Below are 144,179 nucleotides of genomic sequence, written 5' to 3'. Positions count from 1 at the left end.
GTCAATAGTGCCAAGATCCTGGTAGGTTTTAACTGCTCACCTTTGTCAATATGTGTTTGACTAAGAAAAATATCTAGCATGTTATTTTCTCTTTATTTCACTTATACTGGATTTTTTGCCTTAACAGTATTATTGAGAAAATTATTATAACGCTGATGGGCGAAACACTGTGGAAATCTTTGCACTTATATTTAATGCATTGCATTGTTTGTGACCTGTATTGTTGCTCAGTACATTCAAGTCTGCATGTAAATTGTGTTTTACTTGGCTCAGTGTCAGTAATATAATTGAAAATTGCCAAGTTAGAGACAGGGATGCAGTGAGACAAAAATACACTGATGGCCCTCCAGGAGAAAAATTCTTTGCCACATTTTTCAGTCCCTTCTAGAGGTGACTATTTATTTATGATCTGAAGAGCTTGTTGAATTATTCATTATGAATAATAACCTTAGCCCCTTTTTATGTAGCAAATGGTTTGTGAAGTGATCTTCATTTGTATTTATTATTCATAATTACCCACCAGATAGATTGAATGAACAATTGTCACCCAGTAGGTTTTGCAAAATGGTCACTTTGACTATTTGCCATTAACTATTCGTGCTGTGTGGCCAATTAAGTCACATACTATTCCCTCTGTTTCCTGACTGGATATAACTGAAACAGTTTAAATAGTACAATAATGAATAAATCACCTTCTATATACATTCATAATTACATCTGTGAAAACTGCTAAGATTTATGATTTTTTTCACAAATACTTGGCAGTTGTCTGACCACTCATAATAGCTAATAAAAGCTCTCAGATGATAGTGAGCCAAACAGTGCTTTCATTCACAATTTTTAAAATCATCCACCCAGTCCATAAAAGGAGCATTATGTGTGCATGTATCTCACAACGGACTTCATCTGTAGTGCTACATGTTGCTGTAAGAGGGCAGGACAAAGTCCTAAGGACATTATTCTGCCAAAAATATTCCTTGGGTAGTACAAATCTGAGCACGTAATTCAGAAGAAAGTAGCACATATATAACTTTTTATCTAGTCTGTGTCAAAGGTATTCAGTCACCAGGTTTTCTGTTTGTTTCTTTGCATCACAGAAATATATATATTCTAGTATCTATTGGGAAATCCACGAGCACAAAAAGGGACACTATCAGAGTGAAGGAGAAGGGTTCTGTCCAGTTGTGCAAAACTTTCCGCAACAAGTCAAATCAAAAGATGAAAGCTACCCTATACATGGCACTTTAACTTATGCAACTGGGAGGATGTGGTGCAGTAGGTAACCTGAGTTCTCATTGACCTTGACTGCATTATCACGGACGACTTTAGAAAGGATGTTCTGTTCTTTTTAAAAAAACAAAACAAAACAAAAAACTTTCCAATGAGGCACAAGTATGCTTTTCTTCAGCAGCAGCCATGCATACCTTCCTGTTTCAACTACTTTTCTCTTGAACAAACATTTAATGTGAATAGTCCCAGAAAATTACTGCCCTTCTGAAATGTCTGAGATTCTTTCTATTTCTTATTCACTGACCCAGAGCGGTGATACAGAGCGGGATTTCCCACTCTGCTTTGAGTTTTCTGATCCAACTTTGTACACCAGTAGCTTCTTATCTGAGGCGTTGGAATTGATGTTCCCTACTTTAGCATACTCCAGAGGCCCTGATGTCCCTTTACACCAATTTTACACCGGTCTAACCCCATTATCTTTAGTGGAGTTACCCCTGATTTACAATGCCGTAAGAAAGGAAAGACCTGGGTATAGGAGTGTTGCCTTGATGTGTGGCCAGACATTATACAGACATAGCACCAACAGCCGAAACTGAGGAGGCAGATGATACCAGAAGTAACAGCAGCAGAGATGCTAGATACATAAGCAGGAACAGACTGTCAAAGCAATTCGTCTAGTGTATTCTATAGGCTCAGTTCTTAGCTGGTATACTTTGGGATTCTTAGAGACACAGCGAACTTCATTGTGTGTGGACTGTCTTATTCTTTGAATCCAACGAAGATATTGCCACATATCAAAAGGGCAACACTAGTGAAAAACCATGCCTCAAGAGCTTGCAGTGGGTGTCCTTAGTCATCAAAATGATACAGGGCAATTCAGGAATAGCTCGCATTTTGCTCGAGTCCCAGGTAACTGAGTGGCTTGCAGTGCCTTTTCCCATGTATGGCTGGACAAGAGGTAGCGACCCTTCTTGCTGTGATCATCCATGTCTTTGTAACCTCTAGGACAATCTGCTGCAATGTGCTTTGCTGAGGTCTTCTCTTTAGGTCTACCCAGCAGCTTCAGCCAGTGAAGAGTGCAGTTGCTGGCTCATGCTGTGCTGAGCACACAACTCTGTGCTGACGCATTCACACTAGCTTTCTGTTTGCTTCTGGATACCATCTGAGGGGTTGGAGATAATCATTAAATCTTTGTTTGGGCTGGGATCAAGTGGCCTGACAGGGTGTCTCATGCTAGATCTGACCATGACAATTATTGTTGGGTGGGGGATGTTCTTGCCTGCACTTCCTGTGATTGAACATTCCACTGCTGCTACCAAACGCTCCCAGTGAAGGGTTAGTGCATTGGGAGCTCACTCCCCCTGGGGGTTTGCCAGAGCCATTTTTAGTGGACCTCAGGGCATTCTGTAAAGTGCATTTACTTGGTCTGGCTTTTGGTTACACTTTTCAATGACAGGTTTCAGAGTAGCAGCCGTGTTAGTCTGTATTCGCAAAAAGCTTATGCTCAAATAAATTGGTTAGTCTCTAAGGTGCCACAAGTCCTCCTTTTCTTTTCAATGAGTGTATGTAGTGGGTGCATCTTGATTCCTGACTCTTGGCTGCAGTAGTAATCCTCTGGCTAACCCCAATTGGATACCATTTGTGAAGTTGACTTTTACTTTAATGTTGGCTTTAGTAACAAGTTGCTATAATAATAGTGTGTGTGTGTTGGGTGGGTAGGTGGGGGGAATGAAATAAACAAAAATATCCATCACCCAATAAATAGTTAATAACAACTTCTCAATTAGGCACAAGTGAGTGATTTGTCCAGGATCAGAGAATGGATATAATGTTGATTCCCTGGGGCTGAATCATGAGATCATCCCAGGAACTACAACATCTAAAATCTGACATTTGGCATTCAACCCTACTTCCTCTTTCTCAATAGGCCCTCATTCAGTTCATGCAAATGGAGGAAAAAGTTTGTGCAATCTGTAAAACAGGACAAATTGAAATCTAAAAACAGGATGTTGTAAAATTCATGCACTGTTTGCTGCTAAATCTTTCTATGGGAAATCTCATTGATTTGCTATAGTTCTTCTGAATAGCATCATGAAAACCATTTATGACAGGGCTGATAGCTACTGTCTCCAGTGATGGTCTAAAGGGACCTGGTAGCCCAATAAGGCTGCTGCTGATTTAATCTTGATCACAGCAGGCAGGACATTGCACCTTCTCTAATTTTCTAAATCCCCTTTTTATGCCCAGCAGAGATCATGAATGGCCTGTTTATGGGATCTCCTGTACTGCAACTGCTCTTTGGAGAGATTTTTCTGTAAAGTGGAGAAATAATTGTTTGGGGCAATGCATTTTTTGGGGGGTGGGATGGGATGAGATGGGGGAGGACAAACACCTTCTCTTCCAGAAAATACAGCACAAGGTTTTATGACACTTCTCCAGGGGATCGGCACATGTATGAACCTCCATGGGGAAAGCTTTAGATTTCTTTGGTAAAGACAAGTATTCCCTTGTAAAAAGGCCCCAAACACTGTAGCACAGATTCTTCATTGCTCCATGTGGGCACCAGTATTTTTGAGATGTTTAGGGCTTTGCCTTCCCCTTGAGTAGGAGTCAGCCTAAGGATTGCTGTAATTTACACTCAAGCTGCAATGGCACCCTCTATGGGTCATCCCTCCGCTGAGAACATTACTCACACTGGTGTAATATGTGCCTGATCTTGCCATTCATTGCTGAGGTTAACAGAACTAGGATCCATGTGAACCAAATATTTCCCAGGTCAGGTTTCATTCATTTTGGTCCACCTTTCTGCCGCAGAACCAACGGAAATTTGTGTTTAATACTTCTTTGAGATGAAGTGCTTTGAGTGAGCTCATGTACTTGGCTCCTCTTTATCTGAGAATTAAATCTTGCTTTTGCAATTGTGAAAATCACACACGCTCCTGTGCTGCAGGCAGAGCAAGTTTTTGCCCAGGCAAACTCTTATCTTAGGACAAGTAATGGATACTCAACCCTTCCAGGCTGATTTTTAAAGAGACTTTTTGTTTGTCAGAAGGTGTTTAAGGCTCTCACCAAAGAGAAATATTTTAGTTACTATAAGTGTCCATCTTTGTTAACCCTGCAGCCAATCTACTGCAGGCTTGTCAGTTTTCATAAGATTTGCTCAGTGCTTGGGCGAGAGGCCCCATCTAAAATGGAGAAGCTCCAGGATCTAGTGTTGGTGAATCAGCAGCTGGCACTTCTCTCCAAATCAGAAAGAATATAATGCCTCAAGCAAGATGTTAAGGGGCTCTGTGCCACTGGGAGTGCCATTTACTGGAAGGGTCTGTGAAACCAAGCTCTTCCCATAGGTGGCCATTCGAGACGCCTGACACTTCTCGCATGAGTGCTAATCCCATGGCCAAATTTAAACAAGGGTAATTGCATTCTGCTTCTCTAAAATGCTTGCTGTAGTTTCACCAGAAATTATTCTTTGCTTCCACTACTAAACACTGTGGTGTAGTGTTTGTGAGGCAGAAAGGCTATAGGATACAAGTGGTAGGTAAGTGATCTCTCTCATGCACTGGACTGAAGTCTATAAAAACATTTTGTGCTTTGTCATGCTGAAAGGTGATACAGAATTTCTAAACCACTGTAATTACCATTTTGCTTGCTTTGGTGAGTAGAATGATCATAATAATCTTAAAGCTATAGAACTATCAAAGTGTGTATCTATCTATATTTTAAAGATCAAAGCCAACTACAGAGAAGTGAAACTTGAAGGCTTAGAGATGGACAGGTCAGAAAAAAATTTAGACCATATACATTCCTTACATTTTTCAATTTAAATAAAAGATGGTTGTTGAAGTAATCTCATGTGCACTGCCTATCTCTGCATGACATGGTGGCCCAGGGCAAAAAGAGAAAAGAAACGGGGAAAAATCCTTAATTATACGAGTCTACATTGCCAGACTAGGCTGACTTGCAACTGCACTTGAGTAGTTTCCACATAGCCACCAAGGTCAAAGAGCATAACTCAGAGCTACAGGTTAACTCATTGGTAAAGAACATAAGAATGGCTGTACTGGGTCAGACCAATGATCCATCCAGCTCAGTATCCTGTCTTCCAACAGTGGCCGGTGTCAGATGCTTCAGAGAAAGCAAACAGAATGGTGCAATTTATCAATTGATCCATCCCGTCGTCCAATCCCAGCTTCTGGTAGTCAGAGGTTTAAGGACATCCAGAGTATGGAGTTGCATCCCTGGCCATCTTGGCTAATAGCCAATGCTGGACCTATCCTCCATAAACTTATTCTTTATTCATAAACTTATTATTTTTTTAACCCAGGTATACTTTTGGCCTTCACAACATCCACTAGCAATGAGTTCCACAGGTTTACTGCATTGTGTGAAGAAGTACTTCCTTATGTTTGTTTTAAACCTGGTGCCTATTAATTTCATTGGGTGACCCCTGGGCAAATAAATGATTATTTGTTTCTGTGGCAGTTCTGGGGAAAAAATGGTTTCACATCAAACTGAATTTGAAATTTTTCAGAGTTTTTGTTGATTTGCAAAAGTCTCTTTTGGGTCTGCTCCAGAGCAGGGATTTGAGCCTGGCTCTTCCACATCCCATGTGAGTGCCCTAATCTCCAGGCTAATGGATATAAAGGGGAGGAGGGCAGCAGCATCACCACCTTCACCATCTCTTCCTCCTCCTCTGACCATTTTGTGAATGGCAAAACAATGAATGTCATATCTGCAAACAGTTTCATGTCAGCCAAAACTGCATTTTTCATCCAATAAACGATTCAGCCAAACACCTTTTTTTACCCAGCTGTACTCACTAGTTCATGGGATGGGCAGCCATGCTGCAGCACTCTAGAGCACCCACTTCCTCCAGAAAGCAACTAAAGTAGATGAGACCATCTAAGCCTGGATACGCTCTCCTAGTTACTAGGTAAACAACACCTGTGACCTCACTCGTGCTCTCTGGGCACACTCCATCGAGGTCCAGACTCAAGCCATCTCCTGTCTCTTGGGATGGAATCATGAGATTTTCCAACTCTCAGATGGGCCCTAGGTTGCAGTCCCCTGTGATCAACCATGTTTGCCTCAGCAGGTCTGACGTAGGCATAGACCCTAAAGTTCTGTTCCCTCTGGGGCAAGGACTATGGGAACCATTGGCCAAGCATCTTCCTTCAAGCAAAATATTTAGAACAAAAGCATTTCAAAAAAATAGATCTTAAAATCACTTAAACGGACTGTATGCATGTTTACCTTTTCCCTAAGGTTTACTATACCCTGGACCTGAAAAGGTCCAATTCTTTTAGCCTCCTCCAGCTTGCTTGCTGAGACAGCTTCTGGCAAATGATCTCCCTACCTCCCCTCAGAAGGGCTTCTTAACTGTTCTGTGTTCTTTTTGTGTCCAGGCTCCCATTCTGCCAAAATAACTATGCCACTTCAGCCAGAAGCCTTGAAGTGCAAGTCCCCCCCTTCCCTTCCCTCCCAACAATGTGCTGGGATGTTCTTATTTACACACCATTGTGCTGCCTTCCTGCACAGTCCCGATGGAATTCAAACATGATAGGCAAATAATAAACATTCCCTGACTGCCCCAGTTTAAGTTAGATCCGTACAGTCATACAGGAAATTCTAATGCCCACTGCAGTAACACAGTAACTTTACCTCACTGGCCAGGCCTCTGATCATACTCGTACCATTCTGACATGTTATATATCAAGGCATATCAACTCCACGTCTGTCACAAAGACTTCCATGCAAACATGTAGAAAAAACAGATTTTGTGGATCGCCACGTGCATTAGAGACCGACTTATGTTCAGACCCCTAGATAATAAGCCCCTCTGACTAATGCAGTGAAAGATATCACTGTGCAAAGCAGTGCATATGGTAAAATAGTTAGAAATGGCAAAAAGAGGTCAGCCAACAAGAGACTGGAAGCGCTTACAAAGAGAGACTTCCAAGTAAAGAGGGACAATGTGTGGGTGAGGCAGACAGACAGAGCGAGGTGTGAATGGGGGTGGACAGTAAGAAGAGGAACCATAACTGAGGAATGGCAAAGCAGTGCACAAGTGCAATGAAACCCAGCTGGCCAGAAGAGGCATGAGCAGGATTTGCAGGAAGGTAGGTCAGTGGGAACATCCCTGGTACACCAAAACCACAGCTAAACTGGTTGTTGCCCATTGGGTCTTTCTGAGGGACTCACGTGCATGGTGAAGCTGAAAAAGTTTAACTGTTTTATTAAAATTTATAATAAAAATAGGAGCAACTGGCATCACAGAGGAAACATTCACAAAATGAGTAGAGTCCTCCACTGAGACAGAGAAAACTCTAGTTATAATCAACAGCATAGATGGCAGAAAAAATTACAGAGACTCATCTGTGGCTCGCTCCACCTTTAAGGGCATACCCTACACAGGCATATGTAGCTTTTATAATCAGTAGGTCTTCTATGTATAACTTGTTAGGTCAGACAGCAGCCAGAACAATAGATCTTGTAAGAGGAATCTAGGGAGCTTGTGGCATATTTGGCAAGAACCTGTTAAAAGAACTTTTAAAACAAGCAGGTAAGATCTTACACTCCCCGAATGACCTACTGAAGAAAGATATAGCAGGGTTAATGAGGACAGAAACAAATGAGAGAGTAGTGAAAAACGGAATGGTACATACCTACGGTGCCACTTCTGAAGCTTGGAACAGGAGAGGTGGCACAGCTTAGAGGAATGACTATGGAACTGGGAATCAGGAAAGTAAATGAGGCAATCTTCTTCATGACATTGCCTCAAAGCTGACAGGACACAACAGTGTTTTCATTCCTGGTCACAGCCAGGGATTCTGGAAGGTTCCTCTACACTCCTACACAGCTCTTGAAATATAAAGCAAAAAGGTGTGGTCTGACCCAGAAAAAGTGAAGGTAAATTCAGGAACTCTCACCACCAAGCAATACCTCCAAGATGAAATGGATGCTAGGGATGATAGATTATTTCAAGTGATATTTGTCAGAACTACCTATTATTAGACAACTCCCCTATACTGGATCAAATAATTAAAAGAATTTAATTGAATTTAATTGAATTAAAATTCAAGATCAAATGGGGTCATTTCTAAATGGAAAATGGAAGCATTTTTTACAGATAAATATTGCTATAAGAAGATGGTTGAGAAATAATAAATATTACTGAAGAGAATGACTGTTGGAAGTTTCGTCTTTCCTATATCATGGATGACTCTGGCCTACATGGAAACTGCTACTTCCAGAAAGTGAGATCAATAAGGATGTGGAGAAACTTATTCTGCATATAATTCAGTGAGAGAAGATGACCACTTTGAACAATGTTTATAAGACCCGTTTCAATCTATAATTTCTTTTAAACACAGGTTTATTTTAAATTAACTTGGTTTTGTTCACTTTATAGGCAGATGACTCTGGTGATGATTGGCGAGGTTAGATAATCAGCACCTTCCCATACCCCTGGGAATACTTCTCTCTTCCTTCTCTGATTCTTTGGCAATTCATCTGTCTTCCCATCATGCCCCAACCCAACTTTGACCTCTATGAGACTCATTCAGTAAAGTCTTACTGTAAATACCATAGATGAGATTAGTCTATGGACTTGATTCTCCACTCCATAACGCCAGTATATACTCCAGTAAAGACAGTCTAGTTACACTGGTGGAATGGAATGGAGAGGCAGGCCATATTATGTGATGATGGATGAGTTTAAGAGCAAACAGGAAGAGGAAGGAAATCAGAGAAACACCAATTCTCAGGAGGAAAGGAGGGGGCAGTAAGTAGACTGGGTTAATCCTTAGCACCCAGACCCCATATCTGTGTGCAAAGCAATGAAACATTTTTTTAAAATGTTAAGAAACAAAAAAGACATTTGCCAACGTATTTTTTGTAACTATCTGTTGACACTTGCCTTTAAAACAGCATGCCAGATGTCTTGCCTTTTCCCCACTAAATTCTGAGCAGAGTGATTTTCACATCACCACCCCTCCTCAATTGTCATCATTGTCTGGAAAGACAGTCTCCATAGACATATTTATTGATTATTACATTTTTAAATGTCTATGCTGTTGTTTTGGATAGAATTCTACTCTATTGCCCATAGGTCCAAGCATACATTAAGCAACATGAATAACATCTGTCATGTATCTGTTGTCTCGTCATCTCCTTAGGGGAAAAGGTGTGCACAGTAGAGTGTTGTTTTGGAATTTTTTTAATAAATGCACACACACACACAGCTGTGTGTTTATGTTAGAGAAGGATAAGGTCCCAGAATGCTACTTTTACTTAGAGTGAAAGGTAGTGACATTTGTGATGGTTTCCTTTAAGTATATGAAGACCACTTTCCTGCTACTCTTATTCACACAAGCATCCCTATTGAAGTCAATGGAACTACTTGTGTAAGTACTATGAACAATGGGTATGTGGGGCAAAATCAAGCCACAAAAGAGCTGGGGTGAAGTGCTGGACATTGACTTCAGTGGTGCCAGGCTTTTATCCCTACAACTACCTGGTACCAGCATAGCATGATATCCACAAAACAAAATTCATGCCAAAGCTCACAGTTCAGCCTCCTTGTTTTTCAATGCATCCCATTCCTCTTCTGTCATCTGTGTGTGTTGTCTATTTAGATTGTAAGTTCCTCAGGGCAGGGACTTGTCTTACTTGTCTATAAAACCTCTCACACACTTTGGGCTTTGTATAAATAGAGGTATGTGAATAATTAATTGATTTATGGTACAATAAATCTTTAATACTTTTAATAAACAGGACACGGAATTTCTATGCTGCAGCTCTGCCTAATGACATTGTAAAATGTCCAGACATGCTGTGAGAAAGACTGTGGCAGATACTCTACCAGAAGTCCAATGGGATGTTTTACTGCCAACCATCTAGAGACAGAAGTCCAGGCCAATGTTGGTATTCTTGAAAGAGACAGACCAGCTCCCCTGCAAAGCTAGAACAAATATGAGCAGTATAAATGGCAAAGAAGAATGGGTAGCCCATAAGTAACATCCAAGTATAGCCCAAGAATTTTATGGCGGCTCACTGAACTAAATGGCCTGATAGTTTACAGTATGTGAATTGCCATCCTCAAAACCCACCTCTCAGCATATTGGCTTGGCACTGGTGCAGACATAAAAGAAGAGGAGGAAACCTATTAGGAATGCAGGTTCAGCAGAGGGTCTGAGAAAAAGGAACCATTCCTTTCAGCTCAGTTGCTGGAAGGCCCATGGCAGAGAAGTGCCATTACACACCTACAGAACCTCCTGATTATTTTCTGAGATTTATTGAAATACAATTACTGTGAACCATCAATGAGAAGGTAAAAGGCACCTGTGGTTATTCTATCATGCCTAAAGAAGCTATCACTGGAGATGGTCAAAAATGGGAATGGCCATCCCAGGGGAAATTCCAATAATTCAAAATTTGCGTGTTAAATCAGGATGAAAAGTTGAAATAGCCAACATTTCTGTGAAATGGAAAGTTCTGAAAACTTTCACTTCAGAAAATGTCCAAATGTTTTGTTTCAATATTTTTGGTTAAAACAAAAATGCTCTGACGACTTTGAATCAAAATGTTTTTGGTCTTGAGTCAGTTCAACGGTAACTAGTGTCCTCCTCAGATCTGCTCTATTGTCTCTGGGTAGTTCTAGCCTGAGTGCCTCATGCCCCTGTTCTCTGTAAGCCAGACTCCCTGGCTGGATTTTCGCTTTGCGTGCGTGCACGCACATACGCACATACGCACACGCACACGCACACACAATTTCCTTTACCATAAGCAAATTCCCGTCTAAGCAAAATGTGAACCTAAGAACATTTAAGTCAAATTTGTGAATCCCCAGTCAAAATGGGCTTGAAATTAAGCAAAACAGATCTGTCCACCCCTAAATCAGACTATACACCCTCTTCTCTCTGTGCACTTGAATAAAAGGCTGTTGCTGAACCAGTTTAATATGTCCTGCCCCTCTACATTACAAAAATAAGGGTGGAGCATATTCTGTTTCCTAAATGGTGATTACAGCAGGTGGCTGGCAGTCACATCCTCTAGACCAGAGGTGGGCAAACTACGGCCTGCGGGACCGTCCTGCCCGGCCCCTGAGCTCCCAGCCTGGGAGACTAGTCCCTGGCCCCTCCCCCACAGCCATGCGGCTGCACGGGCAGCGCTCTGGCCTGCCGCTCCTGCCAGGCAGCGCGGCTTGCGCCCGCCCACCTCCCAGGCTTTCCAATAAGCCTGTCCCGTCGCTCTAAGTGGCATGATAAGGGGGCAGGAGATCCTGGGGGGCAGTCAGGGGACAGGGAGCGGTTGGATGGGATGGAGGTTCTGGCAGGGGGGACAGTCAGGGGATGGGGAACAGGGGGGTTGGATAGGCGTGGGAGTCTCAGGGGGCCTGTCAGGAGGCGGGGATGTGGATAGGGGTCGGGGCACTCAGGGGACAGGGAGTGGGGCGGGGGCTGGATAGGGGGTGGAGTCCTGGGTGGGCAGTTAGGGATGGGAGATTCCAGGAGGGGGCGATCAGGGGACAAGTAGCAGTTGGGGTTGGATGGGTCGGAGCTTCTGAGGGGGACAGTCAGGGGCGGGAAGTGGGAGGGGGCAGGGGCCAGGCTGTTTGGGGAGGCACAGCCTTCCCTACCCGGCCCTTTATACCATTTCGTAACCCTGAGGTGGCCCTCAGGCCAGAAAGTTTGCCCACCTCTGCTCTAGACTCCAGCATTGACTTACTGTGTAACATTGGGCAAGTCATGGTTTTTGGCTTAGTTTCCCGCCCCTCACACACACACACACCACCACCATCACCACCCTCATGTGCAAAATGGGGATAATAATACCTCAGTCTGAAAGGTGATAGGAAGCTTAAATTGTTGTGACTGAGATCGATGCATGAAAGGTGCTGTGACCAAACAGTTTGTAACTTGTTTCTTTTGGGTTTAGCATTTCCAGGTAGCACACACATATACTACGTTAATAAAAGTAACCATCCTCAGGGAATATTGCGCCTTTAAATGGAAGAGTTGAAATTAAAAATGATCATTTAAAGTTATAGATTTCCAGTGCAAGATATTTTATTCTGAAATGCACACACATACATTATAAGTAAAGTTGGTCAACATTTTTAAAATGAAAGATTTTCCTGGTGGAAAATGAGGTTTCATCAAAATCCAATTTTCTGCAGGCACAGATTTTGACAAAGAAAATTGATGGGAAAATATCAACACTGTCGAAACATTTCAGTTGTGTGTTTCATTTCAATTTCTGGAGCCAAAACATTTCAGTTTTCCAAACTTGGCTGGGATTTTAGGGACTTCCACCGCCCCCCCCTCTCCCCCCTGGCTTCCTTTTTACCTTTTCTCTCTTTCTTCCACTGGAAAAAAGCAGGGGAAGTTTAAAAGAAAGGTGTGATGAAGTGGATTTTCTCCATATTTACATCACCACTTATATGTCCAATTAATTTGGCCATTGCATCTCTGGAAGGACACCATGAAACAATTATCATTCAGCACATAGATTCTATCTTATTCCAATACTCAGCTTCTAGCAATTTCCCTCAGGTATCTTTACAATCACACTCTATCGGTGTCTAGAATCTTCCGGTTACTGAATCCTACTGGCCCTCTCTATCTCAAACCTCCAGCTGTATACAAGTGAAGGTTGTTAGCTTTCTAGCTGGCTGTCCAAATAGCAGGTCCATCTTTATTATGCTAACTATACATATATACATTTATACATATGCTAACTACCAGGAAAGTTATTTAAAACTTGTATATTAGCTTTGAAACCATTTTCCATGAGCAGTGGCATTAGGATAGTGTGACATTCACAATGCACTGACTAACAGGGACTTACTAATTTTAAGCCTACTTTGTTTGTCCTGTACGAGGAAATGGAAAAAGTGAATTCCTGTGGTTCAGCTACTGAGCCAGATATATTACACATTATTCCTTTTGTTTGGAAAGTCCTCTTTCCAAACACTTTCCAATACCCAAACTGTATTAACGAAACACATTTACCATCCAAATAGTTTCCAGGAGATCAACAGGATCTTTCCCCTGGTATGCTGAATGGGTGAGTTTGAAAAAGCTCTAGTTGGTGTCCTCTTTTATTCTGAGTGCTTATTAAGAAATAACTAGTACTGGCACTGGGAAAGCCTCTAAAGGTTGGGAGTTTTAATTTGGTTCAAATGAGCATACAAGAGTTCAGGTACTCCTACACAATGGGTTATTTCAGATGAGCTACCCAAACCGCCAATCCTGCCACCTCTCCCTCCTCACACAGTCCCCTGACAGGCACCACAACCTTCATTCTTTCTCCAGTAGGCGGCTTGGTTCCATTGCATTTTCATGAGAGAATCTCAGCAGCCCGGAACTCCTTCCAGCATAGGAACGGGCAGCTCCACTGACTCCCAAATCCATTGATGTCGTCTTCAAGTCTTATCAGGCAGCCTAATATCCAATTCTAGAATAGCAGGAGCCAGTAACTTCTCTGTTGGGACCCATGGCTCTGGCTCTAACATTTAAAAGCATTCTGGATGTTCTGGCTCCGAGAGCACTGTATTAATCCCTAGTCTTGTACAATCCCTTCTTCCCCCCATTCCCACAAGAATAATTAATCCTGCGGTAATTAAGACAGTGTCTACACCACAAAGTGAATTTACATTTTAAAAAGCCGGAGCAGCAGGATCCAACAACAGACTTACTAGCTTACGCTGATTCAGATCCTCCAGTCATTCCCCAGAAGAGGGCAGTGGGATGAAGCAAAGGGAGGGACAAGAGATTGCCCATGAAGACACTTGAAGGGAGTATGGGCCTCAAAACCAAATGCTTATTGAGTTAAAAGTGTGTGTGTGTGTTGGTGGGTTTGGGGGGGAAATTAGCTAAATTTTTAGACACAATTTGAAATTACTCTTTTTGAAAAACTAACTTAATGTTTTCTGTTCTATGCTGTTGACAATATAGCAAGAAAAGCCCAACTGGCAGAATATCCACAGCTGCTTAACAGTGAGAGCTCCTGAAAGCTGAGGAAAATCACAGGAAGGGCCACGCAAAAAACCAAGTCTCAATATGTTTTGACCTGGAACTGAGGCTTGCTGGTGTGTTTTGTTTTTTTGTTAATAGTTCTTTGATGTCCTCATAGAGAGCTTGATCCAATGTATCCTGAAGTAAAAAGATACCAGCTCTGCAGACTGAAGTCCCCTATTTATCCACCTAGCTGGTGAAGTGTTAGCAGTGCAAGTTTTCCCATTGATCAGCTCCCATTGATTTTAGCGGTGAAGGCTCAGGGACATATTCCCTTAATCCCCCTCTTAAAGGCCCCAGAGAAGCTCATTTTATATTTCTAATTGAGGATTGCCTGGTACAGCTCCCAACAGTGACCATGAGTGTTACCCCTGGGTTGGCTGGAGGGATTGTTTGGGCCAATGTGAGGTGACCCACTCCTACCCATGGACTGAGCACGTAGCTCTTAAAACCCCAGCAAGCAAATGACCCTAAATTATTTTAGCGCTTTGGAAAATATGGTAACCCCTTGGTCTGAGTGGTTAGCCAATATTTGGTGCCTTGCCATGTTTCTGCTAGGAGGAGAAATTGTTGATAGGAGTCAGGGTTGTGTGTGTGTGTGCAATCCTGTTTATTTACAAAGAATGTACATCAAGTCCTGTCTCCCTAACCACATTAGAACAAACAATAGAAGATAGTTTCCTTACTCACAATTTCCAGGCCTGCCTATCCGGCCACTACTCTGCCCAAAAGAAACTCTCTCTTTCCCCCTGGGTCACACTTGCACTGAGTCTCTCACTGTCTGCTCACTTTATGATTCCTTTCACACACATTCAAACAGCTGTGACCAAAATCAACACCACAGCCCCTGTGTTTACAATCAGTCTCCAAGGAAACCTCTTGGGCCACATGGCTCAACTTCTATTCAGGCCTCGCCATGCTGGTCCGTGTCCTGGGCAGTGGCTTCTGGTATTTCAGCTATCACTAAACAAAAGGGAATTTAATTGCTGAAGGAAAGGTGGCTAGCATGCCCTTCAGCTTCAGCAAGGTCTGTGATTGCCCACAGATCAAAGACACAATTGCTGGAAGCCATCAATACCCTCCAGCTTAACAATATTTTTAAAAACCATTGACTCAATACGATCATTGAGCATTGTTGACTCAGTACTACCTCTCATCTTCCCTCTCTGTGACTCCTAGTAACTGTCTGAATTACAATGCCTCTACATGGGGATGGATACAGAGCGCACACACAATTTGCTATCTATCCATGAAGCACTGACAGCAGAATGCTTTTCATTTTGATGTAGGACTGTCCCAAAAGCACTCATTTTTAGAGATTACTTTTAGATGGAAAACCATTAACCAGCTGGTTTTACTTAACCCATGTCTGAAAGAAAAAGCAGGTTGGATGAAAACCAACATACGTGTAGGAGTAGTTAAATATAAGGGACAGCATGAATAATGTATTTCAGCAATTTAGGGAACTCTATTCATGTAAAATGAGATGGCCTTTTGGCTCTCAAGATGTGATCTACTAAAACAAACAAAGATCTTGTCACTGGAGACAAGGAAGCTCACGATTGCTAAAGGAGCAGTAAACTTTGTTTCAATTCAGCAGTGAGTGACCAAAATTGATTGCCACCAGTGTCTGTTTGCTGTACTCTGTGAAACGAAATGAGTTTGAATTCTCAATCCACTTTTCAGTGGCTGGATGTCCTCATTGTAACTGACACCTTTAGCGGCAGCATCAACCAAAAAATCAAAGAATGGATGGATAGGGGAGATTGAACTACCTACTCACTGCTACTGGTCAGGGCTGAGTCAGGCAGGATGGGAAAGCTAGCTCACCCGAAGCCCATGCTGTAACTGCTTTGTGACTAAGCAGAGGAAAACACGACTACTGAGCTATCATATTTTATAGACACTAATAGTCGCATCATTTTGCAATTAACTGCTGACTATATAAATGACCAGCTGAAGTTCTATAGTTAAATCTTTTAAATAGAAAACTTGAACATTAGGATCACTATAATGGTTTATCACTCTGCTCTAGCAGATCTGGAAATGACCATAACTTTTCACCACCAAAATGGTTCTCGCTCGTCCTTCACAAGATGTAATAATGAGCTTGATGGCAAATACATTAAACATGTTGACAGCCATGACCCAGCCGCTGTGGATGGAAGAAAGTATTGAAAGTCAAAAATACAGCATGCTGTAAAAAGTTTTCCATATAAAGCAACAAAGTACATTTGTTCGCTGTAGTATCATACTAGTTTAATTTTAAAGGGACATTGCCAAGTCAAATTTGGCCCCAATTCTGGGCTGTGTGAAAACAAGGTCTTACAAAAGCTAAGAACAATACAAATGTTTCCAAGTGATTGTGCACATATACAGTCCACTTTAGATATGCATATGCCCAATGAACTTGTGTTGGAGACTTTTGCCAGCAGTACCACTAGGAGACACATGTGCCCCTGCTCCCCTTGTGCATTGAGCCAAAGTCAGAAAAAGGGCATGTCTGCTGTCTCCATCTCTGTTCCTTCTTGCCACCTGTGCAGTTATTGTCCCAACCAGCGGGAAAGGTCAGAGGGTCACGGAATGTATATGTGCACACCTCTCGAAGACCAGCAGTAACTGTGGATAAGTAATCGCTTTTCTCCTTCACTTGATTATGCACATATATGTTCCACTGCAGGTGACTCTGTGGCAATTCCCTTGCAGGTGGTGGGGGACTTCAGATTATCTGAACAGAGACTGCAATACTGAGTTGCCGAAGTTGGTATCGTCCCAAAAGACCTGAGAGAAGTCACAATGTCTGGAAAAGGTATATATAGACCACCATGTTGCTGCTTTGCTGATGTCTGTTATGGGAACCTTTCTCAAAAAGGCTGAGGAATTGGACTGAGCTGTTATTTTTGGTGGAGGAGAAACTTTGGCAAAATTGTAACAAAAAGTTTGATGCAGTCAGAAACCCTGTGTGAGATATGCTGAGCTGCCACTGGTTGGCCTTTGACTCTCTCGGCCTAGGCTACAAAGAGCCTGGGAGAGGCTCTGAATGATTTGGGGTGGTTAAGGGAGAATACCAATGCTCTGCAGACATCCAAGTGCTGGTGGAGCTGCCGGTGTCAGCGGACACGTCCTGAGAGAATGGAATTATGCTGTCAAAGCTTCTGATGATGCTGGTCACGCTGACTGATGCCAGCAGTGCCGAGCGCACCGAGGGCACCCATCGCACTGATAGTGCAGACCAGATTGATAGTGCTGACTGTACACCAGCAGTGCCAGGTGTGTTGATTGCCTGGAAGATGCTGGCAAAGCCAGTGGAGCTGGATGTACTGATGGTGTCCAAGAAGCTGGAATCTACAATACCAGAACCAGGTGTAGCGGGGGATTTGGTACAGTAAACAAATCAAACCTCTCCAAGATAGGAAAGCCTGCAGAGTTGAAGGCACCAAGACAGGTAGGTGCTTAAGTGACAGGGCCTGCTGCAGCAGCAACATGGACAGTGCCAAGACTGTCTGGACCAGCTGAAGTGATGGCAGCAGCCCTGGTATTGATGAAGGCACTAGACTCAATGGTCCTGGAGGAGCAGGAGTCAGCAGTGCTGCCTCAGACGGAGCCAATGAGTGCTTATGCGCGCCATGTTTTGAACCAGTTCTGGAGAACTTACTGGAGGGAAAACGTAGCTTTAGAGCATTTGTCAGCATGAGAACGCTCCGAGCACTTGGAAGAGGACAGGGGAAAGGACGAGGAATGAAGTTTGTCATCTGACTTGCGTTTAGAGACCCAAAGAGGTGGCGAGGCACTCCTCGTGGACTCAGCATCTGCTGATTCATAGTCTGAATATCTGAAGACTGGGGAGAGGCCGACATGGTGAACTCAACCAGCTTGTTCTCCTACAAGGTTCAGCAGCTGCACACGTGAGTCTCTGATCTCTTGGCTTGGTTTCTTCTCCATCTCCAGGTGGTGGGGCCACACAGGGCTGTCCCTCTTGTTCCTTCGGCTCTGGCACATAAAAGTCTACATATGCAACTGCATGTATAGGTACTGGTGAACAATGTAGAACTGTAGGGGAAGATTTTTCAAAGGCACATTGACAGGTGTCTAATTGCTATTGGTTTTAAATAGAGCCGGGCATATAAGTGCTTTTTGTGCCTTTGAAAATATCCCTCTTGATTCTTTCTTAATCCTAGAACAACAACAGAATAGCACTAGAATCAGCTCACCTCAATGACTCAAGAAAAAATAAATTTTTGCCTTTGAAAAAATATCACCATGTCAACGTTGCGAAATTTCACAAGCCGTGGGGAAAAAACAGATTTCCATGACTTTTACACACTTGTTCAAAGGCAAGTTTTTGCTTTTATTAAAAAAAAACCAGTTTTCTTCATGTCAATAAGTAAATAAACGTATTTAAAAATACATTAAGTTCAGTTGTTTAAAATTTTCACGTTGCATGGAAAACAACAACGTTAAATGACACCACAAAATGCCTTGAGAGCATCATAAAATCTTGGGCCCTGATTCTGTAAAGACCTGTGAAGGCCAAGACTATAGCAGGGTTCAAAATAGAAATAGATACATTCATGGAGGATAGGTCCATCAATGGCTATTAGCCAGGATGGGCAGGGTGGTGTCCCTAGCCTCTGTTTGCCAGAAGCTGGGAATGGGCGACATGGGATGGACCACTTGATGATTACCTGTTCTGTTCATCCCCTCTGAAGCACCTGGCATTGGCCACTGTCAGAAGACAGGATACTGGGCTAGATGGGCCTTTGGTCTGACCTAGTATGGCCATTCTTGTGTTCTTATGACTTATGCACATGCTTAACTTTGCACACACATCAACTTCAACAAGACTATTCATATTATGCAAGGTTAAGCATCTGTGTAAAATCTTTGCCAGCCTGGGGCCTTGATTTTTCCCTGGTGGTACAAATTGTTTTCCACTGATTCATTCTATTGCCAGCTTTCTCTCTCCTTCACACACCTTTGATTAGTATCAGCCTTGTGGGGCTTCTTTCTGAGCCATTGATGCCCTCTCACTCACCTTTTGTGTGTGTGTGTGTGTGTGTGTGTGTGTGCGCGCGTATGTGGGGGGGGTTCTTCAAGGTAAGTATTTCTGTTGATACTACAGCAAATTGTGTAAGGATCTACACCTCTTCCAATAGTAAACAACTGATCCAAATTGATAGACCTTGTGATGAAGAGAGGGATAGGCTAATAACATAAATCATTCTTTTAAAAAGTGTTTATTTGTCTTGCTGTGGTTTCTAAAAAAATAATAGTGGCGACTTGGAAATTTAGTTCTCAATTGCTCAGAGCCTAGGATGATTTTGGCTGATGAAAAGGCCTGTATCCCATCATCAAACACACAAACCCTACCATCTCTTTATGAACATGCTTTTTTAATGTTAAAGATAGTTTAGAGTGCTGTAAAGAATCCCACATTTCAAGGTTTTCTCTTTAAAGATGAAGTCAGGTACAGTAGAACCTCAGAGTGACAAACACCTCGGGAATGGAGGTTGTTCGTAACTCTGAAATGTTCATAACTCTGAACAAAACGTGATGGCTGTTTTTTCAAAAGTCTACCACTGAACATTGACTTAATACAGCTTTGAAACTCTACTATGCAGAAGAAAAATGCAGCTTTCCCATATTTTAGTAGTTTATGTTTAACAGGGTACTGTACTGTGTTTGCTTTTTGATTTCGTGTCTCTACTGCTGCCTGTGTACCGCCAGTTCCAAATGAGGGGTATGGTGGACTGGTTAGTTCATAACTCTGAGGTTCTACTATAAGTAGGGTTGCCAAGCCTCCAGGATTGTCCTGGAGTCTCCAGGAATTAGAGATGAATCTTTAATTAAAGATTATGTCATGTGTGAAACCTCCAGGAATATATACAACCCACACTGGCAACCCTAACTGTAATACACATTAGTTTCAGAAATGAGAAGATTCACACATAACAGTAATGCCATTCCAGCCCTAACATTTCCATATGACTTAGTTTTTAGGGTTAAGGACTCGCTTCCTGACACAGTTTAAACACAAACAGATTTTAAAAGCGAAAAGTCTAAACGATAGTTTTTAAAAGGAGCTTTTTTATTATTTGTTGCATCCAACACAGGCCTTGTCATGGGAAATTCCAGGGTGCCCCAGAATCAAAACATGTAAGGCCAGTTTTCAATACCTGAAAAATTTTAGTCAGTAACTATGAAGGGTGGCTGTTAGTTATGAGAGTTTCATGTGTACCCTGCTAAGAGTGCTATTAAAAAACCTTGTGCTTCACCCACTTTGAGGAATACAAAATCCTGGATAGGTTTGTGGACCTCTCAACATGAGAAAGTGTTCTGTTTTCCAGCAGGGTGTTAATTTAGGTAAAAATCTAAGACCAAATGTTTGTGCTCTGAGGAGCCATCTGCTGTCAGATGTACAGCTTCCCAGATGCACAACTTGGGCATCTAATCAACTAATGAAGGAAATAAGCAGAATAGCTTGGATTTTAGTACACCTGCGAACTTGGACATCTACCAACTGTTGGCTGAAGCTGGAGTCGTTTAATTGCATTGCCAGAAGCCAGTCATTGCTCAGATCAGTCCACAGTAGACCTGCATTGGTGTCTAATACAGCCAAATTTGCAACAAGGTTATGGAGCTCCTGTAAAACATTCAACATGTTACTATCAGCGCTGGAGTCAGGTGAAGACGACTGAACAGCCTAATCCAAATCTGAAAATGGGGCTGTCCACAAAGGTACAGACTTGAGTCTATTTCTGTTATGGAATATATTTTAATAGGACCTCCCTTTGGAATTGTCTCCTCCTGAGAAAAATCATGATTCTCCATAGCACAATGGATGATAGCTCAGAAAATCCACAGGGGGTGGGAGAACACAGATAAGCAAAAAAAAATTTGGTCAGTGGTGTTTATGTGTACTTATATATGGGTGGGAACAGGGTGGCACATAAGCAGATCCCAAGCTTAGCTGTACTACAAATTCCTCAAAGACCTCCTGTTTGAAGACAGTTTCCAGAATCTGTTTCTGTTTGATTTTGAAGTTGGTACAGCCCATCTGGTGCAATATCATAAGACGTAGTCCAGGGAAATTGAGTTTGGAACAAAATACTTAGCATCTGCAGCTAGTAAGAGGCATGCAGATCAGTCAAGCTGCAGTGCAAGCAGCAGGAATCTACCAATACTTTAAGATGTATTTCCAGGAATTCCAGGACCAGCCATACCGCCTTGCTGATCCTGCAATGTTAACTTGGGAAGTACTGCTTTTGGGGGGCCAGCACTGCCGTTCAGATTGGCCCTGGATAGCAAAATGATCACCCCAGCTCCAGTCATCCTAGCAAATGGATGATTTTTATGATGTTCACAGAAGTGAACCTTTGTGACTGAAGCGAGTCATACAGTAGTGCCCATGAGCTCCTTTCAGGTTTAGGGTTCATTGTGATAGGTACTGCACAAACACGTACAAAGATAGGATCCCTGCCCCAAACAACTTACAATCTCAGGGCCCAAGTCAGGAACGCACTTGAGCACATCTTAAGACCATCCCCATTCAGGACAGCACTTAATACACACCTAAGTCCCTTTGATCTCAATGGGACATGAGCATTTAAATGTATACTTTCCTCAATAGGCCGTGAATCAGATTCTAAGAATTGTCCCAAAGTTTGAGAGAGTTTGGATCCTGAGTTCTTGATTGGGTTTATCTCTACTTAAAGGCTGATTTATTCATTTAGCCTTCCTCTTTGGTCTCTCCAGTGCAGTTTGCTCACATGGCTGGATCTGATCCCTAATTGCCTGTATTGTAGCTTAAGTTGCTTGAGGCTGAGACCTCAGTTTTGTAAAGCACATGTGCTGTGACAGGGTGATTGTATGTGAATAGCAAATAATAGCTTTTAACCTGAGTGAGTCTTCCCTCCCCCGTTCCCACAGATAGTCCACACATCCAGTGAGACTCATCAGATATCATCAGCACCTTTGAGAGTAACATAAGCAAAACAATGAGTGAGGCACACCTTGCTTCTGCGTTAGCATTCTCTGAGCTACAACCTGGGGCCACATGCTGACATGTGCAATGAAACCCCCAAAGGACTGGTGCAATCTGGCTGGAGCGCCGGGGTAAGTACAGTAGTACCTTGATGATGGTGTTTATCAGGAAATGCGGTCAAAGGGCAGCTGGATTATGAGGATGGAAGTGACTTAAGTTACTGAGCAGTTATCTTATATTGAATAAAAAGTTCAGTTATTACCATCCAGCACAACATACATGAACCATACTCCTGAAATTAGTCCTGCCCCCGCTCTGGGCTCCAGGCAGTGTTAAAGGAAGACAAGCTCTTTGCCAAACTCCTTTCCTACGTAATGCGATTTGGCTAAGGGATCAGTAGCATCATGCCCATATGGCCCTTTAAATCTGTTATGCACAAATTTAGACTGACTTAAAAATACTCTCCTTAATTAGCAACTGGACATGTAAGCCACTCTACTGTGAGCACTTATTATATATTACACCACAAGATTACAGGGCTAGGATTGGGAAGCTTTCTTACTGACCTACATACCGTAGCTATATTATAACAGCACTAGTCTATCATTAAGGCTGTGTCAAAGTTTCCATTGTACAAACCAGCCATAGAATCACAGATTTTTTTTTTTTTTTTTTGGAGTTAGAAGGGACCCATACTGCTCAAGTGTTAGGGTTTTGGTTTAGTTCAGCTAAGCCTCCAAAATGTGAATGCTTACCAGAAAGCTTAGCCAAATCTTCCTAGGAGCCCAAAACCATGTACAGTAATCCTCCATTCCTGCAAGCCCCCTCAAAGTGGGGCACAGCCTACAATAGCCTCAAACTTCCCCACCATCACTTTACCTTGAGCTGTCTTCTGAGAGTAGGGAAGCTTTAACCTATCCATAAGAAATGGTTACCTTTCTGTAACTGTTGTTCTTCAAGATGTTTTCCACATGTCCATTCCACTGTAGGTGAATGCACCCTAAGCACATGGTTATCAGAGATTTTTTCCCCCCTCAGTGGTACCTGTCAGGACAGCTTGAGCGCCCTCTGCTGCTTGCACACCACTATGTGCAGGTCTAATGGGTGGAGCCACCCCCCAAACTCCCCTCAGTTCCTTCGTACTGGATAGTCTCTGACAGAGAGAGAGGAAGGAGGGTGCGTCGAGGAATGGACATGTGCAACACTTCTCGAAGAACAACAGTTATGGAAAGATAGGTAAGTGTTTCTTCTACTTCCGATGATTGCACATGTCCATTCCACTGTTGGTGACACATAAGTAGATCAGTCTGGAGGTGGGCTCAGAATCTATTTGAACAGTGATTGTAGAACACCATGTCTGAATCTGGCATTGTTCTTGGCTTGATGGGCTAGAGAGTCATGAGAAACAAACGCTGATGACCAAGCTGCCACTTAGCAAATGTCAAGAATAGGTACTTGTGCCAGGAAAGCAGCTGAGGCTGCGCAATCTCTAGTTGAATGGGCCAACACTCTAGCTGGAGGAGTTACATTAGTCAACCAGTAGCAAAAACAAATACAGGAAGAAGTCCGGGGGAGATTCTGAGAGGATACTGCATGGCCCTTCACTCTGTTGGCCACTGTGACAAACAGGTAAAAGGCTAAAGCTCTTCTAACTTCTTCTTCTCCACGAGTATGAGTCTGTGGAAGAAAAGTTGGAAGATGGTTTGCCTACTTAACATGAAATTTGGAGACTACTTTTGACAGGAACATATGGTGAAGGAGAAGGCAAACCTTGTCCTTACAGAAAACTGTTCAGGGAGGCTTTGATACCAGTGCTCTCAACTCACCCACTCTCCTTGCCAAGATAACTGCAATTAAAAACACCACTTTAATAGAAATGACAAGTTATAAGTAGTTCAAAGGATGGCCCCATTAAATTTGCTAGTGCCAAGTTCAGAACCCACTGGGAAAGAGACTCTTGCATTTGTCCCTTCAGAAACCTGACAGCTATGGGGTGGGGAAAAGATCTACTATCCACTGACGGATGGAAAACTGAGATATCTGCCAAATGGACCTTGATAGCGCTAAATGCCTTGATGTGTTAGGTACAGACGATGGATGGGAAACACACTTCCATTTAGGCAGATAAGTCCCTCTGGTGGAAGGTTTTCTGCTTTGAAAGGTACCCTCTGTATGTCTTTAGAAGAATCCCTTTCCAGTGGTTGTAACCATGAGCATCCATGTTGTCAAGTGGAAGGCTTGCAGGCTGGGATGAAGCAGGCACCTTGGCCCTGGGAAATCATTCCTGGATCAAACAGGAGAGACAGTGGAGGCCTGACTGACAAAATTAGGAGGATCCAGTACCAGGGTGGCAGAAGCCACACTGGTGCTATAAATACGATGCAAGTGTGGTCTTGCTTGGCCTTGGACAAGACTTTGGAAAGTAATGGAATTGGAGGCAAGGCATAGAGTAGAGAGCTCTTCTAGGGTGGCAGGAACTTTCTGTAGGTCCACTTGGGGAGACTCCCACAGCTGGAAAATGGTTCTGGCAATGTCCAGACATAGTGACCACTTGTATTGACCAGAGAAGGATCTGCTCATCTGATCTGCCCAAGTATTTCGCACCCCTAGAAGGTAAGCAGCTCTGAGATTAAATGAATTGGCTATGCAGAACTCCTCTCTGCCTGTTTACACAAAACGTAGTTGTGCATTGTCTGCCAGCATCAGCAGATTCTCTCCCACAATATGTGGCCGGAAGACTGAATGAGCTAGACTGACAGCTCACAATTCCCTGATGTTTATGAGAATCTTCAGATCTTGAGAAGACCACAGACCTTGAGTCTGCAAGGTCCCCATGTATTCCCACACAATCCAGGGATGACACATCTGTGATTAACGTGAACGTTAGTTGTGAGAGAATGAAGGGAATCCCTATACAAACTCTCAGAGGGTCTGTCTACCAGTCCAGAGAGGACAAAACTAATGTTAGTACATGAATTGTCCTATCCTGACAGATGAGGACTCCAGGTATACACTGACGCTAGCCATCCTTGAAGTTTTCTGAGGCATAGTCTGGTGTGTTGCACCACATGGGTATGTGCTGCCATGTGCCCCAGGACCTCCAGGGAGGCATAGGTGCCAAATCCCTAGCTTAGCAACCACCGGCAGCCTCAGCGCCTCTCATCTGCCGGTGGCCCCACCAATCAACTCCTCTCCCTTCCTCCCAGTGCCTCCCGCTCACTGCAATCAGCTGTTCCGTGGTGTGTAGGAGGCACTAGGAGGAGGAGGAGCAGCAGCAGCAGGCAGAACCGGGTGGGAAGAGGCAGGGCAGGGGTGGGAAGAGATGGGGCAAGGACTTGGGAGAAAGGGTTGGGTGGGGGCAGGACCTGGAGTGGAGCAGGGCATTGAGCACCCCTGGGGCCCGATGAAGCTGGCACCTGTGCCGAGAGGAGCTGCACCCTGCTCCACCTGTTCCCCCAAGACTCCCCCCCCACACCCTGCAGATAAAAGAAACGGACATTAGGCTTGTCAAATGGCACCCAGCCACACAAGCCAAACCCTGGCCTGTCCAGGTGAAAACTGGACTGGTGGCAACCCTAATGGAAGTACTGTGAATTGGTAATGAGTCCCCCTTTCCATGAACCTGAGAAACTTCAGTGATTTTGGTGGATCATCAAGTGAAAGTAAGCGTCTTTCAAATAAAGGGAAGCACATCAGCCCCCTTGTTCTTGGGAAGGAACAACAGAAACCAGTAGAACCCTGCCAAATTTTATTTCCTTCTGGTATTTGTTTAACTCTCTTGAATCTAAAATAGGCTTGAGACCATCTCTTGCTTTAGGCATGAGGAAGCAGTGGAAGTAAAACCCTCCCCCTGCGAAACAGAGGAACTTCCTCTATGGCCTCCACCTGAAGGACAGTCTGTTGGGGCGGGAAAGTGGGGATAGGAACAAACTGAGGGAGTATCCCACTTCTACAGTGCTTGAGATCCCACTGATCTGATGTGATGAGAGTCCAAGCACATAGGAAGTAGGATAGATGATTGGCAAACATTGGGGTAGGAACAGATGGTACCATGGGGGAGTGTCACCCACTGCTCCTACAGCCTGATCTGATGAGGAAGAGGATGGAGCAGGATGCTGAATCAGAGCTCTAACTCACTCCTGTGATGGCAGAACTGCTAGAGTGGCTTCTGCTTGTTTGGTACTGGTCCAGTTCTGACTATCAGTGGATATTAGTTGTGGTGCTGATGCTCATGGTGAGATCTCAAGGATACCAACTGAGGTGGGTGAGGGAATGCCCTGGTAGGAGGAAGGAAACCCTACAGGGTCCAAGAAGGCCATTGACGGTCTTGGAACCCATTCTTGTGTGGACCATTGGCCCTTAACAGGTGACCATTGCTGAGTCTGCTGTGAGTTCCATGGCCCACGAGAGGCTGATGGAGGATATATGTCCTATCTAGTTTGAGACACATATGACCCAGTCTCTGACACTGAGAAAAATGACGACTCCAACTGCTCTGATAACAGGGCAACAGACCCTGTCAGTACCACAGAAAGACAGCCAGAGTCCAGAGATGGTGGAACCAGCCAGACCATCAGCAGCTTCTCTCTCAACCATACCATCTTCTGAGGTAGGGAAAGTGTAGATGGCATCGGTACTGCATCCTCCAGAAGAACAGAAGTAGGAGCCTTAGGTATGAGTATTGGCTGGAAACCTTCCTGCACCGCAGGGGACATCAGTACCAAGAGGTTAAGTAGTTCCTTAGAGGCTGCAAATATCTCCGGAGTTGTTGGTACCAGTAGTCACTCATATTTTTGAGACTCTTCCACAGGCACTTCAGGTGCCGGCCTTGATGGACATGGCAGAGGTTTCTTCTTCTTAGACAACTCGATGAACTTGCTGAACAGGACACAGTCTTTTGAAGCCTTGTGCCACCTTTTTGGCACTGGTGACAGGGAACGTGCTGCCAACTCAGGCAGTGCACTCTGGACAGAAGCCATGGTACCTGGAGCCCGCTCTGAACGTGGCTGCCTCTATCAGAAGACGTTTATATCTGGCTGCTCTGTCCTTTTTGGAGTGGGGTTTAAACCCATTGCAAATGTGACACTTGTCACTTACACGGGATTTTCCCAAGAATTTCAAGCAGGTGTGGTGTGAGCTGCTTACCAGCATTGGTCTACTACATGACCAACAGGTCTTAAACCTTGGAGAGTGAGCTTCGGTACTGGTCCTAGTACCGAAATTCAAATTTGGTGAGAATAAGGACCTAATTTAAACTGAAATATATCGTTAACTGTCTATAGTATAACTAGCTAACTGACTACTAAATCTAAGAAAAACAGGTTCTTTACAAAGATATGAGGGAAGAACTTGCAGTAGTAAGACTGAAATCACTCCAACTGCAACTGGCATTGGTAGTAAGAAGGAATTGTTGGGGGAGGGGGGAGGAGGATCAGGGCTGGCTCCACATTTTATACGTAAACACAGAACCATGCGGCAGTAGAGAGCTCTCAAGCCACCCCGACAGGTACTACTGAAGGAAAGAAAAATCTCAAACAACTGTGGATTAGGTGCACACTCACCTACAGTGGAATGGGCACGTGCAATCACTCCAAGAACAACATAATTACCTTCTTCTGTGGCATACAGAGGGGCAAGTCAACTGACTTGTTATATAGTAAATGTGTTGCACTTAAATATGCATTCCACCCTCCAGTTATGTCTTTGAGGTTCTGTCTTTGTTCAATTTGATTGGGTTTTTCGGATAGTTAATCACTGGAATATAGAATGTATCTGTATGGGTATATCAGTCTTAATTGCATATATTCCTTGTAACTAAACTAATTAGTACATTGGTGGCTCCTCTCCTCCATTCTACTCCTCAGTTCTCCAACTAGCTGCACTGCTGCAGGTTTGAAAGTCCTTGCTGTGGCCTGGATTTAGCCTGTACCCAGACCCTGTACCAACTTTGGTGCCTCTTGCTGGTTTCCTGCTGGGCTGGAATGATGGCTGCTATATACTCAACATCTCCCTCCACACTTCCCCACAGTCGCCTGTTTCCCATTTGTCACCTCAATTCCTTTGCCTCCCTCTTTCCCTTGTCTCTTATCACATTGTCTTTCTGCCACACCACACGCTCCTGGCATACTCTGCTCAGTCTGCCTACTGCTCCCCATGCTCCGCCTGCACCCTCTTCAAAAACTCAACATTGGTTTGAAGTATCAGAGGGTAGCCGTGTTAGTCTGGATCTGTAAAAGCAGCAAAGAGTCCTGTGGAGCCTTATAGACGAACAGACGTCTTGGACCATAAGCTTTTGTGGGTGAATACCCACTTCATCGGATGCATGCATTCACCCACAAAAGCTTATGCTCCAATATGTCTGTTCGTCTATAAGGTGCCACAGGAAGGACTCTTTGCCAATATTGGTTTGGTAATATTTTGAGAAGTATTGTACACAGCGATGCAGCTCAGTTTGTATAAACTTGCCTGTGAAACTGAGTGGCTCAATAAATAAAGTGCCATGAATGGCAAAGGAAACAAGGTACGTTTCAAACAATTCTTCTTTCTGTAATGTATCTGAAAACAACATAGCCTCTTGAGAACTGGATGTTAAAATAACCAGGGCAATCACCATGTTTCAAAACCAGCCACTTTATGCTGAATGGATAAAACAATTACAGGCAAGAGAGGCACCAGTTTTCCCACAGCAAAATTTCTATTTACAAAAATAGTTTTTTCTCCCTAATCATTCTTCAGCACAAAATAGCTTACATTCTTTCAACTGGAATATTTTACATTGTAACATTTTTAAAATAGCGCTGACCTTCTCAATATCAAAATGACAAGGAATGCATTACAATTCCATTTTGCAACAAAACATTTTATTCCTTTTATATATGGTCTTGCCCTGAAACTATACATACAGTAGGTGCTAACTGACATGGGTTCTCAGTTTTTCTTTTGTTGCTTTTTTAAAGGTACTTGGCTGAAGAATATTTTCATAAAGCTTTTAGTTTAAAGGCAACCATTCACTGACTGTTCATTTCTGCAATATCAGTGATTAGGAACAACTTTTTCAAGTGCATCCTAGCATGACAAATAAATTACATGTAGGTAATGGAGAAGATCTAATACATTGAAGGATATGTAAATTCTTAGAGAACATAGATAGGCACACAAAGCCATTGTCCATAATGGACTTGTTATACACTATTTGTCTGCTAACTGCCCAATAATTCCAGATGCAATTTATTCATTTTGTTTTTCAGGAATATTATGACATCATAGCTCAGTATGGGCTCAATCCTATAAGGTATCGAACGCTCTGACCTGATACAGCTAAACACATTAATATTTCCCCACTGACTTCAAAGTTAAGCAAGTGCTTAAGTACTTTGCTGGTTCAGGCCAAAGTGCTCCGCACCTTCCGGGATCAAGCCCTACATAAGGATAAGATAGGTTTATTTATCAAATGTGCCTCTTAACAAATCGAGAATAAGTTCAGTCTCAGGGCTAGATTGCTCTCTTACTCATGCCGAGAAGTACTTTTCTCTGTGAATAGCCCCAATGGCGTCAATACCTTAAATAAAATTAATAAATTGCTTAAATACCCCCATTACAGGCCCAAGCCAGCACCCACTGAAAAACTTCCATTGACTTCAACGTCGGATACTGCTGCAAAATTCACAATGGTATCTAGACATTAAATGCTGCATTTTTTGAAGTTGCTTCCATTGTTCACTCCCGTTATGAAATCCTTTTGGCTGAACCAGGGCCTAACTTTTTAATATATTTACATTCCATACTGCTTCTAATCTTGCAACATTAAGTTATTATTTAAAAGGGCATGAATTAATATCAGACATTTCTAATACTCTAAAAAGTGTTCATGTAGGACAGGATTATATCTTAATTTGCAAAATATATATATGTATTTTTTCTCAGTTTTCTACACATTCGTTTACAAGTGAATTAACCATACTAAAAAAATCATTTTAGACAGCTGAAAGGTTTTAAAAAGCAGATTAAAAATCCAACATTCAGACTTCTGTTTTTGTAAACAGTTGTGATAATTCCAGAATTGGAATATCTAAACTATGATATTTTTGAACAAAAAGTCTCTATCGCATATAGATTTTCATGACTTTTGTATATATATGCACAATACAACTGGTCAGAGGCAACACAACTATTAGAAACCATACTGAAGTTCATGCTCAGGGCTAGATTGCTAATGTTACTGCACCACAAACAGCATGCTTGTTTTAAGTTTTTCTCTTCTAACATATAATTCCCCCTTTTTTATATGTAGCTTAGTTTTTGGGTTATATGTGCTCTGAAATAGCCCTCAAATCTGGGGTTTAGAATAACAGTAGTCTGAAAATTTGCAATACAAAGACTTTTTAAAAAGTAGAAGCATTAGTTACTACTGTATATCAGCTTATAATGCATGCAAGTCTTGGTATACCTTGCTTTTCACATGTACCATATAACCTTCATGTACTGCTTTTGTCACCCATTAACCCCCACAAGAACCACCTCACACTACAGGTGAATTTCACCCAAGTGTTGAGGACTTACACAAGATGTTCTGTCCTGCACCACTTAAGCGCCGTATGTTAGAGACTGCAGAAATAGCACAGTTGTGCAAAAACTCTAGTCTGTGAGTAGATGTAGCCAAGGGACTGTGCTGCAGCCCTGTGGCTTGTCCATAGATTGAAGATGTGAATTCTGTTCCCTGACCTAACTCCCACTGAGTTTCCTGCACCCTGGTTCCACTTATGAGTGGAAGTCCTTACTTTAGGCCCTCATCCTGTTCAATGGGACTACTCAGGGGAGAATGGTTTCACATGTGAAGTCACAGAGTGCTTAAGTGCTCCCAGGGCTGGGGCCTAAGATGGCAATTGCAATTTGTACATTATAAGTTTAGAATTTATCATCACTAAAAAGGGAATATCATTACATGGTGTTAACTAAAAGCCCATTATACAGTTTATATTTTAATCAGCCATATTCAAAAGGAAGAGAGGCTCTGATGGCCACATCTCTCTTCTACAGCGGTCTTTCTATTGTGAGTTGAAAGGTGATCAGCAGCTTGCAGGTTTGGGCCTTTATTTTGGCTAAATGGTAAGCAGTTTGATATTGCTGGATACTTAGCTCCACCTACTGGGCACCTACATATACTATTACTTTATAACTATAGGCAGCGGGACTAAATTATTTTATTTATACTTGAGGCCTGATCCTGGAACTTTTCTACACAGGCAGATGTAGAGGTATGCTTAGAGCAACATGCAAAATCAGGGTGTACTTTTAAAACATTTTTGGCCCAAACAGCATGTTTTGGGACAGTTTTCATTGTAAATAAACTAGGAAAAAGCTAGAAAGCATTCAATAATAAAAGCCATTAGATTTTGTAGATCTTTAAAATGAAGCATGAAAAAGAAAATATTTTCAGTTTCTCTTTAGACTGCTTTGGGTTGGCAGCAGAATCATTTAAATTTTGCTTTCCAAAATGGGTTGGGAGCTTTTGTCTGACATATCAGATAGAGAGATTGACCTGCACAGCCAGTAAGAACTCTTTGTAAAACCTCTAGTTCCCCCCCCCCCCCATATTATTTTGGCCCACATGAAACAGATTATTACAGTGATGGTTGGCTTGAAATCTATGTTCCAAGTTTGGATACCTCTAACTTTTCAAAGATTTTGACAGTTCAAAAATCTAACCTGATATGGATTAAAGTGAAAATCTGAAATAATTCTGTAAATTGCAGTTTATACACTACTGCACAAAACAGAGTATAAAAAGCCTAAGCTACACTTATTTTCATGGGAACAGTTTTTTTGTTTTTAAATCTTTTTCAATCAAAGAGCATGGATAAAAATACATCTAGAAATGGTCAGGTTGTCTATCAAGCTGGGTCCCTGTTTTTCATTAGATTTTCCAACACCAAATCTTACTTCAGTGAAAGTTCAAGGTTTCATTAGCTATTTTTGTGAATCCAGAGGTCACAACCACTAGAAAATACTGGAAAGGCAAGATCGCCAAAAATAGCTATTCTGATCAGTTTTCTGAATTAAAAATCAACAACATTAAGGAGATCTGAGAGTCTTGTGAGGAAAATTATTAAATGTAATAGATGGATAGTGAAAAGTATTAGGCAAAAATTAAAATCTATTTAAACTTCAGTCAGGCTTGAAAGATAAACCCAAGAGTTTTAAGAGAACTAGCAGAGGAAATCTTGGAACTTCTCAAAATAATCTTAAGAAAAATATCACTAGAGTCAGAAGAGGTGATTTGAGGATTGGACCCTCCCCCACCCCCCAAGCTTTAGTGATGGCCACTAAATGGCAACTATTTGCCCATCAAAACAAGGGCACAGAGTGAAGAGGTTCAAAAGCGCAGAGGACATAGCATACATAGAACTAAATGGAGGTTCCAGCACAGGTATATATACCTGAGTGCAATAGCTATATTTTCTACAGTCCATAAAAAAAAAACATTACATTGAGTGACTCCAGATCAGGTACTCCTTGGGCTCTTCCTGAATTACTCCTAGAGTAGAGGTCCTTCCTTTGCAGCATTGTCAAGAGCTTGAACCAACCACAGAAAAAACTCCAGACACTTGGCTAATAGGGTGGAAGTTTGATTTCCATTGGTCAGAGAGAAGTGAACGAAGGCATCTCAGATACTGTGGTGAGATAGATCTATACCTAGACTAGAAAATGTTCCAGAATATATATTCATAAGTTCCACAATGTTTCAGTGAATCCCATTCACTGACTGCACCTTAAACTGAAGCTTGTCTGATGTGCTATGAAACAGAGCCCTGGAAATAATGAAGAATCTGAATAGAGATTTAATTACCAGTGGAGGGGTGCTGAATACCACAGCCAGGGTGCCTGGTCTAAAGCACAGCCAGGGTGCCTGGTCTAAAGCACTCCTATTTAGAGAGATTCCCTGCCTGCTGTGGTATTTCCAAGAACTCAGACTGAAAAAAGAAAAGGGAACAGAGGAGGGGGGCTACCAAGGAATTACAAATAAAACTAATGCCTGTGCTTTGGGCTTCCTGTACATTCATTTACCTTAAGAAAGGCTTTTCCTCGGACTGAAAGTTCAGCTTCCCGGCCTGTCGTCTCAAGGAAATGTCTTATTGTCAATATGGGAAGCAGGGATGACAGGGTGAATGTGTCCAGTGCTGTATCACAGGACCAAAAATAAATAAATAAAGATAGATCAGCAACTAGGAAGATGACCTGGTTTTCCCAAACTATTTAGCATCTTTGGGAGCTGTTGGGAGCCAGAAGGCCTAAAGAAGCGGGAGGGGAATGGAACAATGGGTGATAGCCGGGAAATGGAGAGCCCTGTCTCAGGAAGAAAGCCCATGGTACCTCACCCAATGACTGTAGACCAAGTGCTATGATAACTCTCAGCCCGCCCTCATGTGCTGAAGCAGCTTCTCTCTTCTTCCTAGTAGCAGGGATTCAATAAGAGGGAAGAGCTCAGGTTGTACAACTTAAGACACCTGCTGATCAACAGGTGAATGAGGCAAACATGAGAGGAAGCACTAGGATGCGTAAGATATTACGGGTTTACTCCCCAAGTGTTGACCTTTAAAGGCCCAACTGAGGAACTGCACATGGACTGGGATAAAATTGTAATGATGGCTTCTGCTGCAGCTATGTAGGTCTATACTGTGGCCCATATTAACCAACATACCTGCTGTCGCCAGCCCCTGCTTGCAGAGTGGTGAAGAGCAACTGCCCTGGTGGTAGAAAGGGTAAGTGAGCCCTGTCACCACGGGAAACATCCCAGCCATGCAGGTTGAACACAGCCTCTATTTCACAACCACCACGTTTTGAAAGCAGAACACCTACCTGTAAGTCTGAAATGGGCAAAGGTAGAAAATGAATTCGTCTGAGTGGGACAGACTCCTCCTGTGAAGGGCAGGATTGAAAGTGTTTGGTCTACCCAAGTTAAGATGAGAAGTTAGAGCAGCTCAGACTTAGGGAGACTTTGGCAGGAAATTTCTGCCAATGAACATAACATCTGTTCCAAGCAGAATATTCATGTGTATTATTACAGGGGGGAAAATTGGAAGAGATGTTTAAGACTATATAAAAAAAAGAGGTTTATTAGAAAGAGCATGTGAAAAATCTAGTGGCCTTAGTGACTGCTAATTTGTAAGGTACATATGTTGCCCCATTTCCATTGTATCTGAGCGCCTCATTTTTTCAGGTTTCAGAGTAACAGCCGTGTTAGTCTGTATCCGCAAAAAGAAAAGGAGGACTTGTGGCACCTTAGAGACTAACCAATTTATTTGAGCATAAGCTTTCGTGAGCTACAGCTCACTTCATCGGATGCATTCTTTCATGTATTATCCTCAAAATACCCCTATGGAGGCAAGGAACTACCACCAAGAGACTATGACTTGACCAAGATCATGCAAAAGTCTCTGGCAGAGTAGGAAATTGAACCCAGATATAAAGTCCAGTGCTAGTGCCCTTCCTCTGAAACATCCTTCCAACTAAAAAATAAAGATAAAGGGAAGGCTGGATGGAGCATGTTAAATTTGCAACAAGACATTCAGTATAGAACCACTGAATAAGTTTGTTACCACTATATTAGCATGTGTCTGAAAATTAGCCGTTATAAAGAGTGCTCATTGACAGTTAAAGCTCCAGGCATGCGACCCATACCATTTAATACATTAATATATGATATAGGAAGGTGTATGATTATCAAGGTCTGAAGTTGTAGATTACTATCCCTTGAATTTTGGACAAACAAGAAGAGTGTGGATTGTGTTCAACAAGATCATGTTCATTCCTAAGAAGTGTAAAGTTACGCAGCTAGTGAGAAGAAAGGATCAAAAGGCTGTACATCTGGAAAAGTCACCCGTTTGACAGAAATCCAGAGGTGACAGGCGGCAAATGGACAAATCGTACATTGCTGTTGCAAAATGAAAAAAGAAGACAGCGGCATGTGTGTGTGTTTGCAGGGAGAACTTAGTGTAATACCAAAAGTAGTAATAGCCCTGTTGCAACCGGACGTGGTAGACTGCATGTAGAGGGTGCCACCATTTTGGGAGAAAAAGAAAATACAAGGAACAGCCAACTATATGGCAGAAAGACTGAAGGATAAAACATAAGGAACAAATTAGGGACCTATATTTTTATAGGTTAGAAAAGTAGACAGAAGGGCAAGTGACAAATATCTTCAAAGTAACCGGAAAAGTTAAAGAATATAATTATTCACGGGGTCAGAATTTGTTAGCACAAAAAAGCAATGGGATGAAGGACTGAAGAGTTTATAAATATATATAGATATAAAAAATGTCTACTGCTCCTCCATGCTATTCTGCCTATATACAAACTCAAAAGAGGAAGTGCTAGATCATCAAAATATGGTTTTGAAGCCATGGGATCGAGCTATCATGTCTTTTGTGGGGGAAGAGAGGTGCTTCAGGCCTTAAAAAGTGACAAGGGGAGTGTCTCCTAAACTTCATGGAGCCTCGGTCTGCTGGAGCATCTCCAGAGAGCCGCAGGGAAAGCATTCTATGGAAAATAGCTGCTTCCTGGTCCCCCCACTACCAGCCAGTGGAGATAAGCATGGGGACATTAACAGCCGGGTAGTTAGACCAACAGAGGTGGTAGGACTCCATTATTTTAGATACTTAGATACCGATTAGAGGGGACAAGTAAATGATGTAGGCCCCAATGCTGTAGTCATTGTTCAAGCAAGAGGAGTTTTGTGAGTATAGAGATTGCAGGACTGGGTTTTTAAGTAAAACATCCCGCAAAATACAGGTGATTAGACTGGATGATGCGAAACATCCTTCTGGCTCCGCTACCCATTCGCATGATATACAACATTCTGTATTTTATTTTCAGTGTTAATATGGGTCAGTGACTCGCATTTTTACAGACAATTACATGAATTATACTAAATATAATTTATGTGATCATTTAAAAATGATTATCAACAATTTTGGAGCACTGGAGCTAATATAAGATTATAGTAAAAATGGGAAGATGAAACATAAGCCCAAAAACCGAATATTTAGATACTCAGTTCTGCATGAATAAAGTAGGATTCTACCTATTACTTTATTATTTTGATTATTTGGGGCTCCTAGGTGCAACTGGAATACAAACAAATTATAGGTAGAGAGCTTCAACTTTAACAGAACTTGTTTTGCTAAGACATTCCTTCTAGCACAATGCAGAATATAGTTTAACTATGCAGGCAAGTACAGTAGCTGGGATTTTTTAAAGGACATGAGAAATTCATTGGTAGTTAGGCACCTTACTTCTTCAGGCTTCTTTGACAATGCCAGCCTGAAGAATTAGAACCCAAAATAGTTAAGTAATTCTTGATAGCTAGAAATAATAGCCTGCTTAAAAATAATTTTTGCCCTATGCATTTTTGGACTTGTCTTGACTATGAGTAAGGGCCATATTCTGTTAACACTTATGGCACTGTACACAGCCCATCTGTACCAATTTCATAAGAATGAACACACATTGGTAACCATTCTTATATGCATGTGATTTCTTGAATGGCAGAATATCATTTTCATTTTTCTGGAGTTTCATGAGAGTGGGTGAGACTCTTATTTAAAAAAAAGTCAATAAGCAAAACAGAGTGGAACTAGCCAGACACAGCAACTTCCATGTATTTGTTTCTAAAAAGTGAACGAATTTAAGGAGGTGTGCTAGTTAAAGCACACTGGTCCAATTAATCCTGTAGTCTTAGTTGTACTGTCTTATCAAGAGCCAAATTATTCCCTCTGATGTGTAAGTGGCTTCCATTGAATTCAATTGGAGAATTGCTTGTCTGTATTAGAGGCAGAATGTTGCTACACACAATAAATGTAAATAATGCCAATTGTAAGATACTGGTACATCACAGAGTTTCTATGCAGAAGGAAATGTAAAAGACTAACATTGACATCAAAAACTCCTTTCTCCACACTTATTTTAGAATAAAAGAATTCTTACCCTGGGTTAAGAGGTGGCCCTTTAATGTATTTTGCATGCCTGGTAATGTTTTGTAATGACTAGGCTTGCTGGCTACGTATATGAAACTACTGACACTATGAAAAATATTTTTAAAGAGATTAAACAATGTTGTAAAAGACTATCAAAGACTATCAAACTGGATTCTCCCACCCCCCCATAATTAATATTAAATTTGGTTGGCAAGGATGTGAGCCTACCAAGTAAGCGGGGACAAAGTCCTTATCCTAACATAAGTACATTTTTGGATGCTTGAAGTTTAAGCATTTTTACACCAAAATCTTGAACTATAGTTTCATGCATAAACAACACGACATTTATAAGTAGACAATCCAAATATTTTAATTTAAATATGTCCCATACTATACAATCTTATAAAATACCAGTTTGTCTTAACAGAACAGCTGTTATTTTCATACAGAAACAGAGTGATCCATACACCACATTGGTGCTAAGAGAACAGACATAGGCCAAGATACATAAACTGGGGGCGGACAGCAAGATGGGCAGTTACCGTCCAGTAATCCATGTTCACAAATACAGTTGAGAGTGGCAGAAACTGCAGCCAGCCCAAATCATTCATAGTTCTGAATCTGAATGACTACCTTCAACCTCCATTATGCAGAATGTCTCAATGTGTACCAACATTCCAAATCATGTCACTGTTTGTTTTACATTCTCTTTTCTATTGAAGATAATTGATGCATCTTGGCAGTCCCATAGAAGCAACAGTAACAGCACCCAGTGTTCAGGGTCTATGCTGGCAGCAGAAGAGGAGATGGAGGAGAATGCTACAGAAATTAGGCCAAAGGTTTTGTGCTGAATGAAGGGCAAATATAAAACATCTGCATCAAAATTTAGCAGCAGTATCTTTGGCTACATGGGAAGCCTTAGAAAGCTATACTAGAGACATTTGTGTGCTTTGATGTTTCTCTAAGTTTGGTCATTGTATCCTGCACTTAAAAATAAAAAGAACAAAGAATGTTATGCATTGCAGTCTGATGTTTACACTTCAGTAACAGAAAAGTAACTCATGTGCCCCTGAATTTATATACTGTATGAAATCAGCAGTAAAACACAGCCTGACCTAAAGCTATGCTGGGTGACATTCTACACCTGCAAACTTGGTATCAAACAACATAACATACACAGGGAGAGCATCTCTCTCTCTGTCACAGATAGGAACCAAAACTCAGCATCAGTCTGTGTGCATGCATGCTTACTGTAAATCTAATCCATCAGAATAGGGCCCTACAACTCCAGATGATTACTGAGGTTTAACAGGTTTCTGTTCTCTTTGGTCACAATAACATTGTGTGTCTTGGTCAGCACAATGGTACGCTTTTAGTGGTGTGGAGTCTATACTGTATTATCAGTTGGAATGATTGTACAAATTCATCGGTACATACAGTATTGTATTCTTTATAATATTTGTCTATTTCTACCCAAAAGTGTATTATGTTGGGCTTCCAAGTCAACATTAACTACAAATGGCACATCATAACGCATTTCATTTTAATGCAACAACAGCTACAATGCTGATCCCAAGCCTAGTCTTACTACTAATGAAGCTAATGGCAAAGTTCCCACTGACTTCAAAAAGAGGATCAGGGTCTTTATTTCTAAAAACGTCTGAACCCCCAAAATACCTCTCCTTCTAAAAGAGAAACATGTCCTCCCCCAACAGTATATTTTTGTCAATATATTAGTATATTTTAAAAAAGTATTAAAATATTTCAAAGTCAGAATCTCCATTTTAAAAGCAGATTCTTGGAAACACTTGAACTGGTACAGCATGTGTTTGTTTGTTATGTAAACATGACAGAAAACTTGTACATCGTTCGTCACTGTCCTTAAAACAGTACTCAAACCAAACAGAATGAAAGCTTATCTGTTCCCACAGCAAGCCATCACCTGAACTGATAAAGCATGCATTATTACTTGGTACTAAGCATTTCTAAATACCAGCCTGTTTTGGAAACAAAGCCAAAAGAGAATACATATTGGACGGACATAGCCATTAGAAAAAATACAAGTGTTCAACTAGTATAACAATCCCATCACAAATTAATGGGGAAAAGGCACTCCATCCCACTTAAACATACCACACATCTGTCATCTATTTCACATCATGTGTGTTGAATCACTGTTAAAATGTGTAACTGCACCAGCTACAATGTACAAGTTAATGTAAAAAGTAATACAGCTCAGGTTTTCTTCCTTTGCCATACTTCTCACTGAAAACTGTACACTGCTGTGAATATACAGTACTAGCTTTATTTACATTTTTAAGAATTTTGTTTTTCAAAAGGAGAAAATCAAAATAATTGAACCAGCATTACTTAAAAACGTATAACTTAAAGTTTAAATAACTTAATACACTTACTTGAACAATTTTCCTATTGCACAGCTTTTTCCATAACTTTGCTAGACAAAATCCCACATAAGCATTTAATAACAGATTAAAATTTTAAAAGCACAAATTATATTGCACCAAAATAAGGTGCTACATAAATTGTATGTCCACTGGAAACTGGGTACCAATAAAACATACATACAGTAAGACACCCAGGATGCTGAGAGATAAGCATTGAAGACAACTTCCCAGATTTCAAAAAGCGTGAAGTGAGAAACTATATAGAAAATAATGCAAAGTTATTTTTGAACATCAGTAAACAACATGCACAAAACAACCTAAGAAAAATGTTTACAATTCCCATATCCTTAAACCATCTCAGTATCACATGTACTTCACATATGTCTAGCCTATGAATTAGAGGCGTATCATGTGAGATAGAACAAAGAAAGCTTTCCCCATCTGTTTTATAATGAAGCAGCCTAGGATTCCTTATCAAGGAAGGTTTCTCAAAATGCCTTTTTCTGATCACCTAACTCTGATCTGGAAGTTTATTTTCGGTTCCATACATATTAACCAATGTGCAGCATTAAAAACAATGAGGAAACTTCCAGTGTTTTTCTGAGTTAAATTACATTGGAATTTCTCCTACTATTGCTGCAGCCACTGCCACCAAACCTGTGACCTGACACTTCCATAGTAAGCATTTTTCTTGTATACGTCTACTTGAAACCCTTGAAAGTTAGAACCACTTCAACTTAAATGAGTAGGAGTATACTCCGGCCTTCTTGTCTGAATAATTTTTGGTTTGGGTTTCTTCATGCCTTCCTCTTCCTCCTCCACTTCATTTTCCTGGTCACTCTCACATACGTGGACAACAACACTGGGAGTAGTGTCAGTTGCAGCATGGAGTTCATACTTTTCTCCTGAAAGTTAGAACATTAGCAAAACTGATCAAAAAAGCTCCATTCTACACAGTAAGCACAGAACAAACAGTCTAAATTTAAAAACAACAACAACAACGAGTCCTTGTGGCATCTTAGAGACTAACAAATTTGTTTGGGCATAAGCTTTCATGGGCTAAAACCCACTTCATCAGATGCCTGGAGTGAAAAATACAGAAAGCAGTATAAATATTACAGCACATGAAAAGATAGGAGTTGCCTTACCAAGTGGGGGGATCAGTGCTAAAGAAGCTAAATCAATTAAGGTGGAAGTGGCCTATTTTCAACAGTTGACAAGAAGGGGTGAATATCAAAGGAGGAAAATTACTTTTGTAGTGCTAATGAGGCGAATGCAATCAAGGTAGACATTGCCCATTTCTAACAATTGACAAGAAGGTGTGAGTATCATTGTCCTACTGTTCTTACAGTGAGGAAGTATTTCCTGACATTTAATCAAATCTTCTATGCTGCAGTTTGAACCCCCTGCCCTCTGTGCAGGACTGGCTATAGGCAGAAGCAAAGCAAGCATGTGCTTGGGAAGGCAAAATTCCAGGGATGCTTGGGCAGTTGCACTCTCGGAGCTTGGGGAGGCAAATTTTTTGCTTGGGGTGGCAAAAAACCTAGAGAGGGCCTTGCCTCTGTGGCAAAAGAGACATCTTTTCTCCATCTTTTTTATGGCAGCCTTTCAAGTATTTGAACACTGCAGTCGTGTCCTTACTTCATCTATGCTGTTCCAAACTAAACATACCCAGTTCCTTCAGCCTTTGATCATATGGCTTGCATTCCATCCCTTTGATCATCTTTGTCGCTTACCTTCGGATCCTTTCCAGTTTCTCTACATCCTTTCTATACAGCAGTGACCAAAACTGGACACACAACTCCAGCTGAAGACTAACCAGCACCAAGTAGAGTGGTACTATCACCTCCTGTGACTTGCATGCTATACCTTGGTTATTGCAACCCAAAATTGCATTTGCTTTTTTTGCAACATCGCATTGACGACTCATGTTACGGTTGTGATCCACCACAATTACCAGATGTTCTCAGCAGTGCTGCTGCCAAGCCAGTTATCCCCCATTCTGTATTTGTGCATATGTTTTTTCTTCCCGACGTATAGCACCTTACATTTACCTTTGTTGAATTTCATTTTGTTGTCCATAGCCCAGTTCTCCAATTTATCAAGATCCCTTTGAATTTTAGCTCTAGCCTCCAAAGTGTTTGCAACTCTACCAGGTTTGTCTCATCCGCAAAATTTGAACAGTATGATCAAATCTGATCATTCAGGAGAACTGTCCATCTCCATACCATGAAGATTTAAAACCACAGAAGCAGATTTCTTCCAAGGCTTCCACTGGCAGAAGTTAATGAAGTTAGATATAGTTTTGCTGACCAAAACCTAAAGGGCTGAATTCTGCCCTGGGATTCCTGTGTAACAACAGAATTCGCTAGAAGGGATTTTACACATCTACTTGGATAGCATTTAGATAGGCTGTGTTATAATTTTGTTATGTCCATTGATTAGTCATTAGTCAACCCTACAATTTATTATTTTCAAATACCTTTTCTGTAGGAGAAAGAAACCAGCACTCATATTTCTGTGTGTGTTCCTCTGGTCACTTTTTCTTCTGTTCCACTCAGTTTGGTATGTTTTATCCTCATGCTTTTAAGACCTAAGTATCTTAGCAGCTGCATCACCATACAAATTGTGGTGCTTGCGACATCAGATATTTTAGGGAACCAAAGAGCAAGCCAGGCTGGATAGTCTGTAAGGTGTCCCTTGCACAGTTTTTCCCAAATAGTTCTACAGAAAATTGATGAAAGCTCCCACAGAACAAACAAGGGATTCTGCCTCCAGCTCTGCAGATAAATGGGAGCCAGGCTCTTAGAGCTTCCTCTATTCCCCTCTGCCACTGACTTACAGTGTGATAAGTCACTTATCCTCTCTGATTTCAAAAAAACCTTTATCAAATGGATACAACACAACATCACAGTGGTGTGAGACTTAATATGTGCAACGTCTGCAAATCCTCTGATGAAAGTGGCTAGACCTATGTCAGTTATTAATTTACTGTCAGATGGTTGAACAACAGCAACCGTGTTTAAGAAAAAGTAGTAGCTATATAGTTAAAATATAAATATTTTAGAAGTGCCATTTTATTTCTGGGGAAACTTATGTTAGAGTTACAATTTTATTTTAAATTTTATAATCTTATAATTCATGTTGTATGACTCAGCAAGAATGTTTTCTTCTGGCAAGGATATTCCTATGGAAATTTTTATCTTTTTGATACAAAAAGGTGATTTCGAAAACAATCCTTGACATAAAAAAAACTTCAGAGTGTTTTCTGTAGTTAGTAATTTAATTGATAATGAACAAATATCTTGGAGGAAAAATCTTTTTGAATTATTACTAGTATTCCAAGTCATTTTTTACTCAAACACAAGTATTAAAACTTTAAGCTTAGAATCCTTCTTACCTGGCCCTAGCTTGGAGATAGCATAGAGAAGGTCATAGTTAATGACTGGTGTAGCATCTTCTACTTGTTTCCAACCAACAGGAGGAGAGGCTGGAGGTGAAATCAAAAACTGTTTGTCTGGTTTTGGTGGAGCCAAATGCGAGCTTCCAATGTGCAAAGTCTGGGAGAATAAAACAAATGATTAAATATTTGATTAATGGAAAATTAAAAGTATCATTTGCATGGAATTTAAAGTTTGAACAGATATACTTCAACAAGCACTCAAGGTGGCAGTATGTAACTGTGTGATAACATATCAAACATACAAATTCAAAACCACCTTGCTGACAATGCTGTCAAAACACGCAGTGAAGTGTGCGCATCTGCTTTTTTTTTTTCCATTTTTGTTTTAATATACAGTTATTTCATCAGAGAAAAATCTGCTCCCAGAAGACCAAAATAGAGGGAAATTAAAAAGGGGCTGTAAGGTCTAATGATAAATGGTGTTGAAACTTATCACAAGTGGTGAAAATTCCAGAAGGTATATAAATAAACTGGCTCCTTCAGGATTGTCCCTGAGGACATTTGAAACAAACACAAAGGATACCAAGAAGAAAGGAACACTCGGATTGATCTTCCCATTAAAGTTAAAAAAAAGGAGTGCCTAATGACAGCAGCTGAAAGTGCACACATTTTCAGAGCTGAGGTACAGTTAGAGATCTCCTTGGTATTACTGATACTCAGGAATCCAGCATTCAGTAACCCACTGATGACTCATATAGATGCACTGGTGATGCTAGGCGCAGGCTCTGTGGTGGATTTGGCGGCCATGGCATCAGGTGGTGGACCACCTTCTGTAGGGTGCCCGCCCGGGAAGGCGGTTAGGGGGAGTGAGCATGGGGAAAGGGGGACTGGGGTGAGGTTGCCCAGATCGAGGCCAGCCGGCAGTAGATCATCCTCTCCCTGGGTGACCGGGGTCAAACCTAGGGCCTCAATCTCCTCATACACGGAGGAGAGGTTGTCTTCTGCTACTCCGGGGGCCTCTCCTCTGGGGCCCGCCTCGACGGTTGCTTTGGGGTTCGCGGGGGGTTCGGGTGGTATCCGGGTAGAAGGGGCTTCCTCAGGGGTCTCGGAGGGGAGGGTCTCCCGTGGAGGGGAGATTCTACCTTCCAATGCCATTCTGTCTTCCCCTCCCGACACCAGCGGATGGATCTCACTCGTGGGCATAGCGGAAGGCTCAGTATCAGTGCCTCCCTTCCTGGTCTTCCGGGGGGCCTCCGCATCGGATGGGTGCAGCGGAGCTTGAGCCTTCCGCTTGCCTCGCTTCCCCTGGAATAGGGTCCAGCCCTCCATAGCGTCGTCTGGGGGTTGGGTAGCAGGGGTCGTGTCGGGGGGCAGAGGTGATGGTTCGGGGGGGGGGGGTAACGGTGAGGCAGCATGAGGGGCGGGGGGTTCTCCTTGGGGCGGGCCCTCTCCTATACCCGGTAATATCTTTGCTGCACCCTCCTCCATAGGCTCTGCTGGATTGTTAATAGCAAGGGTGGGACTCCCTTGCTCGTCTGGGCGTTGTAGGGGAGGTGTCTCTTGGGCCCGGACGGGAACAGCGGTGGATCGAGCAGGAGGAGAGGTGGTTTCAGGTGCGGGCAGCCAGGGGCGTCGGCAACGACGGAGCCGACATCCTGCCGGGTCTCGGGGATCTCGGGTGCCCCTCCCCGCTGGGTCAAAGGGCAGTCTCTTCAGACATGCCCCGCTGAGCGGCAGAGGTAGCACCGGGCTTCTCCCGTGGAGTAAAAGACCCGATAGCGGGATCCCTGGTAGGGGACTAGGACGGACTAGTCGAAGGACCCCTCGAGCGCCTCTCCGTCACGCGCCGGTGGCGGCGGTAGAAGCTGCACTTGCCGGCGGAACGAGAGGACGTGACGGAGGGTGGGGTCCTTGCAGCCCAATGGGAGAGGGCTGATGACAGAAACAAGTTTCCCCAGGGTGGAGAGAGCGGGTAACAGGGCGGCATTGGGTAGAAAGAGAGGGACGGAGGTGAGGACTAGGCAAACGCCCAGGTCCTCTAGCGGCTCCAGGTGGACAAACACCCCCCCCCACTGCCAGGCCCTTGTCCACCGCCTCCTGGGCGGCAGCCTCCAATGCTAAGAAAAAGAAGATCTTCCTGTACATTTTGGAGGCTGCCACAATAGCCATGGGTCCTACCACCCTCGCCAATGCCTGCACGTATGTCACCACGTGGGGCGAGGCGGGGACCAGGAGGCAACGGATGCCGTGCTTCCTGGTCATGGTGGGAAAGGGGCCCCGGCCGCTATTGATGGTAGCGGAGGCGGTGGTTGGGCAAGATGACGAGGCGGCAGGCGGGGGGGTGGGGTGCCACCGCCCGGGCATACGTCCTGGGGGCCGGGGGAGGAACGCTCGCAGAGCTGGTGGAGGGAACAGCGGGGAGGGATGCCATGGTTGATGACGAGGCCACAGCGGTGGGGGCAGCCCCTGCCATGGAGGGCCTGGTGGTTTTAGCGGGGCCCTTTCCTTTCTTCACACCCTGGCCTTTCCGGCCAACGGGGGGCGGGGGTGTCCTAGAATCGGGGGGGGGGCGGTGGACGTTGCAGCGGCAGTAATTGCCCGGGTGCCTCCTGCTGCCCCAGCGGGGGCGGTGGCAGATGTCTTGACAGCAGTGGGGGGGGGGGCTGGGGGGTAGGTGGGGGAGAGGCAACTGAGGTTGTTAGAGGGGCCTCACCCCTCTCATTCCCCGCCATTGTGAGCAGGGAGAGACGGGGAGACACCAGAAGGAGGAGGGGGGAGGGGGAAGCAGATTAACCACTCCTCCCTGCTGGGCTGCAGGCGGGGGGGGCGGGGGTGCCAAATGGGTCGGACTGGATGGGGGAGGAAAACAGGAGTTGGGGTCCGGTAATAGGGGCAATCTGTGGGGTAAACAGTCCGGGGCGGGAGCGGGGGGGGACATGGACCCACGAACGTTTGTCCAAAGAGTCTCGTTTGGTCAGCTGTTGTGTTTGGTCTGAGCGGCAAAATTCAAAGCAAACAGCTGAATCCAAAGGCAGATGGCAAGTTGCCAGCAGGGACGGACGGCGGGGGGGCCGTGACGGTCGTAGTAGTGTTGGGGGGGGAACCGATGGATCGGGGGGCAGCTCCGTGCCACACCCCCTGTGCCCCCACAAACGCAATTAAAACACAGTCAAACTCCCCCCACACGAGAGTACAATTCAAAAGTTACTCAGTCTTACGGCCCCCTCCATGATGGTTCGTAGCTTCCCTGGGTGATTTTTTCTGTCAGCTATCTTCTCTTCCGGTTTTGTGATGAGGCTTTCAGCAGGCCAAGAATGTTGCAGAGATAAGAAGAATCTTCCTAGCTCGGTACGGGTTTAGAAATAACAGCAAAACGGCTGAGTCTGGGGGCTTCCACTCCCCTCCTCCGGGTAGCGGGTCGGCAGTCCTCCCCCCCTCCTCTGGGGATTTCAGCTGGGGCAAAAGCGGCGTCCGAGAGCAGGCGTGGGGGGGGGGGGGGGCTGGCAGCAAGCTGGCAACTGACCAGCACTCGGCAGCAAAAAAAACAGCAAAAAAAAAAAACAAAACGAAGAAAAAGCATCTGGCCCGGTCGGGGGGGAACTAAGGCAGGGTCAAAAAGTAAGAAAAATCCAGGCCAGAGGGCTTTAGGAGAGCATAGAAAGCAGACAGCTAAGCAGCAAGTGAAAGAGGTCCCTTTTCCCTGGGTAAGGGAACAGGGAAGGTTCCAGAACCATCAGGAACCTTCTGGAGACAAGTAAGACAGGCTGATTAGAACACCTGCAACCAATCAAGAAGTTGCTAGAATCAATTAAGGCAGGCTAATCAGGGCACCTGGGTTTTCAGAAAAGGAGCTCACTTCAGTTTGTGGTGTGTGTGTGAGGAGCTGGGAGCAAGAGGCACTAGGAGCTGAGAGTGAGAACGTGGACTGTTGGAGGACTGAGGTGTACAAGCATTATCAGACACCAGGAGGAAGGTCCTATGGTGAGGATAAAGAAGGTGTTGGGAGGACGCCATGGGGAAGTAGCCCAGGGAGTTGTAGCTGTCGCACAGCTGTTCCAGGAGGCACTCTAGACAGCTGCATTCCACAGGGCCCTGGGCTGGAACCCGGAGTAGAGGGCGGGCGCGGGTTCCTCCCAAATCCTCCCAACTCCTGGTCAGACACAGGAGGAGTCAACCTGCACTGTGGGTTCAGAAAAACGGCCAAGCTGAGTGCCGCCGTGAAGTTCCAAGGCGAGCAAATCCGCCAATAAGCACAAGACCCACTAAGGTAGAGCAGGAACTTTGTCACAGAAAGTATTGACCAGAAATCAGTATAGTTCTATATACTGGTACAGACCCCTGCACACCCTTGTCTATATTTAGGAATCACTGCCAATGCAGCTCCACAGGCCAACCCTGTTTGCCGAATCAAGGGCTATTTTTGAGGCTGGAAAAGATCGAACTTCTAAGCCAGTGTTATTTGCATCTCTGTATAACAATTAGAGCAGTGTTTTCTTTGCGACTCCACAGGCATCAGGGTTGCTGAGAACCCACTTTATGCTATAAGAACTGTGCTCAAGAATGTAAGCTTTGATTGAAGAAAAATTACATTTCTGTTACGATTGCAGAGAGCATCAAACATTAACCAAGTGTAAACTATGCGGGTAAGTAAGTGTAAGAGTTTGTGCATAGCCAAAATAATTGGTCATCTCAAAGGGGAGTTAACTGATCAAATGATTACCTTATCTAATATTACAAAATAATTCCCCAATATCATTTACTATTTAGTTACTTTATGTAGTGTAGTTGGGTCCCAGGATATTAAAGTTAAGGTGGGTGAGGTAATATCTTTTATGGACCAACTTATGTTGGTGAGAGAGACAAGCTTTCAAGCCATACAGAGCTCTTCTTCAGGTCTGGGAAAGGTACTCCAAGCACCACAGCTAAATGCAAGGTGGAACTGATTGTTTAGTATAGGTTGTTAGCACATATTCTATTCCAAGGGACCATTCAAGGTAGAGTGGCCCACTAACAGTCCTTTGCAGTCATAGGACGAAAAGAGGATTTAGTTGGTTACAGATCGTTGTAATAAGCCATGGCTCGAAAGTTTTGGGCCAGTAAAAGATATTACTTCATCCACCTTGTCTCTCTATTTAGTTGCTTATCATTTTGGCAGAAATCTCCAGCTAATGCATTTATCCAACATAATTCCCACACCTTTCCCCAGGTCCCAAAGCTATAACTGTCACTACTCAAGCTGCCAACTATGTTGTCAGTACAAATCCGTATAGCATCTTAAAAAATAAACGTATATATTAAACACCTCAAACTAAACTTAACTTATTACCACAAGGGACACAATACTAGTACAGTAAAAACTTTTTAAATCTGGCATGTTGGGGTAATAGGGGGTGCTGGCAAGTGAAAAATGCCAGTTAAGAAAGAGTTTGGGTGCGGGTTCCCATTGGTTCCCAGCCAATGGGAGCTGTTGAGTCAGTGGGCGGGGCAGAGGCAGCGCGAAGAGCCATCTGATGGGTCTCCACCTAGGAGTAGCCAGGACAAGTCACTGCTTGTGAGCAGCCTCCCAAGGTAAGCACCCCCCCGGATCCTGCACCCAAACTCCCTCCCAGAGCCCATGCCTGCACCCCCTCCTGTGCCCCATCCCCCACTCTCACACCCCCTCCTGTACTCCGAACCCCTTGTGGCCGTTCTCCGCCTAGGAGCAGCAGGGACATATTGCTGCTTCTGGGGAGCCACGCAGAGCCAGGTAAGGAGCCTGCTGGCCCCACACCAACCGGACTATAAACCAGACTTTATATCAAGATCAGAAAAGCCAGTTTATAGAGCTTTCCAGTTAGTACAGGGCCAGATAATACAGCTTTTACTGTACTAGTTATTGGGATTTAATTCAATAAAGCCTTCCATTCCAGTGAATAAATGTATCTGAAACTGCTGCAGAATCTTCTATAGTTGTACTGTAGAGATGCAGAATATCTAGGGAGTGTTGCTAACAATTTGGCAAAGAGCAGACATGCTTTCAGTCTCCCCCCTCCCCTCCAAAAGTGAAATCTTAGTTATTTTGTTTTTTAAAACCATCTTTGTTTTATGACCCTGGATATCTTTAAGTATCTCATTAGGAGTTCTGGGGTTACTAGATTTTCAATTAAAGCTGGCTGAAAATTGTCAAAATTTCTTCAACAGAAAAGGTATTTGCAATAAAATGGAAGTTTTTGCAACAATATTTCATTTTGATTGAAACTGATGAAAAATTTCAGAACATTATGAAAAAGAAGAAGCTAGGAAGAGAGGAACACTCCCCTCTATCAGTGGAAAAAAATTAAAGTAGTGAGAGAAGATGGTTTTTATATTCAATAAAATCAAGTGTTCTGAATATTCCCAAAAGTTGTTTGAAATTTTACAAAATATACTCCTCCCCCTGTTTACCCAACCAGCTCTTGGTATGACAGTGAGTACTAGATGTCTCCCCCTTATCCCAAGACGGGGCAAACAATACACAAGCAGCCAGAAACCCAACATATTCATTAGCCTCCAAACACTCCTAAGTTTGGAGGTACCTACCTGATGTTTTCTCCAATCAATTTGGTCACAAATGAATGCTACAAATTTTCACAGGTCTTTAAAAAAAAAAACTGTCAACTACAACAGCATAAGACTCAATGGCAAAATGATTACATTTATACAGAAATGCTTGGTAAAACATACCTGAGCAAAATACAGTTTTATTTCCTTTCCAAGAAATTCTGTCTTATGTAACTGGATTCTAGCATCTGCGGCTGATAAAGGGTTGCTGAAGTTTATTCGTACTCTTTTGAAGCTCTTAAAATACTGAAAGGTGATATCTTTGTCATATGTTCTAAAGAGAGATTCAAATTTGGCCTGTAAAAAAAAAATTATATATTTTTAAAAACAAAAGCAGCCATGTACATGCCACATCCCTTTTTTCTTGTAATTTATTCTCATTCCCTCAAGGACAACTGCTGATTATGATGGACTGCAGTTAACAGTGGCATGCTAAAATATTTTATTAGAGAATATGGTAAGCCATTCAAAATAAACCAATCATCATTTATTTACAACATAGCAGCTGCTTTTTTCTTGCTGAAATAATAATGCCTTCAGAGTAGAAGAAAAGATTACAAATAAGTAAAATATATTGCATGCCTACTGGCTTCTGTCTCAATCTTGTGGCATGCTAAAAAAAGTACTATTCACAAGTGATGAAGATCATGGAGTTTTAATTGCTTAGTTTAGTTTATATAGAAATATCTATAAAAAGCAGGCAAAGTAAATTGAGGGCCAAAAGTCCTTACTCAAGTAAACATGAAGGACATGAAAACGGTAGATATGAAAACTGAATAGTGTGCTGTACTAAAATGTGCTTGTTTTTAAGGTAACCAGACACCTCAGTAATGTTATGACATATGAAAACTATTTTTTGTAGTTATTTTTAATTTAGGGAAATGAAGTGTGCTTAAGGAAATTTCAGTTATAATGACACACAGTAATTCTATAACACCCTCCATCTATGGATCTCAAAGAACTTTACAAACGAAGACGCAATTCCCTTAGTAAAGAAAGTATTGTTCTAATTACACAGACATGGAAACAGAGGTGAGGGCCTTGCACAAGGTTAAAACAGTACATTTGTTGCAGAGTGGGAACAGAACCCAGCCCTTCTGACTCCAAAACCTTGTACTTTTATCGGTGTGGCCCAATGACTTAGCCATCCTATCTAGATGACAGTATGAAACTAAGTCCATCAAAAGTTGGCAGTCTTCATTGATGATTTGAGTAACTAATGTTTGAGCTTTTAGAGCACATGGGGCAGCTATCCAAACCAAACTCAGCTATTTACACATTATTTATGAAGAATGTTTCCATTTTTACTTCAGGGTGCTGAGGGGAGGGGAAGGGAAAAATGAGTGTATGGCTGGCATACTTGCTGTTTCAGACTTATTTTAAGCACAATGACTCGCTATGTACAACCCTTAGTAGTAAGTTATGTTTTATGTATTGGCATTTTGTATGTTACTATTTCACAGAATCTTACTGATCAGAATGTTCTGACTTCATGTTCATCTTTCAACTGCATTCAGTTTAATCACTGATTTTTGGATAAGGCTACATAGAAGGGTATAACAAAATAGCGTAATATTTTTTTCTTGAACACTTAATTTCCTTATTCTCTTATATAAACCTTTGGTTATAGTTTTTATTTAAGCTAAGCGTGGTTCTAACTCACAACAACTTTCTACTGCTATCCCAAGACTCTAAGTAACAAATATATATTAGACAAAAGCCAAATATTTCATGTATGCATGTTAACTCAAAACTATCCTGTCTCTTAGTGTTCTAATAAAAGCTAGCTGTATGTAAACTCCAAGTAGTTTTAATACAATTCTCAAGAATAGAACCCTTAGCACAGGAATTTATTGTTAGCTTTTTACACGGGAAAGGAAGCTGCTTTGTATTTCTGAAATCTAAGCCTTTTTTTATCTTTTTTCTATATTACACTACTTGGTGCACCAATATCTCATTCATACCTATTCAGAAAAACAGATTGGTCTATAATTCAGAATTCATATTCACCACTAAACCTTTGGAGACCATCTAGATGATTAATGAAATGTATGGAATCTTCAATTTTATGTTAGCTAAAAAGAAAATTCTGTACTATTATAAAATACTCGCCTCATGGATCAAACTTCCAGATGAAATCAGATGTTAGCATCATAGTGTCTACTAATAAAATCCAATTGTTTTGTGCCTGACAGATGTCTTAGCACTGCTAATCAATAATTCACTACTGTAAGTCCAACATTTGTGTGTTTGTTACTCCTTCATTCTCATCAATTAGATAGCTGGAGTGATTATATTACGTAGCATTCCAACACTACAGAAGTGTCACCAGTTTTAACAATTACAGTGCTACACCAACAATGTAAATTTAAACATCTTCATATATTCTAATATAAACAAACCTATTAGCAACATTCTAAATCTGATCATTGAAAATGCCTTCAAATGAAGTTTTTTCAACTCATATTCACACTTACATGCATATATACACAGTATTTTTATGGACAGACAACAAGTATTTGAAAAAGCAGAAGATAAATATCTTAAAGTCCATATGATACATTAAGACTGAAACATAATACACAAAATACACATTTGCAGACTACAACCTGTTAACCTCTGAAATAGTTCTTCCCTACTTCTTAAGCATTATCTGTTTAATGTTTTAAACAGCACAGTATTTTTCAACTATTTTAGAACAGCACCTATCCTTCAGTATTTAAGAAATTCACAGATCTAAAACTCAACTTTAAAAAAGCCATACCCTCGTTTCAATTTGATTGAAGACATCGCTGTCTGCCACACAGGCAATTAGGGAACCAAAACTGTAGTTAAGGTTCCTAAAATGCATTTTGTGCCTCACTAAAGCAACGATAGCAGTTCAACACAAATCCAAGGCAATTACTTTTAAGGAAGCTGTTGGTTCTGTAGACTGTGTTTATAAAGGAAAAAGTCCAACCCCCTCAAAAAAGCGTTCAGTGCATCCCGTAAGTGACAGCAAATTCCTGAACAAAGTCCTGCATGCTTTAAGGCAGTCAGGGACAAAATGTAAGCGACTACTGGAAAGAGGTGACATCAGCACATTAGTCAGCTTTCCTATGCTAATTAACTTTGCTTTGGAAGATGGAAAAAACAGCTGAGGTTTGCACAGCAGCTGCTTTATCAACTCCTCTTGCAGCATAGTTTCCATTGGTAGTAATTCCATTCAGCACTCAGACAACATGCTCTTCACTTGAATGGGCCAGCCCATCTTAAGATGGAAAATGTTACTGCTAACAGCTCAATGTCTACAGTAATAAGCAGTAATTAGCCAGCAGGGAAATTTCAAGACTTTGAAAACTAGAAAACAAATCCCTTAGTAAATTTACTCCTTGTACTTTCTGAAAATGTACAAGAAGTTTTAAATTGGGGATTAGAGGAAATCTACTTTGAAAAATATGTTTTTCAATGAAATACTTTATAGTGGAAATTCATTTTGAAATACCTTTTCCAATTAAACTTTATGGAGTAATTTCCTGCTTCCACTTTATTTGATTCTCTTATGGTCTCAAGGCCCTGTAATATGAAATCATACAAGAGCTCAATTAGTAGTTTACTACTAGGATTTTAATACAAACCCCTAATTCTCACTGGTGTAAAACTGTAAAGCCTACACTTATATCCCCTGTTCAATGAATTCAGAGTGTTGTTCGGAGAAAGTTTCCAGAGAATAAAGCAAGATGGCGAGATTTAAATCAAGGCTATTTAAGTCACTGATTTAAAATATTTATATCAGATCAGATGGGGCCTTTGTAAAGCTAATTTGAAAATCTGTGCTATTGCAACTATAAATTTTAATCTAACGAACAAAATTACAAATGCTTTTTTTAGTTAGTTTATTTTAGTATAAAATCTACTACAGTTAAGGTATCTTATTTGAATTTTACAAAGCAGCTACAGGCAAAAAAAAAAAAAACCACAGACGATTAAGGGTTTGTAGGACAAGGACTAAAACCAGCATGTAACTTTACTCAAATGAATAGTCCCTTTGACTTCAGTGGTACTACTCATCTGCTTAGTTAAGCATGTGCATAAGTATTTGCAGCACCAGAGGCTAAAAGTTTTTAATATTTGTGTACAAAATCTTTGCCACTTCAAAACAAAATTGCTTCACTGTTAAGAAGTTTATACTTTCAATACATTAAGTTACTGTAAACTATTTTGTACACAGGCCAAAAACTATCAAAACTATCAGCCTAAAATTAGTGTCTCAGGCCCATATTTAGGCACTTAAAGGTGGAATTTTCAAAAGCACAAGTTACACTGAGTTCATCAGAGAACAGCCTAGCACCATCCTCTTTGGAACCCCCTTTCAGGTAGTTGAAAGCTGCTATCAAATCCCCCCCTCACGCTTCTCTTCTGGAGACTAAATAAGCCCAGTCCCCTCAGCCTCTCCTCATAAGACATGGGCCCCAGTCCCCTAATAGTTTTCGTTGCCCTCTGCTGGACTCGGTCCTATTTGTCCACATCCTTTCTATAGTGGGGGCCCAAAACTGGACACAATACTCCAGATGTGGCCTCACCAGTGCCGAATAGAGGGGAATAATCACTGCCCTCGATCTGCGGGCAATGCTCCTACTAATGCAGCCCAATATGCCATTAGCCTTCTTGGCAACAAGGGCACACTGTTGACTCATATCCAGCTTCTCATCCTCTGTAATCCCCACATCCTTTTCTTAAGAACCGCCAGCCTGCAGCAGTGCATGGGATTCTTCCGTCCTAAGTGCAGGACTCTGCACTTGTCCATATTGAACCTCAGATTTCTTTTAGCCCAATCCTCCAATTTCTCTAGGTCACTCCCACACCGCCTTCCAAACTCTGAACCCCTTGTGGCTGTTCCTCCACTTAGGAGCAGCGGGGACATGTCACAGCTTCCAGGGAGCCATGCGGAGCCAGGTAGGGAGCCTGCCACCAGCCGGACTATAAACAAGACTTTCAATGAAGATCAGAAATGCTGGTTTACAGAGCTTTCAGGTTGGTAAAATGCCAGATAACACAGCTTTTACTATAAAAACATTCTAAGACAGGAAAACATTAAATGCTCTGATTTGTTGCCTAATTGCAAGTTATACAAAAATATTAATGGCAGCATTTTCTTTGCCAGTAATACCTGCCATTTTCATCATATGGAGTGAACAGAAGTATTTTAAGAACTCTAAAAGCAAAAAATACCTCTTTGAATATACATATATATCCCAAACCCCACTTCAAAAATGGAAGACTAATTAAAAAAATTCTCTATACTGATACACCCAGAAATCCAGCTTTCAGCAATGAACTGAACAAGTCAACTTAAATCATAACGGTGATATCACAGCATTAACTGACCACATACTTAGTCAAGTTATTCTAGTTCTTGTTGCAGAGTTCTATATTCAGTTTATTTCTACTCAGAAGCCTTTTTTTCCTGAACATCACCTTCATGGTACAGTAAGTGTATTACTAGTCTGCCCAAAGCATGACGTTGTATTTGAATATGGGGGTTCAACTAAGAGACAAGACTTTTTGACCATGTAACAACCATTCTAGATACATAGTTTTAGGGCCTAATCCTGCTCTCACTGATGTCAATGGGTAGCATTCCTCTCGGGACTTTAATGGAAACAGGATTGGACCTTAATTTGCTATGGAAAACACACACTGCATTTACTCACAAAATTTCCATAAGAGGTAATGGAACTAAGGAGAACTTAGTTCTATGGGAAATGAGACATAACAAAACCTATCAGTCTTCCTGTGCTAATGCTCCTCTTCCTGTCACTGAGGCCCAAACAGGATGACTTCATGTTTCTTCCTGATGGCACAGTCACCCACATTCTGGAGACTACTTTTGTAGCTCAAAACCTGACTGAGGCTTCTGGGTTACTATAATACAAGTCAATAAAATCACCAAATATCACTCTGCCAAAAATAAATAAATAAATAATAAATAAAAATTGTCCTGCTCCAAAACTTCCCATATAATGTATCAAGCAGGGAACAAAATGTTTTGTCTTCAATCTGAAAAGTGAAGTTTGGAAAGAGATTAGTTTAAAACATAGTCTAACCCTTGGTACTGTATTTTCATTAAAAGAAACAGTCTACATGCTCGGAGATATTCTGTTAAAAATAAGACAGTGTGTATTAGTTTAACTATTTTTTGTTTATAAAGAACTTGCTGTGTCTTTATACAAGAAAATAAATGTATACTGTTAACTATTCTGTTTTATCTAATAAAGTGTTAGTAATTAAAGCAGTACTCTACCTTGAAGAACTGAATATCTATTTCAGAAGCAATCAGAAGTTACAACAAAATAACTATTACAACTTCCTGATGTTGTGTGACAACTCGGTGGCAATGTTGTTTTATGGCATTTGATATCACCACACAAATGACACATCCTGAAAGAAACACCGAAAAAAAACACAGAATTTCACAGAATCTGTATCTGGCTGCTCTAATACAATATCACCTTTCCTTCTTGCCAACTCTTGACTACTAGGGACATGCACAATTTGATGTTTTGCCTCCATGTTGGCCTGGTGCACCAGCAGGGGGAGAAGAAAGGGGAGGCAGAGAGGGACCCTGCCTGCCTAAATTGAGGTGCGTGCGGAGCCCCCGGCCCGCCCAGGGGCCGCAGGGACATGCTGGCTGCTTCCAGGAGCGGCATGAGGTAAGCACCACATGGCCAGAGCCTGCACCCCAACCCCGAGCCCCCTCCTGCACCCAAATTCCTTCCCAGACCTTACACCCCCTCCTGCACCTCAACCCTCTGTCCCAGCCCTGAGCCCCCTCCTGGAGCCCACACTCCACGCCCCCTCCTGCACCCTAAACCCCTCCCCCAGTCCTGAGTCCCCTCTAGCACCCAAACTCCCTCCCAGAGCTTGCACCCCCACCCCGTCCCAGGCACAGCCTGGAGCCCCCTCCCACACTCTGAACCCCTTGTCCCCAGCCCAGAGCAAGCACCCCCTCCCACACCCCAACTCCCTGCCCCAGCCAGATGAAAGTGGGTGAGAGAGAGCGAGCGATGGATGGAGAGGGTGGAGTGAGCAGGACAGGGCCTCGGAGAAGGGCGTGGCTGGGGCAGGGCCTCAGGGAAGGGGCATGGCAGGGGTGTCTGGGTTTGTGATTAGACAGTTGGCAACCTTACACTCTAGCTGGATGCAAGAGGAACCTGCTGAACACATGACAGGGCTATCAAACATATAAGTGGCACACGAGATAAGAGAAACATGGCAGCTCTGCTTCCTTAATGTTTTCATTTCCAGCCAAAGCCTCAGGGATTGTGACTGATGAAGCCCAAGTTTCTAGAAGCTGATTTCTGCCACTAAGTTGCTGTGTGAGTAGAGAAGAGGGTGGCTGGAGACTACAGTCCCCTATTCTTGTACCCTCTAGCTACTCCTCCTCCAAGATGCTTAGTTGGTAGCAGTCTCAGGGCACAAAAGCAGACTTGAGTGGAAGCCCAAGCAGCAGGGTTTTTTTGGGAGGGTTGGGGGAAGAGAGATGATGGGTAACTGATAGGTGACAAGAGGATAGTGGAAATATGAATGGACAAGTGGTATAGTGGGAACATGAAGGGGAATAAGGAGACACTGAAAGCCACAGATGGTGTATAAAAGGATATCAGGAATTCCAGGGGACACATGCAAGACAAATACAAAGAAAGGGGCACAAAAAAGAGGAAAGCCACAAACATCGCCTTTTTTTAGTTGACACCTATGCTATCACTGACTGGGAGACCAAGGAGGAAAACCTATGTAATATTAGAAGTTACAGAATTGACAATGCTGTTAAAGAAATGTTTGTCCTACAAGCAACAAAACCAGAATTTCATAATCCAGCTGTGGCCTTCTTGCACTTGGTGAATGTTTACACCAAACCTCAAGGGTTGCACTTCATACCCCAAACACCCCCACCTTATTATACAGTTATTGATTTTCTGTGTCTATGTACTGTTTTCATTCCTGTTTTTATGTACTACATAAAGTTTAAGATAATAAAGGTTAAACACTATCCTGGAATGAACTTTCCTAATAGCATTGATAGGTTTTGATTTTCAAAGTCAGGGAAACAAGATTATCTATACATGTCTGGTATCAGGAAAGTATATTTTTTGCGCATGTGTGAAAATTAAAGTCAACCTCTTACCCAGATCCCAATAAAGGAACAGGAATGCATAAGTGTGTGAAAGGCATTCTAAAGAACAGGATGTGAAACACAGTCTGCATTCCTGTTTTGCACTCTGGATAAGAGGTTATTTTTAAGGCACACTCTGCAAAAAGAACTGAAGAAATTACTCAAGGGGGAAAAAAAAAAAAAGAGGCAAACTCAAGTTAGACAAACATACAAGCAGTCATCCAAAACACTCTGTACCTGTGTAAATGGGTTTCCTGAATACTCGAACCAAATCATCAACATTTTAGTCATACAAGAAACCTCTTTGAGCATCTCTAATTTTGCAGTCAGTGGGAGCAAGAAACTTTCCTGTAAGGAGAGAAACTAATTTAACAAGAGGCTGCTGTCTTTACATCTTTGTCAGCTGGCTGATCCACAAAAGAGTAGTAAGGACAGGGAGCTAGAGAACTTTCTTACCTCCCATATAGTGAAAGAGTCTATGCTGGCAGTTATCAGTAAATGGGGCTTATAAAAGGTAATATGATAGAGAAACAGGAGAAATGCATATAAAGAGGGAGATTCTGCAATAATTTTAACAGTCAAATATTTTGGGGTTTTGTTTTTTTTAATTTTTTTTAATCTGGATGTTTTTGGTTTTTTAATGCCTCTTTTGGCAAGTCTAACAGGACTTCCCTGTTAAAAACAATTGGCAGATACATTCTGCTGGACATTAGACTGTCTGTGGGCACCTGACAGCCATGATCTTTCTCCTTCAGCAAGGAAAACAGTGCAAAGTGGATGCATGTTCTTCTGCAGCTATGCAAAAATACAACACTCTTGCAGCTACTTTAAGTAAAGCTGTAAGTCCCTGCAGTGGCATGCAAAACCATACATGAAAGAAGTTAGGCAGTGGTTTTGCAGTTGTTCTCAATCAACACCATAATAGAGGATAAAACAAAGTATATCCCAAATAAAAAATAATTAATAAGACAACCAAAAAACATCATCATGACTAAACAGCAGAGTAAAAGGTGGTTAGAGGCAAAAAGGCATCCTTTAAAAATTGGAAGTCAAATCCTAGTGAGAAAAATAGAAAGGAGCATAAACTCTGGCAAGTCACGTGTAAATATACAATTAGGCAGGCCAAAAAAGAATTTGAAGAGCAATTAGCTAAGGACAAAAACACTAACAGCATTTTTTTTTTCAAGTGCATCAGAAGCAGGAAATCTGCCGAAGAGTCAGTGGGGTCACTGGGCGATCAAGGTGTTAAAGTAGCACTCAAGGAAGACAAGGCCACTGTGAAGAAGCTAAATTGATTATTTACATTGCACTGAAGAGGATATGAGGGAGATTTCCACACCTGAGTGACAGATCTGAGGAACAGTCCCATATTGAGGTGTCAATAGAGGAGGCTTTAGAGCAAGTCAATAAATTAAACCGTAATAAGTCACTAGGACCAGATGGTATTCACCCAAGAGTTCTGAAGAAATTCAAATATGAAATTGGTATGTAACCTATAGCTTAAATCAGCCTCTCTACCAGATGACTGGAGAATAACTAATATAGTGCCTATTTTTAAAAATGGCTCCAGCAACAGTTCTGGCAATTACAGGCTGGTAAGCCTAAATTCAGTACCACGCAAATTTGCTCAAACTATAGTAAACAAAATCATCAGAGATACATAGATAAACACGATATATTGTGGAAGAGTCAACACAGCTTTTGTAAAGGGAAATCATGCCTCACTGATTTACTAGAATTCTTTGTGTTGATAAAAATGTGGACAACAGTGATCCAGTTGATATAGAGTACTTAGACTTTCAGAAAGCTGTTGACAAGCAAATTATGCAGTCATGGATATGAGGGAAGGTCCTCTCATTGATCAGTAACTGGTTAAAAGACAGGAAACAAAGGGTAGGTCTAAATGATCAGTTTTGACGATGAAAAGAGGTAAATAGCAGGGTCCCCCAAGGATCTGTACTGGGACACATGTTGTACAACCTGTTCATAAATGATCTGGACAAGGGAGTGAACAGTAAAGTGACAAAATTTGCTGACAATATAAAATTACTCAAGATAGTTAAGTCCAAAGTTAAGTGAAGAGCTACAAAAGGTATCTCACACAACTAGGCAACAAAATGGCAGATGAAATTCAATGCTGATAAAGACAAACTAATGCACATTGGAAAGCATAATCCCAACTATACATACAATATGATGGGGTCTAAATTAGCTGTTATCCCTCAAGAAAGATCTTGGAGTCATCGTGAACAATCCTCTGAAAACATCCATTCAATGTGCAGAATCAGTCAAAAAAGCTAACAATGTTAGGAACCATTAGGAAAGGGATAGATAATAAAACAGAAAATATCATAATGCCACTATATAAACCCCATGTTATGCCCATACCTTGAATACTGCATGCAGTTCTGGTTGCCCCATCTCAGAAAAGATATATTAGTGGAGAATGTGCACAGAAGGGCAACAAAAACGATTAGGAATATAGAACAGCTTCCAGACAAGGAGATATTAGAGACTAGGACTGTTCAGCTTAGAAAAGAAACTACTAAGGGGGGTGAAATTATAGTGATCTATAAAATCATGAACGGTGTAGAGAAAATTAAAAGGAAGGGGTCATTTGCCCCTTAATATACCAAACACCAGGGGTCACCCAATGACATTAATAGGCAGAAGGTTTAAAAACAAACATAAGGAAGTACTTCTTCACACAATGCAGAGTCAACCTCAATGCCTGGGGATATTGTGAAGGCCAAAAGGATAACTAACTGGGTTAAAAAAAGAATTAGATAATTCATAGAGGAGTTAGGGATATACAGACTCTATTGTAACACAGGTGAGCCAATCAAACATGCTTTTTCCTTAGAGGATTTATTACATTTCCCATATTTTATACATTTATTTCAGCCTGGAAACTGACCTTTAGAAAGTATTTAAATATCAATTGATTACTATTTACCACAGTATTAATGATGGCAAAAGCAGCGTGTGTTTAAATGGAGGAAATTGTGAAACCACAAGTCCTTTGTAGTAAGTTATCCGCTGGGTTTTGTTCTTCTGGGGTCACAAGTGAGTCATAAGGGAATTATAGAAGCTTTGTCCCAGAGATACAACACCTTTTTAAATAAAGGAAACAGCCTACAGGAAAACATGTAGCCAGAACAAAATGGATAGAAATACTTGGAAAAGAAAATCCAGTGACACTAAAGGATGATTCTGTAGTTTTTTTCTTTAAAAAATGAGCGCGTAACACTTTTGTCTTGAAACAATGTGTGTCACCACGATGAGGAAATTTAAGAGGCTGGTAATGTGAAAAGTGATTTTTTTACATTATTTACTGGATTTGTAGGCCTCTTTAGAATCAGCTCTCCTCCTCTGCGGTAGAAGGAAAAATATCCCAAGAGGAGTTTAAAAAAAAAAAAAGGCAACAAACCCATCTATTTAGTAGCACATTTAAACAGTGTAAGAATTTTTAACATAAAATAGCAATAAGGAAATTCTTGTTAAATAAGAAATAAAGATCTGAAAAACAGTTTCACTGGAGATAAAAGTATCTGCAAGATACATATAGAAGAATAGAAATAAGTAATAAGTAATGTTTTTTTCCTAAAGATATACACCATACATAAAAATACATTTAAAACTTCAGGGGTGAATTTATTACTGTGCTGTGGAATACAGGAAGCATCAGATATTCTTCCCACTACTATACCTAGGAAAAAATGAAAGCCGCTTGAAAATAGAGTTTTAGAGAGTATTAGTTTGAACATCAGGTCTGGGGAAAAGTTAGACAAAATTATTAACAAATAATGGGTATTTAAGGCAAATTAACTATTAGAAAGAAAAAAGGGGCACATGGTATAAAACAGGAACTAAACCAAAAAGTGGCCCATCAGAAATTTGAGTGACGTTGTGCACATAGCATATGAAGAATACTTTATAGCTGTTTATCCCTTACAAAACAAAGTTATTTAGAAAGAGGTACAATCTGTATGGTTTAATTATTCTGTAGTGTATCACAGTATCACCTAGAGCCCTATTGTGCACAGTGCTGCATGAACTCAGAATGGAGCCATATTCCTTGCCCCAAGGGCTTACAATTCAAATTTGGACCAGATAGAACTGATTCTCCATCTTAGCAGAGTTCTGTTTGGCTGAGGAATAGGGGTAGGTGGACAAGATGAAGGGGAGAAATGCAGGGAGGGGGAGGAAGGTGGCTTCATGCCACCTTTACACTTCTTCATATTTACTCTTCCCACAGCTGGAGTGCAGCCACACTCCAGCCCTTTCCCAGTATAACTCCTATGCCAGGGGCTGGTGAGAAGCGTAGGGTCACGTCTACAGCACCTGAGGAAATCCCTATGCTATTCCCTTGTATCCTGGCAAGGGAAACATGCGGTCATCAAGCTACTGGAGCAGCATAAAGGGGATATTATCACAAAGAACCGGCCCCCAGTAGTTCACTATTGGTGAAGTTAACGTTTAAATAAGTGGCGAGGTATCTAGGATCCATCTTAGACAGGTACAGATATGAGCCAGGATGGAGAGAAGAGGTAAGAAGTGGAAAGGCAGTTTTGAGAGTCCTGGCATAAAGATGCTAGAGCCACGTGAGCTGATGAAAACTCCCAAAGTAAGGGTGCAGAATGACAGAGGGAGGCAAAGCAGCTATGTGGAAACCCCAGGTGATGGAAGGGGAAGAGTATTGGCAGTGGATCCATACTGCCGTGTATTTAATAGTCACCCCTAAGCCCCAACACCTAACCTGCTTTACTCATCAAAACCCTCTGATGCTATTACAGACTGAGCCCAAGTCGACTGATGCTCCACAGTGCACAGGAATATTCAAACTAGACCTTTCATTGTCTGGCATCCCTTGCATAGTAGGCCCAAAAGAGTTGTGCTGCGTTTTGAGTCCTATGTCTTCCATGGCAATTTGGGCTCAACGTTACTTAAAATGTAGTTTGGTCATTTATTCTGATGTGTATTTTTTTTAAATTACGCTTTTTAAAAATACTTCCCAGAAATCTGTTAAAGAAAACAGGAGGGATATATGAAATCTAGACTGAATGTGGGGGAGGGAGGGGATAGAGTAATAGCCCAGGCTCTCAAATTTTAACTCTACATGGATAGTGTTATGTAATTAAAAGATTTGAAAAGTGTACTATAGTAAATTGAATAAACTAAGTCTCAATGTCAACCTTGAGAGAACATTCTGTTCTATTAAATATTTGCTGAGAAATTAGGAAAATTGTTGGGGTTTGTGGATTTGTTAAGCATGTACCTACCTAGTCTTCATTATACTGGGACTTTAAAACATTAAAATGCTGATGTCTGTCAAATATTCCAATGTTGTATGCAGTGTTGTTGCAGTAGTGTCGGTCCCAGGATATTAGAGAGACTAAGTGGATGGCAATATCTTTTATTGGACAACTTCTGTTAGTGAGACAAGCTGTTGGGCTTATACAAAGACCTGAAGATAAGCTCTGTTTTACCTCACCCACCTTGTCTCCCAAATATTCCAACATCAGTTAATGCCTTCTGGAAAAATCATATGCGAAAAAGCCAAGAAATTTCTTATCTTAAAAATTATTTTTCATTCTAGAAGATAAAGGGAAGAGATAGCATGTAAGTTCAATATGAGGTAGAATGAATAGAAAGAATGAATCAGCAATGTCACTGTGTTTACCTAGACTTGCAACTCAAAATCTAATAAAGAGTTACCATAAAAGCACTGATTATATTGCAGACACTCTGATACACATTAACCAAAATAATGAATTTTTTCTCTATTAACACAGTTCGTATATATTTTGAATCTTGGGTTTGACTCAATATTGACAAGATGAATTGCCTTTTATGGTTTCCGTTCAGCGTTCACCTTTGCTTTCACTGGGTGAAGGACCTTTTTGGAGGTTCTTCAGTCTCCTTTGGAAGACCAAGCTGTTATCAGACTTGTATAAAGGAAGAATGCTCTGAAGCCATTGTTGGAGAAACCTTGTTCTAAATGCATGCCTCTCAAGGGCAGAGAAAAAAAGCATAGAGTACTTGCACAGCTGAAGGAGAAAGGCAAGATGTTATTTATTTTTTAAACGTAAGGGCAAGGTGCTGACTTAACTCAAAACAGTACTCTTGAGGCCCTCACCCAAGACTCCATCTCTTGACAATGGCACTCTAAATGTTTCCCTTTGAGAAATCTTTGGTGTTGCCTGAAGTCCAACAACATTTTGCAAGTGTCATTGTCTGGATCTCCAAGTGATGGAATATGGTCAGGTGTCCATGATTCCTTAAGATTTGTTATCATTCTTTGTGGGTTGTGTTAAGGTGATCTCTGGCTGGTTTGGACAGGATTGCTTTGGAGGGGTTTTGGTTTTTTTTCTCTGAAAGGATGTAGAGGGTGGTTTGGGGCAGTTGCTCATTATGCCCCAAATAATCTCTTTTGCAGGGGTATGCAATACTATTTCATTACCACTCCTTAATGCATGTGAGACCATGTAGATTGTGAAGCAGTTTTGTCTATGGTGTCATCAATAACTCCTGAAGTCCCATCTCTCTCTTTTCTCCCTTTACTGAAAGATTAAAGGATTCTATTAAAAGCACATGAACTCCAAACCACTCAGCTCTAGTAAATGCTTAACCAATTGCTAAATGCTTTTTTTTTAAACCCAGATTCAAAAGTTTGTCACAAGATTGACAAAAAAATTCCCATAAAATGCTGCCTACCTCTACTGCTAACATTTTAAAAAACATCAAGAACAATCCTCCAAAAGTACAGTTTTTAATAAATCACATTTACTTTAATAGTGTATTGGGGAGTGTATGATACAAGGAGTCCAAATTTTGACTGCAGATCAAAGTGTGCCTTAGCTATAGATATCAATGGGACTCATGTATCCAAGGGCAGAATTTGGTCCTTGTTCTGCACAGAACTACTGTATAACTATTTATCTTGTAGTCAATCCAGTGAGGGGTAAAAGAATCATAACAAGCGCTCTGACAATGCTTTAATTTCCTTTTTTGAATGTACTGAAATAAGTTCTTTCCTTCCTGGAAACAGTGCTGCAGGTTTTTTTTAAACTTGTTATACTGAATAGGTTCTCATTAAAGGAAACATTATTACAATAAAACATAACAATATATTTTTATACTTGATCATGTAGTTTTCATGTGTCCAAACAGAGTATAAAAAGCTGTGCTTTTTCATAGAAAGGCTATTTACAGATTGGCTGACCATTAGTTGGAAAACTGTAACACATTCAACTGACAGAAAATAATACCTACAGTGCTTAATTCCTTCCTTGGAAAAATCCATGACTTACTTATATTTCCAAGCATTAAACATTAAATTCCTGTTCACTGACTGGTAATATTAGAGTGGTAATTTGGAAATTCCACTGAAGAAAAATGTTTGCGTAACCAGCTAGACACATTTACTAAACTCTGTTTTTTTAATGTGGCATATACCTTTATAAATTAAAAAGGTTTCTTCAATGATGTATTTCCCCTTTTATGGAAAGTATTTCCTTAAAATACACACATGGAGCTACATGGAGCAAATATTTTAATGTAGGTGTGTAACGGTATTTTAATAAATATTCTTCATATGCTATATTTACTGGAAAATCCATAATTACCTACATTTCCAAGCATTCAACATTACATTCCTGTTCATATTGTCAAATAGAACTGCATTTTCTAATGGAAAAGATATCCAGAACTTATGTATTAGCAGTGACTTCCTCAACAGACACACAACTTTTATATTTTTCTGTGCTGAAATGTAAGTGAGCATTAGAACAGAGAAACCACTGCAGTGGGGTATCAAAACTAATTAGATCCACTGTAGAATTAAGTGGTTTTTAAAAAGTCTATATTCCAAGTGAACAAGGTCAGTGTAACTACAGATCGTGTCTAAGTATCACTGTACATACATTAAAGCAAGATTATTCTGGGAACAGAAGCTATACAAATGCTTTGTACAACTCTACCAGCTCTAGTGACTAATTCCATATCTCCTAGTACGTGTATTTAGAAAACTACACATTGTGCCTTAGCAGATCTGTCCTTAGGAAGCCTTACTTCCCAGCTTAGGAAGTGGCAGTGCTTTCGGTAAAGTAGGTCTTGATCACCACTACATAAGGCTGATTCTAAACACTCAAGCATCACTGATCCACTCTGATATGTGAACAAACTCATCAGCACCAAAATTCCCTTCTATCTGTGTAAAAATTCCAAACTCTGATATCTGAGTTATGGAGGCACCAATTAATCTCAGGAGAGAACTATTAGAGGGAAGACAGATATTCTGGATCTGATGGAAATGTGGGGACTGAACAAACTAAAGAGTACCGATGACAACTTTGTTCTTCTGAGGAAGTACAGAAGAAAGTCTAAGCCAGGGCTGCTAAATCCTAGTCAAGGCAAGTCGAGACAATTGCCATTAGAAAAAAAAAAAAAGGAGTTAAGGGTTAAGAACTTCAAAGGAATACCCTGCATAGGTTTGAAGGGAGAATTATTAAGAGCTTGTATACTAGATTCACCCTCCATTTGGGCTTAAACCTAAAAAGGACTATAAAAATGCTATGGAAAAAAAGATGATGTCTTCTAGTGTATTTTTGAATTGTACCCCCATGACCAAACACCTCCCCAAAAGCAAAGGCCGCTAAGGACCTGATTGCAACAGCTTTGTCAATTCCATTGGGATTTTTTTTTTTAATACTACTGATACATTTTGTAGGCTAAAAAGTTTTTTAAAAAATGTAGTCAATGGCAGCTACTATAGGAAAAGAAAGCATAAAAATTTTGGATTTAAAGAGTGCAGTGATTGTCAGATTCTCTCCCCCAGCCACCCCACGTCAACTCCAAACAAAGGAGAAAGAGAAACAACTCTTACATGCCAGACTGTTAGGGTTAGGATCTTGACAGACAAATCAAGGACTAGTGCCAGAAAAATGCAAAACCAGATACAAAGAAGTCTTCTTTCTAGGGACAAATGGACTAGGTCCTTGACACAAGGCCTTGGCCAAGGAAGAGCCACAAAAGTGGTGCCAGCTTTGAGTCTTGCCACTCAGAAAAGGGGATTATAAAAACTATGCATAAAAGATCCTTGGAACCAAAGATTAAGAAGGCACCCAGTTGGCAGAGCAGAGGTTGCTTGTATGTGGAGGAATCCCAGGAAGTAGATCATTTACCAGAAACACACTAAAACGATGCTAATACAATAGTGAAGATTCAGGCACTTGATAATGGGAAGTTATTTGCTACAAGGTTGCTTGTTTTTGTGTCTTTTAGAAGGGGGGAGAATTGAGTTCTGCCACTAATATTCAACCATAGCAAAGGTTTGATCACTTGCTGGTCTAAAGCATAACAGTAGGATCTCTAAAAAGTGTTTTATGTGAGTGCAAAATGTCCAGCAGGATGGATGGGCAAAGATCTAAAAACAGTCAGGCCCCACTGTGCTAAGGGCTCTAAAAATAACCATATCCGTCAAAAGAAAAAAAAAGAAAAGAACAAAACCCCTCAGTTAGCCAATATCAAAAAAGCCATGATATGATCATGCCTACTCAAGCCAGTGCGTTGACATACTTCTCCTTTGTGAACACGATGCAAGCAATTGAAAAGAATAATATGGAACAATAATAATTGATCCACAGGGACATGGCATATGTTGCTGTTACAAGGATGCCAAAGGATTAAAAAAAAAAAAAAAAAAAATTAGGTACAAATCCTTTCAAGGAACAGTAATATTTTCTTTTTCTTTCCAAGGTACATTTCTTGAAAAAATTCTTACCGATGGCAATTAGTTTAAATTGAAAAATGGAATCAGCAATTATGCTTTCCTAAGTCAGGGTCTGAATGAATCACTAAATTTCAAATCAGAGGCTTTGCTGTTTATCATCTTGAGGTAGACTATATCAGTCACATACCACAGAAACACTTTTTTTTTTTAAGTGAACTGGTGATCATGAAAAAAATTAGAATATATGCCCAGCAATTTGACCGTATAGTCCATGAAGATGCATTTCCATTGGCTGAAATGTAATATGCAAATTAACTGAATAAGCAGCAACCATCCCTGTGATATGCATCTCACTATTTAAAATAAACAGCTGTTTCCCCAAGTATCAACCAGTAAGTTAACACTACTTGGTAAATATGAAAGTCACAGAATTAGTGAATTGCAACATTATTGCTTCTTTCTCCTCCTCCACTCCTCTTCCAATGGCGGGATCTTCACAAGTAACCACCATATTAAACAGCACACTGAGTGGAAACAGAGTACCAATGGGTGACTGTGGTTTGAATGGATGGGAGTTAAAGGGAACAGATATGAGAGATGATCAGGTTACTGTTTTTTTTCCTCCTGTAATATTATATATCTTGCCAGCTGAAACTACGTTTCTCCTTTTCATTCAGGATGATCTGAAGACAGAGTCTGACATCAAATCATAAGATCTCCACAATTTTAACAAGAGAGACTAATGGGGCAGTTATAAAATTGATCATAACCCCATTCTTGAGAAATCTCCTTTATATTTATTATTTGCCAAAAAAAATATGATATTTTTGGTAGATATTTAAATTAAAAAGCTTTTTTCCTGAATCACTCTTTCTCAGTAGTCAACTTTATTTCATACCCTCACATACCACATAACCTCACATAACACATACTCTCTTAAATTTCACAGAACGAATTCATTTTCATTTCAATAAACGTTTACCATTAAATCCAGATTTTAATTTCAAAAGCCTCTCTTTGGTAAATATTGGTTTAAACTAGGGTTGTTGATTAATCACAATTACTTCATGTTATTAACTCAAAAAAATTAAGCACGATTGAAAAAATTAATCATGATTAATCGCAGTTTTAATTGCATTGTTAAATGGAATACTGATTGAAATTTATTAAATATTTTGGTTGTTCTTCTACATTTTCAAATATATTGATATCAATTATAAACCAAAATACAAAGTGTACAGTGCTCGCTTTACATTATTTTTATTACAAATATTTGCACTGTAAAAATGATAAATAGTATTTTTCAATTCACCTCATACAAGTACCGTAGTGCAATCTCTATCAGGAAAGCACAACTTACAAATGGAGTTTTTGTTACATAACTGCACTCAAAAACAAGCCAATGTAAAACTTTAGAGCTTGCAAGTCCACTCAGTTTTACTTCTTGTTCAGCCAATCACTGAGAGAAACAAGTTTGTTTACCTTTACAGAAAATAATACTGCCCGCTTCTTATTTACGTCCCCTGAAAGTGAGAATAGATATTTGCATGGCACTTTTGTAGCTGGCATTGCAACGTATTTACGTGCCAGATAACCTGGGCATACGGATGCCCCTTCATGCTTTGGCCACTATTCCAGAGGACATGCTTCCATGCTGATTAGGCTCGTTAAAGATAATGCATTAATTAAATTTGTGAATGAACTCCTTGGGGAAGAACTGTATTTATCCTGCTCTGTGTTTTGTCTGTATTCTACCATATATTTCATGTTACAGCAGTCTCGGTTGATGACCTAGCATGTTGTTCATTTTAAGAACACTTACACTGCAGAGATGACAAAACGCAAATAAGGTACCAATGTGAGATTTCTAAAGATAGCTACAGCACTCAACCCAAGATTTAAGAATCTGAAGTGCCTTCCGAAATCTGATCGGGACGAGGTAGGGAGCATGCTTTCAGGAATCTTAAAAGAGCAACACTCCAATGTGGAAACTACAGAACCTGAACCACCAAAAAAGAAAAACAACCTTCTGCTGGTGGCATCTGACTCAGATGATGTAAAAAGGAACATGCGTCGGTCTGCTCTGGTTTAGATAGTTATCGAGCAGAACCCATCATCAGCATGGACGCATGTCCTCTGGAATGGTGGTTGAAGCATGAAGGGACATATGAATCTTTAGCACATCTGGCATGTAAATATCTTACAACACCGGCGAATACCTGTTCTCACTTTCAGGTGACATTGTAAACAAGAAGCAAGCAGCAGCATCTCCTGAAAATGTAAACAATCTTGTCCGTCTGAGCGACTGGCTGAACAAGAAATAGGACTGATTGCACTTGTAGGCTCTAAAGTTTACATTACAGTTTTACATGTGTTTTAGTTTTGAATACAGTTATTTTTGTACATAATTCTACATTTGTAAATTCAACTTTCATGATGAAACTGCTTTCCGAAACATGATAACTGCTTTCAACTACCTGAAAGGGGGTTCCAAAGAGGATGGCTCTAGACTGTTCTCAATGGTAGCAGATGACAGAACGAGGAGTAATGGTCTCAAGTTGCAGTGGGGGAAGTTTAGATTGGATATTAGGAAAAACTTTTTCACGAAGAGGGTGGTGAAACACTGGAATGCGTTACCTAGGGAGGTGGTAGAATCTCCTTCCTTAGAGGTTTTTAAGGTCAGGCTTGACAAAGCCCTGGCTGGGATGATTTAACTGGGAATTGGTCCTGCTTCAAGCAGGGGGTTGGACTAGATGACCTTCTGGGGTCCCTTCCAACCCTGATATTCTATGATTCTATGAAGAGATTGCACTACAGTACTTGTATTAAGTGAATTGAAAAACACTATTTTGTTTTTACAGTGCAAATATTGATATAAAAATAAAGTGAGCACTGTACACTTTGTATTCTGTGTTGTAATTGAAATCAATATATTTGAAAATGTGGAAAACATCAAATATTTGTATAAGTAGTATTCTATTAATGGAGATTAATATTTTTAATCCCTTGACAGCCCTAGTTTAAACTGAACACTCTAATCACAAAGATCCACATGATTTATAAAAATATAAAATCAGAAACAAAACACTTATGAACCAAGGATGAGGTGTGCTTAGAACTCAAAGGATGAAAGGTCAGTAAGAATGTATTCTAGCATTGCTATCAGGACTGAAACATAATTGTCCAAGTATCATATCATATAGCTGACATTTGAAACATACTTAAGTGTCTACAGTATTGGCCTGCGTACACAATTGATCAGCCAAATCCATCCTGATATGAATCAAGAAATTATCTTAGGGATGAGTTCGTCCTAATGTCTGGTTTTTTTTTTAAAAAAAAAGTAAAAGCCATATTTGGTTGATTTTTAAAGAACAGAGTAAAGGTATCTACCTCAATACCTTAAATACTTTTTTTCCAGTTATCTTGAGGTCAACTGGCATACTCTGTAAGAGCTGAGCTGTAAGCACTCAGCAAGTAAATAAATCTGTCCTCCTTGAATGGATCTTCTGAAGTCTGAAGGCAAAGTCTCTGGATGTAAAAATCTATGAAACCTGAACTGCAGAACACTCCAAAATAAGGATCATCATCAGATTGGTTTAATTGGTTATGAAAGCGTTCTACTATAAGAAGCTGGAAGATTTTTTCCTTTCATCGTATCATACATATGCATAATTAAGTGCAAAAAGATTAGCATGTTGTAGAGGGTAGCACAGTTAAAAGCAAAGATACGAAAAGCTAAGGCTGCCACAGCAACATTAAACATTGCACATGTAATGTTTTCTATTGCTATTCTTCTGTTAAATATGTAGATTAGAAGTGGTGCTAACCTGAAAAGTGAAATAAGAAGGTCATATTATTTGCTTAATCTGTTGCATGTGAAGATGCTATTTTTACAATTACTTCTCAAAACAAACTCCATTTCTACATATAACGTTAAATGTGTATCAAAATACACAGGTATGGAAAGTTGATACAGAAGCCTTAAAACTTTTGCAGTTTTGGTCATTTCAACTGTACAGCCTTAGGACTAAATTTTGGCCTGAAGGATGAAGTACAGATGTGGAAAAGAAAGAAAAGGCAGCTAAACCCATATATTTGAAGTTTACACCTCCGTAAAGGAATACATTCCGTATATTACTATTAGGCTAGAGACAGTTTTCTACAATTCTGTGTTAATATGGCAGCAGTGAATCCATTTATTTTGTGATATGTCTTGGTAAATGGAGTCAAGGTGGGTGAGGTAATATCTTTTATTGCAGCAATATCTGTTGAGGAAAGAGACAAGCTTTCAAAACTTTCACCTGAGGGAGAGGTCTGTGTAAGTTTGAAAGCTTGTCTCTTTCACCAACAGAAGTTGGTCCAATGAAAGATATTACCTCACCCACCCTCTCTGTCTAAAATCCTGGGACCGACACAGCTACACACCACCACAAACAACATTGGCAAATAGAGACATTTCTCTTTCTGAGAGTAATCTGAGAACGGAAGAACATACTGAACACTAGTGGAGACAACACAGTTCTCAGGATCCACAATATAAAATACATATCCATTACTGATCCTGATCTGGATTTCAAAGGAAGATTTGAGAAATGTGCTTGGTGGGTTTTCAATGAAACATGTACTATCTCCCACACAGACTGTCCTAGGAATAGCTAGAGAGCAACAGCCCGTTCAACTGGGAACACACACTACAATTTCATAAAAAGATGGAGGCATCATTACTAAGACTGCATGTCTGTCACAGATTCCTTGACTTTCTGTGACTCCTGCAGCATCCGGTGCTGGTTCAGGGGCTTCCAGAGCCAGGCAGCCCCTGGGCCAGCAGCAACAGTTTGGGTGTGTGGGAGGGTGCGGGGAGGCACTTACCTCGGGGGGAGAAGGGAGGTCCCTGGTTCCCACTGCAGCTCCTAGGCGGAGGGATCAGTGGGCTCCGCACGCTGCCTGCACCTGCAGGTGCTTCCCCCGCAACTCCCACTGGCTGTAGTTCCCGGCCAATGGGAGCTGTGGAGCTGGTGCTTGTGGTGGGAGAAACGCATGGAAACCTCCTGGTCACTCCTCCTCCAAAGAGCTGCAGAGACATGCCCATCAGAACCCGGAAGGGAGTCTGCCAGCCCCACCAACTCCCCCGAGCACCCACGGCCCAAGTTTTAGTTAGGGGTAAAACGTACAAGTCATGGACAGGTCACGTGCTGTGAATTTTTGTTTACTGCCCGTGACCTGTCAATTACTTTTACTAAAAATACCCATGACTAAAAGGTAGCCTTAATCATTACATTTTGCCAACAATCTTAGATACCCACTGAGCATGTTCTACTCCTGGGGGAATTCTGTGCCAAAAAAATGTGCACCAAAAAAAATTAAAATTCTGCAAAATTTCAACATTTTATTTGTCAAAATAACACAATATAATCACACTAGTTTCAATTATTTTTGTAATTTATTTCAAAATACTTGTCAGCAACTGTGCACAAAAAAGATTCAGAAAATGTTTTTTGACAAAGATTCCTTACTAGGCATTAATACAGACTTCTGAGTAATAATTCATTTAAACTACAATAAAGAAATGTATTTTACGCATACCTCAGAAGCAATGCAAAGGCTTGCAGGTGTCAGGGGTAATGGAGGAGCAGAGGGAGAGGGAAGTAATTGCTGGGAAGGAGCCGGGGTGTGAACTTGGAGGGTTGCTGGGTGTGGGTGGGAGAAGAATGGAACAGGTTTTTTGGGGGTGAGGAGGGGTTGCTAGGGAGCCTCCACCATGCAGACCAGGGCTGACTCCTAGCCTCCCTCATTGTCAGCCACATCTGCCCCTGTCCCCATGTTTCCCTACAACCCCCATCCCCATGTGTCCTTGCACCCAACTCAGCCACCCCTCCTCCCCCATCCCCATGATTCCCTGCATCCCCTCCCCGTGACCCTGCCCCATCACCTGTGTCCCTGCACCCTTTCCCCATGTGTCCTTGTACCCCCACTCAACCACCCATCCAGCCCCCCCACACTAGCCCTTCTGAACCCCAGTCTGTGATTCCCCTAGCAGCCCCATATGCCCCATGCTGTCTGTCACCCCCATATCCCATGCCTGCTGACCTGGACCCACAGCCAGGGTGCTGTAAGGAAGGCAGCTTCTTTCTCTTCCCTATCCGCAGCTAGGGCTGCTCCCGCTTGGGAGCGGCTGCTTTCTGTTCTGGCGCCATAGCGGCCCATGGTGGGCGAAAGGAGTAACTATAGCACCTTTCCAGCAGAATGTACTTTTGGGGTAGGGGCAGAATTCTGCGTGGCACATGAATTGTGTGTGTGCAGTGGCACAAAATTCCCCCAGGAGTAATGTTCAGAAATTTTTTTTCACTCCTTCAGAGAGCAGCCATTAAATTTGGCCACTCGCATAACCCAAAAAGGCCCTTTTTTGTTCTTAAACAAAAAAACAAAAACAACCACCACAACAATAAAAAACAAAAACAAACAAAAAACCTCTCACATTTCAGCTGAGATTAAACATGGAAATTCATTCCAAATGAGTATTTTTGTAAAGTTAAGAGCTGTCTGATTGTAACTGCTTGCAACCTTACCAGCAAGCTTTTCTTATTATGCCATATGATTTTAATAAAACCATGGAAAGTCACAGTATTTCCTGATAGCAGAAGCTGGGGTGGGTCACTCAAATACCTCTTCTGACTAATTCATTCCATCGTGTTTTCCATAAATGATTCACAGTTGTATTCTACTTTCCGGACTACCTGGAAAACTTTTTCACAAAGTCTGTACATTATGTAAAGCAGAACACATTCTTTGTTTAAAGAAAAGGAGTACTTGTGGCACCTTAGAGACTAACAGATTTGTTTAGTTTCTGACTACAACTTCTGAAGACATTGTTTTCTTTCTAAAAGAAAACTGAGAATTGTTTTTTAAACAATTTATTCTAGTAAATATTCTTACAGTTTCATGAAGTAAAGTACCTGCCTGGAATAAATTCTGCTATGGAAAACCAAACCAAACCAAACCATTTTTTGTAAATGAAAATTTCACTATGTTCTTGCAAAATTATAGTTACATTTCTCACACAGTTCTACTCAGTTATATATCTTATTTATGTCAAACCTTTTAAAATATTTATTCTACTCTTACATGTCATCTCCTGGTGTGAGGTCATTACTTTTTATTGATGGCCTAATCTTGCTCCTGTTTAAAATCAGCACAATAAATTTGCCACGTAAGTGGAAGCAAGCTCAAGCCCTTAATCATAAACTCCTCTGGACAAGGACCTGTCATTGTTTAGAAATCTGTAAAGCTATGCTGCCGTATAAACAGAAAAACTTGAAACTGATTATATTAACTTCTTGCAGATTTACAAGTTGTCTTCTTTTTAAAGACACTACCTAGATAAGCGCATGAAAGGTTGTGAAGTATGTAATACTTTAAGGATAAAATTATTCTTGAAACTCTAAACAATAATTCAGCTCAAAATATGGAGCTCAAACAGTGCAATTTAGATGTTTTGTAGCTTTCTCTCACCTAAATTAAGTTATAAAAGTGAATTTGGTTTTCCAGTATTTCATTATGATTTCCTCAGACAAAACTATGTTTCTCACAATTTTTTTCCAGTTAAATTTTCCATTACACTGCTGTTCAAAAACAAGCTGGGTGATTAGATCTGTGTCACAGTTTGAGGAGGTAGGGCGTCACACTGTGAACTCCATTTTTATTTTAGGAGTGCCACTTTTGATTGTAAACTTTATTGTGACCTTCATTATGTATTGTAACCATGTTGATTAAGACATCAAGTTTGTGCTAAAAAGTGCCTGGTCATGACAATGCCAGTCTATTCTAGACATGGTATTGCTCATTATGGGGGGGGGGGGGGGCGGGGGGGACTCTTCAGAGAAGGCTAACAGAAACATCAATATTTAATGACTCTTCCCTACTGGAACAATGGATTTTCTATCCCAGGAAAACAGACTTTGAATAACTTCTAAGGGAGCTGGAAGGGAGCAGTGACAATGCTGGAGCTTGGTATTCCTCCATCTGAAGCACATGGTACACTTACACTGAAGCTGGAACAAAATCTTCCTACCTATATAGACAGACTCATTCTAGCAGGGCTAACACTAGTGCACTAAAAACAACAGTGTGGACATCCCAACTCAGGATCTCAAACATACCTGATCCCCTTAGCTTCAAAGCCTGAGCTGGAACATCCAATTTGCTATTTTTAATATATTTGTTTGTGCCACACTAGTGCAAGTCTGCTACTCAGGCTGGGAGGCTCACTCCCAGCTGCAGCATAGACATACCCATAGGAAACAAGGACAGAATTTTAAAAGACGACTGCTTCTCTGGTCTTGGCACCAGTCCATCAACACACAGTGGAAGATCAGATTAAGGAGAGAGAAAGCAGGAGAGTCAGCCTAGCCTATGAATGCTGACCCAAACCTCAGTCTCATAGCAGGAATCCTTTCCTAAGCCCATCTGCCATGCTGTCGATGAAGCAATTAACAGAGAAATTCAAAGCACCTACAGCAAGGTGAAACTCTGAGGGAGCTTGTGTAAATTCAGAGGGGCTGAGACACCAGGCTGAAAAACTCCACATGCCCAGGAAGAGGTACAAACATGAGACCTGCACCTGGAATGTGCCTTAGAGACCCAACAGAAGGAACAGTGACCTTGATTCTGCCAAGACATAGTTGGTTTAGGAGCAGGTTGGGACAACTCAACAGACTGATGTCCACCCAGAGAGGGTTGTGACTCCCTGTTTCTGCTTACATCCAATATCACAGAGGTAGGGGGTTCTTATGGCTAAGGCAGGATTTTATCCATTGTTGTTTAGGACTATTACAACTTGACAGGTGGAAGAGCAGTTAAGGGCCTAAAAAAATGCTCAGAAACAAATTCTCATCACGAATTTTTTCAAAATATTTTTTCAAAAAATTTTTTCAAAATATTTAATACACCTCCAAATTGGCATATAATTTGTCTAGACAAAGTGCTGCTTGGACACCAATCAGGGATTGACCAGGGAATTTCAAACAAGAAAATTCTAAGATTATACTGTGCATAGTTAAAAGCCACTTAAAAGCAGGATTCTCAATATGGACCTGATAATGTATATTAATAGCAAAAAAAATGCTTCTGACATGCTCTTTTTGACAGAGAATTGAACTGTTTCAGAAGTAAGTGTGGCTAAAAAGTAAGTATGATTTAATCACATTATTGCAAAAAATCTGAGATAATTCCAAAATAATAAACAAACGTTAAAAATGCAACATCAAGTGCAACATCAACATTTCAAACATCAAGTTAAAAAAGTGAGCATTATGAAAGTGGATAATGTCAACACCTATTTTTCAGGAGTACATCTGTACATAAGTTCCTAGTGCACATCTAAATTCATTCAGATACTCTATTAACAGTAACAGTTAGAGACACATTTAATTTTACTTGTTTACCTTGGACCAGGACATGAAATTCACTTACTTCAAATGTCTTTATTACTTACTTAGCTAAAAGACATGACATTCTTCAGTGTCCAAATAGGTATGGTAAAATTAGGTATTAAAAAAAGGGTTTCACATCAGAATTGACACATCTGAGTGTGTGTCTGAATTTCCTTGAATGCTTCTGACAGTGCAGATCCTTACACAGTCCTCAAAGGTAGATATCCACACAAGGACATAGAGGCACTAGGCTCCTGCAAGCTGCTCTCTGTTGGGGTACCCTTCGGTGGGAGTGGTCACTAGTGAGGTTTTGCCACATAAGAGGAAGCACTAATTCACGTCCATGGCATCCCTGACATACTTAAGATGCCCTTACTGGTGGAACTCTCAAGGGAGGGCAGCACTGGCAGTAGAAACAATACCTTCCTTCCTCTGGCACTGAATGTCCCTTTTCCCTCTAAGCAAAGCAGCCTTTGCTGGCATAGAAGGTGTACCAGTAGGGATCAATCTAGCCTATCTACTTAGACCCCAATCCTGCAAAGACTTGTGCATGTAAACCCACTGCACTCCCTGAAGGACCAAGTCTTAATTAGTTTGTTCTATGTGCTCTTTAATGGAGAGTTTCAGTTACAGGCCTTAATCACACATATAAAACTCTTAAAACTTCAAATACTTCTTTCAACATGAAATGTCATGTGTGGTCGCTTACAGTGGAGAATTTTTTTTTTGGAAAGTGATGGACAAGCAGGTTGTGGTTAGATGTTGTGCTGTGTGTGTGTTTCCTTTATGTGTTGCCCCAGCCCTGTGCAGACAGTTGGCACAGCAGACCTCGAGTGAACCGCCCAATGACCACAAGATTAGTTAAGGGACGAAGGCATCCAGTCAGGTTTATTGTTGACGAAGCATGGTACTAGTACCCCACAGACTTTACCGGACCACTAATTCATGTATGCCCATAACAATGGACCAGCTCAGTGAACAGCGGGATTTTCTGTTCCTCCCTAGGCCAAAGATACTCCCTTTGAGATACAACTTTATACCCCGCTATAAACAAGTTAGTACTGTCCCTCTGACATAGTTAGTTACTGCTCTCTGACATGGCTAGTTATTATCCATCACCTTATACATGTTGGTTCGATTAAAACATATTTATTACGTACTGTTATCCTGACCTTATCTTTTAGGAGGGGTCAGTGTGTTCCTGTTATCCTTGGGGAATGTTTTTGTACCATCCTTGATATTGGGATATTCTGGTACCACTTGATATCAGGATGGGTTTGCATGAGTACTTTGTGACTAGCACTTTTTAGGAACGTGTATTTTTGCAAGATCAGCTCTGTTCTTGCCCGATTTTGTGAGCCGGTTCGGCCGCATACCAGGTCTCTGATATAGGGGCTTATGTTTCAGGTTCTCTTCCTTCTACATTTCCCCGCTTTTTGTCTTTTTATGGGGAGGATGTTTACCCACTGTCCTGGAAAGGCATAATGCATAGACTGAAGATGGCACAGTGGGCTAAACACTGTTATGTGGCCATCTTGGGAGACAGAGGAAAGGAAAGGGAAGAGGAGGTTTTTCACATTTTAAAACACCTAATTTTTTTGAAGATGGGCCTCAGCTTGGTCTTTCAAAAAGGTGTGTATATGTTAATTTTATTTTTTTATATTTATTTACACACACACACACAGTGTTTTATACAATATTTATTAAAATATTCCAACTTTATCTGTCCTGGTCAAATTTTGTTATCTAGGAATACTAATGAAAGGTCTACAGAAATTATTCAGTAAATTTTTTTTATTCTATTATGTCTTTTGTTTATTCTTCTCTTGATACATGTTGCAACTCTGACCAGAGAGTGTGTCTACCCAATGAAAGAAGAACAAACTAATTACATGTATTTTGGCTATTCCCAAGAATAGTTTCCACACTATGTTGGAAAACCTTGCCTGACATAAGTCTTTAGAATAATTTGAAGTCAATTAAATGCTAAACAGTACATCATCTAACCCTATGTCTCTCAAATGACCACTTCCGCTGACTGTATTCAGACGAGCCAAGTTACACAAAGGTCCAGTTATCTCTCTACTTGCATACAGAAGTAATGAAAACAGAGAACTTGAGTTTGATTTTTAGTGATATATGAATACAAATGATGCTACAAAAGTAAGACTGGCTATTTTTGTCAATTCTGTAAAGTTGTCTAAATGTGCCTTAAAAACAAAAAGAAAATAGTGCAACTATGACAGATCAAACATACATTAACACTGATTTAATTTCCCAAGTTTCGGGATATTTCAGTTTCAACTTCTGATTGATATACAATTTTTTCGTCCATTTCATAGCCATAAAAATCCTTTTAATGGCAGCTATAATCATGAAACATTTTCTCAGGTTAAGAAGGAAAAATATGAAACTTCCTTCAGATTACTACTCAAAGTTATCTGTAGTTTGTCTACTATTAATGCCACTCTCTAGTGTATTTCTCGGAGGAGTTTTATTAAATTACTGCAATGAAAACATCTTGTTCAAAGGAAAGACTACCACTATATATACAGCATATGTACAGTGATTAAAATAACCAAAGAGTTGAATACAGAGGGCCTACTCCCCTCACCCATCTGGAGAGCAAATTTAACCGGAAAAAGTGACCAGCTTCTTGTGCATCTAGACATAAAATTAGATCAGAAAGGCAACAGTATAATAATCTGAATCAACATTAATACAGAAACATGTTAAAAGAATGATGAGTGTTAATGGAACATGTAGAAAGATAGGGAGGGGAGAAGAAAAAGAAAAGGAAGACCAATAGTAGTACTCCGCCCCCATCCCGTAACAGACAGTGATCTGGAGAACTCACAAGAAAAGCTTCTTAGACAGTTGGCTTTCTTAATAGTTAACTATTTTGCTACTCAGTAACTGATAATTATGCTAAAAATAAATCAACTTGGTTACAGTTATACAAGGGATACAGTTATGCCTGTATCAGGAAGCTGCAAAACTGGGCGTCTATTTTTGATTTTTGGGGGGGTGGGGCAGTAAAACACCTTTGACAGTTTCTCTTATCAGGTGTTAAGCTGCAACTGGTGCAGGATTGTGCTGGACATTAATTTGGCCAGATCCCACTCTCGCTTACATATCATTTTAATATACAATGAAGTCTAGCTTTTTTGGGATTACTTTTTTATTCCCTCACCCCAAGCCTATATGTGACCAGTTCATTGAGCTCTGTTTAGTTTGCTTTGTGCTATTTAAGGTAATTCATAGTGTTTTCTATAAATCCATCAACTATATTTCTTTTATACTAAAACTCTAATTCTTCATCGTCGCACACAGAAGGAAGGGTACATGTGAATGTGAGTGGGGAAAAAGTGTTTGATTTAGCACCTAAAATCCTCACTGGTGGTTTTGTCTTTTGTTACTGAAGGTCACCAAAATTAGAATACACAGCCAATAGTGACTTGCTCAAGGTAACCTACCTCACCTACTTTGTCTTGCTCAAGGTAACAGTCAGCTGCAGGGATGTGAATAAAGCCTAATTCTTTGCACTATGTTGTGTCCACTAGACACCCTTCCCCCTTCAGCTTATTCTTGGTTTTCTGTGCTTTCATAATGGAAACCTAGAGTTGTAGTAAGACATTAAGCAATAGGTCTTATCAAGCTGAAATCTTTGCTTGTTCTGGTCTTTAAGTCTTCTCTACTAAGGAAAGCCTTCACAGAGTGTTAGTAGTCTCCATGAAATTTAAAGTTTTATCCAAGTCCTGTTTAGAACATACTACTCTCGGGGGAATTCTGTGCCACTCCATACCTCCCTGAACCTCATACCCTGCATCTGGAGCCCCCTGCACCCAGACCCCCTGTCTCCAGACAACCTCCCACTGAGCTCCCTGCACTCAAACCCTAACTCTGACAAGCCCCACTCCCCTGCACCACCCTGAGCCCCGACATCCAGACCCCCACACCACTGACCCCCACTTAGCTGCACCCAGACCCCCACCCAGCCCCACTCCCCCAGTACCCAGACCCCTCTGCTGAGCCCCAACCACCTTCACCTGGAAGCCCCTGCAGAGTCCCATTGCCCCTGCACCTGGAACCCCATCAACGAGCCTCTGTGCATCCAGCTCCCCCCACACCGAGCTGTCTGCACCCAGATTGTCCCACACAGAATCCTTTCACCCCACATCTGGATTCCCCCACACTTGGATCCTGCCTGGTTGAGCCTGCCTGCCCCACCCTTGGTGCTCCTGACACAGAGGAGCAGGGCCCCAGGGTGTTTCTGGGGCAGACCTTGTACTGTTGTCAAGGTCGGGTGCAACCTCACCACTGAGTTCGTGTCCCAGGAGTGGGGGCGGCAGGGTGATCTCCCACCTTCGTGCAGCCAGTGACCTATGCTCTCCACTGCCATGTGAAGCCTCTGCATTTATTGACAAATAAAACTTGCAGAATTTTAAAATATTGTGTACAGAATTTTTAAATTTTTGGAGCAGAATGTCCTCAGGAGTAACATACAGTTTTCAGAAGCTGGTCCTTTAAAAACAACCACAATGAAACAGTCTGTAGGACCTGAAACAGACTTTTCTGATATGCCGACAAACTAAGCATTTTTGGAACCAAACTGAACTTTTCAGATTTTTTGATTTGTTAACCAAAATGAAAAAAAAAACAATTTATGCAGCTCTAGTTATAAACTTGACGAGAATTAGATTTTACACTGTGTCCAAAGCACACATATGGATCACAAAATTGCAGATGTATGTAAGCCCTGAGGTAATATATCCACTCGATGAACAAAGGCATTTGAATATGAGAAGCCAGCATGACCAGCTTCTAATATTAGGGTCACGGGGGCTATAAGCGAGCCACAGCTATTGCGGTTGCTTCTTCCTGTCTGTCCTGCATACTAGTAGACTTGCAGGAAGTGCAGAGACATCTTTTGGAGGTTCTGTTGTTTCTTCTTTGAGCTTACTCCTTCAATTGCCTTCTCAAAAAGCTCCCAAAGAGCTTTGAGTTACTTCCAGGGACATTCTGTGCCAAAAATTAAAAATTCTGCACACAATATTTTAAAATTCTGCAAATTTGTCAAAGCAACACTACATAATCATACCAGTTTCAATTTTAGAAATTTCAAAATACCCATCAGTAAGTACGTCTAACAATACAGACACACAAAAATTCCCCCAGGAGTAGAGAGTTAAAGAAACCCCTATGACAACCAAGTTCCTACTTCTCTGCCCCCTTCTTCCCCAGAGCCCAGCTGCATGCCCTCCCTCCCCAGCCCAGATACCCTTCCCCCGAGCCCAGCCGTGGGCCCCTTCCCAGCCCAGTCACCCAACCCCTTCCCCACAGAGCCCAGCTGCGGGCTTCCCCTGGCCCAGATACCCAACCCCCTTTCCCTGCCCCCAGAGCCCAGCTATGCTCCCTTCACTACTCAGAGCCCGGGGGGGGGGGGGGGGGGCGAGAGAGAGAGAGAGAGAGAGAGAGACTGAGACTGATGCTGGATCTCGAGTCTGTTTGGAGTTTCCTGAGCACTGCCATCTCCTTCCCTCAGGGCGTGCAGGGAACTGCAGCTACCAGAAACCTTCCAGCTTCTTCCCCTTTCCCCAGTAGCGTCTTCTATGCGTGAGCTGGGCTGTGCTGAGTCTAGCAGCCAGCACTACTGCAACCCATTTCTGTGCGGGAAAGGGAATTCTGTGAACGTTAATTTCTGCAAAATTCTGCATTGCGCAGTGGCACAGAATTCCCCCAGGAGTATTTAGTGTATCTGGAATCTTCCATAAACTATTAACCTGGATACCTGCTTTCCATTATTTTAGCTACAAATGTCATATGGCTACCATATGTATCTGAACCTTACTGGTGAACTTCAATGGGTTCTGTGAACTCCTAAAAGAAAGATTTTCTCATTAACAAATGCTGCACTAGGTCAAGTTTGGGATTTGGGACACCAAAGAATTTTCCATCCTGCAGACTTTGACACACGATTTGTCTTTTTTCTGTACAGAGATGAAGGGTGGCAGAAAGAAGGCACAGTTTCTATTATTTTCTTTCATTTGTTTGGCCATCAATCTGGGCGCCTCTATGAGAGACTACTGCTGTCTATATGGAAGGGAAACTCCTCCTTAAAGGCAAAAATCCCTTCTAGAATGCAAGCTTGGCTTCAACTTCAAAACAAAAAAACCCACAAGTAAAATATGCTGAAAATTGAGGGGGGAACTTCCTAATACACCTGTGCCAACACCGCACTTCCTCCTTGGTAGGAGTCTAAAGTAGGCGGAACTGAACTGAGCTGCCAGAGAGTGTAAACCCAAGTCCTATCCTGGCGACTGATTGAACATGGGACCAGACCAATCTTATTCATAGAGGGGAAAATGAGTTGTCAAAATAAGCCTAAATGTGAAGAACAGGAACTCACCTTTGCCATAAATAAAATCCTGTCATTATGAGATTTTTCTAATGAAAGTTTACTAACCTGATTTCTTAATATCTGAAGAGGGAGGAGGAAACGGACAATGCCTGGTATACTGTATAATGTCATCTGTTATGAGGGGCTCCATTTCCATTATTTATACATATAGCACAATCATTAAGCGCTCAACGCAAGCAGTACCCAACTTCTTTAGAAGACCAGCTTCCACGCTAGGCTTGGTCTTCTCCTTTCCTGGAGTGGTAATTCTGAGGTTTCTTTATGACTCTGGATCACAGGTGACAGTGCAGAATGCTGCAAGCCTACAAACCATGTTGCCTACTTGCTTATATCAGCTTTTTTTCAGGGGGCAGAGAAAGGAAGAAAAAAGGAAAGATTACATTTGATTTTTTATATATAAAGCTAGCAAAAATATCTGTCAGCACAAAAAATAAAAATGTGCTTGTGGAATATTGGTTTGGAAGATTTTTTTTTTTTTTAAGTGAGAATGAGTTCAAATCTAAAACAACAACTAGCAATATCATTCTCCCATTTTCTGAAGCATGCTGAAAAGGGAAGTCTCTTGCAATATTTCCTGTTCTTAGGCTTCTTGGCACTTCAGCCATGTCACTGCAGTCTGATAGCAAACAGATCTGTCCTAATGGAAATAGTGATTGCTCCAGGGAGATACGTGAAACAGCTGCTGTTGCAAGCAATGGAAAGTATGAATAACTCCTGCCTGGGGTTGCATAACAAAGAATAATCAGATCAGAGTTTATGTTAAGTTATCATTACTCTTGACTATTAAACCCACTATTAGCCCATGTATTTTCATGTCTCAAAACAACATACAATGATTTAAAAGTGTCAAAAGACACTAAAAATAACTGGAGAAAGCCATCAGAGTTCAGGAATCAGACATTTTCCTCTTGAGAAGGGAGGAAAGAAAATTAAGTCTGCTGAGAGATTTGTATCCTTTTAAGCAGTTCTAAGGATGTTTCAGTTTTTTTCCTGTTTATGATCATACTCCAGGCAAAGACTAAATGCAGTATTAGAAACATAGCCCAACAAGAGAATGCAAATCTTCAGTGCAGCAATTCAATGCAGGGATTTTAGGACAGACTGTTCCCAATTGCTCCCACTCACAAAAGATGCAGCTATGTCTCTTCACTGACTTACCAAGAGAGTAAAAATAGAAACTACTGATCTTATCAATATGATAATGCAATAGTAAAGTTTTGAAGCTCCACTGTAAAAGATTGCCAAAAAAAAAGACAAGATTAAAAAGCAGCAAAAAGGTGGAGAGAATGAAATGAATATTCATCTCTGGTCTTACGTAATATTGACTAAATCTTACGTTTAAAATTGAAAACTGTTGCCCTGCCAGTTGAACAAGCTATGATAGCGGAGGCATTATTTCCTATTAGCGATCACTTTTTCAACTTAAAGACCACCACTTTTCCCTATAAAACTATTAAGTGATTTTTTAAAAACATGTCCTAAAACTTAAATGCATACTTATTTAAATGCTACACTGTCCCAAACAAAACCAAACAAACCTTTCCTGCTAGGACATAACACTGGAATTACTCTACACTGAGGCTTTTCTATTTAGATCATAGGGTCATATGACCCTGTCTCATTCTATTTTTAGATGCCCAAAAATGCCATCAGAAGTTAACCAAGTACCGTACTGTCAGATCATTGGTGAAACAGAAGGGTTAAGTAGTAATATTAGTGAGTTAGAGATACAATGTGTCACAAGATACAATGTGAACAAGAGCTGCTTGCAATTAGAATTACAAAAAATCAAGACCACAGAATCTTAGTGTCCATTAAGAAATTTACCTTTTTGGGCTTCTGCCATCATTTGTGTTAAAAAAAATTTCTCAATATACAATAATTGCACCTGGAAAAATACAATTACTTCTTGAAATTAATGTTTTGTCTGTTTTGCTAACTATCCAAAAATGTTCCACTTCAAAATATATGTTTAAACCAACTCATTGTTCTTCCTCAACTGACTTCAGTGGAAAATTTCATTTGATGGAGGCTACAGAAATATAATCCTGCCATTTTTAACACTATTGTGGTTTTCTGAAGATTACTAGAGCAGACAGTAATTTTTTCCTTGACTATCCTTAATTACAGAGGATGCAGAGGAAGACTGGTCAACAGAAGATAGATATAAAAAAGTTAGTAACTTGTATTTAGCTGTGATCCCACGTCTATCTTTAATCATCCAGTCATACAAGCCAAGACAGTACCTGCCTTTGTAACAAAAAATGAATCTGCAAGACATTTTAAATCAAACCTTAATCCAAGCAGTAGTTGGATTTAAAAACCAAAAGTCTTGTCTTTATGTAGTACAGAGAATCAGGCACCAATTATAGACTACTTTAGAATAAAATCAGTTAACTGCAGGAGTATGCTTTAGAAAGTTTGTTTAATCATACAGGTGACTTAGATAAGTCATACAGAAAACTAATTTCTTGGTGTGTTTTGGGGTGGTTATTGGATCTATGAAGATATGAGTTCCTGGCAGTAGATAACACCTACCACAGAATATGCTCCAAGGAGAAAGTCCAGGATATACACCTTAACACACTCAAAACCGCCTTCACCAAACAAAGACAATCCTCCAGAAAAGTTAAGTCGCATCATGGAATGGACCATCCAAATACCCCGAGAGAACCTGCTTCAATACAGAAAACGTCGTCTGACCACCCACCTGTACTTGTCACCTACCACCCCACACTGGAACCTATATGGGTATCAAACAACTACAATCCATACTGGATGGGGACCCCATCATGAAAGAAATCTTTCCTGAACCCCCTCTTTTGGCCTTCAAACCTATATGGGTGAAACCAACCAACCACTACACTTGAATGAACTCACAGGAAAACTATAAAAGACAAAAATCCCATATCACCTGTGAGTGAATACTTTTCACAAAGTGATTGCTCTATAATCTGACCTCTCAGACCTCATCCTCAAAAGGAAACCTGCATAACACTTTCAAAAGACAAACCTGGGAGCTTAAATTCATAAAAATCATGGAATGAAGAGAGACATTAGATATCGTAAAAGTTGTTTTATCCAGCACTTCTCCAACCGGAAAGTTCCGTAAACCAGCATTTCTGATCTTCATTGAAATTCCGGTTTATAGTCTGATTGGCACGGGGCTGGCAGGGGGTTGGAGCATGGGATCTGTGAGGGAGTTTGGGTGCGGGAGGGGGCTCGGGGCAGTGGGCTGGAGCCAGTGAACATTCACCTCTGGCATCTCCTCACAAGTGGTGACCTGTCCTGGCTGCTCCTAGGCAGAGGCGTGGCAGGTGACTCCGCTCACTGCCCCCGCCCCGAGTGCTAGCTCTGCAGCTCCCATTGCCTGGGAACTGTGACCAATGGGAGCTGTGAAGGCTGCACGCAGGACAGGTCGCCACTTGCGGGGGAGCTGCCCAAGGTGAGCATCCCCCAGATCCAGCACCCCCTCCCATGCCCCAACCTGCTGCCCTGAGACCCCTCCCGCACCCAAACTCCCTCCCTCCTGGTTAACTGACATTTTTCATTTACCGGAACCCCTCATTCCCCGAACATGCCAGATAAAACAGCTTTTACTGTATATGGCTTATTAAAACAATCTATAACCCATTAGCAACCCCCTAGTTGCCTTCCCCCTCCTCCTTTCATGCCCCTCTCCCCCATGACTGGAGGGCTGTTAATGGGCCACTTCACCATGAATGGTCCCCTGAAATGAGCTAATTACCTATGCTAAACAATCTATTCTACCTTGTATTTAGCTGTGACACACTGAGTACATTTCCCAGACCTTAGGAAGAGCTTCGTATAAGCTCTAAAGTTTGACCATGTCTACACTACAGACCTTACAGAAGCACAGATGTACCACTGCAGCTGCACCACTCTAAGGTCTCCTGTGTAGCCGCTCTATGCCGGCAGGAGAGAGCTCTCCCACTGGCATAATTAAACTATCTCCAATGAGTGGCGATAGCTATGTTGGCAGGAGTGCTATCTCCTGTCTCACTCCAGAGTTTTTTTGTTCTCAAAGCAACTAACATTTATAGAAAATTACTACAAAAAAAAAAAGTAGAGAAACAGTAATTTTGTTACAAGAGGAAATATGAGCTATTTTGCTTCCTGTCATAAATATAAAGGGAAGGGTAAACCCCTTTGAAATCCCTCCTGGCCAGGGGAAAGCTCCTCTCACCTGTAAAGGGTTAAGAAGCTAAAGGTAACCTCGCTGGCACCTGACCAATGAGGAGACAAGATACTTTCAAAAGCTGGGAGGAGGGAGAGAAACAAAGGGTCTGTGTCTGTCTGTAGTCGTCTTGGCCGGGGACAGAACAGGAATGGAGTCTTAGAACTTTTAGTAAGTAATCTAGCTAGGTATGTGTTAGATTATGATTTCTTTAAATGGCTGAGAAAAGAATTGTGCTGAATAGAATAACTATTTCTGTCTGTGTATCTTTTTTGTAACTTAAGGTTTTGCCTAGAGGGGTTCTCTATGTTTTTGAATCTAATTACCCTGTAAGATATATACCATCCTGATTTTACAGGGGGGATTTCTTTATTTCTATTTACTTCTATTTTTTATTAAAAGTCTTCTTGTAAAACACTGAATGCTTTTTCATTGTTCTCAGATCCAAGGGTTTGGGTTTGTGGTCACCTATGCAAATTGGTGAGGCTTTTTATCCAACATTTCCCAGGAAAGGGGGGGTGCAAGTGTTGGGAGGATTGTTCATTGTTCTTAAGATCCAAGGGTCTGGGTCTGTAGTCACCTAGGCAAATTGGTGAGGCTTTTTACCAAACCTTGTCCAGGAAGTGGGGTGCAAGGTTTTGGGAAGTATTTTGGGGGGAAGGACGCGTCCAAACAGCTCTTCCCCAGTAACCAGTATTAGTTTGGTGGTGGTAGCGGCCATTCCAAGGATAACGGGGGTAATATTTTGTACCTTGGGGAAGTTTTGACCTAAGCTGGTAAAGATAAGCTTAGGAGGTTTTTCATGCAGGTCCCCACATCTGTACCCTAGAGTTCAGAGTGGGGGAGGAACCGTGACATGGTGGCAGCGGTGGGATTAACCTGAAATCATTTTGAGATCCAGTTGAGATTTTTTGAACTAGAAATACAGATTTTAAAAAGGAATTTTTAGGAAGTCCAGAAGGCAGCTTTGAAACTGAAAGCAGCTTGGTTTCTCTCTGCTTTGTGGCCAAGCAGAGACAAAAGGGGATTATCTTGTGAATTGCAGGTTTTCTTTGCCTAGAGGCAGGGTACTTAACTCCTGCAGGGAAATTCACAGTCTTCCAACCCAGAGGTTTTTTTTTTTCTTTTCTTCCTAAAAGTAAATAGGGGGTGTGTGCTCTACCCATTTGCCTGGAGACAAAAGTGGCAGGTTTTTTTTAGGATTTTGATTTTTTTTTTTGTTTGTTTTACAAGGAGCACAGGTTTGAAAAGAAATTTTTTTTCTTCTTTGGGCTGGGTAAGCAGGTTTCCAAGTAGTTGGAGGTTTTTTGCTTTAATTTGGGCCCAGAGCAGAGACAAGGGAATTGTCTTTCTCTGTAGGCTGACAATCACTATCAGAGAATAGGTATTCTATTCCAGCACAGCAAAATTTTACAGCCAAGTTTTGTTTGTTTATTTCTAAACCTCGGGTGTAAAGTTAGTTAAAAACAGAGAGGTTAGAATGGCCAAATCCTCAGCTCGACTACAGCTGGAATTAGCCAAATTTCAGGCTGAGGAAAAACAAAGGGAACATGAAAGACAGATAGAACTCATGCGGCTGAAGGAGGAGGAGAAGGAAAAAGAGAGGAAGCATGTGGAGGAGATGGAGAGGATAAAGGCCCAGCAGAATATACCAACAAACCCTAGCAATCCTTCTCCAGGTACCACTTCCCATCCCAGAAAGTTCCCCACCTACAAGGCAGGTGATGATACTGAGGCCTTCTTAGAAAACTTCGAAAGGGCCTGCCTTGGGTACAACATCTCTACTGACCAATACATGGTAGAGCTGAGGCCGCAGCTCAGTGGACCCTTAGCTGAGGTGGCAGCTGAAATGCCTAAAGAACACATGAACAAGTATGAACTGTTTAAATCCAAGGCGAGAGTCAGAATGGGGATAACACCCGAGCAGTCTCGTCGGAGGTTCAGAGCCCTAAGGTGGAAACCAGACATGTCATTTACCCGACATGCCTACCACATTGTAAAACATTGGGATGCCTGGATATCAGGAGCAAGTGTTGAATCTCCAGTAAATTTGCCCTTCCTAATGCAAATGGAACAATTCTTAGAGGGTGTTCCTGAGGAAATAGAAAGATACATCCTAGATGGGAAACCCAAAACTGTAATTGAGGCAGGAGAGATTGGAGCCAGATGGGTGGAGGTGGCAGAGAAGAAGAAAACTGGTCGCAGTTGGAGCGGAGACCAGAAGGGACCACCCCAGACCACACCCTATTACCGGGGGCCGCCCAAAGCCCCACCTACCTCCCAAAGAACCCTCCAGACCCCTTATCGTCCCACCACCCCGTTCTCCAGCAACCCTCCTCGCCCCAGTGACCCGTCAGCTGGACGATGTTTTAAGTGTAACGAGCTGGGGCATGTAAAGGCCAACTGCCCCAAGAACCCCAACAGATTACAGTTCATTGCACCGGAATCACACCAGAGGTCCACAGGCCCAGATACCTCCCAGATACCCTTGGAGCGGAGGGAAACTGTGAGTGTGGGTGGGAAGAAGGTCACCGCGTGGAGGGACACCGGAGCACAAGTGTCAGCTATCCATGCTTCCTTAGTGGACCCCAATTTAATCAACCCAGAGATCCAAGTGACGATTCAACCCTTCAAGTCCAACTCTTTCAATTTGCCTACAGCCAAGTTGCCTGTCCAGTACAAGGGCTGGTCAGGAATGTGGACTTTTGCAGTCTATGATGATTATCCCATCCCCATGCTGTTGGGGGAAGACTTGGCCAATCATGTGAAGCAGGCCAAGAGGATGGGAATGGTCACCCGCAACCAGGCTAAACAAGCCGTGAGGCCTAGCTCTGTTCCGGAAACTTCTATCAGGACCCAGTCAGAGGTGATGGACCTGGACCCCAGGCCAATGTCTGCAACAGCAGTAGTGGATCCAGTCCCGGAGACCCAGACGGAACCAGTCCCAGAACCGGAACCAGCCAAACAACCAACACCAGACCCCGTGTCAGCACTGAATCCAGTACTTGCAACCTCAACACCAGAGGGCCCCACCGAACCTGAACTGGCAGCAGCCGATAACCCTACACAAGAGGCTCAGCCGGAGCCTGAATCCCAACATAGTGCACCAGCGGAGAGCGGTTCACAGTCAACAGAAACAGCTCCATCCCCTATATCGCTTCCAGAGGGACCAAGCCTAGGTCCACAATCCCATGAGGAACTGATGTCTCCAGCATCAAGGGAACAGTTCCAGACCGAACAGGAAGCAGATGAAAGCCTCCAGAGAGCTTGGACGGCGGCACGGAGCAACCCACCGCCTCTCAGCTCTTCTAATCGATCCAGGTTTGTTGTAGAAAGAGGACTTTTATACAAGGAAACTCTTTCTGGGGGACACCAGGAAGACTGGCATCCTCAGAGACAGTTGGTAGTTCCAACTAAATACCGGGCCAAGCTCTTGAGCTTAGCCCATGATCACCCTAGTGGCCATGCTGGGGTGAACAGGACCAAAGACCGTTTGGGGGGGTCATTCCACTGGGAGGGAATGGGCAAGGATGTTTCTACCTATGTCCAGTCTTGTGAGGTGTGCCAAAGAGTGGGAAAACCCCAAGACCAGGTCAAAGCTCCTCTCCAGCCACTCCCCATCATTGAAGTTCCATTTCAGCGAGTAGCTGTGGATATTCTGGGTCCTTTTCCGAAAAAGACACCCAGAGGAAAGCAGTACATACTGACTTTCATGGATTTTGCCACCCGATGGCCGGAAGCAGTAGCTCTAAGCAACACCAGGGCTAAAAGTGTGTGCCAGGCACTAGCAGACATTTTTGCCAGGGTAGGTTGGCCCTCCGACATCCTCACAGATGCAGGGACTAATTTCCTGGCAGGAACTATGAAAAACCTTTGGGAAGCTCATGGGGTAAATCACTTGGTTGCCACTCCTTACCATCATCAAACAAATGGCATGGTGGAGAAGTTTAATGGAACTTTGGGGGCCATGATACGTAAATTCGTAAATGAGCACTCCAATGATTGGGACCTAGTATTGCAGCAGTTGCTCTTTGCCTACAGAGCTGTACCACATCCCAGTTTAGGGCTTTCCCCATTTGAACTTGTATATGGCCGTGAGGTTAAGGGGCCATTGCAGTTGGTGAAGCAGCAATGGGAGGGATTTACACCTTCTCCAGGAACTAACATTCTGGACTTTGTAACCAACCTACAAAACACCCTCCGAACCTCTTTAGCCCTTGCTAGAGAAAACTTACAGGATGCTCAAAAAGAGCAAAAAGCCTGGTATGATAAACATGCCAGAGAGCGTTCCTTCAAAGTAGGAGACCAGGTCATGGTCTTAAAGGCGCTCCAGGCCCATAAAATGGAAGCATCGTGGGAAGGGCCATTCGTGGTCCAGGAGCGCCTGGGAGCTGTTAATTATCTCATAGCATTCCCCACCTCCAACCGAAAGCCTAAGGTGTATCATATTAATTCTCTAAAGCCCTTTTATTCCAGAGAATTAAAGGTTTGTCAGTTTACAGCCCAGGGAGGAGATGACGCTGAGTGGCCTGAAGGTGTCTACTATGAAGGGAAATGTGCTGGGGGTGTGGAAGAGGTGAACCTCTCCATGACCCTTGGGCGTATGCAGCGACAGCAGATCCAGGAGCTGTGCACTAGCTACGCGCCAACGTTCTCAGCCACCCCAGGACTGACTGAACGGGCATACCACTCCATTGACACAGGTAATGCTCACCCAATTAGGGTCCAACCTTACCGGGTGTCTCCTCAAGCTAAAACTGCTATAGAACGGGAGATCCAGGATATGCTACAGATGGGTGTAATCCGCCCCTCTGAAAGTGCATGGGCATCTCCAGTGGTTCTAGTTCCCAAACCAGATGGGGAAATACGTTTTTGCGTGGACTACCGTAAGCTAAATGCTGTAACTCGCCCAGACAACTATCCCATGCCACGCACAGATGAACTATTAGAGAAACTGGGAAGGGCCCAGTTCATCTCTACCTTGGACTTAACCAAGGGGTACTGGCAGGTACCGCTAGATGAATCTGCCAAGGAAAGGTCAGCCTTCATCACACATCTCGGGCTGTATGAATTTAATGTACTCCCTTTCGGGCTGCGAAATGCACCCGCCACTTTCCAAAGACTTGTAGATGGTCTCCTAGCGGGATTAGGAGAATATGCAGTCGCCTACCTTGACGATGTGGCCATATTTTCGGATTCCTGGGCAGACCACCTGGAACATCTACAAAAAGTCCTTGAGCGCATAAGGGAGGCAGGACTAACTGTTAAGGCTAAGAAGTGTCAAATAGGCCTAAACAGAGTGACTTACCTTGGACACCAGGTGGGTCAAGGAACTATCAGCCCCCTACAGGCCAAAGTGGATGCTATCCAAAAGTGGCCTGTCCCAAAGTCAAAGAAACAGGTTCAATCCTTCTTAGGCTTGGCCGGTTATTACAGACGATTTGTACCGCACTACAGCCAAATCGCTGCCCCACTGACAGACCTAACCAAAAAGAAACAGCCAAATGCTGTTCAGTGGACCGGAAAGTGTCAGAAGGCCTTTAACAAGCTTAAAGCGACACTCATGTCTGACCCTGTACTAAGGGCCCCGGACTTTGACAAACCGTTCCTAGTAACCACAGATGCATCCGAGCGTGGTGTGGGAGCAGTTTTAATGCAGAAAGGACCTGATCAAGAATTCCACCCTGTAGTGTTTCTCAGCAAAAAACTGTCTGAGAGGGAAAGCAACTGGTCAGTCACTGAAAAAGAATGTTATGCCATTGTCTACGCTCTGGAAAAGCTACGCCCATATGTTTGGGGACGGCGTTTCCACCTGCAAACCGACCATGCTGCACTAAAGTGGCTTCACACCGTCAAAGAAACTAACAAAAAACTTCTTCGGTGGAGTTTAGCTCTCCAAGATTTTGATTTCGACATCCAACACATCTCAGGAGCTTCTAACAAAGTGGCTGATGCACTCTCCCGTGAAAGTTTCCCAGAATCAACTGGTTAAAATCGTCCTTGAGATGTGGAAAATATTGTTAGTCTTTATGTACTTGGTAGTATATTTAGAGATGCATGTGTCTTATTAACTCTGTTTTCCTAGAGCTCCAGGAAGAAATCCCAGCCAGTGTTTCACCCTAGCTGAGATTTGGGGGGCGTGTCATAAATATAAAGGGAAGGGTAAACCCCTTTGAAATCCCTCCTGGCCAGGGGAAAGCTCCTCTCACCTGTAAAGGGTTAAGAAGCTAAAGGTAACCTCGCTGGCACCTGACCAATGAGGAGACAAGATACTTTCAAAAGCTGGGAGGAGGGAGAGAAACAAAGGGTCTGTGTCTGTCTGTAGTCGTCTTGGCCGGGGACAGAACAGGAATGGAGTCTTAGAACTTTTAGTAAGTAATCTAGCTAGGTATGTGTTAGATTATGATTTCTTTAAATGGCTGAGAAAAGAATTGTGCTGAATAGAATAACTATTTCTGTCTGTGTATCTTTTTTGTAACTTAAGGTTTTGCCTAGAGGGGTTCTCTATGTTTTTGAATCTAATTACCCTGTAAGATATATACCATCCTGATTTTACAGGGGGGATTTCTTTATTTCTATTTACTTCTATTTTTTATTAAAAGTCTTCTTGTAAAACACTGAATGCTTTTTCATTGTTCTCAGATCCAAGGGTTTGGGTTTGTGGTCACCTATGCAAATTGGTGAGGCTTTTTATCCAACATTTCCCAGGAAAGGGGGGGTGCAAGTGTTGGGAGGATTGTTCATTGTTCTTAAGATCCAAGGGTCTGGGTCTGTAGTCACCTAGGCAAATTGGTGAGGCTTTTTACCAAACCTTGTCCAGGAAGTGGGGTGCAAGGTTTTGGGAAGTATTTTGGGGGGAAGGACGCGTCCAAACAGCTCTTCCCCAGTAACCAGTATTAGTTTGGTGGTGGTAGCGGCCATTCCAAGGATAACGGGGGTAATATTTTGTACCTTGGGGAAGTTTTGACCTAAGCTGGTAAAGATAAGCTTAGGAGGTTTTTCATGCAGGTCCCCACATCTGTACCCTAGAGTTCAGAGTGGGGGAGGAACCTTGACACTTCCCATGCAGCAACGTCTTCCATCAATACATCTAATAATAAATAGCAATGCTACAGGCATTTAATATAATTATATAGCCATCTTCACAGGTGGGGAAAATATACTGATTGACGTCAGAAAAAGCTATAATGAGACCTTCAAGAGGTGGCCCAAAAGGAAACTGAAGTGATTTAGTTATGATTTGATATTCAACTTATATCTACTTAGCAAGAAGTATTTAAAATTGGTTTTCAAAATAGTTAAAAATACCTGTCATTATTTCACTAGTCCCATATCTGTGAACTATGCTCATCCCTTCCTTTCAATGGGAGCTACCACGATGCTAATATTGTGGTTTGGACTTTCTACTAAAAGTAGATTAAGACATAGGAAATCATCATTATAGGTGGAAAACCATAGAATCTTAGAAATGTAGGGCTGGGGACCAGAAGTCATCCAGTCCATCTGCCAGATGAAGCAGGATCAAGTATGCCTATGCCATCCCTGACAGGTATTTGTCTAATCAGTTTTAAAAAGCCTCCAAAGAGATATTCTACAACCTCATTAGGTAAACCTCCTCATAAAGTTTTTCCTAATCTCTAACCTAAATCTCTCTTGCTGCAAACCAACCTAATTAATTATTGTCCTACGCCCAGTGGTCATGGAGAACAACTGATCACTGTCCTTGCATTCAAATCTATTTTAAGGCATGTTTGTTTGTTCTTTTTAAAACACACAATTTTATTTTATTATAAAGATATGCTTTCAAAGAGCTGCCACAAGCTAATCTTTAGTTAGCTTTTATCTATTGCAAGTTTTTTTTAATAGTGCAACGCTACTTGGAAAGATGCATACACCCAGTACTGTATTTCACAGCTCTTTTTAGGAGCATATGTAACAACGTATCGGTAATGCATTGTCACTTAGGAAAAGAATTGTTAATTTGAATATTAATATAATCAAGATTTATTTACTTTTTTAGAAAAAGGCATGTTTGATTTTGACTGATTTTCCACTTCAAACAGTAGTTTCTATGGTTGCAAAATTTCTGGATAAGATACATCTCATACAGAAAAGGGACATAACTTGCATACTATTACTATTAAATATAACTTTTTTCTCTAAAGTATAGAAAGTTCCGTTAAGTCAGCAATGGTCAACATAAGTAAACTGTTCTGTTTTCACATTCAGGTTAGTCTCCCCAAATTACCTACTTCAAAATTATTATTAATCCAATCAAAACACTAGAGTCTAGTCCAGTCTACTACTAATTGTGAATACTGAAAGACTAAATTAAAAGAAGAAAAAAAACCTCCTCCTAGGCATAAAGGGAAACAAAGCAAAACAAAAGCACAACATTCCTTCTTTGCGAATGGGGGGGGGGGGGGTAAATCCCCCCCTCCCCCCAAGATCTACCCAAGTCTTCATATATAAGGCCTTGTCTACACTACAGAGTTTTGTCAACAAAAAGGGAGCTTTTGTCAACAAAACAGTGAATACTGCAATGTGACTTTTGGCGGCAAAAATGCCGTTTTTGTGACAAAATAAAACCACTCTGACTAAAAACGTAAGGCTTTTTGCGCAAAGTTTTCTGTCGACAAAAGGCCAGTGTAGACAGCACGCTTGATTTGAATTGCTTTAATTAGCCTCCGGGAGGTGTCACACAATGCTCATCCTGACCGCTTTGGTCAGCACTTTGAACTCCACTGCCCTGCAGCCAGATAAACTAACATCCGCCCCTCCCACTTAGAAGCCCCGGGAATTTTTGAAATTCCATTTCCTGTTGGCTCAGCATGGAGAAGTCTCATTGCATCTTCCCAGGTGACCATGGTGGCTTATTGCAGCAAATGCTCTCCTACTTGGATCACTGTGGAGCTGCTCGATCTGCTCACTATGTGGGGAGAGGAGGCTGTGCAGTCCCGGCTGCACTTAAGCTATAGGAATTTTGATACATGCGGGCAGATTTCTTGAGGCTTGTGCAAAAAGGGCTATGACCAGGACACGCTGCAGTGCAGAGCAAAAAAAAGGAGCTGAGGCAGGCGTACCATAAGGTGAGGGAGGCAAACGGTCGCTCCGGTGCTGCACCTAAGACCTGCCAGTTCTATAAGGAGCTGGACGCTATCCTTGGTGGCAACTCCACCTCCACCACCAAGAGCCCCATGGATACCTTGGCAGGCCTGAAGGCGGTGGAGAAAGGACCTAACCCAGAGGATGAAGTCGTTGATGAAGAGGAAGTTAGACAATGATGTGGAGCTCCCGGTGGGGCAGGCAGCCAGGAACTGTTCACTGCTCCAGAGGTGTCTAGCTAGTCTCAGCAGTTACTCTCCAGTGAGCAAGAAGCAGGAGGCCATGCACATCCGGCAGTATGTGTTCAGGTGCCCCTCCCCCTGCTGTTTTACAGCCACATTGCTCCTGCAGCTGCTCCCGGGACCCTCCTACTGGCTGTGCAGAGCAGGAGGGGAGGAGGGGGGGCTAATGTCAGGGTGTCTCCCACCCCTGTACCCCTTCTCCACAAAGCAGGGAGAGCTGCTGTGGTCTGAATCAGCCTTCCGGGTGAGTGAGTGCCATATATATCACACACACAGACTCTCCCTCCCCGCTGCCCATGTACCCCATCTCCACAGAGCAAGAGAGGGGAGACAGGGCTCAGAAGCAGGAGAGGTTTCAGTAAGTGCCTTAAAAAGTCAGTGCACAGCACCTCTCAGAAACTTCCCCAGGAGCCAGCACGTGCACATACAGTCTTTCACACTCACCTCCCAACACATACTTGTGTGGTGGTTGTTGTTACTTCTTGGTACTTCCTGCAATGGACATATATTCCCTGTAATTGTATTCTTTCAAAGAGTGTTATTTTAGTTTTTTGACTAGTCTATGCATTTCATAATTTTTATTTCTCTTACACTTACATTTAATTCTTTGAGTAGTGAGTTCTAAAATGCCTACATTGTCCTGGCTGGCGCTCCACCTACCCAGTCAACGCTCACCATGCTTTGGGCGTTCGCTGAGATGTGTGCTTGTCAAGGATAAGTGAGAAAGTGATTGTTACCTAACCAGAGGTGTAATTTTACTGAAAATGTTTAAATGCTGTTCATGAACTTATGCTTCTGTGCCTTGTTCCTTGTGCTTTGGCAGATGTGGCCTTGAGGAACACCCCACACACTCCGGCTGAGCATCTCTGCCAGATAAGAAAGTGCCTAAGACGGAGCAAAGACTACATGTTCCACGAGGTGCTGCATTTCTCCAAAGTAGAAAAAAGGGAGCGCAAGGAGAGGAGGGAAGCCAAAAGACAGGACAAAAGAAAAATCAGGAGTTTGTGAAGGATGCTACTGAGTGGATGATTAAAGTCATGGAGACGCAAACACAGATGCTGCAGACTGAACAGATGTATGCCCACCCTCCCCTGCAGCACATTCAGAACTCTTTTCTGCGTCCCTCCCAAACTCCATCCCCACAATCCTTTCCACTTGCCAGGACTGCTCGGTTTCCCCTTCACTTCACTCCCCCGGAGAACTTTCAAAAGGATAGCTGGACCGACACACGACTCTGAAAGTCTGCCCTTCCCTGGTACCTCCTTTCCCACCAAGCATCTTTGTATGGGTGTTTCTTGTGCAATAAAAGCAAAGTTTTTGAACAGTAACATCTTTATTTGTTTGCTACAAATTGAGGTAGCAGGCACTACCAATACACATACAGGCAGTTTAATCATTTGATTACTGGAATGTAAGGCTCCAAATTTTACCATTGCTTCCTAGGAAAAACTACATATAATGTAACAATGCAGCACCAATCACAGAGATATACATTACTGGTTCTCATTTTCAGAGTGTTGCCTCAAAGCCTCTCTGATTCAAATTGCCCCTGCTCTAGGCCCCTCTGATAGCCTGGTATCAGGCTGCTCAAAATAAGCAGCCAAGCAGTCTGGTTCAACACTCCACCCTTGAGCAAATCTTTCACCCTTGGCTTCACAGAGATTACGCAACGTACAACACATGGCTATGACCAATTATCCTCACTGAGGTCTAACCTGCCATAAAGGCACTGCTAGTGCACTTTTAATCTGCCAAAGGCACATTCCATTGTCATCCGGCACCTACTCAGCCTGTTGAACCATTCCTCACTGCTGTCCAGGTTTCCTGTGTAAGGTTTCATGAGCCACAGCTGTAAGGGGTACACCGGGTCTCCCAGGATCACTATGGGCATTTCAACATCCCCCAATGTAATCTTCAGGTCTGGAAAGAAAGTCCCCGCTTGTAGCTTTCTCTACAGGCCGGTGTTCCTGAAAACGTGTACGTCATGCACCTTCTCCGACCACCCTGCGTTGATATCAGTGAAACGCCCACGGTGAGCCACAAGTATCCTTTCAGCTTCCCTCCACTCCTTGCACTCCCTTTTCTCTGTATTGGAGAAGTGCAGTATCTCCAGGAGTACTCCTATTGATGTGCTGAACTTGTATTTGTCTGTCTGTCTGAAGGACAGTGGGCTGTGGCTGGCAGTTGGAAGCTGTGAGCTTCTAAACCAGGTTTGAAATCTAGAACCTTTGTTCATTGGCTGAGCCTTAGTCAGGGGGTGGGGCGATCAAGAAAGACAGAGCTTTATAAAGCAGTGAGCAAGCGACCAGGGAGCTTTGCGAACAGGGACCGCTAACAAAGATTTTCAAGAGGGAGTTTGGAAGGGGAGTGGAAAGGGGGTGAGGGACACTTGTCAGTCTTTAAAACCTTTAAACTAAACTATAATCAAAACTTCTTGATTTAAACCAAAACCCTATCATTAACCTAGGTAGCTGTAGGAGAGAATGCAGGCAGAAGCCCAGCAGCAGAGTGGGGCTATCCTGTTTATTGCACTCAGTGTAGCATGTATGATTACCTGCCCTGTGGGCGGGTGGCGTATGTGTGCATTTGGTGCAAGGAGCTCCTGGTCCTCAGAGACCGCATATGGGCTTTGGAGGCCAGGGTGGCGGAACTGGAGGAGTAAGGGAGACAGAGAGGAATGTTGATGAGGCTTTCTGGGACACTGTAGATTTGTCCCATCTCTGGTCAGACAGCCCCTATGCTGTTAAGGAGGATGAAAGGCCCAGGGAAGGAGAGCAGTCAATGGGAGCAGAGGGAAACCTTCCCATAGTTGGGACCCTCCTTCCAGATGATGTTGGGGTATTCTCTCACACCGAGGTTACCTCTCCAGGGGAGGGAACTCCAGTCATTAGGAAAAGGCAGGTGTTAGTAATGGGAGATATGATCATTAGAAACATAGATACCTGGGTTTGTGATGACCAGGAGAACCGTATGGTGACTTGCCTGCCTGATGCAAAGGTTGCAGATCTCTCGAGGCATCTAGATTTATGTGTAGTGCTGGGGAAGAGCCGGTGGTCGTGGTACATGTAGGTACCAATGACATAGGGAAGGGTAGGAGTGATGTCCTGGAGGCCAAATTTAGGCTGCTAGGAAAGAGACTGAAATCCAGGACCTCTATGGTGGCATTCTCAGAAATGCTTCCAGTTCCACGCACAGGGCCAGGTAGGCAGGCAGAGCTTCAGAGTCTCAATGAGTGGATGAGACGATGGTGTAGAGAGGAGGGGTTTAGATTTATTAGGAACTGGGGAAACTTTTGGGATGGAGGAGCCTATACAGAAAGGATGGGTTCCACCTAAACCGAAGTGGATCCAGACTGCTAGCACTTAACATTAAAAAGGTTGCAGTTTTTAACCTAAGATGTTGGAAAGCCGATTGCTGCAGAGGCGCACGTGGATCGGACAGAGACTTCTCTTAGAGGAGAATCTATTGATAGAGATTCTCTAGGTTTTAGTCAGGAGGAGCGGATGGAAGAGGATAAAGTATGGGCCAGATCAGAAGAGAAACATTCACATAAAAAAGAATCTGACACATCAGAAAAGGGCAGACAAATAAACAGTGACAAGTTTTTTAAAGTGCTTGTACACAAATGCTAGAAGTCTAAATAATAAGACGGGTGAACTAAAGTGCCTTGTGTTAAAGGAGGATATTGATATAATAGGCATCACAGAAACCTGGTGGAGTGAGGACAATCAATGGGACACAATCATTCCGGGGTACAAAATATATCGGAAGGACAGAACAGATCGTGCGGGGGTGGGGAGGGGGAGTGGCACTACATGTGAAAGAAAATGTAGAATCAAATGAAATAAAAATCTTAAATGAATCCACACGTTCCACAGAATCTCTATGGATAGTAATTCCATGCTCTAATAAGAGCATAACAGTAGGGATCTATTATCGACCACCTGACCAGGACAGTAATAGTGACGATGAAATGCTAAGGGAGATTAGAGAGGCTATCAAAATAAAGAACTCAATAATAGTGGGGGATTTCAATTATCCCCATACTGACTGGGTACATGTCACCTCAGGACGAAATGTAGAGACAAAATTTCTTGATACTTTAAATGACTGCTTCTTGGAGCAGCTGGTACAGGAACCCACAAGGGGAGAGGCAACTCTCTATTTAGTCCTGAGTGGAGCGCAGGATCTGGTCCAAGAGGTAAGTATAACAGGACTGCTTGGAAATAGAGACCATAATATAATAACATTTAACATTCCTGTGGTGGGAACACAACCTCAACAGGCCAATATTGTGGCATTTAATTTCAGAAAGGGGAACTGTGCAAAAATGAGAAGGTTAGTTAAACAGAAATTAAAAAGGTACAATGACTAGAGTGAAATCCCTGCAAGCTACATGGACACTTTTCAAAGTCAACATAATAGAGGCTCAACTTAAATGTATACCCCAAATTGCCTACTAAACAACCAGTGGGGCCCCTGGGTGATCGAGATAGAAAAGGAACACCTAAAGACGATGAAATCATTGCAGAGAAACTAAATGAATTCTTTGCTTCAGTCTTCATGGCTGAGGATGTTAGGGAGATTCCCAAACCTGAGCAGTCTTTGGTAAGTGACAAATCTGAGGAATTGTCACAGATTGAAGGGTCACCAGAGGAGGTTTTGGAATTGAGAAACTTAACAGTAACAAGTCACTGGGACTAGATGACATTCACCGAAGAGTTCTGAAAGACCTCAACTGTGAAATTGTGGAACTATTAACTATGGTTTGTAACCTGTCCTTTAAATCAGCTTCTGTACCCAATGACTGGAAGATAGCTAATGTAATGCCAATATTTAAAAAGGGCTTTAGAGGTGATCCTGGCAATTACAGACCAGTAAGTCTAACATCAGTACCAGGCAAATTAGTTGAAACAATAGTAAAGAATAAAATTGTCAGACACATAGAACATAAATTGTTGCGCAAAAGTCAACATGGTTTCTATAAAGGGAGATCATGTCTCACTAATCTATTAGAGTTCTTTGAAGGGGTCAAACAAACATGTGGACAAGGGGGATCCAGTGGACATAGTGTGCTTAGATTTCCAGAAAGCCTTTGACAAGGTCCCTCACCAAAGGCTCTTATGTAAATTAAGTTGTCATGGAATAAGAGGGAAGATCCTTTCATGGATTGAGAACTGGTTAAAAGACAGGGAACAAAGGTTAGAAATAAATGGTAAATTTTCAGAATGGAGAGGGGTAACTAGTGGTGTTCCCCAAGAGTCAGTCCTAGGACCAATCCTATTCAACTTATTCATGAACGATCTGGAGAAAGGGGTAAACAGTGAGGTGGCAAAGTTTGTAGACGATACTAAACTGCTCAAGATAGTTAAGACCAAAGCAGACTGTAAACAACTTCAAAAAGATCTCACAAAACTAAGTGATTGGTCAACAAAATGGCAATGAAATTTAATGTGGATAAATGTAAAGTGATGCTCATTGGAAAAAATAACCCCAACTATATATACACACACAATATGATGGGGGCTAATTTAGCTACAACTAATCAGGAGAAAGATATTGGAGCCATCGTGGATAGTTCTCTGAAAACATCCACGCAGTGTGCAGCAGCAGTCAAAAAAGCAAATGGGATGTCAGGAATCATCAAAAGAAGGGATAGAGAATAAGATGAAGAATATCTTACTGCCCTTACATAAATCCATGGTATGCCCACATCTTGAATGCTGTGTACAGATGTGGTCCCCTGATCTCTAAAAAGGTATACTGGCATTAGAAAAGGTTAAGAAAAGGGCAACTAAAATGATTAGGGGTTTGGAACAGGTCCCATATGAGGAGAGATTAAAGAGGCTAGGACTTTTCAGCTTGGAAAAGAGGAGACTAAGGGGGGATATGCTAGAGGTATATAAAATCTTGAGTGGCGTGGAGAAAGTGAAAAAGGAAAAGTTATTTACTTGTTCCCATAATGTAAGAACAAGGGGCCACCAAATGAAATGAATGGGCAGCAGGTTTAAAACAAATAAAAGGAAGTTCCTCACACAGTGCGCGCACTGTAAACTGGTGGAACTCCTTGCCCGAGGAGGTTGTGAAGGCTAGGACTATAACAGGGTTTAAAAGAGAACTGGATAATTTCATGGAGGTTAAGTCCATTAATGGCTATTAGCCAGGATGGGTAAGGAATGGTGTTCCTAGCCTCTGTTTGTCAGAGGGTGGAGATGGATGGCAGGAGAGAGATCACTTGATCATTACCTGTTAGGTTCACTCCCTCTGGGGCACCTGGCATTGGCCACTGTCTGTAGACAGGATACTGGGCTGGATGGACCTTTGGTCTGACCCTGTATGGCTATTCTTATGTACTCCATCACAAGGTGGTCTGGTGCCAAAATTGGAATGTGGGCACCGTCTATTGCCCCTCCACAGTTAGGAAAACCCATTTCTGCAAAGCCCCATCCGCTATTTCATGCACATTTCCCAGTCATGGTCCTTTGTAGCAGGACGCGATTAATTGCCCTGCACACTTGCATTAACACAGCCCCAACAGTCAACTTATCAACTCCAAATTGATTTGCGACTGACCAGTAGCAGTCTGGAGTTGCCAGCTTCCACTCAGCTATTGCCACACACTTCTCTACCGACAAGGCAGCTCTCATTCTGGTCTGGTGGCCTTGCGCCGCAGTACTGGGGCAAGCTCTGCACACAGTTCCAGGAAGGTGGCTTTCTGCATCCGAAACTTCTGCAGCCACTGATAGTCATCCCAGACCTGCATGACGATATGATCCCACCATTCAGTGCTTGTTTCCTAAGCCAAAAAGCGACAGTCCACCATCTGCAGCTGCTCCGTGAATGCCAAAAGCAATCTAAAGTTGCTCCTATCTATATCACACAGCATGTCAGGCAACTGGCAGTCTTCTTCAGTTCGGAACTTTGTGATTAACTGCACTGCAATCTGCGATGTCTTAATGACAGTTATCAGAGCACAGGAGAGCAGTGCAGGATCCATCCCTTCTCACAGAGATGCTGGGGTGCACCCCAAACAAGGGCCGTTGAAAAATGCCATGAAAGCAAGCTGGAAGCCCATGGCATGCTGGGACACAAAACAATGCATCATGGGACATTGAGCTCGGTCCCAAGATGTGAGAAGGCGGAGCGGATCACAGCGCAAGACCTAGCGGCGGCAGGTGTTGAGCTGGACTGTGGAATAGGTACCCACAGGGCATTGCTCATATTGTCAATGAGAGTACGCCAACTGTGGATGTGCTCTGACGACAGAGGGAGCGAGTGTGAACGTGCAATACTGATTTTTATTATAGCACTTCGAGTGTCAACAACTTTTGTCTACACTACAGAGTTTTGTTGACAAGACCTAAGGCTATCTCTACATTACCATTTGTGTCGGTACTACTGAGGTCACTCAGTGGTGTGAAAAAGCCACCTCCCTAAGCGACATAAGTTACACAGACCCAATCACTGGTGTGGACAGTGCTATATCGGTGGAAGAAGCTCTCCTGCCAACATAGCTACCGCAGCTCATGGGGGCTGGAGTAATTAAGCCGACAGGAGAGCTTTCTCCCATTGGCTTAAAGCAGCTACATTAGAGAGCTTACAGAGGCAGAGCTGAACCACTGTAAGCTCACTAGTGTAGCTATAGCCTAAAAAAGTCACTGTTTTGTCTTTTGAGAACTTCCCACATTCTAGTACACACATCACTTGTGTATCATTTCAGAAAAACAACAGATTCAGGTAACAAAACCATACAGACACCCTTTTCAATACTGTAGTTTCTAAAGGGAAAACTACAGAAATTGCAAAGCAGGATACAATACACAGCATAAAGGTCATTCAAAGGTGACAGCTGTATTAGCTTTTCTGTGTTCCTGCACAGCACAGCTAAAACCGAAACCTTCTAATGAAATCTAAATGTTAATTTAGCATACAGCATAGGATCTGGATCAGAAAGTAAATATTCCCATGTAGGATCAGAACCTCGCCCGGTGTAAGTCAGCACAACTCCTTTAACATCAGTGCTGTAATACTAGCTGATGATCTGGCCCTCCCGGGTGTGATCACATTTTTCCATAAATATTAACAGGGAAAATAGTATTGAGTTAACAGATTATATATAGCTACAAAATGTGATACCTGTGTAGATTCTTTCCCCCTTATTAGATGCATATATATGCATATTCTTCTAGAATTACCACATTATATGCAAGAAGAGGGACAGGATGCATGCAATGAAAGCAGCACACTTAAGTATTAATAAACTTAATAAACTAATTCACTGATCCCAGTCTATGGGCTGGACAGTGTGGGTGCATATGCATGTGTACATAGGTTATTTTTCAACATTTCTCATTCCACACACTTAGATTACAATTATTCCAATGCTGAATCTTTCAGATCATCATCCATTTGAACAAAATTATTGTTGAAAATTCTAAATATTCAAAAGCGAGGGGTACTAAAGACTCCTCTCTACTTCTTCCTCACAAGAGCCCAATTCCCTCTTCAGCATAACGTATTAACAAAATTATGCATTTTTTCCCTATGGCTATGAACTCCAAAAATGTTTTTCCATCCTTGATAGTTGCCTGCCCATTAAAATGCCAGTAGCTTTAATAAGTTTATGTATAACAGACTACTTTTATTAAAGTAATTCTTTTTCCCATTGCCCCTACTTTTAAGGCCCTTTTAGTAAATGCCTTTTAAAGAAATGTACCCTCTATTTATTTTATACAGTACATTATATTCACATATCAAAGCTATTTGGCCAAGACATTAAATAAAGGTATTTTCTGTTTATCTTTCTGGACTGTCTAGGTAAAGAGGATCATCTGAGCATTTCTGAAATGAGTAAGTAAGAGCCCTAGGATTTTGAACAGTGCTAGAAATCATTTGCCAGACATAGACTAAAAATGGAAGTGGAATCCTCTATCTATCATGAGACGTTCAAGGGCTTAGCTATAAAACTAACACGGATGCTGAAAAGCATGTCCTCTCAAAACAGATTCTTTCCAATCTTTAAAGCTCCAAGAGTAAGGTATTCATGATGCCCTGGTCAAACACTTTTAAGTTATACAATCTATTTAAACCCTTTTATTCCAGACTTCTTTTACTAGGAAGGTAAGCGATGTCCAGAAAAAAAAAAAAGGCTATTAAGAGTAACTGGGAAGCCTCTCCTGAATTGGGGAGCCAGAAAAAGACACATGAACGAAAGCATTTAAAATGTGAATATTCCCATATTTTAGGGACACCAACCCCTGATAAACAGAGACCCCCATAATCTAACACAATAGTTAGGTATTGGGGGTCTCTCTATTTAAAAATTTAAATTAAGGGGGGAAATAGCATTTTTAAACACCTAATTCGATTTCCTGACTGAGATTGTCAGAGAAACTCCTTTGCACCCTATGAGGGAGAAACAGCAGAGCAGTGACCCCTGAACAAATTCTGTATACACACATATACATAGAATGAGGATCTTGTGTTCAAAATGCCTAAAAAACTAAGATTTTCAGTACTTCATCTCTTTCTTTTACTGCTTAAAATTTTCAGCAAGTATATATGCACAGTATAGAGGGGATTTATACTGCATTAGGCTCATAATTCACATGGTTCTGTATTATGAATTTTATTAGAATTATGAATTATAGAAAAACATTAAGGATAAAGTTTCCCAAAGCATGAATGACTTAAGAATTTAAGCCCCAATGACTTTCAATAAGACTTTGAAACCTGAGTGCCTAAGTAATTTTTGAAAATTTTACTCAAGGCCTCAGTCTTCCAATTAGATTAAACAGTGAGATTACTGCAAAAGTCTTTTAAATTATTACAAGAAAGGCAGTCGTGGACTTTTGGTTTATGAAAACTCCTACCATGATCTCAATTGCCAGAACTCAGTGTCAATTCATGAATGAGTAGCACAAGGAGAATTACGTGAATGGGTGTGGTAACAAAGTGTATATGGGAAACTTAAATATATTTTGAGATTTTTTTTTAGTATACCTGACAGTGAAATAAATGTATGTACACATGTATTCTATTGAATAAAACACTTGAATTTTTAAATTCAAATTGCAACAGAATCTTTCACTTAAAATTTTTTTTTAATTTGGCCAAAATACTAAAACAATGGTTTGTAATGCTTATAAAGTACACCTCTTTAAATACTTCTTTTTAAACACAAAGGGTTTAAATGTAATTCATGACATAACAGGATTATTGTACATGTGAGAGGGATTAATTGAACATGTGAGACACACAGGAAAACCCAAGTACAATTTTCTAAAGAAAGTTTTGTAAACACTTGAATAAAAAACTAAAATAAAAAAAGATATCCTGTAAACGTAAGATTAGCTTTATGGAGAAATTCTGTGAATATTTAATGAAAGACAAAATAATGAAAGCTTCTGTTAAATAGCTCATATGATATTTAGAAGGCTGTAGATCACAAGAGTTTTAATAAGCTTGAATCACTTCAATAATGACTTAGCATTTAAAGATCAATTCATAAATGTCTTTTTCAACATTAAACTTTTACACTGCAGACAGTTTTAGAATTTTAACATTATATGACAGTCATTAACAATACACAGTATATTTGCCATTAAGAACCGTTGCCTATATTACTTCAAACTTGCAACAGGTCAGATCTAATTTCTGAACACATGGCTGCTACTCTGAAACCTAAACACAAATTGTGTTCCTTCATGGTTTTAGCAGGGACACTTTTTTTTTTTTAAATATACAAAGATAGTTCTGTCTGCAACTGCCATGGAAGGTCATTTGAAGGGATAGGCTTTGTGAGAGATTGTTTCCACTCTCCAACCCTTACCACTCCAGCAATTGGGGGAAGGGTTCTATGCACCTAACAACAGTTCTCTTTTCTTTTTCAAGATAATTTTGGTAAAAACTGGGTTATTCTCCAGAGTTTGTGGAGAAAATTGTCTTACCTTCAGCTAAAATCCTGTCTTAACCAAGAGGGATAGCTCTGATTGTAATGGTAATTATTTTGATTATTTAAGACAGATCTAGCACTACATTCATTAATTTGTTTTAATATGCAACAAGATTTACAAGTCTACAGCAAACTTAAATCCTTTAAGCTAATTTACGGTACCTGTACTTAAATGACAGAAGCTAGCTGGATCATACAATCTTTCACTGTACCTGATCTGCTAGCTTCAGAACTACATTTACTGCTCTAACACAGAATTCCTTCCATCTGAGTGCACAACACATGTATTAGACCCATATTCATTTTAAAACCCAAACCATGATGAAAACATTTATAAGTGACAAACCTGTCCATAACTAACCTGAAACAGAAGCTTCACACTCAGAAATTCTTTGAGATCTTAAATATGAACAATGTAGCCTACTTTGCAGGAGCCTAATAAAGCATAAATGAAGTTACTTAGCCCCCTTGTGGCTTCACCCAGTATTATTTTTTAAAGTCATTAAAGTTTGTTGGTGCAATATTCTAGGATATATAAGGAGCATCAATCTACTGTACTTATGCGACAGTAAATTCTATAAAATCAAAGACCTCTCCTACATCAAAAATACCATTAAAAATGCCAAATGGACAACAAGTTGGGGAGGCAAGGAGATGGAGCCATTGTGCTACAGCAAAACATTTAATGTTTTTTTGTTAATTGAGTCCTGCCACATATATTGCATTGGAACACAGAACTAATAGGATGACAACCTTATCATGAGTTGCGATGCTTTCCTAAGAAATTCTACTTCTCTATAAACACACCATTACTTGCCCATCTACATGGCTGACATTACAGCTGCTAGAAAAGTTACTTTAGAGAAGGCAATTTCAGAGGGTCAGAACAGAAAAGTGTTTCAAAGACTAAATTTTTGAAACCCAGGGAAATGGGCTTGGGAGGAAACCATGAACCTGAAATGCAGAAACAGAACCACTTTTTAGTAACCTGGAACTTAAGAAGAGAGGAAGCAGAATCTACAGTGATTTTTCTAATCAGGGCATCTGAAAACCCTTGGAGATGAACATTCAGGTTTTCTTAGGAAGATTAGCTGTAGACCATTCTAGAATCCAAGTTGAAGAAATTTTAATAAGTCAGGGATTGTTTTTGTTCCTTGATCAGCTATAATTACGCCTGGTAAGGAAAAAGCAACAGACTACTGAGGATACTTTTACTCAAATTGATAGTCCAGTCTTTTAAGAGCCTTATAATCACAAAACAGGCTAAGAGAATTACTACTCCTGGGTTGAAATACAGTATTGACCCCAGATGTAGCAGTTCTATAAGACAGAGAGAGGAGCATGTGCACCAGCTCCATGTCTCTGTGGGTTTCTAAATAATGTATTCATTATTCTAGTGCTATCAATATGAAAAGGATCTGATGTCTTGTTTATTTCAGCACTTTCCAGAAAGCTGATCAGTTTAGGCCAAATTCTTAGCCACTGTAAATCAGTGTAGTTCTACTGACTTCAGTTAAAGTATGCCATTTTACACTGGCTGAAAATCCAGCCCTTCACTTTCTAGACCCTACTTTCCTGGTTGGACTTCCTCATTGCTTAGCCTGCCTGTCAACCTGGATGTCCTGGAACATGAAGGAGTGGTGGACTGAAAGTAACTCTTGACTTAAAAAAAGAATTACTACTCTGAAAGGTTTTAATCTTGGACTGCTGACTGTGATATGATACTGGAGTTACATTATCCGTCCTGATTGGTATATGTTGCTGAGCACAGGATTTTTTCCATGAGGAGCAGTGATTGCTTCACTTCTGAAAGTTGCAGTATACTGGCATATAGTGACAGCTCCCTACAAGACCATTCTCCCTGTGCAGAAGCTTCAGTAGATTGGCTCCTTTTGGCTATCTGTGCTAATACAGTCCTGGTACATCTGAAAGCAGAGGCCTATTAAGGATGTTCCTATCCATCTACTAGAGCAAGGACAACATTAGTTTTGCTAAGACAGATGGCCTGACATCTAGATTCCCTCCTGCAATTCTGAGGGTTGATCATAAAAGTCACTAGAATGCTGTATGAGTTTGGCATAACCTAAGACATTAAAACAGCATGGTCTCCATCAGACCATGGTCTCCATCAGATATATGCAGTTTGTGGCCATTACTTTTGTCAAGACTTGCATAGGGGTCAGTCTGATTACCTCTTCTAACAGGAAGAAAACTTCCTCTGGGAAAAGTATTTCCCCCTCGCCCTCCCCATGGGTTCATCAGTGACTTGGAAGAATTGTGTTCCTCACTCAGGACCCTATTCAAAGCCTAGTGATGTCATTCACGTTTTCCCACTCACTCCAGTGGCACACTGGAATTCACGTGGGGCCTAATCTAAAGAGACAGAATAAGATTAAGGCCATGAATAGCATTTGCCAAGTTGTCCTCTGTACGTAGGTGCTGACTTTTGGTTTTGCCAGAGGATGCCCCATCCTGGCTCCGCCCCCTCCCCCAAGGCCCCGGCCCCACTCCACCTCTTCCTGCCCCATCCCCCTAGACTTCCCCCACCTCCTGGAATGCCTCGTGCCTGCCAACCTCCCTCCCCTAAATACCTCCCACCTGCCGCTCACTCCTTTCTACCCCTCCTGCCTTAAGGACAAGGTGTGTGTGCTGGAGGGGTGCTCCGCCAGTTTTGAGGGGAGGCTATTTTCAGCATATTTACACACTTTCATTCTAGTTACTGAATGTATATCTATCATTGGTATCTCCCCTTCCTGATGTTTCCCACTTCTTGCTCTCCACCTGTGTCCGTTTTCCCCATCTCTCTCTGCTCCCCACCTCCTGGTGGTTCTGTCTCGCGCCCGCTCCCACCCATGAACTCAAAGCAGCTCTGTCTCCCCCCAACCCCAATGGCCAGCCCAGAAACTGCCCACCCTGACACAGAGAAATTGAATTCAACAGCCCGGCATAGAAATGCCCCATTCATTCATCCTGCTGTGTGGCTGCTGTGTCACTCCAGTTCCTCCCAGTCCCCAGGGTTGCAGCCCATCCCAGCTTTGAAGTTCACTCGCTGACTCCCTCACAACTCTGCAACTTTTATGGGAGGGGAGCCTCTGGTGGGACCATGGCCAAAGGCGGGGGGGGGGGAACTTCCTCTTTTGGAGGAAAAGCCCCTCAGGCAGGCTTGATTGGGGGCATGGGGGGGAAAAAGAGAGAGAAGAGAACAGCTTTCAGCTGGGCAAGCATTACGTTGCCAAGCATGAGAGCCAGTCATGGTGAAGAACCCGCAGGGAGGGTGTTCCCCCTCCTGTCCCCCCATGCACGGGGGAAGGGATGCGGAGCCCTGGGACCTAAATCAGAACTGTAGGGGTTGGGAGCTCCCAGAGCCTGTGAGGGAGGGGTCCGGGTACAGGCAGGGTCCGGGCTGGAGGAGGCTGCTCATTTGCGACTGGGGCTGCAGTGAAGCCCCTCTCACCTTTGGCCGCGCGCACCCGACAGAGCATGGGGAGGGGATGAGCTGCTGGCCCCAGCCCAAGTTCACTCATCAGACACAAGGGTAAACTTTTCTTAAAGGAGCCATGTGCTTTGGTTTGTCCCCCTGCCCAGCACTAAGTGGGTCTGCAGCTGGTTTCTCCTGGCTAGAGCAGGGCACAGGTCCTGGGGGAGACACCAAAGGGGGCTGAGAATGGCTGTCTCGGTCCTCGAGAAATCCCCCCCCCCCACCGGCCCCCAGCAGTCCCCTGTGGCCAGCCGAGAAGCTGCCTGCCTGTCTCCCCCAAAACCCCTGCCAAGAAGCTGCCCATGCTGTCTCCCCAACCCCTCCGCAGCTAGCACAGAAGCTGCTGTGTCCTGGCTGCTTGTCTCCCTAGCCCAGCTCCCTTTGCCCTGAAAATTAAAAGGACTCACACCTGCCTGCAGTGGGGTGGAAGCCTGCTGGGAGCTTCAGCAGCTGCAGGGGAAAGAGCTGATAGGTGAGGACTTCGCCGCTAAACAGCTGACTGGCCGCAGCCAGCCAAAGAGCTGATGAGGGCTGTTGCACATGCTAAATAGCTGATTGGCAGTTGCCAACAGCTGATCGCCCCTAGTGGGTGCTAAGCACCCACGGAGTCTATGCCTGTGCCTCTGTACATTTACTGGGATCACAGCAAGTTATTAGGGATAACAGGCAATGTACATCAACCTAATTAGGTCATTGTACATACTCCAGCCTTGCTCCCACCGATGTAAGTACCCTACTACACCAACATAACTCTACCTCCATGAGAGGCTTAGGGCTTATGTCAGTGTAGTTAGGGCAACACAGTGTCCATGCAGACACTCCATGCTGGAGCTGTGAAACTGACAAAAAAGCCAGGCAATCACCCCAGGATGGGCTGGGAGCAGGAGGAGGAGGAGCCAGGCTCCGTGGAGAACTATGCCAAGGTAAAAGCCCAGGCATAATTGCCCCACACTGCCCCAAAAATATTCCTGCTTCGGGCCTCCAGTGGGCTAGCACCAGCACTGATGGAGACTGGAAGTTCATTAAAGCCCTGTAAATTTTTTAAATTCCTTTTCCTGATTGCCTGGCTTAGTGAAGACACCTAGCACCGCTACATTGTTGAATGCAACTGCCCAGGTGACCATGCCAGTTATGCACTCCAGATGTGCGCCTGCTTAAAGTAGACAGGAGATATTGGATCTCATGGGCCCTGGGGAAGAGAGGCTGTGCAGGCACAGGTCCAAGCCACCCAAAGAAACGTCGACATGTACAAGAAGATTGCTCAGGTAATGCAGGAGAAGGGGTACAACATAGACTAGCTGCAGTGCCACATGAAAGCCAAGAAGCTGAGGCAGGAATGCCAGAAGGCCAACAATCGACCAGGTGCTAAAATGCAGATCTGTCGCTTTTACAAAGAGCTGCATGCCATATGTGGCGGAGACACCACATGCACAGCACAGGGGAGTCACAGGCCCCTGCTCTCAACAGTGAGGAGGTAGTGGAGGATATGGGACAGGCGACTGGGCGGATCCAGCTACACAGTGAACCAGGACATGTTTTTGATTCCAATGAAGTCCAGCCAGTCTAGCATAGGTGAGCCCGATGCAGGGGAAGAAACCTCAGGTAAGTGTGCAGATAAACTTTCACTACAGGAATGGCATTCCCAAAGTCGCAAAACACATCTTTTGGCTTTTCCTTAATTTACCCACGCTACAAGAGCTAGTGGTATAACCAAGAAAGGTAGAGTTATCTGCTTTTCATTCTCCTCTAGAGTTAGGTGGCAGGAAGGGTGTGGAGAACAGCATGAGTAGTAGTTTATGCATACAGGAATGTCCGTTGAATCCTCCTGAGAGACCTTGATGAAACTTCCATGGAAGTACCCTGCAACCCTCTGCCAAAGATTTCTATGGAGGGCTGCCTTATTTCTTCCTCCAAGGTAGGACACTTTCCCACATCACTCAACAATAACTTCAACAATAACTTCAGTATTGCATGATTGCAATACACAGGCTGTGCACCACATGGAACCAGGTACCGTCAGGATATCAGCCGCAGCTGTGCTCTCTCTGCCATTGTTACCCTGAGGAATGAGATATCAGCTAAAATCACCACCGCCTGTGGAAAATAATGCCAGTATTCAGTGCCAGTGCCCTCTTCTACTAAAAATCAATTGCAACCAAGCAATTCCCTCCTCCTTTCCCCAAGCCACAGAGGGTCATATTCACCATGGCTGGTGCTGTGACTGGTGCGGTGCACAAGCAGAAGTGAGAAGAGTGAAAGGGTAGTGCTTAAAATTTTTGGGTAGCAAGGGGAGTGAGCTCAGCATCTTAAGTTATGCTTTCTGTAGAAATTATGCTGACAACGGTACCTCTATGTTTTATCTGGAGGTGCTGCCATTACAGCCTTCAAGGTCTTCCTCTCCACACCCACAGAATGCCTGAGCCAGATAAGGAGGAGAAAGACAACGACTTAGGATGATCTGTTCAATGAGATCCTGCAAGCTAGTGCTGCATGGGACCATGAGCACAAGGCCTGGAGGATGGACATTGCGGACAGCCTGGAGAAGGAGAGAGTGAAGAATATAAAGGCCCAAGAGTCCCAGCAGTAAAAGGAGAGGCAAATGCACCAGGATATAATGGGGCTACTTGGGCAGCAAAACACACATGCTGCAGACTCTGGTAGACCTGCAGGTTCAACAATCCCATTTTTATTAGTTCAGAAGATATGCAGCTGAGTGCTCAGCAGTTCTGAGAGCAACCAATTACCTGTTACTGCACAGTGTCACACCCATAGGATCATTCACAAACAAAATGAATACATGCATTGAAAAGGTTATATTCCCCATATACAGTAATCACCACACAATTCCCACCAGGCCACAAAAGAGCAGGGCCAGGTAGAGCACTCTATTCAGGCTCAGAGTTAAAACAGTCTTTCAAAGCCTCCAAGCCATACAGTTCCACAATAAGCTCTTTTAATAGCCGTTGTATCTGACTACTCAAATTGAGCAGACAGCCGCTCCACCTCTGCCCTCTATCCCAGCAGAGACTTTTCCCCCTTTGCTTCACAGATATTATGCAGGACATATCAGGCAGCTGAGACCATTGAGGTATTTTTCTCACTGAGGTCCAATTTTGTGAGTAAACTATGCCAACATCCATTCAAATGACCAAAAGCACATTCAACAGTCATTCTGCACCTGCTGAGCCAATAGTTGATGTCATGGGCACACAGATTCAGTGCTCTAGAACAGCTTTGAATTAGTCTTAGGCAGGACCCTTGTCAGTGTGGCACTCCCTCAGGTCACACACTCACTAGGGAAAACCTCCTCAGACTGACCGCGGAGTTTTCAGCACCCCCATTCCACGCCATGAGCTCCCCACAGTAGGTTCGTCTGAACGGGACACCTGGGGAAGTCTTACGCCCTCAAAGGGTGCATGCACGTCCAACTTCTACAATCAGCAGACACTCTCAGACAGAACTGTAAAAGAGAGGGGTTTATTAGTTGTCTGGAACACAGGGTAAGAAAGTTCTTCATTAGCACAAAAAGCAGGGAGTCCCAGCGAAGTCCATCTTGGTTGGGCCCCGAGCTTGGGTTCCCTCTCGAAAACCCACAAGAAGGAGACTGTCCTGTTTCCAGCAGCCCACACTCAGTCATGCCCATTTGCCCCTCTGTCCTTTGTTGTGTTTCCCAGGAAAAATTGGTCACCTGGCCTCCACCTCTTTGTTCTTCAATTTGACGCAGCAGTCTGGCTTCTTGCAGAGGATGTGCCCCCCCCCCCCCCCCCCCCCGCCATCAGTTTCTAAGTTACAAAATGTCTAGCCATTGTCTGGGCCCAGGCAGCTAGACAATCACACCTGTTCCTCTAGGAGTCTCTGCAAAGATCAAACACCATTTCACCACATAGTTAATCATGCAACACATAGGGGAAACTGAGGCACGCAGTATTCGTTCAAAATCTTAAGAAAATGCCACACTTCGTCACAATTGAATCATTCCTTGGTGCTGTCCAGGTAGCTGGTGTACAGCTTCATGAGCAATGGGTAGGCTGGATTGCCCAAAATTACTATTAATCCACCAATTGAGAAAGAAAGTCCCTGGGTGCAGCTTTCTGAAGAGTTCTGTATTCTTAAAGATGTGAGCAATTCATTCCCCAAGAAACAGCCAAGTTCCCCACTCATTTGGTTCTTTTTGTAGCTCTCCAAATACTCCAGGATTATGCACTCTGTGTTTGTAACGCTCATAATAGTGCAGAGCTGTGCAGGCTCTATGATGTCAGACAGCGAGGAGGGTCACGCAGGTTTGTGGGATTTTGAAAAAAAAAAAAAAAGAGCATGAAAATTATGGGATACAGATAACACCATGGAATGGAGACAGTTGCAAAAAGGAAGTTGACCCCATGGTCCCAGACACCCCTGCCTGACTCATTCTGGGCCCCTCACACAGTGTCAGAACCTCTCAAAAGACAGTGTACTGGATGGTGGCAAGTTGCACAGTGGGATACCTACCTCTGGTGCATCACACAGTGCACTGATACAAGCTTTACTGCGAGTACACACACCGCTGCCACAAGGAGTCAAACGATCTCTTAGAGATAGTGGCTACATGCTGATGTAACTTGAGTCAACATAAGTTTGTAGTGTAGACATCGCCTAAAAGGGAGTGGAAGTTCTTCATTCCTTTCTTCAGGGGTATTGTGTAACATTCATACTATTTTATAAAGCATCATTTGGTTGACATGCTACATTAAAATTCCCCTCACTGTTCCTCAGACATTCTTGTTAACTCCTGGAAATGTGCTGGAAATGGCCCACCTTGATTATCACTTCAAAAGGTTTTCTCTCCCCCCACCCCACTCTTCTGCTGGTAATAGCTCATCTTAAGTGATCACTCTCCTTACAATGTGTATGATAAACACCCATTTTTTCATGGTCTGCGTGTATATAAATCTCCTCACTGTATCTTCCACTTTATCCATCCGATGAAGTGAGCTGTAGCTCACAAAAGCTCATGCTCAAATAAATTGGTTAGTCTCTAAGGTGCCCCGAGTACTCCTTTTCTTTTTGCGAATACAGACTAACACGGCTGCTACTCTGAAACCTACATTAAAATGTATTTCTTAAATTCAATGCTCCCTCACAATCTGACATTTTGCACTATAAAAACTGTACTTTTTCAATAGAAAAGAAGTTTTATTTTCCTTATCTCTATTACTACATTAACTAAGATTGAAAATTCCAGATGTTTTTAATGGCTATTGGTCCCAGTATTGGCAAAACTGAAACCTATTCTTCATTCTCATATTTAAATCTCATCTTCATCTACATAACACTTATAATACAGGGTGGCAACATGCCTACAGCACTTAGGAAAACTAAGTCTTGAAAATAGTATGTACACTAAGAAGTCTATTTTTCCTCTGACACATGCATAACTTATCAGTGGCACTGACACACTAACAGGATACTAGGCCTTAAGTGATAAATAAAGTTTTAACTTTTCATGTAACTACAGTGTCTTTTAAAGTGAATACAACCTTAAACGTAAACACTGAAATCAGCAGTTAATACTGTTGCCAGTTTTTAAAAATGTAAACTCTCATCTTTAATGAATTGTAATTATCTGGAAGCTCAGAGACTTATTACTGGTCTACTGCCATGACAACCAGTACCTGTACTTTAAAAAATAAAATAAAATAAAATAAAATAAAAAAGACACTTAAATTTGGCCCCTAAATCTGATTATAAAAACATGCTTTTGCAAAAGATAAAAAACCAGTACAAATATTTCCTCAAGTTTTTAATCCAGCAAAAACAGTTGATTTAAAAACTAAACAATCCCTTGCAGTGTTTGAAAAGCAGCCATTACAAGTAATAAGAGCATAAAAGCAATATGAAACAACCGATTTCCATCTTTTTCTACATTTTTAATAATCCAAGCATTACTAGTAACATAGCCAAAGATCTCTTTACAACAGAAGGCACTGATCCTGCAAACATGTACTCACTCACTTGCTTAAATTTACTTGTGTGAGTAGTACCATCAACTTCAAAGAGACTACTCAAACAAGCGAAGTAAAGCATGTAGGGCTCCGTCTATGCTAGGAATTTATGGTGGTATAACTGTGTCGCTCAGGGGGATGGAAAATCCACATCCCCAAGCAACAGAGTTACACCAACCTAACTCCCACTGTAGACAGTGCAATGTTGACCAGAGGGCTTCTCCCATGGACAAAGCGACCACTTCTTGGGGAGGTGGAGTACCCAGACCACCAGGAGAAGCCCTCCCATCTGCGCAAGTCCCGTCTTCACTGAAGCACTACAACAGCGCCGCTGCAGCATTTTAAGTGTAAACAAGCCCTGAGTATAGGCAGGTTCTGAGTTTAGTATATTAAGATGTCAAGGTCTGCTTGCAATCATTTCTTTAAAAACCGATTATTTCTTTAGAACTAAATCCTCAGGTTAGGGACCCTCACCACAAACCTGAAGACACCTAACTAAGCACACGCTATCTTCACTCAGAGGAGCAGCTATCCAAAAAAATCAAAATCATTACCTGCATATATTTGTTTAAGTTCCAGAATTATTCCTCTTAAGGTCACGTAGGTTAAAATATAGCCTATCAGCGGGCACAGCCAACAGTGGCCGCTGGTTTAATGCAAGGGAGTTGCAACAGAAGGGCATGGGATCTCTGCAACAGGAAGTCTGTGGGACAGGGTCACCCCCCAGCAGGCGCCGCTGGAATGCGGGGGGTCACCGGCCTTTGCTCTCAAGCAGCGCTTGGCAGGGGACCGGGCGAGGGGGGGCCAGGATCCAGGCAAGTGCTGCAAATGCTTCACCGACCGGCCTCCAAGGGCTCCCCACCTCCCAGCTGCCTGCGGACGTTACGTTCCACCCAGACGCCCGGCCCCCACCGCATGACCGGCTCCTCACCAACGGCCTTCCCAACGGCCGCCCAACCGCCCCACGCCCGCGCCGCGGCCCGCCAGCGACGCCCCACGAGAGCAGCCGGCTCAGGCAGCCCTCGGCTGTGCCGCAGCCCCCCCGCGCGGCCTCCCCGGCCAGCGGCCGAGCACGAGCGGGGCCGCCAGGCAGGGAGCGACGGGCACCCCCGGGGCACGGCCAGCTTCTGCTCCGGCTCTCCCTGCTCTGCCCGCGGCCGGGCGGCGAGCTCTCCTCCGGCAGCCCAGCGAGCCGGAGCGCGCCCTCCGCCCCCCCCCCCCACGGTGCAGCGCCCTCCGCCCCCCACGGTGCAGCGCCCGGCTCCGAGCCCCGGCAGCCGCCGCCGCCCGGACGGCAGGGAAGGGAGAGGCCACAAAGTGACCGAGCCGCCATGGCACCGGCGGGGCTCGCGGCAGCTCCCCGGGGCCCCAACCCGCGCTCACCCGGCACAGGGTGTCCTGGAAGAGGCGCGGGTCCAGGTTGCAGGCGATGGTGGCGGTGGGCAGGTCCCGCAGCGCCACCGCCTCCATCTCGCAGTCGATGAAGCTCCAGTCCGACTCGGCCTCCGGCGGCGCCTCCTCCCCGGGCTGCTGCGGCTCCCGCTCGCTGCCTGCCGGGCCCCTCCCACCCGCCGCGCCGGGCAAGCGGCTGCAGCCGGCGCCCTCGCTCTCCATGGGGCGGTTGCGGGGCCCCTGTCCCGGCCCAGCCGGGCGGCGCTGCGGGCTCCTCCTCGGTTGACGGCGCCGCCTCCGCCCCCGGCGTTAACCCTTTCCCCGCCGCGCAGGCACTGCGGCCCGGGGCAGCCGCAGCCAATGAGGCGCCGCGCTGCCTCTACCTCAACAGGTGACCGGCCCGCCCGCCTGAGCCCCGGCCGCCATCTTGGGTGAGGGCAGCGGCCCCACTTCTCCCACAGCCCAGCAGCGGGCAGCCGGCGCCTCCAGCTGCGCGGCGCGCGGAAGCTCCCCAGGGCGTAGCGCCGCCAGCATGGGCCAGCAGCCCTCGGGGGGAGGATCGTGGCTGTCCCCGGCCAGGGAGAAGTAGAAAATATCACCCCCTGGACCGGTCCGCTAGCTGGGTGTCTTCCTGGAAAACGGCAAAGACATTGCCCCGCTTGTGGGGGGCATGCTCACCCCCAGCAGGTCACCCCTCCTGAGGCTTCACGGAGACAACGGCTGTGAAAGGGGCTGATGTGTAAAGGCCAGCACCCCAGCACGCTTTAGTTTTGTGGTGCGGTCACCGCCATACACAAGCCAGGGCTCCGCCCTGTAATTAATTAGGCAGCAGGTTTGGTATAAACGAGAGGACGTGCCCACTTTCCACCCACTGCACAAGGAACCTGTGGAACTCATTGCCATGCATGTGCTGGTTGATGGCCAAAAGTACGACCAGTTTAAAAGAACTGGATAAGTTCATGGAAAATAGGTCCAGCTACGGCTGTTAGCCAAGATTGCCCAAACATGGGCTGGACTACCTGAAACCTCTCCCTACAAGAAGCTGGGGATGGAAGACGGGTGGATCATGCCATAATGGCTCTTTTCTGTACACTCCCACGGGAGCGCTACTGTGCACAACTGCTAAAGACAGCAGAGTGGGTCAGCTAGACCATGGTCTGAAGCAGTATGGCAGCTCTTTTGTTTTTATGTGTATTGCAGCATATCAACCTTTTCTTGTCATTGAAGTACATTTATCCTACTTATAGATAGACGGGGGCAGGGAGCGGGGGAACAGATATTAGACACCAAATAAAGGACAAGTGTTCAGCAAAAACAAAGAAGCCAGGTGATTTATGATCAGCTACACAAGACTTCTTACCCACATTAAGTTTAGATCATTTTTTTTGTTTGTTTTTTTTGTTCTGCAAGGCAGAACATTATGTAACAACATTATGTGGGCAGTTGCAACTTATTGTGCTGGAGGAATTGTGCAGCTAATCTTATTCATGAACTTATATGTGTGGTACCTTATTTCTAAGACAAACTGTCTTTGCTTGATATTAATGATATTTCGGATTTAAATGGCTGTTGTAGGAGGGAGTGTAAATATGATTTAAAGTCAGCCTTATGTTCTTTACTTCTAACCTTAGCTGTACCAAGTGAAGCAATGTAATAGTTGAGGATCTGCATCAGTATCTTTGCATCTCCTTCACTTCTTTCCTTTCCCTTCCTTACAAAGTCCCAAGCATGTAAACATCGCTGTCCCTAAAATGGAGCCAAACTAGAGCACTATTTATGCTCTCTTCTCTCCCCCTCCTCATCTGGACTCTGCTTGGAATTCAAATCTTTTTATCAAAATAACTTTTAAAAAAATCTCAGCTATATGTTACATATTTCTCTCCAAATAAACACACTTTTCCGTGTGCACACATACAGCTGTGTTGAAGAGAAAAACAGTTCCTTATAGGTAAGGTCAGGCTTGACAAAGCCCTGGCTGGAATGATTTAGTCGGGGATCGGTCCTGCTTTGAGCAGGGGTTGGACTAGATGACCTCCTGAGGTCCCTTCCAACCCTGAGATTCTATGATTCTATGATTTCAGGTACTTTCAGGTCCATTCCTACAGGCCAGAGGAGCAGTAGTGATCAACATCTCCCATAGATTAGCTGGCTAGTTAAGAAATGTGTTTAACCTAAGTAAACAAATAGATTCTACAGATATTTAAGTAGGATCAATTTCCAGGGGAGCTGCCAAAGACAAGGAGTTTTAGAAGCACACCTCTTCACAAAATTTGCATGGGTGTCCAACTACGTAATCTGAGCAATTTATCCCAGAACAAGTTTAATACTGTGTACAAGACAGAAGAAGTATGTTAATAAATGCACCTTATTTTCTACACGTGCATATGACAGGTAAGAGGAGAGAAAGGTCTAAAAAAAAGTGGAAGAACAGTTTAATAGTCCAAGGACATTAGACTGGTCTCTCACTTCAGGGAGCCCTCTAATACTGAATACCTGGCCATTAACTAACCTATCTACTTTCCTATAATGAATTTGATGAGAAAGGACTCTTTTTTTTACAAAATTCCTCAACTTCCTTCATAACTAGCTCCAGTAGGGAATAGTGAGTCTTTGTCGGCTTAAAAGTAGGTACTGAGTTTCCATTGTAAGTTTAAATGGCAAAAATTCCCAGGAGACAATTTGGTCCTTAGACAATGGCTCAAGGCACCAAAGTGCATCTGACATTCCATTGTGTAGAGGGTATTGATACATACACACACACACAAGTCAATACGTCACCTGTTCCCAAACTACGTTCATATTTTATTTCAGTTCAGACATCTGGAGTTCAGTTCTGTGATCATTCACCTTATGCCATGACTACAGAAACATACTTTTTTGTTAATGTACATTAAAGTCTTTAAGTACATATGTAAAAATATACTACCAGGTGTCATAACCAGACTAAACTAATTTAGACTATTGTGGCGCAGTTCTTTAAAAAAAAATCCATTTCTTAATCATGGTATGGCAAACAGCGAAACCGTAGTTTAAAATATGTTGCTGCTATGGTAGGCAAATCTTGTCTTCCAAAATGCAGCATGGAGTAAATGTATATGGCAAAGTAATGAACTTCTGAAAAACTGCTATAGCATTCACATGCCACTAATGATCAGCATTGTGTAAGGTTTATGGCAAAGACAATAGCCCCACTATTTGACTTAGCTACTGCATCCTGAGGCAGTACTGTTGGTCTTTTTTCAAATTGATCTACATGTCAATAGACTTCACAGTGGAACATAGTACTGTGTTTGAAACTGATAAGTTACTGGTTTTAAATTAATTCCAACTTCATCCTATTGCAAGAAGGTGAAGAAGATTGTAGTGAAAACAGAGTAATTTCTTGCCATTTAAAAAGGTAAATCTATTCATACTCAGTCTTCTAGGCAGGAAAAAACCTCAGTTTTTATCATCTTCCTCTTGGAGATAACTCACATTCTAAATACATCATATTTTCACTAGTATCCACGTCGTCATGTTCTGTACTTTCATCCAGTCTGGACACATGTTTCCACCAGTATTCACAGACTCCAGCAAGCAGTATTTATTATCAGTATTTTTAAAAAGCCAACGTTGATATGATTTGCTTTCAAGTGCAAAATTGCTCCAATCTCTAGACAGCTAACTCCATTTTTTCTCTCTCACTTTTCCAGTAAGCCTGCATAGCTGCTCAACCAGTCAAGTCAGAGTTAGTTCTTGACACAAATTGTGAAATTCATCTCAGTGCAGACAACTTGTACCAAAAAAAAAAAAAAAAAAAAAAATCAATCTATGCACCACTTAGGTCCTAGAACTCTGCACGGGGCAATTTCACCTGCAAAGAACAATGGAATCTGATCTGAGATTTAGCAAGGCAAGCATATTTCTTAAATCTAAAAATGCCTCTTCTGTAATTATAATATAATTTAATTCAAATAATAATTTCCTTTTATACAAGTGAACAGGGCATTTTCTTCAATAAGAATGTTTATTCCTTTCACCAGTAAAGAGTGATTGAGCAGTTCAGCTTCAAAATACTTAGACTGAAATCATGTATTCTTAACATTTGTACATTTATCATGTAAAAATTGGAGCATGAATCCTGTCATCTTGCTTATTATGTATTATATTACAAGATACCTAGTGGGCACTCAGAACAATGAGGAGTGCAATAGAGAAGACTGTTTGGTAATCGTAACTAAAATTCCAGATTCCTACAAAATAGCCATATTATTTATTGTTTTTCTATTACAGAAAAATAGAAAATACGTCTAGCTGAGATCAGGGCCTCCTGGTGCTAGGCACTGTACAAATACATGGTAAGAGAGAGGTCTGTGGGGCAGAAACTTACAGTCTAAATAAAAAAGACAAAAAGGAAGCATTATCCCTATTTTACAAATAGGGCACTGAGGCAGAGATTAAGTGACTTGCCCCTACATCATATTGAAAGTTTGCAGCAGAATTGAAAATTGAACCCAAATCACCTGAATCCCAGTTCCATGCTTTTAATCACAAGACCATTCTTCCTCTTTATTGTTAAATATGCAATGAACACCAACATATGAGTGGGCTGAGAGAATCTGATAAAACACAGAGGGGAAAATAGAGATAGACCCCTGAGCAACAAAGTTCAGATCTGGGGTTTTGTGCATCTCTAGAAGAAGATACATCAAAGAGAAAATAAGATGATCAATGGTACAGGTTCCTTTAGGGCGAGAAGCAAACTTTCTATCATAAAATGATATACCATCACATTCAGTAACAAGTGACTTAAAATTTTTTTCTGTTTTAAGTACAGCATGAATAGCAAACACCACCACCTAGTGGCTGATGAAAAAAGCAATGGAAATCTTTTGTAAGATTTGGTTTTATTTAAAAAAAGACAAAACAAAAAGTTCTTGCCTCTCAAATGCAGACTGACAAGCTATGCCAACATGTGCAAAACAATCAAACCCAATATACCTATGCTTCTTACTTCTCATTAAGTGTATTCAGTGAATTTTTTGTGAAATCAGATCATGGGACCCAGTGAATGTACACAGGTACATGGTGCTGTATAACATGTTATCTATGTGCATTGAGTCTGTCATTATCCCTATTTTAATATCAAGATTTTAAACTTAGAGTAAACCAGCACACTACCCTCTTTCTGCAACTAATCAGTTCATTTACTTCAGGAATGGGATTCAAATGTCATCCAACCAAAACACCAAATTCATACCTCAGTCATCAGATTATTGTTCAGCTAAAGATATGCCACATGTGTAATACAGAAGAGTTGAGGGTTTGCATTTTTTTGTTATATCAAAAGATCTAATGCCAATTCCCATTTGTCTCCCTGGTGTCAGCTTTCTGTGACAGTGATTTAGCCCCCTATCTGACTTCTCATGGTTGATTCTGCCTCATTGGGGTTCAGAGCCAGATTAAAGCACAGGCAGCTCTAATGGAAGCCAGTAGTACCCCCACAGAAAAATAATTTTCTATATATGGGCCCAACTCTCTCCCCTCCTAGCAGTGCCTATATAAGTGCAGGTGCTTCAGTGATGTGAGCATTTCCAGGCTTTTGTGAGATCTCCGTGGCGTTGGAAGAGTTACCATTGGGTGGGCAAAGCATGGAAAAAGAGGGGTACCTTGTTTGAGGAAGTTAGGTAATGAGCAGGGCCCAGCACCTTCATAGCTGTGGACAGCAGTGACAATACAGCACACAATCCATAATCAATAGACTTTCTTCCCTCTTACACCTAGCACTTACAAGGACCTATTCCTGCCCCCAAGTCAGGAACAACTCTAGATACTTGGTATGCTCCCAGCTCCACATGGAGTGGGTGGCTTTTCTTTTGGAAGGGACTGTGTCATCTGAGAGAAATATGGGAATTGCTGAAATATTTTTTCAAAGGGACTAGTAATATTAGGTATAGCGGAAGTCATCTGCATGGGGGACAAGGCAGAAATATACAAATTCAATGGAGTAATAGGTAGCAAGCCCAGAGTCCCTTTATCCCTTTATTTAGGAGGGCGGTGAAACACTGGAATGTGTTACCTAGGGAGGTGGTGGAATCTCCTTCCTGAGAAGTTTTTAAGGTCAGGCTTGACAAAGCCCTTGCTGGGATGATTTAGTTTGGAATTGGTCCTGCTTTGAGCAGGGGGTTGGACTAGATACCTCCTGAAGTCCCTTCCAACCCTGATATTCTATGATTCTTTCAAGGCTGGGAAGAAGGAGAACACATTAAGGGAGCACAAGTGGTTAAGGAGTCTTCAAAAAGAGAAATTAAAATACAAAGTTTAAGTAACTGATTCAGAACCATCAAGTTGTATTGCTAGCCAATGTAACTGATCGTATTACTGTTACCCTCATCCTGAATTCCCTCCTATTGTTTGTTATGCACACTTTTTGCAACTTGTCTTTAATTAGATTGGAAGCTGATCTGGGCATGGAATGTCTTCCAGTATTAGTCTGTATTGTGAACAGCACCATGAAACCACCAATGTCACTGGCAGCTTTGTATCCCATACCAGATTTAGTAGTGACATGTCAATATCTCTGCATTACACGAAGGTACCAGGTTAGCATGTACGCCTCCTGACTTTCAAAATATGCTACTGGCAAGTTAATTTCTAAATTAGGAAGAGAAAGGCAAAGTTGATGTGGAAGTAAACAAGCCACTGATTTCAGGAGCAATCAATCAGATGATCTCTGGTTGCTCTTTGACTTTATAGCACACCTTTACAACATGTTATTGAGCAAATAAATTGAATTGGTAAACGCCTTTGAAAAGGCATAATAAAATAAGACGATAATAGCAAAGATCAGGTTAAAAGCTGTTAAAAGAAAAGCTAAAGTTGGGTTCTCATCTGCCTGATCCTGTGGGGAAAAATAGACGGCATCATGCTACATAGTAACCTGCCACTGGTTTGGACATTAATGACAATTAGAGGATTGAATCCCAAACACAATGTCTATCTGGGAGTGTCATACCTGTCTCTGACAGACAACTAAAGGGTCTGCCTTTTTCTTACAGTTCAGCTTCATTTGTGTAACTTGTCATGCCAATAAAGTCCCACTGAATTGAACTGGAAAAAAAATGAAACCTAACAAGAGTCAGCTGTATGGATTTCATAGGAATTCTACATCAATGTCAGATGAGCAGAATCATGGAAGTTTTAAAATTAAGATTTTAAAAGTTATTTCTATGATTTTAGCAATAAGCGCATCAAATAGCATTCACCCAAGTAGAACTTTTGCTAACTTTCAACAACTTTAACACATTTATATTGAGAATTACAAGTAATCTGTTCAACTTTTTAATTTATTTTATGTATGATATTCAGTAATTCATTTCTTAGTTACCATATACTCATTATAAGACCAATATTTAATATACATCTCATTGTATGTGCACCTTATTTCTATTTAATCCATGTAATTCAAGTATTTAGAAACTTACTATCTCTCCAATCTGGTCATTTATTTTTTTTTGTAATATTTTATACTTGATGTTATAGCACAACTTTAAATTAAAAAGCATGATTTTTTTTTACACTAATGGTGAGATTGAGGTGTGAGCATTCCATCAGAAGCCAAATTAAATTGAAAGGAACAGAGAGGAACCCAGTTCTGCAAGGGATAATCGCTTGTAAGAGCTAAGCTAAAATTTAGAACATAAATCTTAGCTTTGGAGGTAACCATAAACAAACAATGTATAAATGAACAGTGATGGGGATGCTGAGCAGTAGAAGTTTTAAGCAATTGTTGCAAGAAACTGAGGCAGCAGTAAGATGAGAAACAGGAACTAGAGTAAGCCAGAATTTTATTGATATAAGTCAATAGGACTAAGGTGACAAGGGAGAGTCAGAAAAAGCACCAGCATTATTGGGTGGGAAAGTATCTTGTCTTTTTAAAAATCAAGCTCCAGTTGTTTCCAAGTTTAGTATTAGAGTATTAGAATAGTCTAATACATCTAGTTAGGGTGTTAGGGCATACATGTATGGTTGTAAGTGCCAGCTAATATAAGGAGGGAAATATTTACATAGTTAAAAATAGGTACAAAATTCTACTGTACATTGATTAAATTTTTTGAGAATCCAGAAGTGTGCTAGACACTGCAAAACAAGTAATGGCATATTCCCTGCCCCAAATAGTTTACATTCTACAGATTGACTTCAAGTGGAGTTGTGATTGCTCAGTGCTTTTGAAAAAAAAAATCAAGCTCTAAATTTAACATGAGTGACACAAGAGGCAAGACTCAAACAGAAAAAGAGGACAGGAGGAGAGAGGAAAGAGAAAGGTGGCAATAGTAAGATCATACAGTTACTTAGTAAGGCCCTAATCCTGCAAAGATGTATAGAATCATAGAAATGTAGGGCTGGAAGGGACTTTGAGAGGTCATCTAGTTCAGCTGCTTGCACTAAGGTAGGACCAAGTAAACCTAGACTATCCCTGACAGGTGTTTGTCCAACATGTTCTTGAAAACCTACAGTGATAGGGATTCCACAGCCTCCCTTGGAAACCTATTCCAAAGTCTAACTGCCTTGTAGTTAGAAAAAAAATTCTTATATTTAACCTAAGATCTCCCTTGCTGCAGATCAGGGGTAGGCAACCTATGGCACGCGTGCCAAAGGCGGCACGTGACCTGATTTTCAGTGGCACGCACACTGCCCGGGTCCTGGCCACCGGCCCGGGGGGCTCTGCATTTTAATTTAGTTTTAAATGAAGTTTCTTAAACATTTTAAAAACCTTATTTACTTTACATACAACAATAGTTTAGTTATATATTATAGACTTATAGAAAGAGACCTTCTAAAAACGTTAAAATGTATTACTGGCCCGCAAAACCTTAAATTAGAGTGAATAAATGAAGACTCGGCACACCACTTCTGAAAGGTTGCCAACCCCTGCTGCAGATTGAACCCTTTACTTCTTGCCCTGCCCTCAATGGACATGGAGAACATACCATCCTTTTTATTTAGCCCTTAACATATTTGAAGTCTGTTATAAAAGATTCTGTCTCCCATCCCCAGTCTTCTTTTCTTAAAACCAAAATGTCCTTTAATAAAACCCCCAAAGATAGATTAGGTTTTCTAAACTTTATCGTTTTTGTTGCTCTCCTCTGGAGTCTCTCTAATTTTTCCACATCTTTCCTAAAGTGTGGCACCCAGACACAGCCCTCCAGCTGAGACCTCACCAGTCACGTTGCTAAATAAAGTGGGCCAGTTACATCCCATGTCTTACATATGGCACTCCTGTTAATATACCCCAGAATTATATTAGTCTTTTTTGCAGCTGCATGACAATGTTGAGTCCCATTCAAATTGTAATCCACTACTACTCCCAGATTCTTTCTGTAATGTAATGCTTTCATTTGCTTGCATTGATTTCAGACCAATTCTCTAATTTGTCATCATTTTGAATTCTAATTCTATACTCTAAAGTGTTTGCAATCCCTCCCAGCTTGGTGTCATGTGCAAATTTTATAAGCATACTCTCTATTCCATTATCCAAATCATTAATGAAAATATTGACTAGTAACAGACTCCTGTGGGATCCCACTAGATACAACCCTACAGTTTGACAAACTGTTGATAGCTACTCATTGAGTACAGCCTTTCAACCAGTTTTTCATGCACTTTATATTCATTTAATCTAGACTACAGTTCCTTAGTTTTCTTATGAGAAGCTCAGTGATAGTGTGTTAAAAGCCTTACTAAAAAAAAAATAAAAAATCAAGTGATATATTTTTATCTACTGCTTCCCCCATCCACTAGACCAATAACCCTGTCAAAGAAGGAAATTAGGCTGTTTTGGCATGATTTGTTCTTGCCAGAGCCATGCTAGATATTCCTCATCACCCCCTTATTCTTTAGGTGCTTACAAATTTACCATTTAATAATTTGTTCTTTTTCCAGGTATCAAAAGAAGGTATATTGGTCTAGAGTTCCCTGGGATCTTTTTTTTAAAAAGACCTTTAAAATACAAGGTACTATGTTTGCCCTTCTCCAGTCCTCATGGACCTCACCTGTCCTCCATGAATTCTCAAAGATAATCATTAACAGTTCTGAGATTACATCATCTAATTCCTTATGTACCCTAACATGAATTTCATCAGGTCCCACTGACTTGCATACTTCTAACGTATCTAAATATTCATTAACCTTTTCTTTCCCTGTTTTGGGCTGTGTTCCTTCATCTTTGTTGTTAGCACAATCAAAGTATCTGATTGCAATTTACCTTTTTTGTGAAGACTAAAGCAAGCTTGGCATGAAACACCTCAGCCTTCTCGATGTTTTCTATTACTACCTCTCCTCCTTTGCCAAGTAGACGACCTGCAGTTTTATTCACCTTTCTCCTCTCCTAATGTATTTACAGAACCTCTTCTTATTGCTTTTTTATGCCTCTTGCTAGACAACTTATTTTGTGCCTTAGCCTTGCTGATTGTCCCCACATGCTTGTGCTATTCTTTTGTACTCACCTTTTGCAATTTGTCCCTGTTTCCATTTTTCATAGGATTCCTTTTTGATTTTCAGATCATTCAAGAGCTCCTAATGGAACCATATTGACCTCTTGCTATTTTTCCTCTCTTTCCTTTGCATTGGGATAGTTTGCTTTTGTACCTGTAACATTGCCTCCGAGAAACTGCCAGCTCTCCTGAACTCTTTTCCCTTAGACCTTGCCTAACAGTTCTCTGAGTTTGTTGAAGTTTGTTTTTTGAAGTCCATTGTCCTTATTCTACTGCTCCGACTCCTTTCTTCCATTAGAATCATAATGAACTCTAATCATTTCATGATCACTTTCACACAAATTGCTTTCAACCTTCAGATTCATAACCAATTCCTGTTAGTTAGAACAAAGTCTAAAATGGCTATCCCCCTTCCTCTACCTTCTGAAACAAGAAGTTGTCCCCCCATACATTGCAAGAACTTAGTGGACATTGTGTTTTGCCATACTACTTTTCCAACAGACATCTGGATACGTAAGCTCCCCCATTACTACCATGTCTCGTGTGTTGAATATTTCTGTTATTTGTTCTAGAAATACCTCATCTACCTTCTCCTCCTCCTGACCTCGTGGGTCTTCTGTAGAGCCCTACCATAACATTATCTCTGTTTTCCCCCTTTTATCTTCATCTAAAAACTTCCCACTGGCCTGCTTCCCACCTCCTTCTGGACCTCAGAACAAGGTACTTGCTTAACCTTAAGCATGTGAATAGTCCTATTGAGCTCATGTACAAATCATGAGGCTTGTTTAAATAATGTTGCTATTATTTGTGGAGGATTTTTAATGCGAATTACTATCAATAGGAACAATACACTCTTCACTGAAAGGGATGAGCGGGGGCAAATTGTGAAGCCATGAACCTCCAGGGTCTACACAGCCAGGGAGGAGAAGGATTTGTTTGGTACCATCCTTCCCCTCATTTCTTGTGTGCAAGACAGGATAACTGAGTTTTCAGAAGGGATGTGGATGTGGTGGCAGAAGGGAATATTGAGGCTGGCATTATTTGCATAGTGGAGGAGGTGAGATGAGGCAGGAATGGCTACGACTACAGTACTCAGGCTTTGCATTACATTGGAATTCCTGCAGCACATTCAAAACCATTATTTTATTAAGTATGATGTGGGACAAGAGAAACAGTACAGTTCTAGTGGAGATTTTGTTAGTTTACTTTTACGTTAAACAGTAGAGGTTTTAGACTGTTTTTCAATGTATTCTATTTCCAATTTTTCAATGTGCTGCAGAATTTTGTATTGAAAACAAAACTCTGTTGTATATGTTTCGTTGGTGAGCAGGAGGTATCGAGAGCTTGTGAGAGGTAGGTGGGACTTCTGGCATCTAAAAAGGAAATGCATCTATTTCTTTCCACCTTGTCAGTTGAGATGGAGGGAACTTGAGATCTAGATTTCCATCCCATCCTTGACAACCACCAGCTTGTTAGAGGTCCCTTATACTATCTTTTGTTGAGGTTTGTCTATTTTAATTTTTTGAAGTAATGTGGAAAGAATTTCCATGTACAAGATCTATCTGCATGCACCTAGGACACTATACTGCTTTATTAAAGCTGTACCAATAAGCAAAGAAAATTAAAACCAAAGTAAAAATAAAGGATACAAAACCTGGTTGTCTCAAATAAATTACCCAACACTCTGCTTTTTCTTCCTGTTTGCATCAGTCTGCCTCCAACCTCTGTTTACACAAATGTTTCTTCTGTTATTGCACATAGCTAGCTCTTCCACAGCAGACTGCCTCTAAGCAGCTGTGAAGGGAACTGATTGCCCCTAATCAGCTTAATGCTGGAGAGCTGAGAACACTAAACACAGATGGCATCCTTTTTTCCTTGTTACCTCCTCTATGAAAAATGAGGTATCTGTTTTAATTTTGTTTGGCTGAACTGAGTACTATGAAATACAAGATGATAGAATACCACATTCAATTTTAGTCAAGTATTTAAAGAATCAACAAAAGAGTGGCAAATCTAAATTTACATACTCAGTGGTAAAGTAAAAGTTAGAGTCCTCTAAAGCTATTTAATGGGACTCTTTTCCCTACCAGCAACACCGTAACATGGATGGGAGAAGGGGAGACATAGATTAAATATATGTGTAATAATACTTTGTGTATATAGCACTTTTCATCCAAAAGGGTTAGATTGTGATATGCTTGTGGTGTAGAGCAGTGGCTCTCAACCTTTCCAGATTACTGTACCCCTTTCAGGAGTCTGATTTGTCTTGCATGCCCCCAAGTTTCACCTCACTTAAAAAACTATTTGCTTACAAAATCATATGTAAAAATTAGGACTGTCAACCAATTAAAAAAATTAATCACGATTAATCGCACTGTTAAACAATAATTGAATACCATGTATTTAAATATTTTTGGGATATGTTGTCTACATTTTCAAATATATTGATTTCAGTTACAACATAGAATACAAAGTGTACAATGCTCACTTTATATTTATTTTTGATTACAAGTGTTTGCACTGTAAAAAAATAATATTTTTCAATTCACTAATACAAGTACTGTAGTGCAATCTCTTTATCATGAATGTAGAATTATGTACAAAAAACTGCATTCAAAAATAAAACAATGTAAAATTTTGGAGCCTGAAAGTCCACTCAGTCCTATTCCTTGTTCAGCAAATCGCTCAAACAAGTTTGTTTACATTTGCAGGAGATAATGCTGCTCACTTCTGGTTTACAATGTCACCTGAAAGTGAGAACAGGCATTCTCATGGCACTGTTGTAGACAGCGTTGCAAGATATTTACATGCCAGATGTGCTAAAGATTCATATACCCCTTCATGCTTCAACCACCTGTCCAGGGGACATGCGTCCATGCTGATGACAGATTCTGATCCATAACAATCCAAAGCAGTGCGGACTGACATTTCATTTTCATTATCTGAGTCAGATGCCACCAGCAGAAGGTTGATTTTCTTTTTTGGTGGTTCAGGTTCTGTAGTTTCCACACTGGAGTGTTGCTTTTTTAAGACTTCTGAAAGCATGCCCCACACCTCGTCCCTCTCAGATTTTGGAAGGCACTTCAGACTCTTAAAACTTGGGTCAAGTGCTGTAGCTATCTTTAGAAATCTCACATTGGTACCTTGTGTTTTGTTGAATCTGCAGTGAAAGTGTTCTTAAAATGAACATGTGCTGGGTCATTGTCCGAGACAGCTATAACATGAAATATATGGCAAAATGCATGTAAAACAGAGCAGGAGACATACAATTCTCCCTAAAGGAGTTCTGTCACAAATTTAATTAATGCATTCTTTTTTTTAAAAAAAGTGTCAGCAGCATGGAAGCATGTCCTCTGGAATGGTGGCCGAAGCATGAAGGGGCATATGAATGTTTAGCATCTCTGGCATGTAAATACCTTGCAATGCCAGCTACAAAAGTGCCATGCAAATACCTGTTCTCACTTTCTAGTAACATTGTAAATAAGAAGAGGTCAGCATTATTTCTTGTAAATGTGAACAAACTTGTTTGTCTTAGCAACTTGTTGAACAAGAAGTAGGACTGAGTGGACTTGTAGGCTCTGAAGTTTTACATTGTTTTGTTTTTGAGTGTAGTTATTTAACCAAAAAAAACCCAACCCTACATTTGTAAGTTGCACTTTCACAATGAAGAGATTGCACTGCAGTACGTGTACAAGGTGAATTGAAAAATACTATTTCTTTTGTTTATCTTTTACAGTGCAAATATTGTAATAAAAATAATATACACTTTAATTTCAATTACAACACAGAATACTATACGAAAATGTAGAAAAACATCCAAAATATGTAATAAATTGCAATTGGTATTTTCTTGTTTAACAGTGCGATTCATTTTTTTAATCACAATTAATTTGAGTTAATCACGTGAATTAACTGTGATTAATCAGCAGCCCTAATAAAAATACAAAACTTTCACAGCACGCTATTACTGAAAAATTGCTTAGTTTCTACTTTTTACCATATAATTATAAAATAAATCAATTAGAATGTAAATATTGTATTTACGTTTCAGTGTATAGTATATAGAGCAGCATAAACAACTCATTGTCTGTATGGAATTTTAGTTTGTACTGACTTTGCCAGTGCTTTTTGTGTAGCCTGTTGTAAAACTAGGCAAATATCTAGATGAGTTGCTGTACCCCCATAACACCTCTCCGTACCCTTGGTTGAGAACCACTGTCATAGAGTACTATTCAACATAACTAACTTGTATGGACTTCAGTGGGCCTACCTGTGGGATTAGGTACAACTCAGTGCTATGGGCCACAATGTTTCACAAACTAAGGTCAACAGTTTCACACAGATCTTTAAGTAAGTTAATCACTTAAATCGAAACTGAGGAACCTAACCAAATAGTGCCTGATTTTCAGAGATACTGGGCATCCACAACTCCCAGTGAATTTAGTGCAGATGCTCAGCACCTCTCAGAACCCAATAGGTGTTTAATTTGCTGTATTTAGGTTAGAAAGTTTTGGCCTGTGACTACGTAGCTTCATCAGTGATTGTAGACATCTCTGCAGTAGAAAGCAGAAGTCAGGTGGACAAGGAGCATGCAGGCTGCTACACAATAGTGAGAGGAAGGAAAGTTATAATCTAAGTCAGTAAGGGCTTGTTTACGTTACCCGCAGGATCGAGGGGCAGCGATCAATCCAGTGTGTGGGGGGTGTCGATTTATCGCGTCTAGTCTAGACTCGATAAATCGACCGCCGAGCGCTCTCCCGTCGACTCCCGTACTCCATCGGAGCAAGAGGCTCAGGCGGAGTCGATGGGGGAGTGTCAGCACAGAACAGAACAGATATTGTTTTTTCAGATATCACACAAAAGATCACCTCCCCCATGACTTTTCGCTAGTCAAATGAATGCAGTTATTCAATACTTTGATCAAATGTAGGGTTAAATTAATGCTGCAGCATTTGAACAGTGGTTTTAGTTATTTCCATGATGCTTAGGCCACAGAACCATCATTTTTATTGACAACACTATAATATCCTTCACAGCAGAGCCTCAGTTTGGTCATATAATGTAATATAAATTCCAGGCTCTCCATTTTTATTCCTAATTCCAGGCTCTTCCAGTTTATTCACTATAAACCATAAACTGGTTAAAGGAAAAAATCTGAGGTGTAATCTAGACAGAATGGCAAAACTTAGCAGTTGGAGTGCTTTCCATACAAGAATCTTCAGTGCTTTACAATCAATTAATTTACCTTCATAAATATGAATGTCACCTTCCTTTCGCAGTTGAAGAAACTGAGGCATAGACAGCGTAAGTGAATTTTCCAAGATCACAAAGGAAGTCCATGGCAGAGCTGACAATAAAATCCTGGGGTCCTATTTTTACCCGCAAAGAATATGAGTAATTCTTTTATGGAAGTTACTATTATCCTGCAGAGAAAGAGTAGGGTCTGGGCTTCCTGACTTCCCATTTTGTATCCCTTATCACAAAGCCTTCCCTCCTGAACCATGAGCAAAAGAAATCTGAATAGGGTTTTGAGATTAAATATTGTATCTCACTCCAAGAGCAAATTGGTGTGGTCTGACAGGTCTCTGTAGGGATATAATATGCATTCTACAACACATTGTAAAGGGATCTTGAAAGTATCTCTCATTAGGTCTTTCATTAGGATTTCTGCCCATACTTTCGGCTATGTATTAACTGCTGTATTAATTTATTTTCAAAATGAACATAAGGATGCAATAATCTTTTCTAAGCCCAAGATGGCTGAATCATAAGGGCAATATCTATTAGAAAAACCCTTCTTTAGGGTTGTAGGGGCAAGTTTTAGTGACAGACAGACCATGAAATGTGTGAAGGTTACATAGCAATACAAAAAATGAGTCTGCAGTGGGAGCAGAGTAATCTTCAAGCCATTAAGATGTAGGGCTAAGTCTTTCAGTAAACACAGTTTGTCATTCTATGCTCGATGTAAAGTGCCAGATTTCATTGATTTGGTCTATTAAAATCAGATCCATCTCCAAATCTGACGCCAAGGAACTTGGGGGCCCTCTACTGGGCTGATTGGTTGACTCATAGCTGCCTCCCAGCTCCCATGCTTTCTGCTTCAGTCGTTTACTTACATATACCTCTAAATGCAAGCAATGAGTCATGGAGTTGGGAAGGGTAAAAAAAAAAAAAAAAGCAAGACATAACAATAGCTACTGAAAAAGCCCTTCAGTGACAGGAAAGGAGAAGATGGGGAAAGGACCAGCGGAGAAAAAGGCTGAGGAGGCAGTGAAATATAAATAAGTGTTCCAAGGAGGAAAGAAAAAGGCACTCAGGACCATGATTAGGAGGTCAAGAGATTAGAGGACCCATGGGACAGGGAAAGCATGAGACATAGGGAACGAGTTTGTGGGGGATGAGACAAAAAAGATGCTAGAGCCAAGTAGAAGACAGAAAGAGGCTGGAAAAGGGGAAGAAGGAAGAGAGATGGGAAGCCAGAGGGAAAGTGAAATAGAGAAAAGGAAAGCAGAACTGGTAGGGAGTGTGGGAAAGATAAATGCGGGATCAGGGAGAGAATGGAAGCATCTAGGATCTATGGGGTAGAAAGAATAGAGGACTGATCTAAAATCCTTACACACAGTGTAGGCATAGAGATTACCCCAGCATGCTCCCTGTGGTCAGGCAGGATACCACAGGTGAGCCCTTGCCTCAGTTTCTCCTCACTCCGAATATAAGCAAGTCCAAGCAGGCCTTGCTAGTATTTACAGTGCACCCTCTTCAGAGGGTCTCATTTCTATAATAAAAACATAAATAAAAACTTCAGTCAACTACTCTACTAAAAACTCTCTCCTCTGGGTTAATAGGTCTTAAGTCTTGCTCCTCTATCCATGGTTGAATTCCCTGCCTGGAGCTTGTACCTCTGCTGGGCATTCAGCTAAATGCTATTTTTCTCCTGACAGTTCATTGTTCTTTGCCAAGCAAGTCTCTACTAGTTCCCTAGGAGGTCCCAAACTCACTTCATTCTCTTGGGTAGCACCAGTCCCTTACGTGGGAACATTTTCTCCCCAGGCTTGTTCCTCTGTCTGAGAGCCTATACTCTCCAGGGAGGCACTGCTGGGAGTAGCTTCCTAACTAGCTCCCATGAGGGGTCTTCCTCCTTAGGAGTCTCCTCTATTCTGGCTTTCTGACTGAACCTTCATTAACCTTTATTAGGCCTAGGCGTTCCTTAACTAATTAACTGGCACCCAGCCACCTAGGTAATTAACTACTCACAGGTGGATCTGGGTTGGCTCATTTTTCTTAACGGAGCCAGTCACAGAAAGGCTGGGTGCCTGATCCCCTCAGGCACCCGCTAGCCTGTGGCACACAGCATGCCACTTACAGTGAGCCAGTCAATAACTTAATTAATTGGTCATTAATTGATCTTTAAATATTCATGGTAAATAGGCCTAATGGCCTGTGATGGGATGTTAGATGGGGTGGGATCTGAGTTACCCAGGAAAGAATTTTCTGTAGTATCTGGCTGGTGAATCTTGCCCATATGCTCAGGGTTTAGCTGATTGCCATATTTTTACATATTTTTACAGAGGTTTTTCGCCTTCCTCTGTCGCATGGGGCACAGGTCACTTGCTGGAGGATTCTCTGCTCCTTGAAGTCTTTAAACCATGATTTGAGGACTTCAGTAGCTCAGGCATAGGTGAGAGGTTTTTCGCAGGAGTGGGTGGGTGAGATTCTGTGGCCTGCGTTGCGCAGGAGGTCAGACTAGATGATTATATTGGTCCCGTCTGACCTTAGTATCTATGAATCTATAACAAACATTGCAAAAAACTTTAATTGAAAAATAATGTGTCTAATAATCTGTACTGTGTGTTTTAAGATCTATGCATGTGTGAGTTTGTGGGCATAGAGGAGGAGAAAAGGGAAAACATTAGAGAGATGTGAGTGCTAAATTAAGGCTTGTAGTGAAACTCTGATTTCAACCTTAATAAGGAAGCCATGCCCCTTCCCCTCCTTATAAATATTAGATCATTTATCATAGATGAATGTAAGAAAGAGTACATTATAGTGGAATATGATATACAGACTACATCGGCATAAATTAGGGAAGCCTGCATTATTTGTGAATGGCTACATCGTGAGTGAGCAGTTTAACACACCATCTGTACCACATTGCTTTATAGTGTACCATACCATCATTATGTTTTTCCCCCATCTGTCAAGGTTCCTCCCCCACTCTGAACTCTAGGGTACAGATGTGGGGACCTGCATGAAAAACCTCCTAAGCTTATCTTTACCAGCTTAGGTCAAAACTTTCCCAAGGTACAAAATATTCCACCCTTTGTCCTTGGATTGGCCGCTACCACCACCAAACTAATACTGGTTACTGGGGAAGAGCTGTTTGGATGCGTCTTTCCCCCCAAAATACTTCCCAAAACCTTGCACCCCACTTCCTGGACAAGGTTTGGTAAAAAGCCTCACCAATTTGCCTAGGTGACTACAGACCCAGACCCTTGGATCTTAAGAACAGTGAACAATCCTCCCAACACTTGCACCCCCCCTTTCCAGGGAAATGTTGGATAAAAAGCCTCACCAATTTGCATAGATGACCACAGACCCAAACCCTTGGATCTGAGAACAATGAAAAAGCATTCAGTTTTCTTACAAGAAGACTTTTAATAAAAATAGTAGTAAATAGAAATAAAGAAATCCCCCCTGTAAAATCAGGATGGTAGATACCTTACAGGGTAATTAGATTCAAAAACATAGAGAACCCCTCTAGGCAAAACCTTAAGTTACAAAAAAGATACACAGACAGAAATAGTTATTCTATTCAGCACAATTCTTTTCTCAGCCATTTAAAGAAATCATAATCTAACACGTACCTAGTTAGATTACTTACTAAAAGTTCTAAGACTCCATTCCTGGTCTATCCCCGACAAAGACAGACTATCGACAGACACACAGACCCTTTGTTTCTCTCCGTCCTCCCAGCTTTTGAAAGTATCTTGTCTCCTCATTGGTCATTTTGGTCAGGTGCCAGCAAGGTTACCTTTAGCTTCTTAACCCTTTACAGGTGAGAGGAGCTTTCCCCTGGCCAGGAGGGATTTCAAAGGGGTTTACCCTTCCCTTTATATTTATGACACCATCTAAACCACATCTTTTACAGAAAATCTATTTTGTGAATGCTTTAGAAAGTTTACAAAATTGTTACTGGTGAGAACATAAGAACAGCCATACTGGGTCAGACCAATGAACAGAACAGACAATCATCAAGTGATCCTTTCCCAGCTTCTGTCAAATAGGGGCTAAGGACATCATCCCTGCCCATCTTGGCTAATAGCCATTGATGGACCTACCCTCCATGAACTTATCTATTTTTTTAAACCCTGTTATAGTTTCGGCCTTCACAACATCCTCTGGCAAAGAGTTCCACAGGTTAACTGTGTGTTGTGTGAAGAAATATTTCCTTCTGTTTGTCTGAAACCTGCTGCCTATTAATTTCATTTGGTGACCCCTAGTTCTTCTGTTATGAGTAAATAACACTTCCTTATTTACTTTCTCCACAGCAGTCATGATTTTATAGACCTTTATCTTATCCCTTCTTAGTCATCTCTTTTCCAGGCTGAAAAGTCCCAGTTTGATTCATCTCTCCTCATGTGGAATCTGGTACCAGGTCCTTGAATGATGTAAATGCCTATAGTTCCTTGTAGTCCAATGGACCAAAACCAACTTATAACAGCTGAAGATCTGGCCCATTATGTCAGACTTCCTTACTCCTGGGAGACCTCTGTGGTAGAAAATAATTCTCACTAACATATTCCATATACCTGTACAAAGGTACCTTCTCCATATATAAGCATGGGGCAAATTTGAAGACTGATATTTCAAGGTTTAATAGGGCTAAACCCAAAAACCTTATCCTTTTGGAAAAGGAGGATTCCTGGCTTTCTAATGTTATAAAGCTCCAGTTCCAGCTGTGATGTGTTGACAGATACTAGTCTTCACATCTCTCACTGGTCCAGGATTAAATGTTGCCCATTCTGCTCTTCCAACTTGGCAGTCAAATAATATTTAACATATGGGTCTGCAATTTATCACATGACTGTCACCATATATATGGTAGGTACATATATATCACATCAACCCTCCATTTAGAGTCCTTTCACTTGTAGATACTAGGAAGAGCTAATATAGAAACTATCAAAATATTTTTTCATTGAAAAAATATATGTGCATTTTAAGAATAGATTACTTGATTTCAGTATAGAAAGAATAGAGGAAAAGTACTTAAATCAGTTTGAAAAAACAAACAAAAAATGCACAAACCACATTGTTAATGTATCTACCCTGGATCCACAAAAGATCTTGATTCAACACTTAACGTGTCCAAAAACCCATCCAAAAATTTATTTTCTTTGCACTCGAAGAATACTGTTCGCTAGATGTCTGAAAATATCATTGCCAAACCTTAGCTATGTCATGGTGAGAAACATTTATTGGATTATAATTAAGGAGAATACAATGGGATTTGTCACAAGTTATTTATCCATTTCTCCATAAAATTGCCAATTTTATTAAATGTTATACGGTACCTATGCTCTTCCCCATGGTACAAAGATAATAATTAACAGCTTTCCAATGTCAGCTTGTAGTCTTTTTCCACTTTGCCTTTGTCTCACTCTCACAAGTATTTAAATAGCTAATCTATTGTTGTATGTAAAATTGCCTAACATTTATAAGCAAACAGTGTTAATCTTTGGAAGTTTTTTTGCTAACCTTGAAAGCCAGTGATTGCTTGAGACCCACAGACCAGCCTTCAGAAAGATACAGAAGTATGGGTAATATAGAAATTAAAACTGATCTACAATGAATGAGCATTGGCCAGAGCCAATTATTTTTCACGTAGTAGGCCAAAATCAGCTTGAAGAAGGTGGGTTCATCTTCCATTGAAAACAATGGGAGTTACACCCACCTAAGCAAAGATATAATTTGCCACACACTCACCATCCCAGAATACCAAACTGGTGTAAATTATCCTTTTTCAGTCACCCACTCATGACTAAAATGGTGTAAATTCTACTACTAACCTACTTCCAACTCACCTATCTTTGGCTGATTTACACTTGGCGCATAACTTATATCATTATTGAATTTGGGCCCATTAGCCAAAATTCATCTCCATTCTAAATCCATTATAAACAAAGGGCTTGATTGGGTGCAGAGCTGATCTTCCATGCTACCATGTTGGAATGGCAATCTGAAGACAAACTGAAATTAAGACTAAAATAGACAATTGGACAAGTGAAGATTTGCTATCCAGAGGACAGTTTGAAAGAAGAAGCCTCCTATAAGCACTTAGAACAAACGAGTAGGAGCTAACAGGATGCTATGGTGCCTATTGCCACACAAAACTAGAGAACCATGCTGATTGAAACTGGATTGTCATGGATACTGGTAAGGAATCACCACTTAAGAAAAGCACAAAGCATGCAATACCCACTTTCAGAAGCAAAGGGACCATTCAGGAGCTACTAAGAGAACATTGCTGAACACAGTGGATTTTTGGAGTCAGACAGAAGCTGAGAAGTGCTGTGCTGAAGTTGAAGGAATACACAGTCAGGCTGAAAGGCAAACAAGACATCTGAAAGGACATTGGAGTGGTCCATGAAAGTGAAAAGCAAGGTCGAAGAACCCGAAGAAAATCTCCAGAGGTGCCTAAGCAAATTCTGCCTCACCCCCTTCCCTCCCTGATAGCGAGCCAGTAAAGAAGTACCAGAGACAGGGGAAGATCCCAGATTCAGAGAAATAGACTAGAAAAGAAAATAAACCGTTAGGAAAATTCAGAGTTCAAATTGTTTGATATATTTTTCAAGTTTAAATTTTAAAAGGGAAAGCAAGCTGGTTTTTAGAATAATAAACTGATAAAAGGTGCAAGGGAAGATATGGATGGCAATAGAAACAACTGGGTTTCACTGTGATATATGAAAATAAGTAATTGTTTTGTATATGTGTATGTGCCTATAAGCAAAACGGGAACAAGGATACAATCAGTGGGCAGCTACCTCAACAGCTTGTTTCTCCTTGTGTGTTATGAAATAGGAGAAATAGTGGTGCTAACATGTGAAGGGGACCCTATTTTGGCAAGATAATTTCTTCTATGTTTAATTATATATTTAAACAAGTGGGGCCTCATTAGTGCTTTCAGTGAAGTCAATCTGTTTACTTCAATGGCTGTGTGTACACTAGCATTTGTCTACAAATTTCCCACCATGACTGTACCATTGATTGTTGCATCACAATTTGTAGCTCTGGTGGGAGCACCACGGTAGACTAATCATCATCCTTTTAGCCACTTTGCCATCTAACCTGAATCCAAGCAGATCAGACAACATGATGGCTAAGGCTAGTGGCCTACCTTTACTATTGTCTTCAGCTGCACTCCATGTAACACCTGAAACTTTTGCAAAATAATTCGGGGAGCAATGTATGGTGTGCATGGTGACTGGGGGACCTGACCAATCTTCAGTTAACCAGAGATAAGACAAATGGAGCTATGGAAATACTCACAAATGACTATGAATTAAGAGGCTATACATTTATCAAAGGATGCTAGTGACATGAGAAACTAAGAGAGCAAAGCTATTCTTTATCCCACCATTATATATTTTTTTTGTTCACCATTAAACTTACTATAAACACATGGAAACTACTACTAAGTTATATGACAGGTTTTAGAGTAACAGCCGTGTTAATCTGTATTCGCAAAAAGAAAAGGAGTGCATCCGATGAATCGGATGCATCCGATGAAGTGAGCTGTAGCTCACGAAAGCTTAAATAAATTGGTTAGTCTCTAAGGTGCTACAAGTACTCCTTTTCTTTTTAATAAGTTATATGGTAATTTATTTGCATCATTACTGAATAGTTTTAAATAGAGTTGAGCTTTCACTTCATCCTGTGATTTATTCCTCCAGATCTTCCACTCTTTCCCAGATCTTATTATCTCTCCAGACTCCAGTTCTTCTCTCTTCCCATCTCTCCCAGAGTCCTATGCTAAGAATCTCTCCTCCCTCTACCCCCGAAACACTGTTACTCTTATTTTTAAACTCAGTTACTCTCCTCTTTAAAATCTGGCATCTCATTCCTGGAGACCTTTCCTCCTAATGAATCCAGCCCTGCATATAAGAAGATGAGAGGATGTTTCTGATAAACTGATCAGCCATGAAATAGTTAATGTTGGCATTTAAATTGTCATCACTAGACTTCTCTGGTCACACCTCTCTTTGGTCACAATTCTCCGAAATCCCTAATTTCAGACCATCTACAAACAAATGTTCACATCAATTCACATTAATTGGAAGGTTATCTTTATAACAAAAACAGCTAAAAACTTTGTAAAACGTTTAAATTATGCCATGAGTAAGAGAAGTACAAAAAAACAAGCAAACAAGCAAAAAACTGCTGAGATACCCTAAATCAGTGCTATATAACCGAATTTATGCACCCTGAATCTTCGTATCCCTATCATAATTTAAAGATACTGGTAATCCCGCCTTACTATATTTTTGTATCCATTTCAATTCAGTCTGTAAACTCACAACGCCTACAGAGTATTATTGTAATATATAGCTAGATAATATCTGAATGCTACTTAGAGTAAGCATTGCAAGGCTAGTGTTTTTCACAGCATGATGCAATGCTCATTCTTATGACTGCATGCAAATTGGTATAAATACTTGAACTGCTTTATGCAAGGTTAGAATCATAGAATCATAGAATCATAGAATATCAGGGTTGGAAGGGACCCCAGAAGGTCATCTAGTCCAACCCCCTGCTCAAAGCAGGACCAATTCCCAGTTAAATCATCCCAGCCAGGGCTTTGTCAAGCCTGACCTTAAAAACCTCTAAGGAAGGAGATTCTACCACCTCCCTAGGTAACGCATTCCAGTGTTTCACCACCCTTTTAGTGAAAAAGTTTTTCCTAATATCCAATCTAAACCTCCCCCACTGCAACTTGAGACCATTACTCCTCGTTCTGTCATCTGCTACCATTGAGAACAGTCTAGAGCCATCCTCTTTGGAACCCCCTTTCAGGTAGTTGAAAGCAGCTATCAAATCCCCCCTCATTCTTCTCTTCTGCAGGCTAAACAATCCCAGCTCCCTCAGCCTCTCCTCATAAGTCATGTGTTCCAGTCCCCTAATCATTTTTGTTGCCCTTCGCTGGACTCTCTCCAATTTATCCACATCCTTCTTGAAGTGTGGGGCCCAAAACTGGACACAGTACTCCAGATGAGGCCTCACCAATGTCGAATAGAGGGGAACGATCACGTCCCTCGATCTGCTCGCTATGCCCCTACTTATACATCCCAAAATGCCATTGGCCTTCTTGGCAACAAGGGCACACTGCTGACTCATATCCAGCTTCTCGTCCACTGTCACCCCTAGGTCCTTTTCTGCAGAACTGCTGCCTAGCCATTCGGTCCCTAGTCTGTAGCTGTGCATTGGGTTCTTCCGTCCTAAGTGCAGGACCCTGCACTTATCCTTATTGAACCTCATCAGATTCCTTTTGGCCCAATCTTCCAATTGGTCTAGGTCCTTCTGTATCCTATCCCTCCCCTCCAGCGTATCTACCACTCCTCCCAGTTTAGTATCATCCCCAAATTTGCTGAGAGTGCAATCCACACCATCCTCCAGATCATTTATGAAGATATTGAATAAAACCGGCCCCAGGACCGACCCTTGGGGCACTCCACTTGATACCGGCTGCCAACTAGACATGGAGCCATTGATCACTACCCGTTGAGCCCGACAATTTAGCCAGCTTTCTACCCACCTTATAGTGCATTCATCCAGCCCATACTTCCTTAACTTGCTGACAAGAATACTATGGGAGACCATGTCAAAAGCTTTGCTAAAGTCAAGAAACAATACATCCACTGCTTTCCCTTCATCCACAGAACCAGTAATCTCATCATAAAAGGCGATTAGATTAGTCAGGCATGACCTTCCCTTGGTGAATCCATGCTGGCTGTTCCTGATCACTTTC

The 144,179-nt window shown here is 41.9% G+C and overlaps 1 protein-coding gene across 4 annotated transcripts; it reads right to left on the bottom strand.

Moving 5' to 3' along the window:
* Window positions 1-37,571: 37,571 nt before the first annotated feature.
* RCAN1 (regulator of calcineurin 1) lies at window positions 37,572-119,866 on the bottom strand. Of its 4 annotated transcripts, XM_084617694.1 has the most exons (5): window positions 118,674-119,866; window positions 57,985-58,095; window positions 49,716-49,889; window positions 43,011-43,170; window positions 37,572-40,515 (listed from the first exon to the last, which is right to left on the bottom strand). In XM_084617694.1, exons 1-5 carry the CDS (start codon window positions 118,902-118,904, stop codon window positions 40,343-40,345), a joined length of 849 nt encoding a protein of 282 aa, XP_084473820.1. In that variant the 5' UTR covers window positions 118,905-119,866; the 3' UTR covers window positions 37,572-40,342. The 4 variants fall into 4 exon arrangements, with proteins under 4 accessions (XP_084473820.1, XP_084473817.1, XP_084473819.1 ...); XM_084617691.1 differs by lacking the exon at window positions 57,985-58,095 and having other exon boundaries at window positions 118,674-119,857; XM_084617693.1 differs by lacking the exons at window positions 57,985-58,095; window positions 118,674-119,866 and adding an exon at window positions 117,845-118,239.
* Between the last annotated feature and the right edge of the window lie 24,313 nt (window positions 119,867-144,179).

This window comes from Lepidochelys olivacea (genome assembly GCF_965140295.1).
Source record: "Lepidochelys olivacea isolate rLepOli2 genome assembly, chromosome: 1".
In the NCBI taxonomy this organism is placed as follows: domain Eukaryota; kingdom Metazoa; phylum Chordata; order Testudines; family Cheloniidae; genus Lepidochelys; species Lepidochelys olivacea.
The sequence above is the reverse complement of the archived record's forward strand: the minus strand, read 5'-3'. Positions and strand labels throughout refer to the sequence as shown.

Bases quoted from the DNA above. Each gene is read 5' to 3' on its own strand.
- RCAN1 (XM_084617694.1), bottom strand. From the start codon at position 118,904: ATGGAGAGCGAGGGCGCCGGCTGCAGCCGCTTGCCCGGCGCGGCGGGT. The intron at 58,096-118,673 runs GTGAGCGCGGGT...CTCTCCTTACAG, and splicing joins TCCAGGACACCCTGTGCCGG to GAAAGTTTCTTGCTCCCACT. The intron at 40,516-43,010 runs GTAAGAAGGATT...TCTAACTTTCAG, and splicing joins TATCTCCAAGCTAGGGCCAG to GAGAAAAGTATGAACTCCAT.